The sequence below is a fragment of the Lates calcarifer genome, linkage group LG5, assembly GCF_001640805.2.
Source record: "Lates calcarifer isolate ASB-BC8 linkage group LG5, TLL_Latcal_v3, whole genome shotgun sequence".
Lineage (NCBI taxonomy): Eukaryota > Metazoa > Chordata > Actinopteri > Centropomidae > Lates > Lates calcarifer.
In genome coordinates, this window is record NC_066837.1 from 26621749 (window position 1) to 26743644 (window position 121896).

The window sequence follows — 121896 nt, forward strand, 5'->3', positions numbered from 1 at the left end:
CCTCATGAAATGGCACAGAGAAGTTCACCTATTTGCAGAAATCTCACTATTTTTGTCCGCCCTGTATGTTTTCACTTAATACTTCCTTTCTTCCTTGCTTCCTGTTCTGCTTTTACGTCTAAGGTTTCCTCCAAATGAAACTCCCTCTCTAATGTCCCCTTAAACTTACATGACCCAGGGTTTCTTGGAGAAATCAGCTTTTTATTATTTGTGCATTAACTTAACTCAAAGTGCAGTTAGATGTAGGCCTGCTGTAGGTGCTGTAGTTATCAGCTCCTTCCACTTCAAAGGAAACCTGTGTGTCTGTCAGTTAATGAGTCACTTAGTCTGCTGAAGTATCAGTTTGAGAAATGTGGTTTTACATTCTAAGTTCATTTAAATGATGGAGTTTCAAGGACACTCTAACAGTTACTCTCTCTGTCTTCTCTTATTTATGAAGATACTTAAAAGATAAGAAGTTGTTAGTCAGTCATTCAAATACAGTGACTTGAGATTTATGATCCTATGTTTAGAAGTGTACTTAGTGTATTAATGGTAATTAATGGTAGTTAGAAGTGTAATTAGGGTGACATATGTAATAAAAGACAACATCCCTCTCTGTCTAACAAAAATGAGTAAGGGAAGGGTGTAGACTCAGTTTGACTATGGCTGTTGTTTATACCATGATCAATAAAGCAGAGAGACAGTATCCATCTGTTATCAGCTACCTGTGGGAGTATGGACTGTTGACTGTTAAGACTGGTTTCCTGTCAAAGCGAGGCTGCACTTCCTGCCGAGATCGGTTTGTCAGACTCTGAAAACCACTTCCTGCTCTCATGCTGCTCTCTGCTTGTACACACCTGCAATATATTTCTGTGTCCCATTGTGGAGAGATATCACCATTAATCTCAGTCATTATCTGATGGTAAAATACAAGTGGACGGTGGGTTACTGATGCTACTGCAGCACACTGCAAATTACATCTAATCTCTGGACATTCAAATGTATAAACAGGACTGTCACCTAACTGTCTGATCCTCTCTTTAAGTTACTTCAAAGTATGCTTCAAATGATTGTATAAGAACATCTCTGTAAACTCATATATGTGTAAATGTATTCCTTTTTAAAAGAGTCAGTTGTATAAGATTACCGGAAGTTACATTTTTGTGTTGTCTTATTGGTGCCCTCTGGTGGCTGTATTTTGATATTTAAATAATATTGAAAATGTGCATTAACTTAAGAGCTGCAACAATTAGTCAATAAATCACCTAGTCAATAAAGAGAAATTAATCAGACAATGTTGTAATATTCAAATTTTCAGCTTTCAAGTTTCATATTCTTAAATGTGAATTTTATGCTTTGTTTTTGTCACATAAGAGACAATAAATGGAAAATTATATATGTGTGTGTGTGTGTGTTATTATATATATTTTTTTATTTATTATATTATATATATTCCCACAGGTATATACAAGTAATTTTTCACTATTTTCAAACATTTTTATAGAGAAAACAATTGAAGGATTAAAAGATAATCTACAATAATGAAAGTAGTCCAGCAGCAACATTTTGTTATATAGTCACGTTAAAGAAATCGCCATGATTCTCTAGCAAAAATTCAGATAAAATATTGTCTCAGAGTTTGATCTTTAACTTTATCTGTGCTCTATCCCATAAATTGCTTCATGTCATAAAACACAGTTTCGACAGCTATGCCAGTGGCACAGTGGTACTTTGAGGCAAACACTAATGGAAGGATAAATTCACAAAAACAATTCTAAAATGTGTATGTTTAGCAGGTTTAAAGGGGATATCATTTCTAAATTTCATCGGACTCCATTCAACAGTTATACATACCTCACTACAAATACAGAATTAACCTCATGGTGATGCCAGAGGAAAAATCAGGGGATTACCATGGTCACTGGACCAGGAATGTACAAAATGTAATGGCAAATGGAGCATTTCAGGTGGAAGGGAAAATAGAATCGTTTCTTGTTTTGGAAAACAAAAAATTGCAAATGGGTTAAATGTGATTGCTCTATTTTTGTGGTAGAGAAAATGGAAAGTTCATTATGCAGTGCCAGCTCTTAGTAATAAGGAAATCTGTCCCAAGAATGTGCTGTATCTAGTGATACAGAGTTAAAGCCTTTGAAATTTGAGCTTGCTGAATGTTTTCTAAAACTATAAAAATTGTTTGCTTTGAGTAATTGTGTTTATCTGGCTGCTCTGGCTCTAAATAAGATGTTAACAAGTCAGTCCTTGTACCCTCTGGAGAAGCCATGTTGTTGCTTATTGTTCAGCTTATGGAGCTGTCTGCGTTAAAACCCCATCATTTTAATGTATTTACATTACGTGATCTGATTGTTTACCTCATGGCATGCACTCCTACCTACTAGATTTCAGTTGGTTGTAACTGCAGCCATTACCCAGTAGAGGACACTGCACACCCATTGAAATTGTTCCTAATTATGAAGTAGATTAACCTGAAATATAGAGTATTTCCTGTTATGTGCTCCTCAGTGATTGATCCAGTGTGGCATATCACTATTTGCCTCAGATGCTACTATCATATACTTCAGTAAGAACACATGCTCTTGATCAAACCCTGCAAAGCCAATGAGACTGTCAAAGTATCAGCAGTGGTTGTCTATTCACCGCCCTACTAAATCTGAATCTAGGACATCACAGTAACATAGTATGTGCCTTTACCCTTGCAGAACCCACTGTACACCAGACTTAATGATGTCTTTGATCTGTTGTCCCTCACAGAAGGCAACCTCCTCTCATGGGGACCCACTGAGTAACACACAACATGATGACCTTTGGCAACGACCTTGACTGAATCTGAACCAAAGATGTGGTATTCACTGCCACATCCTGTTTTCATGGTAAAGCAATGAATGGTGCATTACTTTTTTTGCAATGGATTCATAATGGGCCACATTCTCCATAAACATATTATATTTCATCATCAGTATTACATGACCATTCAAGTTTATTTTTTAACATGACTTCTGTTGTTCTTTAACATTTGGTGTTGGGACAGACCTTGGTGTAAGCTTCACAAACTAAACTGGCCTGCCCTTTGAAACACACTCGCCTTAATGCTATCATCGACCGCCATCGCTTCTAAACCCCTTACATAATTAGGATGTGAGTGTATTTAACTCTGAGAACTAAACAGAAGCTTAGAGGCCACAGCAAAAAGAAACACACATGTATGAAACACATGACCTTGAAATGATGATAGTTTGTTAATATTTTCTTTATGTATAACAAAAATTACGTACATGTACAAAATTAAGTACTTGCATACCTTAGTGTTGATGGATGAACCACTTAGATGGGTTTAATGATTTTTAGACTAATCTATCATCCATCTACCTGTCTAACATCTATCAAACTCTGTTTAAGGTGGAGGTCTTGCATTTCAGAGGTGTAAATTAGCCTGTTCATACTATTAATTTGATCAGTAATTGTTTGCAAAGCTCATTTTACATGTCAGCACTAACTATCAGATTCCAACACAGGCAGCATTGATTACCTATGGCTTAAAATGGCTGTCTCCCTTTACACTAGGTGTCTGGGGGTTTGGCACCTCACCAAGTCACACACTTCAGAGGTATAGATGAAACCAAAGACACTCTCCTGGGAAAGATACCACTCTGTCATTTTGAAAGCTAGACAGTGGTGTGGCTTTGGTGCAACCCAGTGCACTGGCTTATCAAATCAGCAATTAAAGCCCAGACCTTTAATGAAAACTTAGACAAGCAAGGCTGTAACATGTAACACAACACACTCTGGGGGAGCTGTTTCACATCTGGGATAATAACCCTCATGATATCATCAGGGCAGCTTTTCCCAACATCCCAGTTCAAATTTTTAAGACAAGCCTATCTGATGCCTCTGATGCCATTCAGATCAGTCCTTTGAAAATGTCACTTGTATGAGTCTCCCATATTATGTACTTACGGAAGTACAGTACTATATTGCTGTAGCACACCTTTAAGAAAGCAGGTAGGTTTCAAGTCACCTCCTACTGTTAATGCACACAATAGAGTTTGTATTTTTTGGTTAAATGTCTGTCTCAATTGCGAGATATTTCCCTCTACTGACAATAACAGTGTAGGCTATACATGCCTGTGTGTAGCAGATACACAACACTGCACTGGAAACATATGATATTAAGCTGCTGAGCTGGTTGCATAATAAAACCGCAAATAAGCCGTACACTATGTGGCTTATGGCTGCAGTGTAATTCGTGGTAAATACTTTGAAATGAAACAATAATACCGTGACCTGGGGACTACATTTTGTTTTGGTGTAATCATCTGCATTGCTCACAGATGACTGTCCTCTGGTGTTTGCCCTTGCTTGAACAGATGTGATCAGGCAGTGGATTTTTATGAACACAACACTGGCTCTCCTCTGAGAGGTGGAAAAAAACCGAGCTCAGTAAACGGGGAGGAGCAACGGCATCACATGCATGATCGAGAGAGGAGGAGATGATTGAAAGGGGGATACAGTCCACTGTTGACACTTGATCTGTTTAGGCGTGAATAATTTCGAGTGATTTTTGATTTTCAGTGTATCGCTCTTTACCATGCCCGTCAATTTCGAGTTGTGAGACCTGTCCGACGGTTAGCTTGTTAGCTAGTCACTCCGGCTACATGGCCAGCTAGCACTATAAGCTGCTGGCACCAGCTCAACACCCGGAGCCGGCGAAGTGAAGAGCCGAAGAGGGGAATGGCAAGAGTTCACTCGGAGAGCCCCCTCAGAAGAAACGACGACTAACCGGAGTGAACAAGTCCAGATTTCTTTTGTTTTTTGAGTCACCGGTAAGCGCCAGTTATGACATTTATGTCAAGTTACCAGCGATTTGTAAAGTTAGCGCTAGCTTGCTGCCTCCGTTAGCCAGCACCAATGTATAAGCTAACGTTAACAAGTCGGCGTGGCAAATGTTAACCACATCTAGTCGATTGTGTTGAAATAGCAGCACCTTCTTTGAGTTTCATTTTAAATTAACTAGAAACACAATATTTAGTGATTAAAACATGCTATGTTTAAGCCGTGGCTCACTTAAAACTGGTAAACGTTAATGTTACAGACGACATCCTGTTACACGGACATCAAAGCAATTCAATAAAGGACCAAAACAAATGACAAAAATGAAACTGTTCAAAACACGAGGTGTTCGTTCGAAACCGTGTTAAGTGTACACAATAACAGAACTTATTCATACACGTTAGGGAAGATAATAGGACGTGGTACTTACATAGCAGTTACCAGTCGCTTAGACTTGATTTCAATAAGACATAAACGTGTGTTTGAAAGTGATCATTTGAAGTCTCTGTGCTTAAGTAATTGCCTTGTTTTTACGTGTCTTTGAAGTTGCTGACAAACCCTGAAGCATGACGGTAATTATGTATGGCAGTAGCAAAACTTAGATATATTTTGTGTAGAGAGAATACTGTGGCGACCTGTTTGTGTTCTGTCTGTCCTAACCCGGTTATTATTAGTCTGCTCGCCCTGAACCCTCATAAAGTAGTGCTGGGACATAAGCTCACACACCCCTACTGTAGCCGTGTTCCCATCAACAGCATAGCAGGAGATAGAAACATGTACCAGCATGCTGAACAAACAGAACACGACGTTCAAGCAACGCTGTTGCACTTATGTGGAATTACCTTGAGTTTTTGCAACACATTTTGTTTGGCTCATGAAAACATACGTGCATTTGTCTTTTGCCACTAGTGATTTTCAAGTGACTCGAAGATTCCTTGTATTGATACGGTTTTCCTCAGACCCCATCAAACGCTGCAGCATGTTCAATGTCCTGTTTAAGTTATACAGAATGAACAGCACCTGGCTTTTTTCTGTTACGTGAAGTGACATTGTACATATCTGTGCCCTGAGCTTCTGCAGAGACAGTAGTTGGACTTCACTTAGTTATGTCCCCTATAGTTTGCAGTGAAAAGCCATTGCAGTGGTACAGTCTCTGTTTGATAAATGAGCAGGAAATGCTGCATCCACTGATCATCCTCGGTCATGGCTCAGGAGAGTTCCTTTCTGCAGCCCATCACTATACATGGTTTTCTAGTTCTAAGGGCTGCTTGCCAGCACACAAACACACACATGCAAACACCTGGCATCATTCAAGCATCAAGTCAGCCAAAGCACACAGCAAGTCTCCTGTTGTAGGGCCAGATGCTGCTATAATGGTGTAATTCTAGCACTCAGCAGCACACAGTTGTTGCAATGATACCAATATGGAATGAAATGCAGCCCTATACCTCAGCATTTCTTTCTTTCACAAATGCCTGTGATCACAACTTACTCATTCTTTTCTGATTGATTTATCCCTCAGGTTGTTGGTGTTACTGCAATTCCCATCATGGTGCAGAAGTACCAGTCACCTGTGCGGGTGTACAAGCATCCCTTTGAGCTGGTGATGGCGGTAAGTGTCTGTACCTGTAGTCGCAGTTAGCCGTCTGTCCACATGAATATTGCATGCCATAGATGCAGAGTTATGTAATGTTAGTGGGTGGGCGCTTCAGAGGTCACCCACAGAGGGTAGTCATTGAATTACACACCTTGCATGCTATTTGGTCACATATTCAAAATGCTGTTGCTACAGGCAGACTGCAGTGCATGAAATTTACTTGATGTTTCTGCATCACCATCACACTATGAGAGAGGTTTCTGACAAGCAGGCATTAAAACAACCATCACAACTAATGTGTTTCATCGTAGAATCAGAGTTTAAGCTTAATTTTTGGAGTTGTTTGCAGTGTGAACTCATTGACCATAGCCTAAAACTGGCCAGTGATTTATCAGCTGGAGTGAGGTTATACACCTATGACACCCCTCTCACTCTCTCATATCATGTGTGTTACTGACATGATAAATTGCTTCTACTTTCTGTCATCTTGAGGTTTAAGATCTCTTCATTGTTCACTGAAGTGTTGCTGTACATTTGCACACTCAGCATCTGACTATACAACTCGGCTGTGCTGTTCTGTTAAACAGGTTCCATTGCAGACCTGGCTGCAGGAGTCCATTTGCACTGTTAAAAATTCAGTGCCTAGTGTGGCTTTTAGCAAGCAACTGCTTTGCTGCATGTTTTTGTTCATGTTCAGGCATGAGTGCTCATGTTGAGTGCAGAGCGAGCGTGGATTTGCATGCTCCTCTCCTTTCTTTTTGCTCAGTTTTTAAATGGCCTTCTTAGTAGCATTCCTGGTGCCATCTATGTTTTCTGTCTGTAAATTTTGGAACTTAATGTTAATTTCCCTTTTTTCTGTATCTAGTTTGCTGTGTGTGTAACTGCCAGTCAGTCTGTGATGCAGGACTGGGGGTGGTTGGATGTCAGGGAAAATACACTGGCTAGATGATTCAGCAGCCATTGCATGGAAAACACTGATTAATTCCCTATAGTGCAGGGTCTCTGTATTGTTAAAGTGAGATCTACTTTCTTTTTAAAAACAGTGGTAGAAAAAGTAGCTATAGCGTACTACACTGGGGCCTATAATCACACACTGGATGGATTGTGGATGGGTGGTTTACTCAGCAGTGCTTTGACTTCAGCCACTGTTTGTCAGTTAGCGCACGCCTGCAGAGTCCCAGCCTGATTATACAACTGACAATTTCAGCTAAACAATTGAACTAGTCAGAGATGCTGTATTGCCATGCTGATCATTTCTACAGTGTTTTCCTGCTTCACTCATTTAAATGATCTCAGATGACCTGGAAGTTATTTTGGAATTACTCTCTTTTAACAGCCTGTCATGTGTTTTTTACCACACCAGGTTCCAAACAGGTGCTGTTTTCTTTAAATGGAAATCAGCTTTCTACACCGACATGTAGGAGGATACACGGAGATTAAATCTCCTTAGTGCAAACTGGATTGAGCACCGGGCAAACAGATGGCTATAAATAGAGGGCTGGTACCTAACACCTGGGTCTGCACATGCAGCCAATGGGGGGAATACTAATAGCAAAGCAGACTTACATGATTTGTAAGCTGGAGATGACCCACCTCATGGCCTCTTTGTAGATGGCACAGGCTTACTTTTGGAAAACGAACAGTGTAGCCCTGGGTGCTTTTAAACTAGGGCAGCATCAGATACAGTGTATGTTAGATGTTGGATACAGAAAAAAATAGTTTGCTTTCTATTGTATGATATACTGATTAAGATACAAACAGTGTGAGTAATGTGGTCAGAATCCATAGTGAACTTTTGATCTATTAAGTGGTTAAAACATACATTTCAGTCTGTTTGAAGCTGAGTTTGGTGCATTCTGATTTCTCTCCTCTTTTGTGACTTTTCTCTGCAGTGAGTATTTTTGCAGACACTGCAGAGCAGACTTAATGGTACGTCACAGCACTTGCTGGATTTTATTGAAAATCCAGTGAAATTTCTCCCCTCTCACTTCCTCTATAGCAACTCTGTCACCATTGCAGCATAGTAGCGTAATAACATCCTGTGTTTGTGGGAAACCATCATGAAGTATTGATACAGTGTACTGTTTATCTACCGTATTAACAAGAATCAGCTTCTTTCCCTCAGGACTATTTTTACTTTTCAATATGTGTAAGGTGTACATATTGTGCATTACACTGAGTAGTTCAAAACAATATGCACATGTATTGAGCCATAGCTTAGTTCAACCTTGTTATTCCTCTCTCCAGTTCCTCTTTCTGAGGTATCTGAAATATTTGCCAGTAATGGCTTCTCCCTCTCGTCTGTTGGGGGATTATATTTGACATTTTGTTTTGAGGAATTTGGTGTTCTCTCTCTACTTGACTCTGTTGTTTGGATATTGTCAGTTCTTCGAAACATCCATTTACTCTTGTGACGGTCGGCGAGGGCTCTACATTCCTCTGTTAAAGCCTTTAAATGAATTCCTTTAGTCTAGATGAAATACAGCCTCTCCTCTCTTGGCCCCAAGGAGCCACTCGGCTCATTGACAGGTGCTATCAAAGTATTTCAACCTCTGGCTTACACTGCTGTGGCTTGAATGTACTGTTGCGTAAGGCTAGGCCTGGATCTCCGATCCCCTTCAGCTGTTTTTGTTCTGCGGCAGTTACTGTACCCAGCTCTGAACATGGTTTTCTCAGTATTCTTAGTGTTGACAGCTTTTTGGCAGATTTGACACTCTTCTCGTGAATTGGCAGTTAAAGACCAGTCTGATGGTTTTACAATCTGTAGCTTTCACTGCAACAATTATAACGTAGAATTTTTTTTTACTAATATAACATGGAATTTAATGGTCATAAAGTTTGTTTTGAGAATGAAGTCACCTGTGCATACCAAAATCTGGTCATTAAATGGAAAACAAACTGTTGATGGAATATTGTGTACTGTTGGGTGTTGTTGTTTTACTTGTTTTAATTTTGGCTTCTGGGTATTGTGAGGCGCTTTGAGATAGCCACTGATTAGGAGCTGTACAAGTAAACCTGACAGGTCTAGACTTGACACTTAATTGATGATTGTGCTGTAATCTTCCACTAAGTGATTTATTGCCCAAAGTGTTTAGGATTGCACGTCACAAAGGCCAGCTGCTGAAAGCACTGACTAGATTAGAATGGCGCCAGAGTGAAACACCACAGCACCTTCAGTATGTGCCCAGTAGGAAAGTCTGAACTTCTTTTTGTTTTCTTTGTAATTGTAAGTAAGATACAAAAACTCAGTCAACATCAACATGCTCATCCCTCTGAAAGCTGTGCCCATTGGTTGCTGTATACCAGGAACAGCCGACTGGGTTTGTTTGAGCTGCCCAAAAGCACATAAAGTTATTAGTTTTGAATTTGCCTTTTTATCAGTCCACAAAGTTAGCTTGTTTGGAGTATCACGGAAGTAAGGAAGCACAGCAGCAGCAGCAGCAGCAGCAGCAGTTGTTGTTGTTGTTGTTGTTTTTTTCAAAATCACCTTCAGCTACAGCAGTCCCTTGAGTCTGCTGCTGCATATCAGTAACAGGAAATGTAGTCAATGCTGTTGCTGCTGTTATCGCAGCAGTCCAGTCTCAGAGCCTCTAGTCTGTCCTCGGGGAGTCACAGAGGAATGTCTAAAGCACAACACAATACCCCTCTTGCTCTTGTTTCAGGCCTGAAGGGACAGTTGCCTCTGGCACACATCCAACGATGAAGAATTCAGTAGCCACAAGAGGAATAAAAACCTGGCTGACCCCAGAACAGTAAATAACTGCTAACGTGATGATGTCTGTTACAGTTGAGCCTGAAAGACAATAACTATCCCTCAAGTCTCTCAACTCTCATATTAATACAAATGCTACAGAGAGAGGGTATTAAGAAAGTCAAAGCCTAACCTGCTCCATGGAAACGTATAGGTCTGTAGCTAATCCTTGAGGATAAAGCGCTTTGGTCCTGCCCCTGTCCCAGTAGACTTTCTACAGAGGAAGGAACAGGATGTGCCACGCTAGCGTAATTCCTGTTGGACTTGTAGGCACCATCAATGTCAGGGGATGTTTCCGTCTTTGTGACTAAATCCTCTTTATCAGTGGCAGTAACACAAACACAAATAAATATGTATACTTAAGATACTGTGTTTATGTGGAAACAGACTGAATTTCAAAAGCAAACTGGGTCATCTTGTTATAGTTTTATTGTATTATATTATGAATAGTCATCAGAAATATGTCATTTTTTACCTTGTAAAAACTGAATTCCTAAAAGCATTACAGACATACAGTGTAGTGACTACAGAACACTGATAAAAGGAATTGGCTAAAAGATGAGGAAAAACAGCCGTATTCAGTAGAACTCACTGGTCTGGACAGAAATGCTACAAGAAGAAAAACAAAAAGGGAAGTGAGTCAAAGGGAGAGGCAGGGTGACCCAAACTGTGTTAGCCATTTATTAGGCTAAGCTGTGTCTGCCTATACAGTAGCCTCTGGGCTACAACTGTACAACATCAAATTCTCTGAACTTCAGTTTCCTTTCTGTAGGGCCCACGCACTGTGTTAATGCAGTTGAAAGCAAAGGCTGAATAAGTCCAATCCACACACACTTGTCAGACATACCCTTTCATGGTCTGCCACTAGTTCAGACTGGACCCTGTTGTTCTTTAACAAGTTATTACCAAAGCCTCATTAATGAAGCCCTCAGTTTAAGACTGAAAAATAATTGGTTGATTTTCTACCTCAGTTCAGGTGTCCTTTCTACTTACTGTGTATGAGGTGCTTTGGCAGGTGAATGAAATGGACTGGCACTGCAATGCATTTCAGTGTGTGAACAGCATTAAGCAGTTGAGTCCCCTTCACATGGATACCTGTGATAGTTGGCAGGGCGCCTCATCTTTTAACTGTTTAACCAGTTCTGCATTTGATTTCTATCAATAGTGTGTCCTACCTGATTCTTTTTCTTTATTGTCTTTCTCTTAAAAACAAGTTTATGTAACAAGTCAAGTCAAGTCAATTTTATTTATATAGTTCCAATTCACAACAGAAGTTATCTGGAGGCACTGCACATATAGAGCAGGTCTAGACCGTACTCTTTATCTTATAAAATTTACAGAGAGAGACTCAACAGATCCACCATGAGAAGCACTAGGTGACAGTGGCAAGGAAAAACTTCCTTTTAAGAGGCAGAACCAGACTCAGGGTGGGTGGCCATCTGCCTCGACCAGTTGGGTTTAGACAGAAGGGGGTGGGGTGGGGTAAGAGAAAGACAACATTGCAAATACACAGACTGAGTCAAAATGTAAACAGTAGTAATAATAATAATAATAATAATTAAAGCTAAAGGGATAATAATGACAAAACAGTGAAACATTAGTAGCACTAACTCTATCACTAACACTAATAGATGTTAGATGTTTAATTATTGTCGAATCCTCGGTTGAGCTGGATCATGGGAGCAGCAGGAGACTCTACAGCTCCGGAGGCAGAACCCTGCAGTGAGAGACAGTAGAAGAAAGAGAGAGAGAGAGAAGCAACCTCTGTCAACACACCGTGCAAGTGTAGCCTTTGCACTGTATCATGGCAGACTACAGGAAATATTTCAGAGTCAATCTGAGCTTCCATCATGCAAAACAGAACAGAACATGGTGTACAAAAGTACTTGTGTGCAGTAGATGCATATCAGTATTATGACTGTTGGTTAGTGAGATAACAGCACCAAAACTCATCTCCTTAAGATAACAGCTCACATTTTTTATGCTACAAAGAGTGAAAAGTTCAAGAAGAGAGACACTGTTGATGATGAAATGTTTCATGTCATCAGGTTTAGTTTTCTGCAAAGAGATACTGTTTGCTGCTGCAGCTGGGGACTCAGATCCTGTACAGTGTGGTAATTTCTTCTTCTTCTGCACTGTGAACTACTTTAAGCTCCTTGCACCTCCTCTAACTGTTTATATGTGGGTCACCCATGGCATGTTTTTCCAAGTATCAGCCTGCCAACACATTGTATTTGTGCCTGTTTACTGCAGAGCCTGTGTTTCTAAACTTGGCTCATCCTGCTGTCCCCCTTCTGTGTCTAGCCTGGCTCAGTGCAAAGCAGCCCTGCCAGGGTGATGTCCTGTCTCACCATGTCCTGACCCACTTATGGCCAGGTCTGGTTAAAGCTTTTGCAGCCCAATTCTCTTGCGCTGAAGCATCCCAGGCTTTACTCTATTGTTATAATCCATCTGTGAGCTGCTGGCTTGTCTGTCACTCATATCACTTAATGGTTTCAGGTCTAGATGTGTGCAAGCAAAGATTCCCCTTAAGAGAAATTGGGTCATTTTATTAATTCACACGGTTTTTTATCATGGGAATGTGGTCTATTAGCAAAGGGAGCACAGACAAAAAGGATGAAACTTGAATCCACTTTATTCTAGTTATTCAGGCAGAGCTCCTCAGAGGTGATTTAATATCTAGAAGGAAATTTAGTAAGCCTGCTCTAGTGAAATGTTTGCTGATTTAGCTGTTTATGTGTGCTTTTCTCATGAGCGTTTCCCGGCATTGCACCTGTCTATTCTGATTCAGAGAATTCCCATCCACTTTTCTGAATGAATCTGTCAGAGCTGAGTCTAATTCACTTACTCAGCTAGATGCTGTTTGCCAAAAACAATGAAGAGTTATGGCCTGCCTTGGGGAGGGGGAGCTTATCGTCCAGCGTGCTGCTTCCAATAGAGGACTGTATCACCATCACCACGTGGGGCTGTGTGAGCCTATGAGAAAATCCTGGGGCTGATTTCATTCACTGATCCACCACGACATTCATTCACCCTCTTCACTGCTGCTGCAAGGTCGAGATGCTGCCCCAATAGCTCCCATCCCCCACTCTGCGTCGTTCTGTGAGACAGATGAGTGTGTATGCACTCTCTTACACAATGACCCTAATGTATTTTACACAATCATGCCACAGTGTGGCAATGGATAGCGACTCAGATCTATGTGGCAGCTATATGACATTAAAAAGAAATGCATACAGTTTACTATGACAGTTTTTGCCTTTATGTATATGTTTGATATTATAATTATCTACTAGTATGTAGTTTTATTTTGAACTGGTTTTCCTCACACCCTCAGATCAAGTAAGTGCAGCATGTCTAGATTGGCCTGTTTTTTAGCGCAGATAAATAAAAAATAGGTCACTCTGCAGTCAGATTTTAGATACAACACAGTGTGAATGGTAGATGATAGACAACCCATGAACAACGTCATTATCCTTCCCCATTACACATATGTATTTCTTTTTTCATCAGATCCAAATGCATTCTCACATACAGAACATACTCACACAAAGAAGAGTCCATTCATCTCTAAAGAGCAGTAATTAGAAATCACCAGTCTCTCTGTCCTCCCTCTCCCTTCATCTGTGAGCTGGAAGAACTTAGATGCTTGGGAAGCTCCAGCAGTATTTACCGTAACTGTTCGATAAGAGGTTGATCACAGTAGATAAAATAACTGAATCTTGTAATAATGGTGGCAGAACAGGCAGTGAATATGCTTTGCCAGCACCTCTCTTTACTGTAAAGCAGGATGTCAATAATGCTGCAATTTCCTGTATCTTGTTGCTCGTGAGGAATTCTCAGGGATTCCTAACCAAATATTATTGACTGTAGAGGATATTGTACATGAGAGGTGAGAGAGCATCACTTATTGCTAGACACATTTTTTTGTGAGACACTTTGTGGACTCCAAAGAAGATGTAATAATGTTTAACTTTAAAGGGGTAGAAGGTTTAAATACACTGATGAAATGGTTGACACATATCAGAAAATACCCAGTCACTAACACTTTGTAATAACATTTGGACTGTTTAATTTCCCTTTGAAATCTGGATTCTTTAAGACCCTACTTTGTGGTATCTTTTGTAAGTAATTCTTTTATTTCTAATGCAACGGACTCCTACCAAAACGTGTCCTCAGAAATTGGTCCATTTCATCATTTTGGAGCATCATTATCTCAGCAGTTTCTGTGTGTTTCTTAATGAGCTGACTGAATTCAAACTGAGCTTATGTCTCAGTAAGCCTTACACCAGTGGAAATGTGTGTAGCCTAGCATTTCTTGTTCGTACTGTGAGGACTTTTTGATGGCCGACAGATGGCCATCCTGCTGCTTTCTGTTCCCTGGTGCACACATATATCCAGTCATGCATGCATAACCTAGCTCAACGGTTTAGCATATTGCTTGGCCTACCAAATATTTAGGACCTGACATTTATATAAGGTCTGTGTACTGGGCAGTTTGCCCCCAGCCCTCCACCCCCCACCCCAAGTTGGCAGTTCCAGGCAGTTCTGCTATTACAATGCACACTGTAGCAGTGAGATCAGTGAAAGGAGAGAAGTGGGTGGTAAGGCATGCAGAAACCAAAGGCTCTATTGTTGCATCCTCTCAATCAGGAGATTGTTCTCCTACCACACATACAGTCCACACTTAAGCTCAGATGCTTTTGCTGATGGTGGAGAAACTTACTCTTTCCTGTCTTTAGGTAGTGTTGTGATTACCCATAATTCACCATGATGAACCTTTTACATCACACTCACCTACATTTTATGCTCTCTTTCTTAGATGTGACAACAGCTGAAAACATTAAAGTCTGTTTATGGGTAAACCAAATACTATGTTAAGTACTGCTAATAAAATAGTGATAGGAGTATACCAACACTACTGTGTGCACAGCATCCCTGTAGTATTACAGTGTAAAACTGTTGAACTGGTTGACCCTGCTGTGGAGGGACAGGACATGGAAGCTCTTGATACATCACAGGATCTCTTCCAAATAGTGGTTTCACCTGCTTAGGCTCACATGAGTAGCTCCCTATTGAAATGCTCAGTGTGATTCAAAAGCTGAGATGAGTCATAGTGAAGCCAGCCCTTTCACACCAAATCAAGGTCTTACCGCCATTGTTTCTGGAGAAACTGTAGTAGTTGAAAAAATGTAAGGAAATCCAAACACAGAGCTTGTGGTATAGATTTTTCTTTTCTTGTTTTCACCATGATACCACTAAGGATAAGACTCTTTCATTCTTCTTGATCATCCCTAGTGCACAGATAAACCAGTATAGCCTGTCTGAAATGAAACTTAATTCTCAAGTACAAAGTTATTATTAACTATTTAACACCTTCTTTCACTTCCTTTTCTTATTTTAATCAGTTAGAAGAAACACAGAATTTTCAACCTGCCTCATCCGTAGTCTTCCTCGCGCTCTCCCCCTGTCCTTGTCAATGACCTAGTTTGGAGTTTATAGCTTTGCTCCCAGAAATGAAAACCAGGAGGAATTTTCCTCTCCATATTCTGATCTCTATAGCTCATTCTCTATAACCTGTTCACCTCAAGTTATGTGAACAGATGCCAGCAAGGTTTTTGCGTCGGAACCATTATTGTCAGAGGTGTGTGTCTGCAACAACCTGTCTCACAAACGAATGTGACATCATTTGTCATTTGATATCCTGCTAGTGCCCAGTGATATCACTAATCTTTAGGCCTAGTAGTCTCAAATGTTTTTGTGACCCCAGTTGTCCACCAGACAACATCCCAACATCCCCTTAGCGATCAACATTGAACGCGATCCAGTCAGGCCAATTAATTATTGGTGAGCACATGGTGGACAATGCCCAACAGAAATACAAATATGTGACTGCTGATGTGTGAGCTCAACCCCTATAATGACGTACTGAACAGGTCAGGGCCCAGCATTGCCCGGGATGGTGAGTTGTAATGATTTTTGCCAGCAAACATTGGCTAAATGACGTCACACCCTGGCCAGTGGCCATCACTCAAAGCTAGGTTTTGTTTGCATCTAAAAAGGTGATGTTTAGTTGTTATACATATTTGTATTGGGTGTTTTAAGAGGAAACATTGGAAAGACTGAAGTGTGCTAGTAGTCCTGATATTGTAGCCTGTTGTTAGTTGCCTGACAGTGGGCCTCATTTATCAGTGTGACTGGATATGTGAGAGTGAAAGATACTGAAATGACAGAAGGGAAGTTTAATGTCTCAGGCAACATTTGATGACACATGCTGGTAATTATTCAGTGTATTATAGTATGTGTGCATTGCTGGTTTATGACTGAGACCGAATGTGTAAGTCATCATGACTTATTTGTTTGTTACATGAGAAACAACAGGCATAGATTGCTATTTATACATTACAGTGAATGAACCCATGAATAGAACATCTCAACTGTTTCCTCTACTTCACTGCAGTTACTCACTCCTCTTTTATTGAGTGCCCTCTGAGTACTCTGAAAATGCAGCCTGATCAACTGTTACGTCTCAGCCTTTGTGTACTGTGGTTTGGCAGTGTGTTTTCACTTCATATCTAGGCTTGTCATCATCAGTGTCTTAATTTTACAAGAGCCCCTGACCAAAATGTTCCCATTTAGCCAGCTACCAGGAAAGTCAGCTGATAAAAATAGCAGATGTTGACTTCTGGGCAGCTGTTGTCTCTGTTACACAACCATTTTCATAAGCTCCAGAGGAAGTAGGAAGTGTTCTGCGGTCAGTTTTACATCCAGGAGAACTATAGGCTGAAGACTTTCATCTTACTCCTGGCAGATTGACTTTCAAGATTGACTAGATAAGCAAATGGCATAACACACTCAAGAAATGGAACGAAGGGGTTTTAAAGCCCTCTGTTGCCTGGCAGGGACAGGAGAATGGTCCTGTCTAACAAAAACTGAGAAGTCTAATATGTTTGTGTTATTTTGTTCTTGTCTCTATAACTGAGGTTCGAGTCAATGCAATACAAAATGTTATGTATGAGAATATAGACCATAAAGTCAGTTCATGTCTTCTGCAAGTCACAGCTTCCTGTAGTTGTTGTAGGACTGACAGCTGTATACAGAAACATTGTGTCAGAGCTGTTGCTATGTTACAACAGCTTTGGGGTTTCTTACTCTCCATGCAATTCAGTATAACTACTTTGTGTTAATGCGTTGTAGTACATTGGTGGGCTCACACCACCTCCTCCCTTCTCTAACCACAGACATGTTTTCTGTTTCAACATATCAATGTGCAGTGACAGAATGCTTCATGTGTATACAACAAATGCAGAGTTACATCTTGCAGGTATCAGTATGACTCAGCACCATTGTCAGAGATGCGTTTCTTTCAATTTCACTGTAGTTGAATTATCCTGCTACTTGATGCCAGAAGTTCTCAGCCGTTTTGATTCTCAACACCGTCAAACAAAACCAAGTCATCTTTTGACATGCCTGGTACATACCTGCTCTTTTTTGTCATTGTTTGGTATGAATGTTTCTAAATATTATTGTGTGTTAATCATATCATAGTCAATGATTGTTTTTTCAATTATTCTTGCATTTTGACTGTTTTGTGTGTTGTGTGTTTTAATGATTCTTGCATCAATCTGCTGAAGTACCCTGATTTTAGCACTGCGACTTTTCATAGTCATTGACTAATCAATTAATTGGCTGGTCTGTTAAACCTCAGGAAATAGTGAGAAATGACAACTGCAGTTTGTCCAGGGCTGTCAATAGTCCAAAACTCAAAGATATTCATTTTACAGTGAAAGAAGAAAAACACAAATTCACACATTTGAGAAGCTGGAACTACATAATGTTTAGCATTTCCATTTTTGAAAAACGGTTAACTGATCATATAAATAGCTACAGGTTAATTTACTTTGAATCTAATAATCAGTTAATCAGATTTTTTTGATTTCTCAGCTATACTTTATTTGTTGGGTATTTCGTTTGCTCAATTTGCCAGTAGTTTAAGTTGTGATTGCTTTAGAGGTATGACACTCAGACATAAAAAAAATGATTAAAACTTGAGAAAACTTGCTATGTCCTAGAGAGCTGTATATCCTGTATTTGTTTGCTTACAGCTATATTTAAGTTTGGTTTTTTATGCCAATAGTTTAAACCAGATAATAGCTGGGCAGCCTGCCAGTACTCTTGTTTTCTTGGCCTGTAGTACTTTACACGTATACATGCAGCATGCAGCCCTTTGTAGTCCTAAAGTATGTTATGTATTCCTTTGGAACTACTGGATTTCCTGAATCTCCCTTCCTGAGCAGAACAGGTCTTGTTTTCCATACCCATGTCCTTATCCACAGTGCCTTTTGTCCAGATGGGAAATGTTTTCTCTGTTTGCAGGAAAGGCTCAAGACTCCATGTATTGTTTTTATATTTTCTCTCATGTGCCCCTGGAAAGCACATAAAATCTCCAGCCAAATTCCAGAAACCATTACTCATGGTTTGGCCAGCTGAGGTGTGTCTGAACATTTCCTATCACCATAGAGACTGGGAGGCGATGTTCTCCCAGTCTTTCTTACCCATGCAGTGGTTTTTGAGCTAGTCTGGAAACTGGGATAGGTTTTGTTTTGCTATATTTTGTCTCAGTGTGCTAACATGTTCCAGGAAAGAGTTGAAGCAAAGGACAGAGGACACATGAGGATACATGATTATTTACTGTGGAGGAGTTTGGTTACCATGGCTGTTTGGGTTGATATATCATCAGTGCCTGTTCCTTATCCCAAAGGCCGACTACGTGAAAGGGTGGTGTCATGTATAATTATGTTTGTTGCCAAACTGCTGCTTTGGCTGCTTACTAAGAAGTTTCGTGGAAATCAGGTTTCAGTGTTGGCTGGAAATGAATAGAGCATCGCAGATGTCAGGTATACAGCTTATTGTTATGAAGCTATAGCTTTCTGTTTATTTTTGGCACACCTGACATGTAATGATGTGTCCATTATCTCATCTGAATTCAAGGTTCCAGGTCACCATTTATCTCCATACTGGTGGGGAAGCAGAAAAGATAATGAAAAAATGTCTTAATGGAATACTCTTTAAGTGTTACACATGTCCACACTATTCCTCAGCATTCCTTTGTAGGTCAGTGTAGACTTCCGTAATTATCTGGATCGATGCCAAATGACCTGAATATTGAGTCAGTGTTATTTTACTTGTATTCAGCTGTGTGTTATGCCTACAAAACACTTCACAACAGAAGAAGGTTCTCTATAGAGTGTCAACATGAATGTAGACATGATCCTGTTAGAGGTGAGTCAACGCATCCTGATAGACTGTAGCCTCATGGTTTGTTGGCTCAAACAAGGTCTTGTGTAAACAGCCACTGAAATGCTGCTAAACCTTGGTACTTGGTTGGTAGAGTTAAAAAAAGACAAGAACTTCAGAGATTAATGTAACAAAATATTTATGATGCAGTAATGTATGTTTGTTAAAAGGCATAATTTTCAATTATTGTAATTCATTTTCAAAATTAGTATCTTTTAGTAGGACTGAATGATTTTGGGAAAAAATCTAATAGGGATTTTTCTGACAGATATTGCAATTACGATTTGATTCGTGATATAATTTTGAAAGTCAGGCTTCAGTCCAGGATTCAGTATATACATGTAAAACATGTGATGGAGCATTACCATTAAAGATATTATTGAAATATTAACTGCTCTGTATACTAACTAATACTGCCTGTGGTGATTTTTCAAATGCTCATACACTGAGGGGGAATGACAGGAGACTGACAGGCACACAGAGAGCCGGTAGAGACAGACACAGCTGATTAAAACTCACAGATTGTCCAGAAAAAACAAATAAGTTAGCTAGTTCATTCTACCATTATTCTCTTTTTCTCTTCTTTCTCTCTCTCTCCTTCTCGACTTGACTGGGTATTTCGCAACTTTATAATATCGGCAGCAATAATATTCTAGTGGCGAGCCGCCACTACAAAATATGCATAGCAGAAACACTGCAGACAAAGTTTGCACCTTGGTCACAGCTCACTTATCTCTCTTGCTGGCCTGTTGACACTGTCAGCTGCTTTTAACTCGTCATATCACCGGTAGTTTCAGCTTTAGCTGTGTTCATTCTTGCAACTAGTATACAGAGCGACTCACACTGCCTGCATCGTGCTGTTGCTCTGCTCTCTGTTTTCTTCAAGTATCTAACTCCACAGTTAGTTTTGTGGTTTGGTCATTGTAAGACAAGATCTGGTTGTGAAGTTTACAGCCTGTTGCTCTGTGAGGCAGCTAAAAAAAAGTGTAAGGATGCATCCACTGACTCTCTGTTGTAAAAATAATCACAGTCTTTGCGGTTTGCAAATCGCATTAGTTCAATTTCGATAAATCGTTCAGCCCTAATATGTATACAAAAGTCGCGTCTGACACTAATTGCAGTGAATAGTTGGTAAGCTTCAAACCCAGGATTCATTCACAGTAAAACTTGAATCAAAGTTTTGTTTTCTTGATGGTCAAAACTTTCAGAGTAATACTAATTTTACTGGTAAAAGTAGGAGCTAGTCAGATGATTAGATGTGAACAGATTGGCTCTGTGTGTGTACTTTGAAAAACCTCACAGCATTCCCTTAAAGTATAAGCTCAAGAATAAGCTGGTATCATGACCTTCCTTTTTTTTTTTCTTTATACTAAAAACAGTCAGGCTATTTTCTGTGTGCAGGGGGCAGATAAAAGGTGTGTTGTTTGTTTAGTTTTGTCTGTTTTGTTCATGATAGAATTGGTTCATTACAACTGTAAAGCAAACCCTGTATTTTTGTACAGTATGTGAGTGCATTGTTTGAGTGATAGCCAGTGGTGTTTTGGACAGGACATGGCATTTGTGGTGGTGTGTGGTTTTTTGTTGACGCATGGTTGTTTTTAATGGGTGAAACTAATGTTTACAGTCAGTGCTGTTTTGCTGACAGCAGTACAAAGCCTGCACCCAGTGTTCCAGAGCATCGGGGCTAAAAAACAGAGCTCAGAATTCACTCTTGTCTGTGGACAGTAGGCAGTTGAGTGGTTCAGTAGCCCGGCAGTGGTATGCCAGGAGCTGCTGAACCCTGCTGTCTGCCCAATCAGACACAAAACAATGGCTGCTGCTGCTCAAAATACTAAACAGTCTAAACCCACTCTTGTGTTTGTTTGTCCATGTGGAAATATAGTCATAAAGATGAAATGTTTCTAAACAGTGACAAACAAATGGACCAGTCATTTCAAGTGGCTCTGGTTAACAACATCTAACTTCAACTTTGTGTTCAGATTTGTTGAATTTTATTATCAAGTTATTATTATTATTATTTATAAATTCATTATTATTATTTCACACTAATCTCCTTTTCTCATGGTTTTCATAGCACCTTGAGGACATGTGGGTTGTCCTATGCGCTACTGAACACAGCACTTTTATCAGCAAGGCTCAGCTGACATTAACTCAGCCGACCCCAAAAGTCTTGTGAGAAGCATCCATTCTCTGAGTTAATCTTGTATAGTCTGTCCCTGCTCTCGCTCATGTGTAAATCTCAGTCGGCTCTCTCATTTTCAGTCATATTGTATATTTCCAGTCTATGTTCCTATTGATGAAGAGGTCGATTTGGCACTCATTTACGCTTAAGTAAACGCATTCTTTCATATCCTGGAGACTCAAGTTTAAGATGGATTTACATAATCTTTTAAAAAATGGGGAAATATCCTGTTGGTGTGTGCAGCACGGATACATGACATAAGAGTCTCAGACTATCTCAGTGTTATGACTAACTTTATCATGAACATCACGTCGTGTTTGGACTTGTCAGTTATGCAGTCAGGCCATTCTGATCCAAGATGGGAGGATGGTGCTGATAAAGGAAAGGAAGAAATAGGTGGTTCAGCTGCACATTGTGCCAGCCGCGGCCCAGTTGCATAACAGCTGGCTGGCCTCTCTACAAGAGCTGAGCTTTTGCCTATGCTTTGCATTTATGAGAACACATTATTTGGAGACACACTGTTGCCCTCAGGCGCAGAGCCTGTTATTGTGTATCGAGTCCTTTGTTGTAAAGGAATTAAAAAGTGCTTCTCCTGTGGCTTAACTCGAGCGAGAAGTTTGGAATGGTGCAAAGTTAAAGGAGCTGTTGTTTGGTCTCTCTCTTGTTTGCTGCACAGAGCTGTTCTCTGTCCACCTCTTCAAATTCTTCTGGCCCTCATAGCTCAGTACTTGAATTCTTAACTTTTTTCTGATTAATTGTATGTAAGCTGACAGAACAAGACTAATTGTAGCTGGGTGTTTTTTTTGTTTTTTTTTTAAAGATGATACTACTCTCACTTTAGCACTTTTAAATGTTAAAAGTGTGTAGTGGGGCATCTCAGCCACATGATGTTAGGCACCAGCCTAGTTAGTTTTTGTTTAGTTTGTGTTTTCAGCCTTTTCAGCATTTTCTCATGAAGTAAATAGTGTCTTTACTGGTGACATTTGATAATCTACTGAAAATATGGAAACATTTGTTGCTTGCTTTATCAAAAACCCATTCAACTGCCACCATTAATACACTGAAGACAATATACCCCTTTTGTTATCACAATCTTGTCTCAACCACCCTTTTATTGTCTGCCTTTTGTGCAGAATTTATAGAGATGACACTGGAGTTATTGAAACCTGTATTCTTTTCCTTCTACTTCATTCACTAGAATGAAACGCGAAACCTAAAAGATCTCTTCCCAGATCGAAAACCACTGTTGTTAACTAACAATGATGTTTCTCTTTCCTCTTTCAGGCCTATGAGCGCCGATTCCCCACCTGTCACCTCATCCCCATTTTTGTGGCGAGTGACGTCATGAAAGAAGAGACGAGTGAAGATGGATCCACCCACAGGATTGAGCGCCGCTGTGCCCTGGATGTGGATGCCCCACGCCTGCTCAAAAGGGTATGTTGTACATCAGTTGCTATTTCATTTGTTTACAACTTAAAAAAAAAAAAAAACTATAATAATTTTTGAGATTTTTAATTTCTAATAAACATATTAGTTTAGCTTTTTGTAACATGGCTTGTTGTGTGTGTGGTTTGCAGATTGCTGGTGTGGACTACATCTACTTCATCCAGAAAAATACACTGAACCGAAAGGAGAGGACGCTGCACATTGAGTCCCATAATGAGACCTTCTCCAACAGGGTTATCATCCATGAGACCTGCTGCTATTCGGTCAGTAGCATCTACACTGCTGATCCAAAAGCAGGTCATAACAAGAGTGTGTATATATTTAGCACACGGGCACCCAGAGGGTAAATCAAACCCTGACCCTGCTTGTTTATGTGATGCTCAACCCATTGTGTTATACAGAATCAGTTATCCACACAGACAAATGAGCAAACACACACACACATTCTGTGATGCTGTTGTTTAGCTGCTGGGTGGCAAGCTGCCGCCAGCACACCCATGTTAATGTTTGTGCTTCCTCTATTCCCTCCTTCCCTGCAGAGAATGCCATATTTAGACTAGCACCAAGCATGTTGACCTGAAACCAGCATGCATGTCCTCCTTTTTCTTACCAGCTCAACTTCTGTGCATTGTATCCATATCTGCCCTGAGTTAATGAGGTCATGCACATTATATTAGCCTCCAACCAACTAGGTACTAATTTTAAGTCCAAAGCTGCACAGAGGTTCTTACTAGTGTGCTTTAGCACTCTGTGCTAACAGTAACTGGGATGGACAGTTCAGTTGGACTGAGCTAATGGACCTGGCCTAAGCTGTAATGTTTTGGTAGCCAAGAGTAATGAAGCTACCAGAACACTGCCTTCAGAAAGCATTTAACTCTTGACTTCTTTCCAAAATTAATGATGCTGTAGCCTGACTCAACATGAATTTAACTTTGACTATAAAATATACATAGATAATACCAAAATGACAGTGAAATGTTTCTGTGGTGATTTTTTTTAATCATCAAGCACCACCCCTGTAGAGCTTGCCACAGCAGTGCTAGAATCAGCTGAAAGATAGGTAGAAAATAATTGTGCTTTATATTGAAGGATACTGACCAGCTAATCCAGTGACACTCTGTTCTATGGTTGAGATTTCCAAACAAAACCTTAACATCACACACCAGAAATATGTGCATTCCTGCATGTTGGCATGCAGTTTAACTGCTGATGTGTAAAGGGCTGGCTAATTTTATATGGACAGACTGACACACACACTCCCACTGACAGTTCCACAGTGCGAAAATTGCTCTCTGTGTGCGTCATCACCAAGTGAAGCTGGGTGTGTAGTTACCATAGTAACATGGTCATCTTGTTTCTGCATGTGTGTACAGTATATAATACTGCATGTGCTTGTATGTGTTGATACAGGTTCACCCGGAGAATGAGGACTGGACATGCTTTGAGCAGAGCGCCAGCCTGGACATCAAGTCCTTCTTCGGCTTTGAGAGCACAGTGGAAAAGATTGCTATGAAGCAATATGCCAGCAGTATCAACAAGGTGTGTGCGTTGTTGCATCAAGTGATGACATGTACATATTTTCTTTGTACAAGTTTGCAACGGTTTTTAGTTGCAAAATGCAGCATAAGTGGTGCTGCATGGATAATACCAAATTCACATTAATGTGTTATGTGAACTTGCGTTGAGAGGTTTCCTGGAGCATAGGTGAAATCATGCTCACTTGTATTCCTCACAGGGAAAAGAAATTATTGAGTACTACCTGAAGGAGCTAGACGATGAGGGGATCACCCACGTGCCCCGCTGGACACCCTCCTCCCTGTTCCTTGCCTCCCCCCAGGCCAACCAGCCTCTCCACCAGCCCACCTGACCTCCCCAAACTTGCAGTCACACCCGCCGTTTTTATTCCACTGCCCGCCAACGCCAAGGACAGCACCTCTCAGGATGCCAAGCAGGACAGCAGCGCACTTCAGGCAGACAGCCTAAATGAGATCCTGGCTGGTACACCTGAAGGTCTGTTCCCAGAGATGATTCAAAAATGGATACCAGTACTTGTTATATTTTTATTATTATTTTACAGGAGTGAAAATCTTGTTTGGCTGAATTATTTAATTGTTGGTTTTTGTGTTGCAGACAAGCTAGATGCAGACTATATCAAACGTTACCTAGGCGACCTGACCCCCCTGCAGGAGAGCTGTTTGATCAGACTTCGCAAATGGCTGCAGGAGACGCACAAGGGAAAGGTAGTGTACTGTTTTTCCTCCTCCATATTTTGTCATTATAAGGGACATCTGCAGATGCATACAACACAAAAAGTGAAGTTTTTGCAGATTTTGAGTCATATTTTAGTCTGCTATTTTAGTCAGCTACCAGCTACTTTTTACATGCTAATATGGGTAACTGTGCTGCCATTTGCTATGATTAGCAAACTGACAGTGACATTAGCAGTGTTGTGAAAGATAAGAGAGCTTTTGTTATTTGTTCACAAATGAACTACAGCCAAACACTTTTCCCCTAACCACCCAGATCCCAAAGGACGAGCACATCTTGCGTTTCTTGCGGGCCAGGGACTTCAATATGGACAAAGCCCGTGAAATCCTGTGTCAGTCGCTGACCTGGAGGAAGCAGCACCAGGTGGACTATCTGCTTGAGACCTGGAGTTCACCGCAGGTCCTCCAGGACTACTACACCGGGGGCTGGCACCACCATGACAGAGGTAGATTTGCATCTGCTGTCAAAGACAGTTCTTAAGTTACACACACACACACACACACACACACACCAAAGTCATTTTTAGCAACCCACAGCCCTCAGCCATGGATGTGAATTAAATATGAGGCCAATTTGTTGGCACTACTTGGTTACCCAAGTAGCTTACACACACTCACACACAGTCACATTCTTCATTTGGGTGCGTGCTGTGGATTTGTTATTTACAAAAGAATGTTGACAATATAAATCAAACGTAAGTGGCTTTTATGCTCCCACATCAGTGAACATTTTATCTTCTCCGTTCATTCTCTCCACAAGTATTTGTACGGCATCAACATGAAAGCATTTCTCTGTGTACATAGTCACTTATTGTCTTGCACAACAGAAGAACAGTCAGGCAAACAATGCAGACCTTTCCACTTAAAATGCTGCCTCGCAGAATGTAAACAGTGTGATAGATCATGTAAATATTTGTTTTATTCTTCTAGATGGTCGTCCTTTGTACATCCTGAGGCTGGGCCAGATGGACACTAAAGGGCTGGTCCGTGCCCTCGGAGAGGAGTCTCTGCTCAGACATGTAAGTAACACAAACTGCATTGCACTTTAACTTTGCATGTGTCAGTGTAGGTTTATAAGTTTATAGGTCAGGCATTTGGTGGTTGGATTACAGGTTAGGGAATTAATGTGCTGTGGCATGTCCTGACAAGTGTATTAATAGCGGTATACAGTATAGGGCATGTATAAATAGTCTGCTTATTTATAATGCTACACTCACTGTAAGTCATGCTACGAGAGTGAGAGACAAATGCTTGAAATGTTCATATTGTGTCATTGTAGGTGCTTTCTATCAATGAGGAGGGTCTGAGACGCTGTGAGGAGAACACCAAGGTGTTTGGTCGACCCATCAGGTAACCCTTCATAACAGTAGTGGATTTTCTGCTTAAACTGAATATTGTTTGATCTGGAGCACTGCAAGCTAGTGATGGGTATTTTCACTATTTTTGACTTTTTATGAACTAAACTAAATACATTATCATAGGTTTTTTAGCAGAGGGACATGCTCTTGAAGCAAAAGCACTAGAGTGCAATAAAGATTATAAATTGGAATAAGAGTAAAGCTAAGCAAATGTACTGGAGGGTGCGAAGGATACACAGAGGACAGGGTGTCAGACAAGACAGAGAACAAAGTGACAATTAAAGGACCAGGGTGCAAAATCACAGGGATCTATTGGCAAAAATGGAATATAATATATGTAAGTATGTTTTTATTAGTGTATGATCATCTAATCATCTGTTTCCATTCTCTTAGAATGAGCCATTTCAATCTTTATAGGGAGTGGGTCCTCTTCTATGGAGTCTGCCATGTTGTGCCACCATGTTTCTATAGTAGCCCAGAACAGACAAAGCAAACTAGTTAGTGGACTTTTGTGTTTTTATGTTGGTGCCCAGCTTGTACACGGAAGATGAAGAGGAGGGAGAGAGTGTGTGTCAGTTATTACCTAGTTTTACATACATCAAAATACGATATCTGATTATAGCTATATAAATGAACCCCTTCACTTGACAGAGACTTTTGCATGTTTCTCTGCCATCAGCAGCAGATACAATGTTGCTAGAGTACAAGAATACAGCAGTTATTAGTTGAAAAAAAATATATATCTAGCGATATATATCTATCTAAAATAATAATTACTTGTACCTAATTTCTCAGTAAAACTATATTAAAAGCTTTAGATGTGGTCGTAGATCAATAGAAGGGCAGGGTTGTGGAACATAGGAAATTATATATTTTATATAACATTAGTCTTCTTTTTCATTAAGCAGAATACAAGCTATTTGGATTCAGTTCAGCAATGGTGGCCTGGACACAGGGCTACACACACACACACACACACACACACACACACACACACACACAAACTCACACGCACACAGTATTTTCTCCCTCAAAATGGAAAGAATGCACAAGGTTTCTGCGTGCACTGCTTCAGATGGCGATGGAGAGAGTTAGAGAGAGGGAACGGAGATGGAATCTGTCATCTGTCAGCACTCTCAAACAGGAGGAGGCGGCTGGGATAAGAGCCACACAGGAAGGCATGTGAACTATGAATGGCTGTCACGTCACAGCTCTCAGCCAGAACAGATAGAGTGATGGGGAAGACATGGAGGAGGAGGTGGAGGGGGTCCAGAATTAGCAAGCACTGCCATCACCGCTTAAGCTTCACTTCAGGGTGACAGGTGCTAAGTGGTCAGAAAGAGGCTGCAGCCCAGTTGTGTGTGTGAGAGTGAGTGTTTGTCTATGGCTCATTTATCCACACTCTAATCCTCTTGCTTCCTCTTCTGAAGCTGTTGGACGTGTCTGGTGGATCTGGAAGGGCTGAACATGCGTCACCTGTGGCGACCAGGAGTCAAGGCGCTGCTGAGGATCATCGAGGTCGTGGAGGCCAACTACCCAGAGACACTGGGACGCTTGCTGATCCTGAGAGCCCCCAGAGTCTTCCCTGTCCTCTGGACACTGGTGAGAACCAGGAGGGATGCACACTAGCTCGAACAATATGTTGCCCTTTTCTTACAGTAATGTGTCGTCCATCCGCATTTTCACACAGAGAACATTATAAATATCACTACATCACAGGAAACTAGAACAACAAGCTTTACAAACAGGTGACTCTTTGTACAACCACACAAAGCACAAAAACTCTGCTCAGTTCCCGTTATTGCTATGAGGTCATACATTTTTGCATTAACTTTTGCAGCGTAACCATTTTGATCTGTCTATGACCTATATCTGCTTCTCCCTCTGACCTTAGGTGAGTCCATTCATTGATGAAAACACCCGCAAGAAGTTCCTCATCTATGCAGGCAATGACTACCAGGGTCCTGGAGGTCTAGTGGACTACATTGACAAAGAGATCATCCCTGACTTTCTGGGAGGAGAGTGCATGGTGAGTGTCTGATGAAGATTTAAACTTGTAGGTTATATTTTTTTTAAGAATATGATTTAATTTTGAATCTGAACTTTCTGGGGCACGACACAATACAGTCCACACTGAGATCTCCCCTTTACTGACCCAATTCACTGTGCTTTTTTTTCCATGTGCATGCATGCTTTTTCTCTGCAGTGTGAGGTACCAGAAGGGGGCCTGGTTCCCAAGTCCATGTACCGCACAGCTGAGGAGCTCGAGAATGAGGATGTCCGTCTGTGGACGGAGACAATCTACCAAAGCGCTAGCATCTTTAAGGGAGCTCCACACGAGGTGAGGCTGTACACAGAGCACCAAAATGAGAAGTGATAAGCCCGTGGTGATGTTTTACATGAATGTAGGGCAGGACAACAGAGAGCTAGTATGAGGTTGCTGATAGAAGTTTTTTTTGAAAGGTCTGCCACCTAGTGGTTGGAACATATAAATGACTTAGTGTTTTTGAATTCAGATGCAGACCAAATATAGCATCACTTAGAAACATAATCTGCTGCCGTTGTCATGTTACATAATCTATACCTCATGGACAGATGCATCGTCATACATAATAACCCTTCTGGAAGCAGTTTTGATTTTGTGATAATCACATCACAAACGGCTGTTCACAGCTTTCTCACTGATTTGTCTTTTTTTATCACAGTTAGGTGTTACACAGATATAAGGAGCGACATGAAAATAATAGAACAGTATGAGTTTAAGTACACAACTTTACAAAGAAAAGCTAAAGAAAATGACACAGTCTTTCTCTTGTGTGGTTCTTGTCTTTCTCTCTTGAAACATCTCTTACTTAAAATTTCTGTGTTCTCTACCTCTTGTGCTTCCTCCAACCAGCTGCTGATAGAAATAATCGATGCCTCCTCAGTCATCACCTGGGACTTTGATGTGTGCAAAGGCGATGTTGTTTTCAACATCTACCACTCCAAGCGGGCACCTCAGCCACCACGGAAAGACCCACTGGGAGCCCACGGCATCACCTCGCCGGGCGGCAACAACGTCCAACTTATCGACAAGTCATGGACGCTGGGGCAAGATTACAGTATGGTGGAATCCCCACTCACCTGCAAGGAGGGAGAGAGCGTGCAAGTGAGAATCCAGGACCATCAACAACATAATGTGCTTTAAAATAATGTTTTCAGATTGATTTTTGCCCTTCTGTCACTGACCTTGCTGGTGTCTTCTCCTCAGGGGTCTCATATAACGCGATGGCCAGGTTTCTATATCCTCCAGTGGAAGTTCCACAACATGCCGGCCTGCTCGGCCACCAACCTGCCCCGAGTGGACGACGTGCTAGCTACCCTGCAGGTCTCCTCGCACAAGTGTAAAGTCATGTACTATACCGAGGTGCTGGGCTCTGAGGACTTCAGGTTAGTAGCTCTCTGTGTGTGTGTGTATGTGTGCAAATGAATGAAAGGCAAAAACATACATTTGTGTCCGTGTAGTGTGTATGTATTCATATTATTGATGTGTTAAGGTGTTTTACCATGATGTTGTGATAGTTTTAATTTCAAACATTATTCCTGTATGATTGTTCATTTTTCACTCCTGTCTTCTTTCAGTTTTCCCCCTCTACAACCTACCACATAGTGACACGTATGATTAAATCTCTAATGTTGCTAAAATTACCTTATGAAATGCCTTAAGAGCATCATGAGTTTTTTTTTTAGGCCAAGTGTTTTGAGATGAGGATGCTTTCCTTCCCTCGGAAACTCCTTTAACTCAACTTTTTCTGTCCAATCCGGTCCTGTTCCTGTTCTATCGCTCACAACCCCCCCCTCCCTCCTGCTCTGTCTTCTTCCTGTGAAGAACGGCTTGCTGTGATGTGCAGAGTTTGTAAGTGGCTCAGTGTTTGCCCCTTTTCTTTTAGCACTAGCTCGCCATCATCACTACTTTTGGCTGCTAATCTGAATGCCCCCTCCATGGCAGTCATGCTTCTGATGCAGCAAAGATTCTTGTTTGCATCTGTTTTTGTTCTCAATTCATATTTTTTTAGCAATGGCTAACAGGACGTTGTTGCTTCCTTCACACTGAAGAAAGTATCTTTGCACTGTGACTACAGTCTAACTTGCTGGCTTCAGTCACCTTGCTTGCATGACTAACAATATTAGGAATCTTCAATTGAGTTAGATGTTCCACACACCTCTGGTCAACTGCTGTATAAAGAAGAACACACTCACACACAGGCACACACCCCAACACATGCACTTTTTTTACCTACATCCAAAGACATTTCCTGGCATTTGTATTTGTTTTTCTATACTCATCCATGTGTACTACCAAACTACTGAATCTCATCTGCTGTTTCACTTAGCCTTCTAAAACAGACTTGAGATCACCATCAAACTCATTCTAGTAACGTTTAACTGGATGTTTTGGTAATAGTTTGCACATTTGGTTTAGATTTAAGTATCTGAAACTCCAGTCTGAACTAAGGAAATGTAGGTAACCCTTCCTTTTGCTGTGTCTGTCATGTATTATAGGTAGCTCCACAGCTACCTATAATCACATACCAAGCATTTGTAATGCAATAGGACAGTGGTTCCCAACCTTTTTTTGCCTGTGACCCCTTTGTATTCATGTGGACATAGTTATAAGTAGTGCAATCTCAGATCTATTGAATTGTAAGGAATGGTTAAAATTGAAAGGATTTTGAGAAGCCTGAAGAGGTAAAAGTATCCAATCTTACTCAATTTTTACCCAGGAATTTTATGTAATAATAAGTCAGGTAACCCCTTGGTGGCTTCCAGCCTCCAGGTTTAAACCACTCCAATAGGATGGCTAATAACAACAAAGCTTTACAAATATGATAATAATACTGCTACTGAAATTATGAGTCCTATGACTACAAAAATTAGTCACAGGAAGGAATCATGTAAGTCATTCATGTAGCAAAAATGCATTGTATGATTCCAGCACCTCAGATGTGATGGTCTGATGATACTCGTTTTGCAGTTTTATATTATTGTTTTGTGTGTGAGTTTTTCCTCAGTATTTTCTAATATTTTATAGGCTCAGCCAGTTGCAAGTGATTATTCCAAAATAAATGTACTTGTAGTGTTGCTGCTCTACATAATACTTTCCAAGGTTAAGTATTAGATGCCATAGTGACATCATAGTCATGCATTATGTAGCATACACTCAGCTGTCAGTTTATGAGAAACACCCAGCTAAAACTAATGCAGTCCAGTACAACAGTCATGCAGTAAATTTTCCTTCATGAAGGTTATAATGTTCAGTTTCGATTGGCAGCTAGCAGTTTCTGGTACTATTTAACTGTATTGCATTAAACAGAGAGGTCCTTGTTATTAGGCCTCACTGATATAATTTGGGTGCACAAAATAAAGGAAACGTCTGCCTGTATAACACATTAAAACTCATCAGCACCACAAACTAAAGCAGGACTGTTATGTTAGACTGTATTAGTTTTAGCTAGGTGTACCTAATAAACTGCCAACTGAGTGTATATGGTACATTGTAGACATGGGTTTCATGAAAAGTATTGGAAAAAATTACACGTTGAGTCTTTGATCCGAAACAAATGTACCAAGCAGCCTCTACTCTACATGTACTTTGACAAAACTTATTTTTACTTATTCATGCAAATGTGCAAAAATGCAAATGAAGAAAGGATCAATAAAAAGGAAAAACATTCATGTTTTGCCATAAGCAGCTAAGTCTTCAAACATTCAAGGAAGCAATATTACCCAAAGCTTTTTAGAATTGCATGTGGATCTGCTTCTGTCCTCAACAAAACAACCTGATCTTCAGCAGGAAATCAACCTGTTTCCAGAAAGTATTCTAGTTTTGTATTTTTTTGTTTTACTGGATTAAGCAATGTATTTAACATTTTGATATTAATTTCCTCTTACACATATCCTAATTCTCTTTCCCTACACATTGTTGGTTTTTGCAGCCTATGGCAGAGCCTGAATGTTACAACTGTGCCCATAAGTTCACATACCCTGGCAGAATTTGTGACTTCTTGGCCATTTTTCAGAGAATATGAATGGTAATACAAAAACTTTTCTTTCACTCATGGTCAGTAGTTGGGTGAAGCCATTTATTATCAAACAATTGTGTTTGCTCTTTGTAAATCATAATGACAACAGAAACTACCCAAATGACCCTGATCAAAAGTTTACATACCCTGGAAGTTTTGGCCTGATAACATACACACAAATTGACACACCAGGGTTTAAATGGCTACTCAAGGTAACCATCCTCACCTGTGATCTGTTTGCTTGTAATCAATGTGTGTGTATAAAAGGTCAGCGAGTTTCTGGGCTCCTGACAGACCCCTGCATGTTTCATCCAGTGCTGCACTGACATTGCTGGATTCCGAGTCATGTGGAAAGCAAAAGAATTATCAACGGATCTGCTGGAGAAGGTAGTTGAACTGTATAAAACAGGAAAAGGATATAAAAAGATATCCAAGGAATTGAGAATGTCAGTCAGCAGTGTTCAAACTCTAAGAAGTGGAAAATTAGGGATTCTGTTGAAACCAAGCCACGGTCAGGTAGACCAACAAAGATTTCAGCCACAGCTGCCAGGAAAATTGTTCAGGATGCAAAGAAAAACCCACAAATAACTTCAGCTGACATACAGGACTCGCTGAAAAAAAGTGGTGACTGTTTCAAGATGCAAAATGGGCTGCATGGTCGAGTCGCCAGAAGAAAGCCATTACTACACCAATGCCACAAAGCAGTCTGCTTACAATACGCCAAACAGCATGGAGACAAGCCTCGAAACTTTTGGAACAAAGTTATCTGGAGTGATGAGACCAAAATTGAACTTTTTGGCCACAACCATAAACATTACATTTGGAGAGGAGTCAACAAGGCCTATGATGAAAGGTACACCATTCCTACTGTGAAACACGGAGGTGGTTCGCTGATGTTTTGGGGATGTGTGAGCTACAAACGCACAGGGAACTTGGTCAAAATTGATGGCAAGATGAATGCAGCATGTTATCAGAAAATACTGGAGGAAACTTTGCACTTATCAGCCCAGAACCTGCACATGGGACGTACTTGGACGTTCCAACATGATAGTGATCCAAAACACAGGCCAAGTCAACCTGTCATTGGCTACGGCAGAAAAAAGTGAAGGTTCTGGAGTGGCCATCTCAGTCTCCTGACCTTAATATCATTGAGCCACTCTGGGGAGATCTCAAATGTGCAGTTCATGCAAGACAGCCCAAGAATTTACAGGAACTGGAGGCTTTTTGCCAAGAAGAATGGGCAGCTTTACCATCTGAGAAAATAAAGTGCCTCATCCACAACTACCACAAGACTTCAAGCTGTCATTGATGTTAAAGGGGGCAATACATGGTATTAAGAACTAGGGTATGTAAACTTTTGATCAGGGTCATTTGGGTAGTTTCTGTTGTCATTATGATTTACAAAGAGCAAACACAATTGTTTGATAATAAATGGCTTCACCCAACTACTGACCATGAGTGAAAGAAAAGTTTTTGTATTACCATTCATATTCTCTGAAAAATGGCCAAGAAGTCACAAATTCTGCCAGGGTATGTGAACTTATGGGCCCAACTGTACATGTGCCACACAGTGTGAATTAATTTTCCTCCAGTAGGTTTGACTGCATGGTTCTGCATCGTGAGCACGAGGTGTGCACACAGAATGCGTTCACTGGCAGACTGGGGTTGCTCAGGTGTTGCATACAAATTAGCTGAAGTGTGCGTGTGCGTGTGCGTGTGCGTGTGTGTGTGTCTGTGTTTGTGTCTGTGTCCGTCCTCACATGTCATCTGGGTCTCTGTCTCTTCTCTCAGGGGTTCGATGACCAGCCTGGAGTCAAGCCACAGCGGCTTCTCCCAGCTCAGCGCCGCCACCACCTCCTCTAGCCAATCACAGTCCAGCTCAATGATCTCCAGGTAGAAAATGGAGGTGGAAGACTTCAATCCCCCACAACTCCCTCTCCCTTTGACTGCCCTTACCATCAACACCAAAGCCAACTCTTCTGACACCCACCCCTACCACCACCCTTTGTCTTTGGACTCTGTTCCTATTGCACAGCCAGTCTTTGTGGAACTGAAGCATGCTTGCACAAACAGAAGACAAAGAATTAAACAAATCTGAGGCAAAAAGGAAAAAAAAAAAGACTGTGTTCAATTTAAAGGGCTGATTTTTGCACAAAGGTCATATATTTCTCTCAGTTTGAATCAGGACATTACTGGAAAGTTTGTTTGCATCATGAACGTGCGGGGTGGGAAGGTTTGAAGGCTGAGGGTTGGGTCGAGGTGCCCTTTTATGGCACAGGAACCTGAAAGAAGCAATATTCATATTTTGGAAGTGGCGGAAACGGATAACAACACTGGAGGCGGTGTTACATATATGCATTTACATACACAAATGGTAATGAGACGATGCATACCTCATTCATGTGCGTCGGCTGAAAAGACTGGATGTGCTGTTACATACAAAAAACCCCACCAACACATAAACTTACCCGTGGACATTTGAGGACTTGCAAAAATTGCCATATTGTTACATGAGGGGTTTGTTTAATCTGTTGAACTCTTTATAGGTCAGGGGGGGATCTCTAAACTAGACCTGGGTTGAATATCACCTGCACATAATTTTGTTTTCAAACTGTATGGAGTTGATGGAGTGGGTGGAGCTCACTGAATCACGACAATACAGATGCTGTGAGTGAAGTTGCCAGTCGACAGGATGGTTGAGATGCTCTCCTGTAGCTGTATAAACTTTGTGGCATCATTTTAATGTCTCACGTGGCAGAGCCCACCCCATCTGTCTCACGAGGGCTTTATTACACCTTGAAAAGCATTTGACTATTTGACCTGGGTCTGACTCTTAGCGAAGTAGTCCGCTAGAAGCAATAACACAAGTTTGACTTTCTACTGTGTGAATTATTTCTATTTATCAGTAAGATGTATGTGGTGGATCATGGGTGCTGATTGCAGATGACCTTTTTGTTGTGTACAGGCAGGAGGACAGGCAAACTGAGCCGGTTAACCGCTAAACTCTGTGGCATCAACATTATCACTTATTTTATCTGTTAACATTATGTCAGGACAGGAACAAAACTAACTCACCAAATTTTCTCCTGGGCACGGTTAATTATCCTTATACATTCAGAGATCCAGTAATCATCACCTGGAATGAGCAGAGGTAGTTTGCTTTATGTCCAGCATCTGCACAATTGAGGAACTCAAGTCAAAATCAAGTCGTCAAGGAGATGCCTTGTCACTGATTTTTGAATGTGCTACTGAATGGTTATCGCTCGCTAACCAATGAAATGCCTGAATTTGGAGGGTTGTGGTGTATTTGGGCAGAACTGCCATCTTTCGCTACTTCTTTTTCAGAGTGATGTAGGTTTCAGTGTGCATTAGGGATGAATGTTACTTTGTGATTATCATTTGTTGATGCGCCAGTAGACAACATAATGAAACTGTACATGTGCTAGTGTTGGTTGGAGTTTTGTTACTGTTTTTCAGAGATGAATACTTGATGGAGTGAAGCAGTGTGGTGTGTTACTGCATGCTCACCTGGTGATTGGGTTTACAGATCTATTATTTAAAATTAAGAAATAGCCATTCTAAGAGCCATGTGTCAATAAATACCATTTTAGCCTTTGTAAAGCATCACTTAGAAACACATCTGATATTTTCAAGGTCATCAGTGTAGTAGATGAGTGATTGTGAATTGAATGAACATTTCTAAATGCAACGCATCCATGCAATGGTTTTTTAATACAGTTAATTTGGTTAATAAGCATTGATGACTTCACATAGATCAGACTCCCTGTAGAGGGCAGGAATGATCACCATTGCCAAAAGTCATTGGGTGCTGTTGCCATGGTAACTGAGTGCAGCTGACAGCAAAAAACAAACAAACAAATAAAAAAAATAAAAAAACAAATAAGATGTAGGTGTTCTCCTGAACATACTGGCCCTGCCTGTTGTTGTTTTTGATACATGAAACTGCTTGTTTTTAACTGTAAATGAAAAGTTGAGGCTTAAAATGTGGTAACGAAATGTCATTAACTGCAATAACATAAAATGCTTAAATGAGGAAAAAGGACCTCTTCAGATTGAGGGCTATTAGGTGTGTATGATGGTGTAAAAGAATGAATGTTAGGAAAAGTGTCGTAAAAGAAATGCCTGTAAAATGTGTGTAAACACTGCCTGTGACCTTTAGGGCAGGTGTGTTTTTCCTTTACTTGGCCTCTTCACACTCTGAAGCATGTTTAGAACCACACAACTAACCTTTCTTCACCTGGTTATTTTGTCACCATGATCTCCAATTCTTCAGTGGTTCACCCAATGAAAGAACAAGCAGCATCAGTTCAGGCCTAACTACTCTTCTATTTCCTTTTCTCTTTTTCTCTGTCTATCTACTCCTTGTCACTTGTACACTCCAGTTTTGCAGTTTTGCTTTGACACACTTTTCATTGTGTATATCTTAGAAAGCAGAGTGGACCTTTGATTGAAGCCATAGGCATCAACACTGAACATGTTTCATCAAGATCTCATTGACAAATGAGGGCTATAACTGTTTGTCTTGACTGTTGAACGCATTCGTCTGTCTCTCTGCTTCTTTCTCTGACATCATTGCATATCTTCTCTTTACCTTGATGTGAGCAATTATGTAAAAAGTACATGTTTGGATTAATGAGAATATGGCGCCTTTACATGTTTTGAAAACATTAAACTTGAATTATGAGAACATGAGTGCACTTGTGTCAAATTCATTTATGTTTGCCCTGTGACTTGGCTCCTCATGGTCATGTCTTACTTCCTTAATTTCAAGATTGACTAAAAATAACAAAATGTACTGATTTCCACACTTGCACTGTCTAATAACATTTTACAGAAAACTGTGTCAATGTGTCTCCCTTTTTGTAATTACTCTGCCACTGGCTGCATTCATTTTTTAATGTCTTGTTAATTAATGAGAATGATAAAAATGGGTTTCATGTTTGCTGCATCACTGACTTCAGTAATGAGCCGTCCCCACGGACCTCACCTTCCTCATTGCACTGAGTTTTCCCCTCAGGTACTGTCAGTGCTGCTGTAGGTAAGTTCAAGTCAGGTCAGTCAGGTCTCTGTATGTAGGCAGAGAAAGGCAGTCCTGTTGATTTCTGAAAGAGAGGATCAAAAGTGGCACTCTTGGCTGGAACCACAGTTGTCAAGAAATACTGTTTCCTGATTAATACTCAGCATCTCAAATTTCTCAGAAATAACAAGCAGGAAGTTTAATAAGATCCAGCTTTTACAGAAGCCAGGTAAGCCTTGAATTGCCTGTTACTGGTGTAATTATGAGTATAATCAGATTAACAGTGGAAATAAATTCCATAGCTATGTATAATTTGGTCAGGAGGTGAAGTAAAGAGAAGAGCAGAGCCCTGAGGTACACAGTATTTTACACACACACACACACACACACACACACACACACACACATATATATATATATATATATATATATATACATTACATATTGATGAAATATGCCATAGAGGTTCAACTGATAAATTAAGTCCTGTTGTTACTGTAGTTCCTATGGCTTCAAGACTTGGGATTTATTGTACCCTGCTGGTTTACTGTTTTCAATGGTCAAAAACATCTTCATTGGAAGATGAGCTCATATGTGCCTTTGCATCCTCTCATGGTCCACTTGTGTGTATCACACTGTTCCATCAGATCTATCTAGGTTTTATCTTTAGCAGTATTATAAGAGGTGCTGTATCATGGACTGCCAGTATTCTGTCTCCTCTGGTGAATGATTCTCATCAATGTACATGTCCATCTTGGTCCATACAGAATTCCTGTCTTGACACCAGGGTTAATTTCTTATTCTCAGTGTAATGCTTGTTTAGTGGACCACCATTCACATTGTCAGCCTTTTTAAAATTATTTATATTGATATTAATTCTTTCAGCTTAATTTTGAGAGAATTCCAGTCATCCAGTTTGGATTTTATTTCCTGTGGGGTTAAGGTTAATATGTTCCATTGGAAAGCAATTTTTTTTTGCTGAAATAGTATTACTTTTTTCTGATCAGTGTCATCTGTCTGTAATGAATAATTGCAGTGATCATATATGTCTCTATAACTCACTATGTTCTTGTTATCACAGACTAGTCCACAGATCAGATTGTTAGTTTGGTTTGTTCGTGCAATTTGCCATTCTAACCACTAGATAGCAGCATTTACCCGCATAACACGACACTAACTCTGCCACAGGCTCCGCCTCCCCAGTGACGTTTGTATACGGAAGCAAAAACAGCGTGTTCGGTCTTCACGTTGCCTCTATCATTTAAATGTCATTTAAAGACTACCTCTCTTGCGGCTGGTTGTGTCCTCTTCATCACGCTGACACATGTCTGCTCCACCTGCAGAAGACCTGGTCAGGCAGTGGGAACGGTCAGACATTACTTTGTTATTTGTATACCGGAATTATACTCAGCATAACACTATCACTATCAATGGCACTTAGCTCCAACAGTGTAGCCACTTATTTTCCACTTACTTATGATTTGCTAACGTGAAATAGGAGCTTGTTGAATAACAAACCAGGGTCCAGAAGGTACTGACAGATGTTACTACATTTGTCTGTGTCCCTGTGTCCCCTGTGTTGTAACTCTGTCTGCCAGCAGCCCTGGGCCTGTGCCACCACTCCTCCTCAGCAGCCATTGATTTGTGAGTTTGTAATGACAAGGCCAGTGATAACACCATGATTCTGTATTATGTCCTTATGCTGCCTGTCATCTCCAGCTCAGATTTGTGTGTGTGCTCACACAAGCCCCGTGGAGCTGTGAAAGTCCAGCTGGGAGATGTATCATCAGTGTGTGAACCTTGAGCCTGGTTTATCTCACAGATTGTTCATTCTCAGTCCAGATATAACTAAACTTGTTTTTTGTTTGTTTTTTAAATCAACAATCACGAAGTCTACTTCATAATCTCTGGTCTCAAAGTAGAGCGGTCAAACTTTTGCACAGAAGAAACCTTAGACCTTAAACCAACTGTAGGAAAGTTTTGACCAATCATCAGCCAAACACAGTTTTCTTAGAATTAAGTGTTTTTTTTTTCTTTTAAGTTTTAAATTGTATCTTCTGCAAATTCTGTCTCTACATTCAGGTGTAGAGCCAGGTATGCAGTTCTGATGAATAAAATACCTCATGCTTTTTACTGATGAGTAGTTATATCATAAAGCCCTTCTCATGTATATCAAAACTATTACAGATGACATGACTTTGGTGTCTTGAATGGTGGCTACAGTCTTGTTTTTCTTATTGATGAAAATCTACATGTAGTGTGTTTTACAGTGTAATATAATTGAATAATAGCTCTGTTGTTGACTTTTACTAATATTACAGACATAAACAAATCTCAAGAGTGTTTTTAGCACGTATGTGTATTTGTATCTGTTTGTGTTATGTGGGTGAAAGCTTAGTAATCTGCTCTTTGTGCAGTGAGCAGGCCCGTCTGAGACAGCAGGTGGTGGAGGAGGACACTGAGGACTGGCAGAGGAGTCCAGACTTCTCTGGCCTGGAGAGAGTTGGTGGAGTGGACCTCTCCTTCATCAAAGGGGACGACGTCAACGCGTGCGCCCAGCTCGTGATACTAAGCTACCCCGACCTCGAGGTGAGCTGTCCACTCACTGCGCCCAATAATTACAGATGACCCTGGGGATCTGCGAGCTTTGTCGACCTTTAGTGGTGAAAAAGGCAACAGCAGCAGCAGTAATGACAGAATGCATGTCTCTGGCAGTTTGTGTTTGGATAGTTGAATGCAAGGTCTCAGTAAGGGGTTTGCTAAGTTTGCTACTTTTTCATCACTCCTAACCTCATGGTGACGACAACAAGCTGACTTCAGCAAAGTAGTCATAGTTTTACTAAGGCTGTCTGGCTGCTGCTGAAATGATTACTAATGCCTCAACATCACTGATAATTTCTCCTGTGATTTTCTGTTTAATTTTGAACTTTAAGCAATGTCCAGATATACTGTCGAGTACCTGGGAGCTGTTTTTATTAAACACATGTTAGAGTCTTTTCTCTCACAGGTTGTTACTTTAGATCCATATCAAACTCATTACTTGATATTTTACAGGAATCACAACAGGGCACACAACTGTAAAGTCTGACATATCACACATTTATTTGTTCTACTCAGAGTCAGTTACTCTTTTTGTCTGTTCATTGGTGAGAAAACGGGTTACAACAAGAAAAGGCTTCTCACACCTACAATTACCTGAACTGCTCTTAGGCAAGTATTTACACTATGTACAATTTCACACACATGTAGATCAATCTAAGCAAGCACGGTCTGGTTGGGTGTCGGGAAAAAGGCAAAAGCGAATCCAGCCTCTCCAGAAAGCGTTTTAAAATCTCCGCCATCCACCCTGGTCCAATCAGCTGCTCCCCTCACAACTCAACTTCCTTAAAGCCAAATGACAGGAACAGGTGAAAACTGTGCCTCCTCTGATAACTGCAGTGGATTTTAATATCCTTTACCTATAAAGTGGTAGATGTCTAATCTAAATGAAAAAGTAGACTTGTCGAGTATAGAAAACAATGGTAATACACACAAGAACTGCAGTTTAATGTACAAAACAACTCAAAGTCGAGTCTTGTTAAGCCAGCTGTTGTTATAGTGACCTTGGCAGTCTCAATTTTCAATATATTTACTTTTCTGTGTAGCCTTTCATAAGCACTCCTCTTTCCTGCTGTTTATCTGTGTATTAATGAGGGCCACTGGCACACTTCCATTGTATAACCCATTATAATTAATGATATTTGTCAGTGTATGTTGTTGATACATGGATCCAACAAGGCTAATGAAATGTTGCTCAGAAATTCTGTCCAATAATGTGATTATGTTCCCTGCTTGCTTTCAATTTACTCTAACACTGCCACCTAAGGCCATTTATGACACAAAGTAATACTGGTAACATAATGCACAGTGTGTCTGTCCACTGCTGCTGATTTAATAGAAAAAAGGCAAATGTTTAGTACTTTTAAATAAACTAGCCTCAAACAGAGGCTTAACACTTTTAAACTGTAAATTAGAGTAAACATCCTTGTCAGCATGAACAGTCCTAGTTATTGAAATTCTTGGCAACAATACCAATACCACATACCAAGATGCCATGTTTCATCACTGCTGTTTTGTGGAGAGGGATGAAGGCCACTGCTGTCAAACATAAGTCACTGACATATCTTGAAAGGTACCTGACATTTCTGTCTATTGAGAAAACATCCTTGTGTCAAGGCTCTGTGGGCCTGTTGCCGTGCACAGTCCTGAGCTCTTGCATGTTTCATTTGTAGCTGCTGCTCAGAGCCTTTACAAAATATGTTTGTGTCAAATGTTACAGCATTTGAGACCTTGGCACGTCTCACTGCAGAAAAACATTTTCCTAACTGGTCAGAAAGTTGCTGAGCATCTCGAGCACCAAAGCATTGCAGCCTCTGGTCTCCAGAATCCTATTAATACTTAGTGCAGTAAGAAGGTCACCATTGGAGATATGGATAGTGGAGGATGGTGTTGCTTAAAATAGATTGGTACAAAGATAGAAAGGTTCAGAGGTGCATGATGCCTGTTGATGAATACTAACTTAAAAATAAAAGCTTCCGGATAGACTGAGAAAATTCCGTCATTTTAAGAAGCCAAGTCATAAACCTAACCAGAGTTTCATTTTAAAATGTCAGTTCAAAGACTCTCAGTTGGAGAGCCTTAACCTTAACTATATAACATGTTTTTCATATTTAAGTGAGAAATATTTGTTTGCTCTTGCCGGCATCTTACAAAACACATGTACATACTGACATACAACAGGGCTGTGGACTCAGTCAAGAGAAGGTCCATTTGGCAGTGCAGACAGATGAGCAAACAGATGATATCTGAGATTATCCTGATTGGATATTAAGGCTGTATTACAGGAATAACATACAATGGCATACAGAGTCAGTGTTGTGAAGTTTATTTGAGTGATAAATAAATAAATAATAAATTAAGATTTTAAATGGAAATAAATTTGGTGTGGTACATACAGTAATGACTTGTTTAGTATTTGAAATACAGGACTTACATTTGACTTGGGTCTTAACTCAAGATTTCATAGCCAAGACTTAAGCCTTAAGCCAAAGGGAATGCTTTGTCCACCTCTGTTGACTTGTACTATATTACCAAACAGGACATTTTCATTGAACTTCCAGCCTTATATGAGCATTTGCTAGCCAGAAGACTTTAGCCTGCTAAATCACGAGTGCACTTTACCAGTGGACACAGTCGTATCAATCTGGTGATCGGGTTATAAATTTACTTTCTGTAAATATCACTTTCTCATGGAGCAGTCCTCATCAAGTCCAACTAAACAAACAACTTTTTTATAGCGAAAATTCATGTCAAAAGAATCTTAATCTGAAAGAAAAAAACAATATAATTAAACTTGTGCTGGCTAACTGTAGCTAAGGATAAACTGTGTTTTGATGGACCACACCTATTAGCATCACTGAACCTCAAAACTGATGTTGACATTAGCAGGTTACTTTTCATGTGGTTCAGTATGTTTCAGCTGACTAGCATAGTAGCTAACTAGCCCGCCCTGCTCCAGTGGATGTTTGTATGGTCGCTAGTTCAGTAAACTAAGATGCTTGTTATGCTGTAGCAAACAAAAAACATGCTATTTGATTCAGTTTAATTTTAAAGCTGCATAACCTTAATTTAAGTGTCCACTTATGAACACAGCAGGTAACTGAAATAGAATAACTTTGTCTGATGTTCAGAATATGTTCGCAGCCTTTAATCAACAAGAAGTAACAGATGTTTCATTTTGTGCCAGATGGGGGATGTTAGTGATCATCTTGCACAGCTTGTGTATGTGTCTATGGACTCGCCCTTATATATACACTGGGGGGCACACATTTGTCTGAAGCATGCAGCACCTGAACCCTGATGATGTCACTGTCTTAGCTCCTTTTAGGACCACAGATTTCTGTATCCAAACCCAGTGTTATTATAGTGAGCTGACTGTTTGATCACAGCCTCTCAGCCACCATGCTGCCCTGAAAAAAAGTCATAAACAAAATCTCGTGTCTGTCCCCCTCATGCCAGGTGCTGTATGAGGACAGTCAGATGGTGACCCTGACAGCCCCCTACATAGCTGGCTTCCTGGCCTTCAGAGAAACCCCCTTCCTCCTGGAAGCTCTGGAGCGGCTGCAGGAGAACCAGCCCACACTTCTCCCTCAGGTCAGCTTTTGCACACATACATTAGTGGAGTCATAACTAGTTGTTAGGTACTTGATATAGGTATTAGACCTGCTTTGGATCCTCTGTGTCACACCTGTTATTTGTTCCTCATGTGTGCTTTATATCAAGATACTTTGATATGGTCTTGAGTCGAGTTCTGGTGTGAGGCAAACCATTTCCTCATAGCTGATTCTTTATTTTTTGCATTTGCTTGTGTTAAACCAGTGCCTAAGAGGCTACAGCTACATTAGCAGTGACTTGAACTCTTATTACATGTAAAATGTAGATTAAAGTATGACTTAATTTGGAGTAGTTCAAAATTTTGGGAAATGTGCTTATTTGTTATTTTTCCAAGGGTGAGATGAGAAGATATTGTCCTGTCTGTGATTAAGCCTACTCAATAGACTCTATCCAAAAAATATGCAGAATTAAATCTTTAAAACTAACGAATTAGCACATTATCTAGCTGTTCAACACAAACAGGAATGTAAAAATGTCAGTTTGTGTTGACAAATGTATCTGGCAACCTGTATTATAGCCAGAGGAACTGCACAGAAGTAGTGAGTGAAGGGGTAAATGGTTTGCTACATGATGTAGCACCCTTAAAATATGGACAAAGTCAGGCTATCAGTTTCCCCCTGCCTCCAGTCTTATGCTAAGGTAAGTTATTATTAACTGTGACACCAGAGGAAATACCATGCTGTGTGCCATTGTATATCAGAGTGGTTCAGAGGCAATAAAAAGACCAGTCCATGTCAGACTTGAATCAGTCTATTTGTATTTAATTGTTGCCTCTGGTGGACCCAGGCTCAGTCATGCTTTGATGTCAATGCTAAAGGCAGCATGCAAAAATGCTTACACCTTAGAATTAGTTTTAGTAGTTATAACATACTACCTGCAAGCATGTTAACATTACATGCCAATATTATATTAGCATTTCAGTTTACAATGCTATTATTAATCTTAAATTACAGATGAGGCTGGGGATTTTGCTCATTTATTTTAGTGGTGTTTGGGATGAACTGTGGAGATGAGTGAGTGGAAATTTTGAATTAGTTTTTTTAAATGAGCTACAAGTTAGCTACACACCCAACAACTTACTGATATTACTGGGCTTTTCAAAAACTGTAAACCGTACCTTACTTCATGCACATTAAAATACACTGAATACATTGCAGTTACTGTGACATAGCTCCTCTGTTCTCTCTGTCTCTCACATATACAGTTTTGCCCACCACATGTGTGTGCACACACGCACACATGCGCGCACACACACACACACACACACACACACACACACACACACACACAGTCTTACCTCTACCGCAGTCCCTTTATCTGCAACCTTTGAAGTTAGCTTTTCCTGTCACTTACAATTCACTGCAGGAAGAGAGTCTGTAGAGTGAGCTTCAGCTTCCAGAATTCACTGCTGTGTCAGAGCTGGAAGAGTTAGAATATCAGTTTGAGGATTTTGTCTCTCACTAACTTTAACTTTTGAAGCTCAGGATGAAGACACTGTTTTCTCACTCTTCATTTGACATTGTATGTAGTTGCAGTTATGACCAAAGAATGTCCATAAACTGAACCAAAGTTAGCAGGCATTTTAACTTTGTTGTTTCAGAGGGAGCAAGTGTGTGATTGGCCGTAATTAACATTATTCATTACAACTGTACTTTCCCCTCTATGACATGCCTGCTAGACAAAACCCTGGAAAAAAATGAATGTTTTAAAAATGAACAGGTAACAGCTATAGCTTTGTTTGTGCTATAGATCAGTTAATTTCAGTTGTGTGTTTGCTGTGTTTCCTTGTCAACAGGTGGTGTTTGTGGATGGGAATGGTCTCTTCCACTACAGAGGTAAGTCACACTGGTCTATACTGACCCAGGGAATGTTTCTGCAATATCTGTTCCTAATTTTTGATTTATGGAATTAGACATTAAAGGACAGGCCTATAATTGGAGTAGAAAAGCACTGGGTAATATGTGCATTACCCAGTCCCATAATAACTGTATGTGTGTTGGCTCACTGTAATGACTTAGAAAGATACTTAATGGAACTGGGCTGTCATTAATAAACTTTGTTACACCTGTGCTTTTCCTGCTGTGACAAGTCAAAAAGTGAGAAAGCTGTGCTGTGAGAAAGGTCTATTGCTATCAGTTACCCAGAGTGATTTATGGCTAAAGTTCACATTGCATTAACAACCTCAGTGGCCTAAATGTTGGTCCTCTTATTTTGAGAAATAGGGCTCATTTGCTTTCTTTCCAGGGATAAGATGAAAAGATCAATATTAATCTCATGCCTCTGTGTTAACTACAGAGCTGGACTTACTTAGCCTGAAGCCAGAGGAAAGACTCACATACTGCCAACTCCCCGTACAATCACAAACATAAAACAAACACATTCCTGTTTATGGAATGATTAGCAAACAAGATACAATAGGTCTAGAGTCAGCTTTAGAGCTTTTGGTAGCTATATTGATTCACTTCAGACAAAGCCAGACAAGCTCCCTGTTTTCTCCCTGTTTCCAGTCTTTTTCAAGATAAACTAAGCTAACTATGCCCCGACTTTACCTCTGTACATAAAGGATAAGGCTGGCGATATTCTCTGTGCTTCCCATGGAGCAACAAAGTTAGTATCAACAAATTGGTACTAACAAGTACTGCCTGTGTATTCAAAGCCTGATACAGCTTTGTGCCACAGAGCTCCACTGGTGTCTTAAATATTGAAAATATACCAATGAGCCACACTGTTACACTGGCTGATATTTTCCTGAATTACCATGAACACACATACTGTACTTTATTTTGAGTCAGTCCCACATGCACTACACTTGTGCCAGAGATACTCACTAAAGCACCAAATGTAAATTAATCCACAGCTGAAAATAAAAACATTTATTTTTGAATAAATGAAATTATACTCTTCTGATTTACTGACAGCTCTCAGTAAGAAAGCAAATGAACATGTTTTTTTTGTTCAAAATGTTGAACTGTTCCTTTAAGTAATTTTTAAGAATGAGACTCGCAGAAGTACGACTAGGCCAGGTCACAACTTATAATAAATAGATCTTGTAGTAAACACCTGACAAATATTTTGAATGTGACTGTATAGTGATGTCATTTCATTAAATCACATATTTAAATTCAGGTTCATTCCAGCTCTGTTTTATAGTTCTGTTTTATATTGGAGCTGATTCGGTTTTTGTTACTGTCCTGGTTTGGACCCTGCAGAGTTCGGCCTGGCATGTCATCTGGGAGTGCTGTCAGGGCTACCATGTGTTGGTGTGGCCAAGAACCTGCTGCAGGTGCAGGGTGTGTACAAGAGTGAGGAGCACCAGTCACAGGTGAGATGGTCACTTCTTTAGTGTTGTTTTTTCCCTTTCTGTGCTGTGGAGCTTTGTCACTCTGTGGTTTGTCTTGCAGAACAATAAATGTAATAAAGATGCTGATGTGCTGCATCATATTCAGACATGTATAAAGGCCTTTCCTGTAAAAGAGAAGAGCACACTTTCAGTAATCACTTTTTTCTGTTGTATTTACTCACTGCATTCCATGAAAAAAGTGAAGAAATGTCAGAGAGGGACAAACAAAGGACAGAATCCTCAATTGCTATTCAATGTGCATCTCTGTATGTGCATATGAACTCACACTTAAACATCTATTTGTATGCGCTTGCAAGTGTGTGTGTGTGTTGGTGTGTACACTGTTTTGACAGTGTGACTTTTATTGTAAGCCAAGGCCTCCTTGTGTAGCTAATGCTAATGTGACTTTTTGAATACAAATCAAAGTGGAACAAATACCTGTTGGTCAAAGTATACCTGTGGGACAGTAAAATCTGGATGTCATTAATATGCAAATGCTCACTTTGTTTCGGTGGAGCCTCTGTGACCTGTTGGGGAAAGAACAAAATCAAGTAGAATTTAAGTCTGACTCATGCTCAGGCATCTGGCTGCTATCTAAGATAGTGAGATAAACATAGTATTTTTTAACTTATAAAACAAAATGTGCATCTAAAATGTTGTGGTGTGTCATGGAATGTAACTGGATTATATCTTCACCTGTGCCTTTGCTATACACATCAAAATCTGGTCTGTCACGTTCCATTTTTGACCTGGATTTCTGAAGAAGAAGAACATTTAGATATTTTCAAATGTTTACATTTGCATAACCTCTACATGTGGATTGTAGATGCATTTACACTTTACACACTGTGTTGTTAATGTATGTGTCATCCCTCAACCTAACTTTTTTTGTGTGTTCTGACATTGGCAATAACTAATCTCAGCACTGTACTTGAGGAAAACATCAATATGTAAATATTTCGTAGATGATGTCAAACCATAGAGGAGAAGTGATGGGCATTTCCTGTAATGCTGATGACAAGTGCTTTTCAAAAGGGAGCCAGAGTGGATGGCTCTACCATTCATCTGATTCACTGCTAACTCAATTAGCAGGCAATACACTCTGTTTGTAACCCCAACAGTCTTCATGTAGTAGTATAACATGCTAATTCAATTCTCTGCAGGAGTGTATCCATCTCCCGCAATTAGTGTTAGTGGCTGTGGAATCAGAAAATGTTGGTTTGTCTCTGCTTTGGGAAGGAATCTGATCTCTGTGTTCACACAAGACACATCACCTCTTGAGTATGCAGTCACATGCACGTACTGATACAACCTGGGCCAAAATCCTACTGGCTCAGACATGATCATTTTAGGTATCAGGTAGCATCGGCATCACACGTCTGTGCTGCCTCTTTGGGTTCAAGCGATCAGCTTTGAATCAGCTGCTGTGCATGAAATTTTAGAAGTCCCTTCCCGTCCATACTGATGTAATTGTCAGTCTCTGGGGCTCCGTCTAATTTGTCCAAAGGCACGCACAGAATCGCAACGCCTTGACACCAGCTTCAGTGTTTGATCGCTTGGTGGGGAAATTAGCTTTGAGGTAATCTGTGAAACACAAGCCGTCAGGCTCCCTACCAAATTTCAGAAAATTAGCCGTTTAGAAATAAGATTAGCCATTACCGGCTCTACAAGCCACACCACCACGTACCACTGACAAGCGATAGGCTGCCATACTCAATTAGATGTCATAGAGGGTTTCCAAAAACATTTACAGCACACAGTGTTTTCAAAAACCAATATTCAGTCTGAGAAGTGTCTCTGAAGGCTCCAGACAGAACTCTCTCTCTGTTGCAGTAATTAAATGCACCTGCCTCAAGAGTAAAAGAGGTGTGTGTTTGCATGTGTTTGTGCGTGTGTGTGTGTCTTTATAAGACGCAGGTGCACAGATTCCTGAAGGAATTAATGTGGAATGTGGAAATAAAATAATTTCTAGCAAAAGTATTGTGTGGTTGAAAAGCACAAGTACACATAATTTGTTGCAGGATGGTCCTGTATCCACAGTCATCGATACACTGTGTAACACATTGATCTTAACTAGTTTATCGTCATATTAAGCCTTTAAGAGCTTCTTAAAGGAATGGCTCAGCATTCTGAGAAACACACTTAGTCTTTATCTCTCTGAGAGTGAGATGAGCAGATCGATATTACTCTCATATTTGTTCATTATTAGTACAGAGCTGGAGCCTGAACGTGATTAGCAGTTAGCGAACAGCAGCAGTGTACAGTGACTTTCTGAAATCACACAGAGGTTGGCAAGTATGTTACAAATTATGTCTATGTATAGAAATGATAAGACTGAGACTGTCCAGTCAGTACAAAATGTGTGGAAGCCTGAAGCCTGAAGGAAGACTTCAACTCAGAAATCCAACTTGCAAATAGTCATTTTACATTTATGTTTGTGATTGAAGTTAACAGATAAAATCAATCATGCCACTCAGTGTGCCTCAGAGGTGGGTAGGTTGGTGTATTTTTGAACTTTGGACAGAGACAGGCTAGCTGTTTCCCCCTGCTTCCAGTCTGTTAGCTAGCTATGCTCACCACATTCTGATTCTAGTTCTGTACTTGTGCTGCATTCCTGCAGTATTGGCAGAATGGGAAGAATAGGAAATCATCCTGTTTTCCGACTTTGGAATATTCAAGCTTCTTCACCTCCACTGCCTTGTAGTCATCATTTAAATAAATAAGCTAATTCAGCCTAAATTAACACATTTTGTGGTATGAAAAATTTGGAGCAGTTCATTAACAAGTGAAACCAGAGACAGTGTACAGCTTCTTTTAAATGTGATGAATCACTTGTATTAGTCAATGGAGGCTTTGCAGCCATTTTGTTGACACTCTTTCCACCAAGCAGAAAGTATTGCAGCTGTCAGAAATTCCTAATGTTTTTGACTCTAAATTACAACTTGCAGACTGACATGAACAGTTTGGAAGACTGAATTTTCAAGAGGTTGAAGTAATCCCTTTAAATCAAGAAAAAAATTAAGCTGTAGTGTGAGAAAACTCAGATATTCTAGTCTGCTGGATTTTTTTTCTCTTTACCACTAAATAATGGACTGGACAACTTATTAAGAAAAAGAGTCTTTGCAGTGTAGTCCCCAAAGCAGTCAGTGTGTCCATTAAAAAACATACATGCATCCCGTTGAAGTGTCCTTGAACAAAACCCTTCATCCTACCTTCTCTCTAGTCGCTCTGTTACTTGCAGTGAATTCCCACAAGATGTAAATGTAATGTGTCTGTGCTTGAGCAGAGACAGGGGAGTGCAGTGTGTTTTTGTCTGTGCCGAGGCTGAGACAAAACGAAAAGGATGAAAGAGGAGAGAAACTGTTTTGTTTCTTCCTTTTTGTCCTTGATTCAGTTTTTGGAAAATGATATCTGTGTTGAAGTTTCTTGTTGCCCAGCATCTGTCTGATCTTACCTCTCTTTTTACCACCAGTGTAGCTTTCCTACTCTTCTTCTCCATCCCTCTCATCTCTCACTTTGTCTTCCTTCCATCTCATCTCTTTCTCTTTTTTTCCCTTTTTTCTCTATGTCTCTTTCTCACTAATAGCCTGGCTGTAACTCAAACTAGTGTGTTATTGATGACTTGCTCTGTCTTTCTGCTGTTCTGGCTTCAGTCCCATACTTGCTTCATAGAAGCCAAATCTCTTGCTCCCATACAAACACACAAACAACGCACACATGCCCTCGCACACAGTTGGCCTCATCCCAGCCGGGATCGGAGGCCCTGCGCAGCCCCTCCTGTCTCCCTGCTGGCTGCTTGCTGTAATCAGTCATAGTAGAGTGGACACTCCATCCATCACCCCTTGGAGGCTAAGCTCCCTTCATGGCTCTGGCCTATAACCCACAGCACACCTGTCAACAGCAGCCCACATCACTGTGTCTGACTTTGTACTGTCTCTTCAACTGTGAGAGCAAAACTTTAGTTTCTACTGAAGAAAATTAAATAGAGGTCATTTTAAAAAGCAGTTACCCTGAGTTCATCATCCACCAATCATGAATACAAGGCATCTGTCTTGCCTAGTTTGGGCTTTCATAAAAAAATTAAAATGCCAGATAATAACATCAAGTATTATTCAGTTGATTTTTTAATCTTAGAATTTTGAAACATACTAGCTTCAGTTAGACATGAAAGTCAATACACACAGAGGTTAAAGAGAAAGAGACCAGAGTGTGAAGTCTCCCCAGCAGGTTAACAGTTTGTCTCAGTTTGCTGCTGTTTGCTCTGGCATGCTGTAAATCTTTTTTGACTTTGATTTTTGTTTCTTTACCTCGGCAGATAGCTGCTCTGCAGAGAGGAGGAGACAGCTTCCCACTCACAGCCGCCTCAGGCAAAGTGCTTGGAAAGGTGTGGCAAAGGACAGACACACAAAAATAGAAACAACTAGTTTTAACAGAGGTTTTGTTGTTTTGTTGCCACTGACTTCAAAGAATAGACACCCTGCTAAAAGTCAAACTCAACAAAATGTGTGTGATGATCACCATCAGACAGAGAGCAGAATGTTGAAAAGTTACTGATGTTTCTGTCTGTGTGCAGGCGCTGCGTAGCTCTGACAGGAGCTCTAAGCCTGTGTACGTGTCTGTGGGCCACAAGATCAGTCTGGACACTGCTGTACGCCTCACACACTCCTGCTGCCGCTACCGGGTCCCCGAACCCATCAGACAGGTACATACACACACACACGGTGCATTCAATCAGGTCTCTTTGACAGCGCGGCCGAGAGGAAGCTCAACCTGGAGAAAAATCAAAAGACTCTGTGATCAGATGAAATAAAAGTTGAAGTCAGTTGAGGCAGAGTGCTGTGCTGAGAGTGAGCAGTGCCTTGTGTAACAGTGAAACAGGGAGGTGTGATGTGGGAGGTGTGGGACCCGAGCACAAGGGCCTGGGAGAAAATGGAGGGTATGCAGCCAATTAGGGATGGTTCAATTTTATTAAAAAAATTTTCGGGGTGGGGGATTCTCCCGGACAGATGCAGACAACAGTTTTAATATGATAGCTGTCAAGGTCTGGTCCACATGAAATACAAAATAAAAATTTAGCAGGAGCATTTCTCCTCATGCACACACCACTAATATAACAGATTTGTGGTAATAAGTAGTATTATTGTGGCGCATACAAAGAACATAAGAAAAACCTTGTGGCATTCACTCATTTTCTCCTATTTGCAATTTTCTCTTAGTCATACAAAATTCATGAATCTTCCAGATGTATTGCATGAGTCAGGTGTTTTCTGTTGCACCCAACAGTGTAACATCATCTAGAATGGAATATATTCTTCTATTCTGTCCATCACCTTGGCTCTTGCTTCCTGTTGAGTGGCTCCTCTTTTTGTCATGGACCATTTTGCTTTAGAGAGATGGTTTTAGCACCTAACTTCAAGTCAAACTCTTTCTTCTTTATTTTTGTGATTGTGCAGCTCTATGATGACATGATGTTGACAGCTGTGATAATGTTTTCTCATTTTTTCAATTCCCCAATACCACTTCTGACACACTGTGAAAAAACCCCTTCCAACATGCTTTAAGACATAGTTTATCTATATATTAAAACACTCTGATGATGGTTTGAAAATTCTTTAAATTACATCTACTTCCTCTCCCTCAAACTTGCAGAGTATAACATATGTAAGAAAGAACTGCATAAAGCTTTTTGTGTCTCCAAGGGGAGCTTTGTAAAGTCTGATAAATGTCCTCAAGTGATGTTACTGAAGTCAGCAGTGGTTTGGGCTGAAGACTGATTGAGGGGTGTGGAGATAGAAAGAAGTGAGCTCACCACACCTGTGGAATAATAAAAACAATATCTCTAGCTCTGTTGCATCGATTTGGAAAAAACTGTCCATCATAAGTCTGATAGTGTAATAAGGCTGTAATACTACATTGGTGGAATACTCTGGCAATGACCCGGTGCCAGACACTACAGGAGATCTTCAGATATCCCATGTCCAAGCCCCAACAAGTCAGAGCTGTTTTAAATAGGTCCCCCCAGTATGAGGGTGACTTATGCAATATTAGGCAGGTCCCACAGGTACTGAATCAGATTGGGATCTGGGGAGTTTAGAGCCCAGGTCAGGTGGGAACCTTACCTTGCTGGGGGGGGGGGGGGGGGTTGACATTGGGGAGTGTGTCAGGACCAAAGCTTCCTCAGCAGAACATTGTGTTATAACAAGATGATTGACGTTATTCACTTCATCCACCAGTGGTCATAATGTTATGACTGATCCGTGTATGCGGAGAGAGAAGATTAATGTGAGGGTCATTTTACAGCTTTCACAAATCCTATTAAGTAAGTAATAGTTTTGACAGCATTTTACATTTTCTTTTTACAAAAAGTCTTAAAAAGTTTAGTCTTAAAACATAAAAACACCCATTAAATGTCATTTTGGAGAGGAAAAAGAAAAAAAACCTTGAACTGAACCCTTCCTCCCTCAGGCTCTTTTTCTTTCTGCCACTGGGTTGTGCTGTGCTTCTGCTGTTCAACATGCTTTCATTTTCACCGCACAGAAAACACACACACACGCACATCTCAAAATCAGTTTTTCACCAAGGGAGCTGCAGTAGCAGCGGCTTACTCATCCCCTCCTGTGTGTGTGCTTATTTCATCAAAGTGTGAGTGTGATGCGTTTAGCTGGTGGGAGCAGGAAGAGGAGGAAGCAGCAGGAACCGAATGTGGACATCATAGGGACCAATCACTGACGCCTCTGTCTTTATCTCTCTCTCTGTCCAGTTGTTTTCCTTTCTCTAACGTCCACATTCCCTTTTTTCTCTCTGTCTCCTGCTTTCGCCCTGTGTTCCCTCTCCATCTCTGCCTGTCCCACAGATATTTTCTATTCTCTTTATTGCTGACATCACAGAAAAAAAACTCGTCCCAGATCCATATCTGGAGAGTGTCATGGTCAGAGTTGAACTCCACGTTTCCTTTGCTCTTTCATTGGCAGAGCAAGATTTGTGTCCCTCAGGCCTTTGAAAGCTCAGTCACAACTTGAGGAAAAAAAAAAAAAATCAAAAAGCTGCCAATCTGACAGGAAGACTCTGTGAATTACATAACAGTGGCCTTTTTGAAGTTTGATGATACTAGAGGACAAGCTACAGTATCTTCCCCTCTGCCCAGACACTTGTCATGGACAACAATAACAGGGACAGGCCAGTTAGAGGTCAAATTATAGATATGTAAATATGTAACTATCCACGACTGTAACTTTCTCTGTCAGTCGTACACACATACACTTGTACACACTTGGCTGGACTCAGCAGCTAAAGGTTGCCAGGGTCTTTGTGGCAGACACTGTGTTGTGGTTTGTGTATGCTTGTGCTTCACTACTTGAAAGCTGGGGTTGGGGTTTGTCAGCTAAGGGCAGAGTGAATGTTTATCTATTCAAGAGGAGGAGTAGCTCATGTAGCAGTTATGGCAATAACATGGACAGACAGAGCTAGAAATATAAAGAGAATAGTTCTATAATAGCAATGAGGTTTTCATAGTACTCACATTTGCATGAGGATACATGCTGATACTGGTTTCATTTACAGATTTTTTAACAAATAAAAAAACAAATCAAAGTGTGGAGTTGCTCCATCGTGAGCCACTAGGACAGCTTCAGTGCTCCTTTTTATGGATTTTCCAAGTGTCTTAAAATGCAACTGGAGAGGTTAACAGCATTTTTCCAAAAGATGTTTGGTGTTTCAATGATGGACGTGGAGAGCACATCAGTCCAAAATCTCATATAGGTGGTCAACCAGGTAGAGATGTGTTGACTGTGAAGGCCACAGCAGATGTATAATTAGTGTGAATGCTTAAAGCTTCTGTATCTGCCTTCATCCACCTGTATATAGTGGAAGCAGAGAATACAGATTTTGTGTGTATTACATCTAAGACAAGAACCGTGTGTAACTTACTTATTATTAAAGGAAAGTGATGTATTTGTTCCTGGTGCTGCATTAACAGTTCTATAATTTTGTAATTGATCAATTATTGTTGAGATTAAAGGGGCACACAACTGACTTTACACATAAAGGTTAGGTCATGGGGAGTATTACCCAGCAGCTGTATATTGTTTTCTGTTACTGAACAATAACCCAGATTATGTCCTTATCTTATATTGGGCTCTTAGACTACACATTTATAACAGAAAGCCTCCAGACAGGGGGCATGTATTTTCAGAGGAGTGGTAAGGTCTGTCACTGCAAAGTGACATTTGCTCCTCCACATTAAATAAGTAGATCCAGAATTTTTGTGATGTAGTGACTACTCACAAGCCTAGCTAGTGATCTGCTGTATATGACGAACTCACCTTTAACTTGTTAGCAGTCCCAGCCTGGGCTAGCACTAGAAAGTCACAATGAAAAGATACTGTATTGGTTGGTCATTACGGAAAGTGTTGGATTTTTGGAGCTTGACTCTTAACAAGGGACTAAAAGTCAGAATATCTTGGCCTCTGCTGTGCTGCTTTTGATCATCTTTTAGTTTGATCTCTCTACTGAGTCCTCCAACTTCACAAAAGTATAGCAATAATGCAGGAGTGCCGCTTTAATTGATTAATCACTGATGTGTATAAAATGCTCATAATAATGTAAAATTTTCATCACAGGCTACTCTATCAAAATCTAAAGTTATTTTTAGAATTTGCAAAAGAATGGTAACAATTCTACTACAGAATTCATGGAGAGCAGAATATTTTACTGATAGGTGCAATGAATCATCAACTCTGTGAAAAAACAAAAAGATTTATAAACATCTTATTATTGACATTTTGTCTGCAGACATTCATCAGGTAGGTAATTTGTACTTGATGATGATGAAAATGAAATATCACCAATATATAATCAATTCCTAAAAGTTAAATAATTATCAATAAAATGGAAGAAAGCAAGAGATGAAATCTTTATATTTGACAAACTGGGAAAAAAAAATGAAAAATGAGAAATGCATTGATCCATAATCAATGTTTTTTTAATTGATCAGTTTTCTTTCGATCAGCCTCAGTTAACTGAGACACTGTTTCAGTACCGCTTCCTTCAGAGAAAGGCATCTTGATATCCTACCATGGTGTTATTAAATTTCACTTGAAAAAGAGTAAAATCCAATTAGGTTTTGTAGAGGGTACATATTATGTTTTGGATTAGTGCATGGTGTCAGGTGTTACTTACAGCTTTAATACTCAGTAATCATGACTGACAGAGGTAAAGTGATCAGCTGCTTCCTCAGTGTCACAGCAGCTGGGTGTTCACATCCTAAATCTTAATCCTAAATTAACCCTTTACTCTGCTATTTCGTCTCCCTTATTCTCCACCCTTCTCTCCACCAGAGAAGATCCTCTCACCTTACATCATGAGTGAAACAAACCCCTCCTTCCACAGCCTGAGAGATTCAGAGGGAGAAAGATGAAAGGGAAAGATGACATCATGGTTGGATTCTGCATTGAAGGCTGATGTGTGAATGCACTGCAGCAGAATCTTATGTACCACAATGAAAAAACAAAACACACATATACGCACACACACGTGCACACACACACACAGGACTCCAACAAATTCACGCCCTATCTCAGTCTTGCTCCCTCACACCATTAAATTCTCACACTCCTTCTGTAACCCACGCTTCACTTGATAAAGCCTCAGAGAACATGTGATGGGAAGTGGTAGGTGAGCAGACACTTGCCTCGACTCATCCTGTCTTTTGTTACTCTGCAGTCACTGTAACGAGTGGAGGTCAGAGAGAGGAAACTGACACATCAGAGGGATGTTATATTAGTGACCAGGCCAAAAATCACAAATCCAATCTCTGTAGAAGCATGTACTTGTTTTTGTTTAATTGTCTCATAGAATTAATGTCTCAAAACTCTGCTGTTAATTGGCATGCTGCCATGTTACCATATATAACCTCACATTGGCAGATTTAACTGGATTGTCAAATCTGTTCAAGGGATTAATGTCTGTAGACTCTGTGGAAAAAAAATTACTTTTAATTTGTGAAGGTACTGTAGTTGGCTAAGTTATCCTATTTTCCTGCATGGCTCTGTTTGACATGCACAGATTTCTGTGTACTGTCAACTATATATTTTACACATCTATAATGTTCCGATGAAGTTTTGTGGAAAGAACTGTGTAACTCAGCACTATTATAGGTAAAATAGTGACAATGTTCAATAGGTTCGCTTCCAGTTTATTCCAGTGAACTACTGAGCTAGTGTAACCAACATCTTTCAACATCAAGGACTCAGGCCTGGATCTGAGCACACCTGACCCAAAGTCAAAGTCTGTGTGATTAGTGTGGACGTTGCGTAGTGTCCACTACATCAGGTGTGTAGTGTAGTGTACTCTTCTTCCTCTTTGTGTTTATCTGCATATTGCAAACCAGCCAGGTGCATACCACCACCTGTTTTATTGGAGTGTGTAGATATGCAAGTTTACTCAAGTGTGGAACAGCAGTATTAATGTGAAAGCTGTGGAGAGGTTGGCAGTCATACTGCCATGGTACAAAACATTCATACTTAATACTGCACCCTCCAACAATACACAAAAATGTACAGTTTGTCCACAGGCAAGGTACAGTTCAACATGTATGAAGGATGAAGTTTCCAATTACAGACTGATTACAAATAACTTTTTAATTGGGCATAAATGGAGCAGTTCTTTCAAGGAAATTCCTCTGAGTCAAATTGAAAAGGGAAAAGTGTACTGATTACATAGATGCTGGGTAAATAGTCAAATGAGAGCATGAAACGGTCCAGTTTTCTCAGCCTTTGTACAGTGTGGGGTTTAGAAGTGAAATGATAAGTCAGTCAACAGGAAATTGGCTGTTTTCATGAAACCGTAGATCAAATGTTTAAATCATTTTTCAAGCAAACATGCCAAATAATCATTGGTGCCTGCTTCTCTGATGCTTGTTTCTGTTTTATATGGCTGAAAATGAATATGTTTGGGTTTGGCTGAGGAAAACAATACACTGAGCGATGAGAAACTGTGAATTTTTTCTGACATTGATCGATTAATAGCAGAATAATTGACAGATTATAACAAAAACTGTAACAAAAACTATCCCGTTTCTGTAGTGGGATTATTTCATGGATGTCTGGGATTGTCATATGGGCATTGTTGTATGAACCTTTTCAATATGATGTTTACCAGATTTATTTTTTTTTTTTTTTAAGAAAACATGATGTTTTCACCTAGTTACCTGTAAGACAATTTGTGTGTTGACTGAAGGTGTTCCATTCACCAATTGAATGTTTGTGGTTATTAGTTATTTTATGCAGTGTAAGGGAAAGGCTTGTTCATATCCTTTATGGAGGTCCTGTGGACAGAAACTTAAGTAGTAAATGGAGCATCAGTAAAAGCAGCAAAAGCAAAGCAACTTTCTCCTTTCTCCTTTTAATTTGTGCTAAATTGCGTACTCTTTCCAAGTAACTTTCAACAAAAAAAAAAAAAAACACATTACAAACAGTAACTTTTTAAACTTTTTACCTCCCACATGCTCAGCTTTGAAACATGTAGCCCTCTGGTCAGAAGCTCACTCTTCTGACCTCTCAACAAACGTGTGCACACATAATCCACACATACACAGGCACGTCTCCAGCTCCCTCCTTCCTTTCCTTCAGCAGTCAGTTAAAAGCTCTAATGGACAGCAGTAGAACAGAAATCTAATTTTCTACAAGCTAATGTTCCTTGACAAACATACTGGTATCCTGTCAGACCTGCTCACTTGGAATTAGCAGGCCTGTCTCATTGGCGCTTGAGGAAATAGATACAAAGAAGACCTAGAATCATCACTATTTGAGGGCACATTTCATTTAGTACAAATGTTTTCACTTGGAATTTTAAAAAATCTGTCTCAGTGCGAGGAAAAAACATCTGAAAAATTCTAACATTCATCATTCATTTAAGAAGCTTTGACATTTTGATGAACTGAAGAGGCTTCTTGGATGAGTGGCAAAACATCAAGACTACAACAGAAAATCTTGTTGCCACTGACTCATCACTTCTGTTCATTCTGTCATCTGGTTTACTGTGAAGCATCACAGAAAGCCTGGTGCTGGTTTTCACCCAACAGGTTTGTGTGCATTGTCATGTGTAGCCTCGGCCCACACTCGGTCAATCGGTCATTATCTCCAGGCTAAAATCCATTACTCCTTAGTCCCCCCACTACCACCACCACATCCTCCTCCTCCCCCCACATACACTGATGGGAAGACATCCACTGGTAATGGGACTCTGAGGAGCTGGCTGAGACGTACAGTAACAGCTTATTTCCAGACCTCTCCTCTCTGTCTGAGTGCCTTGCACCGAGCGGAAGTCACTAATTATGTTCCCAATCCTTCTACAGCAGTCACCTGTACACCACTGAGTCTCTCACTGCTGTCCTGTATGCCCTTCAGCTCTTAAATCAGTTCCTGTTTTCTGGAAGCATCAGAGGGATTTGATTTGTATTTCTGTGTAGCTGACGTTTTTTTCTGTTGCTACATAAAACAATCTGTCTGCAGAGCCACCCATTCTAAAAACGTCCTCCTTTACAGTACTGTAAGGCTCTCTGGATATCGGATGTATACAGTTTCCCTGCTAAAGAGCGATAAATGTGGCTCCACGCTTCAGTCTCCATTTTGGGTTTCCTTGACCCCCCCCCCCCCCGTCCAGGTAGACAGGAAATGTAAAGGCTCCACAGCTGCGCTCCCAGATTGCAAAAACAGATGGAATTTCAATGTGAGTGAAAGGCGATGGGGAGCCTGCATGCATTGAATAAAAGAGATTGAGAAATGCATTGTGTGTGTGTGTGTGTGTGTGTGTGTGTGTGTGGATACGGTAGAGAAGGCATGCAGTGTGTATGTTTGAGAGAGACACTGCTGATGTGTGTTTTGTGTGCAGATATTGAAGACTAGGATATTATTATGTAAGATTTGTGGGTTTTTTAGCACTAAAATTTGCAGATGCAATGATTCATCTTGTAACACAGCAGGCCATAACAAAATGTATGTTTTTGTGTGTGAGTGTGTGTTCTCTTTCATGTCACCAGCCTATGTGTGTGTGTGGTTTGCTTTTGATGAGTCCCCAGTTTTTCAACTTTCTTACACCTCGTCGTTCTCCCCGACTTTGTTCGTCCTCACCATACTGTTTTTCCTCTTCTCTCGCTGCCGTCTCTCATCCATCCATCTCCATCCCCACCCCCACCCCCTGCTGCACCATCTCAACTCCCTGAATAATTCAGGCCTGCAGAGCTAGTGTATTTTTGGTTGTTGTCACCTCTGCAGTAACACAAACACAGCCCATACCAGTGTGCACGCTCACACACACACACACACACACACACACAGGCGTGCAGTACTGCCAGCGTACACACAAGCAACACACAAACGAAGCTGCCGACAGCAACAAAAAAAAAAAGTACCAGAGTCAGTGAGACCGCTGAGACTCGCTAACTACGAAGAATTATCCTTCCAGGGATTTCACACCATCACTGTGCTCCACCCTATCTCTGCTGTGCTATCCCAACAGTGACTAATAATATGTCTCACTTTTCTGTGTCTTCCAGAGTTACACAAAGTTTGACTGTACAATAATGTGTGAGGGAAGACACGACTTTATATGGATCCCCTTTACTTTTGTATGCGCTGAGTTTTGTGTTTATGCAGTTACTGGAATAAATTTGGGAGTCAATATGAACCACTCTTTGGTTCTTATTGATTGAATCATTATTTATCTTCATTATTCCCATTGAGATCAACAATCTATCATTAAGCAACCTGTAAAATCTGCTGAAGACAGCAGCACATTTACATCCTAGTTAAAGGCCAGTTTCAAATCTGTAGACAACACAAAAATATTTCAGTATATAAAACCCTCAGGCTCCGCTACATCCACTGGGCATCATGCATCAACAAATGCTTCTTTTAAAACGATATTAATTGTTTTTTTTTCTGGCCACTTGGGAACAACAGAACAATCTGAAAACACAACACTGACATCACTTTATAAAGCTGTAATAATGAACACAGGGCAACATTAGCATGTCTGTGCTTGCCATGATGAATGTACAGCCAATATTCATTCTCCTTTAGTTTCATTTTGGTCTCCACCAACAGCCAACCAAGTTTGAGCATAACTTCCTCCCACAATTCCAGCATGAGTGTTTACCGCTTGGGGTGAAAGGTGAAAGGCGAGGCAAGTGCAGCTACCGCGATAAGCAAGGAAACATCTTACCAGAAATTTTCATTTTAAAACACTTCCAGATGGAAGATTTGATAAAACCAGAGTTGTGTGTACACAGTACAGTGATGAACTGTCTTTCCAGCTAACTAATGCTAACTAGCATTTATTTAGCTGAGATATCACTTCACAAACAATCTACTGACAAGCAGTGTATGTTCACTTCATGTGGTTGTCTGCCACTTAAGTCAGCAATTCATTGTGGACATTGTTGTTCAGCAAATTCAAATTCATCATCAAATTCATCATCAAAACTTAGACACTGAAATAATGTCTTATTCCAACATGTACTTGGTTTATACCCTCACAAAAATACAAGTAAATACTAGTATTTTAAACTTTAATTAACACATTAATCATTACTGTGTTATTGTGTAAGTAAAAAAATTCAGTTCATCAGTTGACAACTCTAGAAAATATTAATTAGCATAACTTTTAAAAACTGATTTTGAAATTGTTGAAGGCTCAATTTAGAGCGGTTCATTGATTTATTAAGTACATTGATACTGGTTGTTGAGTAATAACATAATGAAATGATAAGTTATCTGTATATAATGCATAATGCTAATGAAGTGATTCTTCAAAAGAATTCATTGTTGAAAAAATGTAGCACTTTAATGTTTTCACTACATGCTTACCCTTGCATAGCAACTTGCTCATAATGACAATGTTAGCATGCTGATGTTTAGCAGGTATAACCTTTACCACGTTCACCATCTTAATCTTACCAACAGGTAGAAGGCTAATAATGGTAATTAACACTAAATAAAAGTACAGCTGAGGCTGATGGGACTGGCTTTATTTTTACAGGTATTTGACTATAAAGAAAAGTATTGGACAAACTGAAATTTTGATCAGCTTGAAGCAATAGCAGAAAGCTCAAGATCAGCAAAGTCATTATGATTCATCCAGATTCATCCAATATTCATGGAGATATTTCACACTGGACCATGGCGGGGGACCGACTGACTGACATGGCCCTAGGCTCTCAAATGTGAGGATGCCCTGCCTTTGTCTTTTTTATATCTTTGCAAATTGAAGATCTTTGGGATCTTTGTACAGTTGCTCAGACAAAACAAGCAATCAGAAGATGTCACCTTAAGTTCTGGGAAACTGCGAGGGAGCTTTTTTTTTTTTTTTTTTAAATGTCAACAGATTATTGAATAATGTAAATAACTGCTAGCCATGCTTATAGCTATGGTACACATCACTTCCCCATTTGTTCCTTTTTTAAAAAACTAATTCTCTGTGGAGCAGTTAGAATGTCACATTGATTTGACACAGATGCCAACACAACACAGTGTGTTTAGTGGAATTTGAGGGGAATACATAAGTCTTGTGAGAGAAAGAGAAGCCATAAAACAGTCATTTTGGACAACTGACAGTGTTAAACATGTGAAGATTGACACCAGTGCTCTGCTGGTGCCAGCTGTACCAGTCAGCTTGTGGAATCGAGAGGATGTGACTGATTTAAAGTGGAGATCCCCTTTGGGCCCAGAGGCTGTCTAAATGTTAATATATGGCTGTCTGACATTCTGGTGCTGCAACCACTGGACTTTGGACCTCCACAGAGAGAAGGTTGGAGGGAGACAAAAGTGCAACCCTGGGGTGGATATGAGAGAGAGAGGTGTAGATGTGAGTTGGAACAGAGGTTTGAGAAGGGAGGAGAGAGATCTGAAGGAAAAAGTTTAATGATTGAAATGATAAAAAAAAAAAAGATTTGGCTTGAAAAAAGTAAGTGAGGGAAGGTGGATTCCAGGGAGAAGGAGAAATATAAAAATGGTTTGTAAGGGCAAGGAGAGCTATAGAGAAGAAGAAGGGGTAGAGCAGACTGGCATAGCTGCAGGGCTTAAGGGGCTTTGGGGGACTGGAAGATAAAGACCTGCCCAAGGCCACTGGACCGAAGCCAGGACTCAGACACCTCGTGTGTGTGTGTGTGTGTGTGTGTTGTGTGTGTGTGTGTGTGTGTGCCAGCAGAGCCAGCAGTCCACATCTGTTCACCTGTGCATTCCCACCCTGCCAGGGACTGTGGCCAGAGGAAACCAGATCTGAACTGATGAAAATTCAGTCAAGGGTTTTCTTTGCTCTTGCAGCAAGCAGCAAGCTGTGACAGCAGCTGTCACATTCTCTTCACTTTACCACAGCTATTTTATTTATTTTATTTCTTTATTGCATTGTTTGAGGTTTGTTTAGTTTGTTGTAATTACAAACCAATCACATTTGTAAGTAAATGTTGCACGAGCTAAGAAGTAACTGGTGGACAGATCTTTGTCAGCATGGCAAGGTGTCAGAGTATTTGGTGAAAAGACAAGTCTAAACATTTGGATTTTAAGTTTTAGGTTCTTCTTTTGCAGCTAGTGAATATCCATGTAACTACAGCCTCATCTCCTCTCACACTCGAGAGTAGTAAAATATTGGCATGAAATATAAACACGTACACAATAAAGCATACCTGGTAATGACAGACATTAGAGCAGAGCCTGCATTTAGATAAACCTGCCTACTCCAGTGTCTGCACAAACCTAACTCACACCCACCCATTAAAATGAGACGATGTAACTTTTGCTGAAAAGTAGCCACTGCAGTTACATGTGACAAGTATGAGAAAATGAAAAATGCAACAACATAATTTAAAAGAACACACAGGACAAGAGGAGACAGTTGTCAAGTCAGTGCAGTGAACTGACTCACTAATATCTGTTACATAATGGTATCAATCTAAAGTTTGCCAACATTAGCTTATATTAGCCTCTATAAGCCACTAGTTGTATCAGATCAAGTATGGCTATAGCAGCAAAATTTGAGAGTACTGAATTGAGGAAGGGTCCATCATGAATTCAACTTCATCTATAACAGAAAGAATAAGTTATTTTTTCCTTCAAAAGTTGCATAGTCTCACTTTAAAGAATTTGAGTGCATGTTGACAAGTTTGTGATTGACAAACCATACCAGAAGACTGTACAACTGCAGAACGGAGCTTTAGAAAGACAAGAGTCATGATTTTAGCAGGTTATGATTTGCTAATTCTCAATAAACAGTTGACATTTTTGGTAATGTGGCATCAGCTTTTAGTATTTTTAGTATCTGATAATAAACCAAAGACAATAAATTTTTACCTGATGATGGTGTTAAAAGAGAAGTTAAAGGGTCCCTAAGGTTATTACAATCCTGAGGGGAACATGAATATTTGTGCAAAATGTCATGGTAATCCATCCAGTAGATCTAATTAATAGGTTGATAGCCCTGTGTTGTTGTATCTGCTCTGTTTGTGTGCGTGTGCCTGCATGTAAGCATAGCACAGGCAGCTATGTGGGACTGTTTCTTTATGACACTATGTAAATGAGGAGTCTCAGACCTGCTGTTCTGTTCTCTTCTGTTTTGGGGTTTTTGACATTTCTCCAGCTGTAGCTCCTGCCAGGATCTGCTTCTCAACTTAGAGTATTTTTACCCACCAGGCTGGGAGCAGCGGTCTGAGTAGGGACACAGAACATTACAGCATGTTAGCTTGTTAGCCACTGCAGATTCAACATGGTTTGCCACACTAATCAATCCAGGTACTTCATATTTATATTTTAGTTTAAAGTAGGTGCAAATGCAGCAACAGAAGAAACATGACTTTGTCTTATATGTGTGTGTGTGTGTGTGTGAGTGATTATTTTATCTGACATAACAGCTTCACTTTTATTGGCTCAAAGTGTTCCTCTCCCATAATACCCACACACACACACGCTGGTCTTTCCCCCAGCAATTCACGTCTTAATGACATAAATGTTATCAGATGACTGTGCAGAGCAGTTTGATCAGAGGAGACCAGGATTATGAACTCAAACAGCTTCACTGAATCAAAGCATTGATCAAAGGCTGGTTCAACACAAATTGGCCCAAAATAATCAAACTGGGTCTTATTTCTTCTGGTTTTTGTCATAATGACAGTTACTAGCAGCAGAGTGTCTACTTCCGCCAGTTTGCAGAGATTTGATTGTTTTATTTATTTATGGATCTACAAAACATACAAATCCAAGGAATATATGTTAAAGTGAGAACACTCATTTCTAACATGGTCAACAGTCAAACATAAAACATGTAACTTGCATTTATAGCTTGCATGTGTCCCTTCTATTTTTTTCATCTCCTATTTATAGACCGACTGTTCCATAGTATGGCACCAGTCCACAATAAGAGCGTTTGACCACAGTATTAGGTCAAGGCACTATACATGAACACGCACTGGCACCATGGCAAAATCCTGTGTTATTCCTAAATAATAATAATAACATACATTTTTTTATATTAGTTATTTGCAACTTCCTCTTAGTTGCAAAAAACACAAAGAGCGATCTCGGTCTTTGATATCCTTCCCAGAAACTGGAAACAGAAATCATACAGCAGAGGCCTGCATGTAACTGCAATGCAGGGACATTTTTAGGCATTAGTGAACCATTAAGATATAATAAGAGATAACGGTATTAACTGACCACAGGTTGAGTAAAGGTGAATAAAGCTGAAATAAACTAAAATGTGGTTAAATTATTTGGCAATAAAAAGATGAGTTTCCTCAGGGGCAGCTGTGGATATCAGGTGGCCTTAGGCATCAAAATGTCCAGAAACAGACCTGCTGCAGCTGCCATGTCATTAATCTATAAAGAATAAGAGAGGCCCTGATATTGAGCCTTGAGGCACCCCACTAATATCCTTAGGCTCTGACATAGTGCCACAGTCTATGAATGATGATACAAACCAAAGGCTGTCGCAACTTCTTGAGATGCCATCTGATTGGATCATAAGCACAAAATGAACAGGAGAGGGCTGTTTTGTGAGTAGTCTCCATGATTGAACATAGGTAACATTTTGACACACGGTTCACCATCACAACTTTCATGTCTGTCTCCTTTATCTTCACAGCATGAGTTTTGGTTTGTTATGAGAGCCATTATTTGGAGAGAGTAAACCACAGCAGCACTTGGAGGTGGTTCGAGGTGGCAAATACGAGGTGGATTTTTGTGGATCATTTGTGGAGCGTGAGAGGAGATGATAAAGAAGAGTATTGAAATGATGAGTCCTGAGTAAGGGGTTCTGAAATGTCTCAATGATGTAGATGGAGATGCTGCCTCAGAGACGTTTGCAGAAACACCTGACTGTGTCAGATAGTGATTTATGTTGTCAGATTTTGCAGCCTACACAAGGGCTCAGTTTGTTCTGTGTAAAGCCTGCATCAAGGCACTTCATTTTAATTTCTTCAGAAGAATGTTCAGTGTGTAAGAGCGTTCCTGCTCACCTCAGATCACAGCTTAACAGCTGAAAACAGTTTGTGACAACTCGTTAAATATGGAATCTCTTTTTCTCTCTTTTTTCTCTCCCTGTCTCTCACTTCCTCTTTCTGTCTCTCTTTCCCTCCACCCATTTTTCCTCTCCTCTTCTGCAGGCTGACTGTCTCTCCAGAGAATACCTTCGCATACACTTCCCAGCTGCAGATACAGGAATCAAAGAATGATGTAAGTGACAAAACATACACCAGACACGTTTGCAATTTAACACACCGGTACACACGTTCGCACATAAAATTATTCAAATAACTTGTTTGTGTGCTGCCTTGGCACATGGTGAGAGGAGTGATTTACACAGTCTTAAAATAGGATTAAAAACCACAGCAAGTGACTCATGAGGAATTTCCCCAAATCCTAAAGTAAAGTCAAGTTTGTTGGTGGAAAGCCTAATGATTTTCGTGCTATTTAAATTGAGCAAATTTATTGTAGAGGAGGATAAATACTCTGGTAACTTCATAAAACTGATTGATATGAAAGATTCTTGCAAAATTTGCCTTCTTTCTATCTTCTATTTGCAGGGGTACAGGAACAAAGAGAGAATAAAAGGGAGAGAAGTTTAAATCAAACCCATGAAATTAAACCCATTCATCGGGTCAGATGTGTAGTCTATATGGCATGGTGGCATTGTCATTTTTCAGCTTTTTCCCTTGTCAGCAGGGAGGTCAGAGGTCAGGTAAGAGCACCCTTGCAGCTGGTTAGGATTGATAGTTTTTCTTTAAGATGGGAGCTTGAACTCAGGCTTCCTGTTTCAGTGACAGTACACAGCTCCACTCTACTGCAGAAGAGGTAGAAAGTTTAAGAGTTTAAGAGCCTTTGACAGGTTCTCTGCATTTTCAGAGGGGTGTGTGGAGGGGGCAGAGGTGAGCCAAGGACGCCCGAGGTTAAGTAGAGACACAGAGGCAGAGAGAGAGAAGCAACGATGAGGAGAGAAAAAGCCTTTGATCCTGTGATTCTCATCTGAAATAACAGGCAGCGCTGCTCAGTCCAGCCCTACCTTCCTCATTACCGATCAAAGCACCATTAGCAGAGTCAGATGCTTAGAAAAGTCATCATTCATTCCCCTCCTCCAAAGCAAAGTATTTCTAAATGTGCACAGAAGTGAATATTTGGAACCAGTGCAGCTTGCTCATGTGAGCTCACACTCACGTGCATTTACAGTTGTTCACACGCAGGCACAAGAGAGTGTGCGCACACTCACATCCCTCAGTGTACCCCACTGGGAAACATAATGGGGTGTCCGTGTTGATCCGCTCAGAACCTCCCTGACGTGGTGAATCCTCTGAACGCACTCCTCTCTTTGATGAGCCTCTCTACAAAGAGACTGAGACAGGGAGAGAGGCTTTGTGCTGAGTAGGCAGGGCTGTAGCAGGTTCTTCGAAGCCTTAACCCAGCTTTACCCCCTCAGTCGCTCAACAGGCTGCAGGCACATTTGATCAGACATACTGTACATTAGCAGCTCGAGGTAGTGTGCTGCATGCTTCAGGCATGTGTTCCCATCATTTCTCATATTTCTATTTTATCAGGACAGTTTTAGCAGGACTGTATTCATGTTTTAGCAGTACCTGTTTTAGCAGATAGGCTTGTCAGTCCCAAAACCTACCTAAGATGTATCACTTATGTTCAGTGGAAAGTAAGGCCATGGGTCAAAGAAGATCTCATTAGATTTGGTAGTGCCAACAACAGCACTTAATGTTTGGACTTGTAACTCCTGAGCCCTGCAGCAGATCAGAGTGCTTTTGGTCCTAGTTTAGGTGGTTATATTAACAAGGCACAGTTTGCCAAGTAAGAAGCCAATAATTATGCTCAGATTTTGCAGTATTACTAGAAAGTTTGCAACAAATTTAGTTTCACATTCTGTATCTTCAGTGCATTTCACTCATACGTAGTATAAGAGCTTCATGTTAAATTTGAATCTTCACTACTCAGAGGTCATGACTATGATTGATTTTGAATATTTTATTATTTGGAAGAATGGGAAGGACCAGAAAATATCCAAGTTGGTAGTGTTACTGCATTATTGTAAGATATACACACATATTGCAAGTCTTGCTAGGAGTGACATCAGATAAATGGAAATTAGAGAAGGTTTCTAAGAAAATGGCTGGCATACATCTAGTTGTATTTAATCCTTGGTTTCTTTACTGTAAATCATGAAACTTCCATTAATGTTGTCTTTTGCTTTGGATTTTCCTCATGAGCTCTCAATTTGCAACCAGATAAGGATTGTTTGCATGTCCGTGCACTGTAAACTGTCTCTTTTCAGCATAATTTGAAAGAAGACCTTATGTTTTGACACATTCTGAAGACAGGTTAGTTGCTCTATCAGATACAAGACACATACTCTAGTCAAGGCAGAGTAGGAAGTTTGAAAATCAGCCTTTAGCTTCAAGCTCCACACTATGTTCACCTGCAGAAAGGCTGAGGGAGCGAGCAGCTCGACAGCAGACCATGGTCTGTGTCCCTGGGTGGCAGAGGAAGAGAAATAGAGTTTCTGTCTCTGTCAAAGAAAGAGGAGAGAGACATGAAAGACAGAGCAGCAGGAGAGGAGATGAACAGATCTGAACAGAGGGGGGAAACAACAGGGGTGCAGAGGGAGGCAGGAAAAGAGCAAGAGTGTGGAAAAATCAATAGCTGTGTCAGAGAGAGAAAGAAAGGAGACACGGCAAGAGGATAAAAACTTATCACTGGTTAAAGTGACATGCTGGTTGCCTCTGGATTTAACTCCTTGTACATGTACTGCTGTTGATTGCTTTTATTGCTGTATGAAAATATGATGTACCTGATACCTGAAATATAGAAAGCCATTTCTTTAAGTGGTCTGATTTCTACTATATTAAATGCTTTTGCTTTGAGTACTCATTTACACATATTGTCCAGTTAAAAACAACACAAAGTGAGCAACAATTTAACTAGTGCAAGGACTTCATTCATCACTTCACTGCCCCTTCTCCTCTGTCCTGTCATTTCAGATGGTGTGAAACACCATTTTTCTCTGATCACCTTGAACTGTTTTTTTTCCTGACAAAGTTTATACTGTCAGAAGAGTCATGATATATTAGGTTTTATGGTTAATTACTTCTATGTGAATTAGCATGGCTAGGTCTAAAACTAACCGTTACTTTCATCCTTGGTCTGTGACTTATTTTTTCAGTTAATCATTTTGCCTATAGCATGTGAGCCTAAGGTGCCATCTTTACATAGTGTTTGTCTGACCAACAAACCAAAATGAGAAGGCATTCAGTTGACAGTGATATAGCACTGAGAACAGTATCAAATCCTCTCATTTGGCAAGTTTGAACCAACAAATGTTGTGCTAGAACATATTTTTTCAGACTGAACTGACTGAAACAGTAGAGAAAAACAGACATTCTTAAGGTCATGTTGGCTAAAATAAAGAAGCTTCTCTTCTTTTTAGTTTGATTTGCAGATTGTTCAACACACATCTCAGCATCACAGCAAGAGAAAACAAAACAACAAAAAACCCAGTAAGAATACCTTATTGAGAAAGTTTTCTGTCAATCTCTTGTTGAAAGCAATGATTACTTTTGTCATATAATCATCTTCCGTTGTCAGCACAGCATAGACTTTATATCAGTAAGCTTCTTTTAGACAGATGTCAAGGTCAATATATATACGAATGAAAAATTCCCCTAGAAAGAAAAGAAATATTTAGAAACAAGAGATTTAATTTTATAACACAATGCAAATGCAGATTATATTTTCACTTTATACTTTATACTACTGCTGTAAGGGCGATGCCAGCTATGTATTAGCAAAATATTTCCATAAAAATGATTTGTATTCTGTCTTTTATAAAGAACTATCTGTGGCATTTGACCAATAAAATATCAAGAAGAGTTATTTTTTTAAAACGTAATTTTTATGACATTTTTGCTTTTATTTGATTGTGTGACACTCTATTGTGACAGGAAGGACAGGGAGAGCAGGGTGCTGATGATGATATGCAAGATCCCAGCTGGAAACAAAAAAAAGCTTTTTTTTAAAAAATGATCAATAACTGAGTTATAGTTAGTGTTTACTGTTGCAGATCTTTGAATCCCATTTTAACACTGTAGTCCCAAACTGTCAATAAGCCATCAGGAAACTATTAAGTTTCAGTTATGGAGATTGTTGCAATCAACTTCATGCTGTTATACAAACTTTACTGCCCTTTTTAAAAACATTTCTAAAATGTCATGGAAAATGTTGTGGAGGCAGTCGGCCCAGGCTCAGACCAATGAGCTCTGTTGGGAGCAGCCGCTCTCATTAAAAAGTTATAGCAGTACAAGGACACAGCTTTTTTCTGGAGGTACTATTCAGCGTCAGTGTTACCTGGAGGACTGAGCTGCAGAGGCAGTCAGTGTTTCATCACCCTTCTCCGCCCCATTCCTCCTCTCAGAAATACCAATTCCACTGTATATCACTGACTGTTGGCCTGACATATATTTTTTAAACACCATCACCTCACCTTGCTTTTGGATTTAATTTATAACTTTATTGACAAATTTGGGCTCTAATGTGTGACAGTGTGTGTGTGTGTGTGTGGGTGTGTGTGTGTGTGTACATGTTTTTGTCATAGGTCATGTCAGTTTGGACTTCAGATGACTTGTTCAGTTAAGAATATAATACATTTCCCCAGGGTTTTTAATTGATTTTTTTTTTTTGAACAAAACCCGGTGGGTGTCAGGAGATTTTTTTGTATTGGTCAATATCATTTTCATGGGGTTTTCATTTGGTTTTGTTGTTTTATATGTATGTTTTTTATTGTTGCTTTGTGCACACAAATTTATTTTTCCCCCCACCAATGCATCGTACGAGGCACATAGATGCCACTGCAGTTTTATTCAGCATTATGCAAATTTGATTTGTTATCTGAGTGTGTTCCCATAAACTTTTGGTGAACAGTGGCAAAATGAGGCAAATTGGATGATGCTACAAGCTAAAACGTAGTTTAACTTTAGCTCAAGTAGAGAAAAGTCAAAGCCAGAGAATTAATCAGCAGTGTTAGTTACAAAGCAAAATTCATCATAAGTTTGCTGTCATTAGCCTCCATAAGCTGCTGGTCATATGAGCACAAGACTCTATTGAACTGAGTAAAGATGCATTTTGCTGCTTATGTATTCAACTCTTTTTTTGCAAGGGGACAACTGTATTATTTCTCATTTCAAAATTTACATAGTCTTGCTTTGAGGTTAGAGTTCTTCTGTCATAGTTAAATAGTAAAGTCAAAATAATATCTTGAAGTTTGTTAGATCATTGTGTGTGTGTGTGTGTGTGTGTGTGTGTGTGTGTGTGTGTATTTGAGTGACTGAGGTGTGTCCCAAAGGACTGTAGCCTCTGGCTGTGTGTATCAGGTGCTCAGCTCAGACTGACCCAGACCACGGAGCAAACAGTTCTGATGCCAACTCTGCTTCTGAGGGACAATAAATAAAACATGTTAAGGAAGCTCAGGGGCGCAAAGCTTTAATGATATTTTTTCCCTCCATCTGTCTGTCTCAGCTCTTTTTTTTTCACTCATACACATACACAGAGAATTCAGAAATCAGTTATGTTGATGCAGAGAGTTAAGATTAACTGACGCTGGAGGGTGTGTGTGTGTATGAGTATGATGCCCTCTATCTGGCAGTTGATTTACAGCGGTACATACTGACTTCTGTAACTTTGCCTCTTATTTATTGCTATTAAAGCATAATACCAGATTAATTGCTGAGGTCTGGGAACATGGCAAAATTGCTAAAAAGATGAAGCAAGCAGTCAGATGACAGGCTTTAAAGAAACCTCAGTCCGGCACACAGTCCATACACAGTTTTCATGTACAGCTAGGGATTATTATATTTATTTGGGCATATGGTAGTCTGGCTAAACATTTGACAAGTTTACTACCCACCTGGTCATCTGACTGCTTGTGTCACTTTCCCTGTTAGACCTCAATGTAGTGTCGCAGTCCCAGAACACTTACTTTGATGTGCACAGTGCTGTCATAACTGGTACAAATGATTACCAAAACTCTAAAAATAAGTGCTAAGTTGTAACAGAATCAGATTTATCCTTTAAAGCTGCACTAATCAGTATTTTTATATCAGTAATGTATAAAATTACAATGTATTATGTGAAATATGTGAAAATTCTAACTAACTCTGCAGTTCCCTTCAGCTCAGGTGAAGCAGTGTGGCGTCTTTTAAACACCATCACCTCACCTTGCTCCATTTAGTGCATTGTTTTGGTTTTATAGCCTCCAAATTGTTTAAATGAGACACAGAAAAACTAGGGAGTGGGAGTAGTGGACATAAATTCATCAGCTGGTCAGAAATGAATGTGTAAATAGGTCAACAGTTTGCTAACATGTTAGCCAAAACAACTTAATATGGCTTGTTGTGGAGTTCTGCAGGCAGGAAGAAAATGCTTAACAATGCTGCTTTAAAATCTGTTCTGAAGAGGCACTCCTGCCATTGAAGCTTGTTCTGTGGAAGTTCATGGAGTTGCACTGTTTCTTCCATAGTTTGTCGTCTCCCTCTCTCTGCTTTTGTGTGCATGAAGTATAAACATAAAAAAGAAAATGCTCCCTGTTCAGTTTGATGTTGAAATTGAATCTGGAGTTACGATAAAGCCATTTTTCTCCGCTTAAGAATCCCTGAAGGCATTTCTCCTATTGTTCTCGTTTCATCTTATTTGTCCTCGTTTCACCATCCGCACGTATAGTTTCTTCATTTTTTCTAGTTTCGCTGGTTCGGCTCCATGAATTTGTTTGCCTTTCGTATATATTCAGCCTCCCTTATCTGGCAGTAAGATCAAATCACTGGCACATTCTGCTTTTTGTTGAGATTTTACCAGATGGAGTCATAATTAATTTTGAACTAAAGAAGGACAACTTTCATCCAAGATTTTTTTTAATTGACTCCCCAGCATTTTTTATCATCTGTTTTGCTGCTATTTATCACTTGACCCTCCATCGACTTGATGCTTCTCTCCCTCCCTGCATTCCTCCCAGTAGAGCGAATTGCACAGTGTGCCTGAGGCAGCTGCAGGCATTAAGCGAGGCCGACATACTACAGTAACTCACTCTGTATGTGTGTGTGTGTCCTTGTGTGTGTATACAGTGGCTGTGTGTATTTGTGTGTTTATGCATTGAAGCGGGGCATTGGGGGAAGAGATGAGAGGAAGGAGATAAATTGCGAAAAGGTCAAAAAGTGTGTGTGTGTCTGTGTGTGTGTCTGTGTCTGTGTCTGTGTGTGTTTTCCTGATGTTTACATGCTGATTTGGCGGGTTGAGAGCAGAGATGACAGGGAGGGAGATGAATCAAGAGATAGTTTGAAACTTGAAAGGTGGGTGGGAGCGAGAAGGCCATTTGACATGGCATCATTGGACTGTGAAAGAGTTTCTCTCCCTGTTCATTCCCCGTTTCTATCGGTATTCTGTCATCTGTTTCCACGCCAACAAAGATACAAATTGCATTGGAAAGAGAAAAAGGGGAAAAAGAAAAAAAAGTGTGCGTTGCACATTTGTAGAGCAAACCCTTAAAGACTGACTCCCTGGGCTGAAAGCAGGAGGGTGGTGATGGGGATGATGTGCGGGGAGTTGCTGAGGGAGAGAAGCCGATGCTTGATGTGGAGGTGGAAGTCAGCAGATAGAGGAAAGACCCTTCCCTCTCCCCTCCCCTCCCTTTCTCTCCTCCTCTCTTTATCCATCCTCGCTCCTGTCTGTCTGATGCAGTGGAGGAGAAACCGCATCCATTTCATCATGCCCGGCCTCACACAGAAAAACCCTCAGTGTCGTGTTTTGCGCCGCCTCGCCTCCCTCTGCCAGAATGCCACCATGCGCCGTTCAAGTGTTGATAAATTGCCACCACCTGCCTCATTTTTCACCACCGCCACCTCTTCGTCAGACACACTGACACAAAACCCCTGTGCACTCCTCAGCGATAACAAGAACAATCGCTGAGCCCCAGGAATGAGAGATGGGAAGACAGAGGGAAAGGGCACATGGGCGAATGGATAAGTGGGTGGGGTCTTGGGAGGGGGCAGATGAAGAAAAGAAGCAGTGGCAAACATTGCTTCATTTAGTTTTTGACAGACAGGTAAAGGGACACAGTTTGCCAGTGACAAAGCAATCAATGTGTGCTGAAGAGTAATTATTTTAGTTGAATGAAGGTAAAACAAATGCTAAAATGTACACATTTTCAGATTCAGCTCCACAGCAAATACTTTGATAATGTCTATGATGGTATGAAACGGTTAGAAAAAGGTGGAAACTATGAGTGTTAAAAAAAAAAATCGCCTTAGCTTCTCAGCAGCTGTGAATTTTAACAGTGTCACTGTATCAGGATGCTCACAAACAGCGATTTAGTTACCCGCCAACACCCTGTCGTAACGATACTGTCATTTCCAGCAGCTGCGTGACTGTAAATCACACCCCAAGCCAGTGGAGTCGGAGGGGTTGAGTCACGCTGTAGATTGATGCAGCATACTGCTGTGTTCAGAGGAAGCTACAGCAGGAAAAAGGTCTGAAGATGACTCAAAGCTGTGGAAAGACACATAGACGACTTAATCAATAGAATGTTCACTTGTCTGTTTCTCTTTGCTCCCATCATATGTTGACCTTTTCCTGTGACTACTTCTTCCCCCAGTGGATGATGTCAGTGAGAAGCAGTCATAGTTAGTCTTGGGGTTTATATGTTGATGAACCATTCTTCCCTGGTGGAAAGATCTTGTTTCTTAGAAAAGGGTGGATGTATACTGCAAGAAGGCAAGAGCATTTTTGCCTCTTATATGATTCTACCGACCTGTTTTTATGCACAATTTCAATTTGTGTATGAAAGATAGCCTCGATATAAACCATAGAAACTGAAGGGAAAAAGCCTGAATATTGAAAAAGAAAAAAAAAAAAGTTTTTACATCCTGGTTGAAGGTTGAAAGACGCTGCATAGAAAGAGAGATGATGTGATAAAGGAGGGCCATTACAGATTTTTCAAATACGCCTTGACATACCTGCTTTAGTTTAACTGTGCTGTAGACAAATAATGCAGTAACAAAATCACTAAAAAAAATACAAAACCATTGCAATGGAATGTCTTGATGTATCAGAGTCACTGGTTATGTTACTTGTAACATGTTCTTGATTATTTTTGTTTAAAGGTACAGTTGATGGAAATGCACTGATTCATATTTTGCATAAATTACTGATATGTGCTCATGGTAAGGCTTGTTAAAGCATGCACATGTAAAAATAGCCACAGGCCGCATGACCATGGAAATGTCAGTTTAATTTGATTGTATGCTGTGGCAACACGACTGTTATGTTTCCAGTTTAAGGCTGTAACTAATGATTACTTTTCTTATTCATTAATATGTTAATTGTTTGGTCTGTCTAATATCAGAAAATAGTTAAAAATGTTTCACAGAGTCTAGAGTCTGAGGTGATGTCAAGAAATAAAATGTCTTTGACTGACTGACGGTTCAAAAACCTAAAAATGAAAATGACATATTGGGTCATTATGTGGAAAACCCAGACTGTGCTCATTCATTCAGCAGCAGTGCAGACTTTACAGAGGTAACTTTCCAGCGCCTAATATTTTCTTTCGACACTGAGGTTCTACAACTCCTGGAAGTATGTCTGAAATATAATGACTTTGAGTTCGATCAGAAGCAGTATCTGCAAGTGGAAGGGACGGTAATGGGACACTGCTACGCACCCTCCTATGCCAACCTGTACATGAGCAAGTGGGAGCGAGAAGTACTGGAGAAGTAAAATGAAAAATAAAGTTAAAATGAGGAGAAACAGAAATTAGCTGTTAATTAGATTAATAAGAAAATGTAACTTTTACCTTTAAAAAGGACTTGAATAATTAGAATTAATTTTCTGTCAGTCAACTAACCGATTAACGACTGATCATTTGCAGTTCGCTAGTCCTGTTGCAGTATATCTACAGTGTATTTAGCTTTGTTCTTTTAACATGAAGAAATATGTATTTTGATATAATGATTTGTACATTTGAAGCAAGGCTTACTCATTAGTTAAATGAATACAGTATGCTTATGTAAAATGACCTACATGTGTACAATCCATGGAATACCCCAGTTCCATCAATTCTACCAATGAGGTCTTCTTAATTGCCATGGAAAGTAATATTCAGCCTGTGAGAGTAGTTGTGTCATGTCTCCTGTGGCCCTGGGAGCTCTCTATAGTCTGACAAAATTACCCTTATGATATCATCAGGGTTATATGAGTCAAATGTTTACAGAAGACCCTCATTATAAGCTGGGGGCATGGACTTTGAAGTATAAGGGCAATTTAGAGCCAGAAAATGTGTAATAAAAGTTTAGTTTGAGTTGCATTGTGGGAAATGTAGGATCCTGCCTTTTGAAACTTGACTTATACCTTCAAATTTGATTATTCATTTTTTAAATTGTCTTGCACAAGTCTGCCTACTGTGGATGTACAACATTAAACCGCTGGGCTAACCTTTACAAGTTGAATGGCAGTAAAACATTTTAGTTCCTACAGATTGATGAGTCAGTGTGAGGAGTGGTTTTAGTATTGAACAAGACTAGTCGTGATTTTCTATTTAGCTGCTTCTGTGCAGTCCTTCACTCTGTCTTTGCCTGCTGACAACACTGTTGTTGTGTTCAATGTCAAGTCTCTCTGGCCAAGAATCAGCTCAGTGAAAATGTACATTGCATCAGAAGAAAAGAAAGCAGAGTGCCCAGGAAGTGTAATTGAATAAGACAGAGCATTCATTCACCAAGGTACATCTAAACAGAAGAATTTTGTGTGTTTTTCAAGCTAAAACTGACAGTGTCCCAAAGTGTCCCTGGTGTGTGTGTGTGTGTGTGTGTGTGTGTGTGTGTGTGTGTGTGTGTGTTTGTTTGTGATTGATAGATGATCAGGCCACCATGGCCTGGCACTTCAGTTAAAATGACAGGTGAGCTGCTGCAGTATCAGACAAATGGCCTTATCTCCAGTAGAAGCCCTGGCACAAAGCACACCTACTCACACCAACATCCCACATATGCAGCTGTGTGTCCTCACTCCTGCACACTCTCTTGCGTACACAGGTCGTCCAGGTGTCTTGCCACCGTCCGCCTCACCACAAGCTCAAACTTCTCACATTCCCCTGCTCTAAACCAGAAAATCAATTGGGCCTTTTTTTCCCCCTGAGGCTTCTGAAGACAAATCAATTGAGGCTGATCTATTGTAATAAGGACATGTCAGCCTTAGATGAGGCAGACGAGATGCTGCGAACATCGGTTATAAGACTTCCCAGCGAGGGGGAAGAGAGGATCAGCAGACATGGCCGGGGCTTTTGTTTTCATTGAGTGGCTGTAATGTGAAGTCCACCCCTGCTTAGTAACTCCATCGTCGCTGCCAGCGGGCCGCTGTGCTCTGGTTTCTAAGGTGCTTCAGTCAGCAGTGATGCTCGACTTCGTCAGGAGTGGGATTAACATTCTCTGAAGCCTTTCCCACTGACTGGAGGCTTCAGGCATTAATGAAATTCCCACCTTAGCTTTTTTTGTGTAACATTGAACTGTGTGTTAAACTATTCAGGAGGTCCTTGCCAAGATGTCTGCTGTATCTCTGATCAGAATGTTAACTTTATTTATCTGTTGTTCATTGAGTATGCTGTTTAACAAAAAATATATATAATGAGAGTCTTTCGAGTTCAAATGCTCAATACTGTGGTTCAGAGCAAAGTGTCCCCATGGCTGGATTAGCCTGCAAGTTGTTGCCCAGGAGAAAATGATCTGCCAGACCTGTATTGACCCCCATGTGTGTCCCCCCTGTTTGTGCAACCCCATCATCAAATAAGAACACTGGTATGCAAAGCCTTGGATTGCCACACTCAGGAAAACTTTATAATTTCTTACTACTTGTAAGGTTCAAAGACAAAATTGTCAGCGTGATGTTAATTTTTCTTGCCACTGTCACCTAGTGCTGCTCATGGTGGATCTGTTGAGTCTCTCTCTGTAAATGTTATAAGATAAAGAGTACGGTCTAGACCTGTACAGTGCCTCCAGATAACTTCTGTTGTGAACTGGCGCTATATAAATAAAATTGACTTGACCTCATCAAAATTCATTTTGCATTGTGGTATTTAACAGACATCGCAGTCCACAGGGACTGTTAACAAGTGTGGAGGTTTGTTGCCACAGTGTACTCCGGTATTGTGTTGCCTGTGTTAGTTCACCCTCCCTCTCTTAAACTGCTTCCCTATTCCAGTGTACACCTCTCAAAATATTCAGACAACATGTTCTATTATGATGGCTCAGGCTTCTTCAAAGCCCTGTTTACTCTGTTTTTCCTCCAGAAAAATCAGCTTTTCTTTTAAACTCACAGGCATAGTGTAGGCTCTTTCACATCAATGCTGTCCTGAGATCTTGGGGAATAATACCTGGAAATAATTTATTTATTTTTTGTTTGTTTAACTGTGCATACATTTCAGTGTCTTTGTGTATTTGTGCAATTGATCAGTGTTGGCTGATGTTGATGAATATTAATACTCCTTACTGAGACACTGCCCAGAGCATTTCAGTGCACCTCATCACAGTGAGCTCAGCCAAGCATCACTCATTGAATGGAGATCTGTCTATTCTTAAGCTATTGAGACTTCTGTCTGTCTTTCAGTGTAGTAAGGATTTCACCTACAACTGATGTGATGTGATGTGATTTTAGCCAACATCACCAGATGCAGTTAATGTTGATAAAAAAACAAATGCTGTATAATTGCACGTGGTTTCTTTTACCTTTATTAGTTAGCTAACTTAGACAACTTTAGAAGAGGGCATTGGTGAGTTTTATGCATTCAAACGAAACTGCATTAAATCACAAAGGTTTCAGTTGCTAACACTGAGTGTTGTAGTGGATGGGGCTTTTGCTTTTTATTCAAACTTTGAGAAGAAAAAAATAATATTATTATTATATGATTATTATTAATATTTAATTTTTGTGCAGATTTGTTCCAGAATATAAGTAAACCCAAGGAACACATTTTTTTGGAAAGAAAGGTGAAAGAAATTCTTAATCAGAAATGCATTGCAGAAGCTTGTGGGATGTTGGAAATAATGTCATGACTTCAGCTCTCTATATTATCCACCTATGTGTGTATTCTTTGGCTCCCAGCTATTTCTTCTTTAGAAGAAGAGCCAAATCCAATGAGCAGAGTGGAAGGGTGTGTGGTGAACAAAAAAACTTGCATGTAAAAACTTACTGTAAGTGGGCATGTTGTCATGGTGGAGCACCCGATTGCCATCTTCCACCACAAAGACCGCTGTTTGGTCTCTGGCTCATAGCTGGACACCCAGTTTTCATCACTGGTGACAGTCCTCAACATGAAGGTTGGATCATCACAGGCCTGTTGACAGAAATCCTCAGAGGCTTTGATCTGGTGCTGCTCCTGCTCCATGGTAAAACTGCAAATTTGCACCTGCAGTTGGTGACAAAAGTATGTGTAACACATGCATGTTGATTGCGTGACATGACATGGAATACTGACTCACAACTGTTATTGCTCACATCTGCTGCATGTGCATTACCATTTCATGCTCCATTCGTTCACAACAAGAACAGTCTTGGAACTTGTTGATCACACCTCAGACTTGTCCCAGTATTAGTTATATTTAGTGGTATTTAGCAGTATAGATTGTACGTTTATAAAGTATATATAAATTGGACTATTTTCAGACCAAGAAGAAAAAAAGCATTCAGGATATCTTGGGATTTCCTTCTCAGAATTTTATTCTAAGCCTTGACCACCTGTGGCCATATTGGGAAATAAAAATCACAGAAAATATACTATAACAGTTGTTATAATTTATCTATATAACCATATATATAAGATGTTAAAAGTCCAAATAATTATTATTAACATTTTGATATAGAATTTTGGTATCTGGTCAGGACTTTCCAGAGGTATGTCTGTTGTAGTAATTCACAGATAAACCCACACTCTTTACTGTGTACATTCTGTCTTTCTCTTATACACACTAGCTTACTAACACATCATAACCCTGAGGAATAATGTATGCAGTTTGCAGGTTCAAGCCCCTGAAATTATCGCATGCTGATCTGCAGCATCAGCCTCTCATCTCAGCCCAGACATCTCATCAGTAGTTCTGGTGTCTTTATCCCACTCACACACGTGTGCTTATTTGCTCGTATTTGACTCTGTTCTCCTGAGATACTCTCTGCATGTATGTGTTTGTGCTCACGAGTATGTGGTTTGTTTTTTTTTCCATAATAACGCTCACTTGTTACTGTGGGAAAACTAGCACCTCCTTCGCACACACCTCCCCTGACTCATTCACATCATTACTCAGTATAAAGAACCCCCGGCCCCGGGCTCTCTCACCACAGCCCACTGTAAAGCCTCGTCTCCCTGGCCATTCATAAGCCATAATGTACGTGTTGGTGAGGAGTAGAGCCTTGTATCGCCTGCGAGTTTCCTGAAGTTACTACATCCAGTTCCATGCATCACACCCACTACAGCTCATTTGCATCAGAATAATATGGTGTTTTACTACAGGCGAGACAAACATCTATGTTCATAAATTTATGAATGCCACACTGGCATCATTCTACATAGTTATAGAGCATATAGCACATACTGTACGCTGTGGTAAATCATGCCTGTTGAAAGGCAATGGTGCAGATTGTTAGATGAGCAGATTATACTATTTGTTATGTCAATTGTCTTCAATGACGGGGTGTAACAGAGACACCCTTCCTCTCTCCTTGCCCCCCCCCCCCCCTTTTCGTTCTCTCCGAACATTCCTGTTCTCTCTTTCTCTTTTCCTTTCTTTTGTCCACTGTTTTCTGCTCTCACACATTGCTCTTTTTCGTTCATTTGCCTCTATACCTCCCTCTTTCTCATCTCTCCCTCCCATGCCGTCTCTCTAACTCTTCCTCCCCTCCATCACCTTCTCACTCTGGTACACAGCTGTCAGACATTGCAGTGAATTGAATCGCACAGACCCAATCAGAATTCAGTATGAGGGGGCATCTCTTCAAAGCGATTGTGGGCTATTGGTAAGCAGCTGCTTTGGAGCAGAAACCAGGGCCAGACACACAGACAAGATGCAAGAGGGACAGAACTTCACACTGTTCACTGATTTTTCTCTGCTTGGAATTTCTTATTAGTTAGGATGTTTTTTGTATTTGCTTTTTTAGGTGTTTTTAAACAGGCAGTTCGCTCAAATGAGACAGGCTGGGTGTCTAGTATGTAGATGCCATCATAGAAATATCTCTGACAGAAGTGAGCAGAGATTGAGTTCCAGGTTCAAACCCCCAGGGTCTGTCAACCATCACAACAACAGACTGTTCCTCTTCATTTCCACTGGTTGAAGGGAGGGCAATATTCCTGTTTTTTTTTCAAAACAATTTCTCTTGGGGAAGGATCTAGTGGGCAAGCTGTTGATGTTAACACTGCCAGAAACAGTCTCTGATGCTGACTGTTTGTTTGGTGTCATTAATAACAGACTCTACATCTTACTACTACTATTTTACTACCACTACCACCCATCAATTACCAATACTACTAGTGTACCAGTGGCACACTATTACTCCACCTGCTGTTCAGCAACTTGTCTTGTGATGAGTCCAGTTTGATGGATCATCTTGTATTCAAGAATGAATCCTATTGACAGTGATCCTCTAACTTTCCCCTTGTGCCAGTATGAGGTTGATAATTAAACTTTTTACTGAAATGTCTCAACACGTAGGATGTGTTGCCAGGAAATTTAGTACATACATTTCTGTTGAATTTGGGATGAACTGTAAGACCCTTTGTAACTCTTTACTTCAATGGCAAAACAATCAAAGTAACAAAGATTCTGTTACAGGCACAAGTCCTGCATTCAAAACTTATTATCAGCGAAATGTAAGTGTGTACCGGAATGTGTTCTTTCAGGGTGATACATAACTAAACTTAAAGTACCAAAAATAGTCTCAGTATAGTTTTAGAAAGACACCATTGCAAATACACAGTCTAAGTCAAAATTTAAATAGTAGTAGTAATAATAACAACAACAACAACAATAATAATAATAATAATAATAATAATAATAGCTAAAGCTATAGCTAATAGCTATAGCTAAAGGAATAATAATGACAGAACAGTGAAACATTAATAGCAATAACACTTACACTAACAGTAATAAATGTTTAATTGTTGTAACATCATGGGTTGAGCTGGATCATGGGAGCAGCAGAGACTCTACAGCTCCGGAGACAGAACCCTGCAGAGAGAGAGCAGTAGCAGAGAGAGAGAGAGAGAGAGAGAGAGAGAGAGAGAGAGAGAGAGAGAGAGAGAGGCACAGCCTGGGCAGTAATGTGCTTGAGGGAAGAAACACACAGTTAAAGTGGTGCAGTGATATTAAGACGGTTCACAGTAATCCCCGTTGGCAGGACATCATAGACAACATTTACTAACTACTAAGCTTAACTGATGCATTGAGACTGACCCAACTTGCCAAAGGAAAAATGGTAACCTGAAATAAAAATCAGAGTAAAATGCTAACTGAAAGTTAAGGCATAAAGATGAGTTTTTAGTTTGGATTTAACTGAGTCAGCCTGTCTAATATCAATAGGGAGGTTGTTCCAGAGGAAGGGGGTCTGATAGGTGAAGGCCCTGCAGCCTGCTGACTTCTTTTTGAACTCTGGGGACAGACAGCAGCCCTGCACTCTGAGAACACAGGGCATGGGAGGGAATATAAGGGTTAAGAAGATCAGACAGGTATGGGGGGGCTAGTTCATTTAGAATTTTATAGGTCATTTAGAGAATTTTAAAGTCTGATCTAACATGAATAGGGAGCCAGTGAAGGAAGGCTAAAATTGGAGTAATGTGGTCAAATCTTCTCGATTTGGTTAGCATTCTAGCTGCAGCATTCTGGACCATTTGTAGACTTTTAGTGCTAGCACGCGGTAGTCCCAAAAACAAAACATTACAATAATCAAGTCTAGAGGAAACAAAGGCGTGAACTAGAATTTGAGCATCTGACAGAACCACAAACTTCAGCCTTTAAATTGACTTTGAAATTGAACATGTCTGTATGTAAATTTCAACTAAAACTTTATAACCTTCATGAAGTTTAGGAAAATAATGTTAATCATAAATCACTGTACATACAGGTAGGTAGTTTAATCTTTAACAGGGCGTCATATTTATAAGATCTTTAAAGATTTTTAAATTTAAAATATCAATCTATCAAATAACTGTCAAATCTGTCAAATAAATGCTTTGGAATGAAGTATAAAGTAGCACATAAAGTAGTGCAACATGTAAATACTCAGGTAAAGTACAAGAATCTCATTCAGAACTAAAATTGTACTTCAGTGCAGTTTTTGTGCCTATTGCTACCATTGCTACTATTGCTACCATTTGTATTACTGTGACTATAAGGTTCTATCATAAATATCTGGCAAAAATGTCACCTCCTATAAAATATGCTGTAGATGTCGTTTTGAATCATGAACGCACAAGTTCTTAAAAATTCAGCCTCCGATCTTGACTTGCAGCTTGTAACCACACTGCAGATGTTGCCCCCATAAATTAAGGTGTTTCTGTCTTTTTAAGTCCATAAGTCGGTCAGCAGTTTATGTAGGTGGTAAGCATCTCCTGGGGACCAAGCTTGGTAGCAGGTGTCTCTGTCTCTGTCACACTGCCATGTCCTCATCAGTCAGGTCACTGCCTACGTCACACAGTGACTCTGAGACCTGATACTGCAACATCTTATGTACTCCAAATTCTGTTTTATCATAGTTGTCCCCTTGCTAGTTCCTTCACTTTAATCAGCATCCATAGTTATTTCAAAGGTGTGATCAGTTGAGAGATTTTTTTTTGCACTCTTCCTCTACATTCATGAATAAACCAACATTATGTTTGATGTTGTTCAGACTGATAATGTTACAAAAAATATTTTAAAAATGTGAAAATGTTGATTTTTGAGACCTAGTACACCATCTGTATTTTCTGTTTCATCAAAGGCCATGAGAGAATACTGAGCACAGGAGGAACTCAGTGTGAGTTAGGTTAGGTTAGCTTTTGGACTCGTGTGAAATGAGACCTTGAGGTTAAATCTTGGCGTGTATGCACATTTTTCAAACATTTGTATGAATCCATCATTTCAGACACACATATACACAAAGGTGCATCTGCGTACCAAAACATTTTTATTTAAACTCTAGATAAAAATGATCCTGGTTCCCCTTAATATTCTGCTGTTCATGTAAAATGCAACAAGAGGAATAAGAAAGCATTAATGATGATGTTGATTGATATTTAGGATTGAGCTCTCAGGTGAGTTCCAATCCCCAGAAATCCAGTCAGATTTGTTATTGAATTTTCTTATGATGGAACACAAGCACCTATGTTGTCAGCATGACTACCTTTTTAATACTTATGGTTTGTTCCAACAGCAGATAATTTCAGCTGTTCGGACTAGTCCAATTCCTAAGAGACAGTTAATATATGTTGCATATGTATTGAAGCTTCTGTTCTGTTTGTGTATTGGTTACAGAGACCATGCAAATGCATGCAGCAACAAAACATTCAAAAATGTATGGGAATACTGTGCAGATATGAGAGTGGTATCCATCTTATTTAACTCTTTGCAAAAAGCAAATACATATTCTCCATCTGTCCACTCCTAAACACCCTTCATATGAGAAGTGCCGTATTTATGTCATGTGGATGAGAGAACCTCTTAAACAAATAAGAGAATATGTTTTGTGACATTCCCCCACTCCCTGGTTATATACAAAAGTGTGTGAATTCAGTGTAACCTGCATAACCTGCAACAGCTCTGCACCTATACTCTGCTGACAATATCTGAACAGGCTCCTTCGTCTCGCTTTGCCCCTCTGAATACACATACACACACACACACACACACACACACACACACACCAAAAGACCTTAACGGCTAGCCTTTGCATGGTGCATCAGGGCCCCCTTCCCTCTCTCACACACGATGACCCCATCTACCATGATTCATCTCCCTTGCAGTGTGAAGTGTAAAGGAGATTATTACCAGTGAAGGGCTCAGCCCCCCTGAAGATCTACTGCTCTCCCGTCTGCCCTGCAGAGGAAATGGGAAAATATTGCTAATGTTTACAGCCCTGAGAGTGTGTGTATGTGTGTGTGCACATGTGCACTCGCATACAAGTGTATGTGTGTGGGGTGAAAGGAGGGGGGCCTCATGTTATGTGCACTAGTAATGCCTGAGGCCTGACCAGCATGGCTAAGCAGCTCACAGCCTTGTTTACCATCTAGAAATGTGCTGACTTCAGGGGTGTGCAAATGTTTCTGTATGCATGCGTTTGCAGAAGTACCTGTGTATCTGTGTGTGTGTGTCTGTGTGTCTGTGTGTGTGTGGCCATGGGTATGTCATCAAGTGCAAATTTATTTTTGCACATCAACAAACACAGGAGCCAGCTGTTGTTGAAGGCCATACAGTATGTTGTACAATGTTTCTTTGTGTTTCTTTCTCCTCATTTCTCTGTTTGTTGGCCTCACTTCATCTATTCTATTCAAGACAAGACTGAGGCCTATTAAAAGTCCTACCAAACAGTCACAATCATAATGCTACTCTGATCAGTACCTCTGCTCAGTGAGAGGGAGCTGACTAATATTCTAGTCTAAATGAAAACCTATTAGCACATATCATGTAAATTATAGGTCAGTCTCATAATTTCTTAATGAGTTGGAGGGTAGGGGTATCTATATCGAGACTGCACTCAATTCACCAATCTCCTAAAATTAGCATAAAGATATTGAACAAGTACTCAGAGCTATGATTGCAGTGTGTGAATGTAAATGGTGCAGGGAGTGATGAGCAGTGTCCTCTCTCTTAGGGCATCAATGTCACAACCAGATTTGCATAAATTCTTAAAGATGAAATCTAATGCAACTAAAGCACCAAAATATGTGGAAGTCACCGTTCCAATGAAATTTTATTGAGTATGGAATGAATGTAACATCCCTTATTATTAGCACCATGGTGAGATTTGAATTTCGCTGTGAAATTTGTGAGGTACCATTGTTTAATAGATCTGAATCAAAGTGACCAAATATCAAAAGACAGAAAACAGATGAAAACTATTGAACAATAAAAGGTGAAAAAATTAAACAAGGCCAGTATACAGTTACACTTATGAAGCTAGACTTAGAGCTAATTGTTAAAATAACTGTTAACCTGAATTTATAGTTGCTGCAAGGGGGTTAATGGGAGCCTTGTTGTAGGCACATGTGGAATAGATTGTGATTTATAATGGAGCATTGGAATTCATGAGTTGTATATGACTGGATGTTGTATCGTGCTTGCTGTTCCCCACAGAAGCTGTTTTTACGGTCCTTCATCTGTGTGATACAGAGCGATGGAGAGCTATACACATAGATTTCTAGGAGTAGAGTTACATTTAGGTAACTTTCAATGTTATTTTGCTGTGTCTTATTACTGAATAGGAAGCTGCCACTGTTTAATTCAGTGTGTTCACATTTTTTCATTCGCTCATCTTCCACCTTTAACTTCCACCTGCAGCAGAAACACAAGCAGCTTTAACTCAGAAGTATTAATCCAGCTTTATGCTCACCAAAATAGCAAAAATGTCAACTTTATGGAGGTGCTAGAGAGGAAAGGTTAGACTATGTTGGACCAAAGTAATGGACAGACTGACTGACATTGCCACCCCTAGATCCACACAGATTAGAAAGGATTAAAATAAAAAAAGGATTGAAGATAGATGTTGTAAAACCATCAAAAAGAAAAGGAAAGAAATGATAAGAGTCTTAAAGAAAAAGTTTGACATGAAAATATGACTTGCTACAGTCAGGTGTAAGCTTTAGATGCATGTAAAAACTGTTCTATTAGCTCTCAATGACAAAAACAGATCCTCCCTCGCTTCCTCACTTTCTGCCTCTCTTGCTCTTCGTTATATGTCCATGTTGTGTGTTTGACAGACAGTTTGACTATGGCAGGCCAATGAAAATAGAACTGACCTTGGCTGTCCAGCACCGACACACAGGTCAGACAGGTTAGCAGAGACGATGGCACACCTGGCTGCTGAAGGTCGAAGGTCAGCCCTTTCATCTCCCTCTGTCAGATTCCAGTATTGCTTAATAAAAGTTCATCTAATCCTCCAGGTATCTGAAACTATCTTTGCCAGGTTTAACACAACCCTTTAATATAACATCAAGTCAAGTCAGGTTGATGTTTATTTATAAAGCAACATAACAGAGATGCAGGAGTAGAAGGCAGGCATCAGAAACATGATGTACACAGACAACAATGCTCACAGCATTTTATGAGAACAATAAATTCAATAAGGGTCCTTTCAAAAGAACACAACTTCAACATAAGACAAAATGAAATATATACTCTACATACAAACTAGTATTTTAGAGTCTAAAACTCCATCCACAGGGGAGAGGCTCAAACTTTTCATACAGAGAATTGAAAATAACTAATTTCAGCCTTTGAAATTGCTCTCATGGAGAAAATGTGAGGCACAGAGGCATTTTAATAGCGCCTGTTGAAGTTTCAGATCAGCATGGTGCCTGTTTTAGAACCATAAATGCTAAATGCTCTCACCAGATTTTGAGAAAGTTCTAGGAAGATGAAGGACATATGTGCCTTGAGACCTGAGAGGTCTGGCAGGTTTACAAAAGCTTGTCTGATATGTGGTGTAGAAACAGGCCATTAAGAGCTTTGGATATGGGGAAGGGGGTTTTAAATTTAACTGAATTCAGAGCACTGAAAGTAACAAGTAACCAACACAGGTTTCCAAGAATAATTCATAATGAGCTGCAGTTCTGGAGTGGTCTCAGCAGGAGAACTAGTTAATCCAGCCTATTCATAACAGATATTATGAGTTGTCATAGTCAGACTAGGACAGAGAACCTGAAAACCTCTAATCTTCTAATCAATATCTCTTAACAATGATGCGGTTGTGAAAGTTCAGATCAACAACCCTGATATTTCTAACCTAGTCAGACATTTTACTTTTCTGTGTTCTCTGCAACCAAAGGTGTGTTAGCAGTTGATCAGAGTCTAGTGGGATTCTGATCATTAAGAGTCAGTGAAAAAAAAAGTTGAATGACATCAGCATAAGTATGGTAGCCAGGGGATAACATGTATAATTATTGCTGGAAAGTTTGAAGGGTTTTTCAGGTATTTAAGTATATCAGCCTGCAGCAGCCAAATGTTTGATTTCGTTTAGCATACTGACAGCAGTTCAACATGTACAGGAAGAGTTGAGGGCAGTAAGTGTGTATGGGAGCACCTGAGTCCAGTCGAGTGTACTGGTTTGTAGTGATGAAGCCTTAAAGGAATAAATTGTCAGTCACCCTGCTTTATGCCAGCTAAACTTTTTCACACAGTGCCTGGGTGAGTTTTTAACAAAGTTTTAGGTTGTCTTATTTCCACTTTGGCCACTGATGGTTAGTTTGGTAATATATAAAGCCAAGTAGGTGGGAAAAGTTGAGTCTTCAGAGAAAGACTATTTTTTGGAAGCAGTATGTACCAGTGCACACATAGCATACACCAAAGTGTTATATCAAACAAGTGAATCCAAATGCTGATCTACTGCAAAACTAAGTGTAATTGCCAGCGAACAGGGAAGTGAGGGTTCCACCAGGTGAAGGCAGATGGCAAAGGAAAAAATGGCAAATGGCAGCACTGAGTGGAGAAGGGAATAAGCTGTAGAGCTGGCAGATGAGGCAGGGGATTGAGGGAAGCCAGAGGCCAGTGGAGATGAGCTAGTTTTGAGGCACTGAGCTAAGCAAGTGAGCGTAGTGGGTGAAGAGTTGAGCAGGCAAACAGGCAAGCATTAGATCATCCTTAGGCACAGAACAACAAAGGTTACCTCAGAGCTAAATACACAAGGGAATAAACTCAGGATACACAATTCTAAGTGGGCTTGAGTGCTGGATACCAAACCAGCTGAAGCAAAGGTCTGGAGAAGGGTGGGTGAAAAACTGGGTATAGATTGCAGGTGTGCTGGCAGGTTTGCAAACAAGCAATCGGGTGCAAGTGGCAGCAGTTCAACACACCCACAGGATAGACACACATACACAGAGAGAGACAGACAGAGGATGACAGGGAAAGGGAAAAAAAACACCAGAAAACACAAGGAATAACCCGGGGTCACAGGTATGACCCTGACAAAAAGAAAACATTACTCGTTGCACTTAAAAAGTGAACAGAAGTGGTCCAAGAATTAATCCCTGTGTGACCCACATATTGTTATATGTCATATTTCATCACACTTACCAGAATAAAAGTCACCAAGTTTGATGATGGTTCCAGTTGAAACTCAGGCAAAGAAAATTGGCAAAAAGAAAAGAAAAAAAGAAAATATATTCCTCCAGTGTAAGTCTGTTTCATTTCACTTCAGTTTTGTACTTGTACTGGTGATTGTGCTCTTTTTGATTTATCAGGCGGAGAACATTTTATAACCATATTTTATTGCTCTTATACTTAGCTCTTTGATTTATTGGAAATGGATAAACCATAGCAACAGGTTGAAGATGATCAAATTTAGAGTGATTTTTGCATTAAGGGGAGCTTTGCCAGGACAATGTGGCCGAGCTGTTTGGTATCACTTGGTAACACTGTCTGAGTTTCTAGGTTATCTGTAGCATCAATAATTTTGGGCTCAGTAGATTTCCCCCTCCTTCATCCTTCAAACAATAGAGGCTTACTTTTTTGAAGAATAGTACAGTGTTGTTTGACAGAGTTCACCGGGTGTCTGACAGCAGAGCAAAGAGGACTGGAGCGAAGAAACCTGAGGCTGCTGACTAAATCTGAACATAGCCCACCAGATGCCACAAAGCATTCATTTTCCACTGACTGCAGTCTATTATTAGGACTGAAAAAGCCCTTAATGTAACTAACATCTATGTTTGCGTGTTTGTAAATACATAATCCTTGGATATATTTATACAAATTAAATGTTTCCTGTTTATAATTTGTGCTGCATCTCTGTAATATCCCCCTCATGTATCATCATGTCTTATTTCTCATTAGAAAAGATGCATAATAGCCTATTAGAGTAACACTCCCCAACTCTTATTGCCTGAGTTACACACCATCAAAGTCCTACTGTGCACTTGGTGTTAGTCTCACAAAACAACACTCATCATTTGTCTTTTATCCACAATAACCCTTTATGAGAAACACTTACAGTGTCAGTGTGTCACAGTAAGCATGTGTGTGAAGAGGAATGAGGCCACACTGGACAGTCAAGATTTTTTTTTACCATAAGTAGTGTGTATTTTAAGAAAGACCAGATGGTATGATGGAAAAATAGAAAAAGAAATGGGAATAGGTCACTTATATTTAGCTCTACTTTTCAGTGTCAGTTTGACATTGTCTACTTGACATGTTTAAAAGTAATGATTTACAACATAGCATGCATGCATGCACAAGCCACTTTACATCTGTTATACTGAGTTAAAAAGCAAATCAAAAAATGCTGTTCCCTGTGAACCCTGTCCTTTTTGTATGATCTGCATTCATTTTCGGCTCAATACTTTGTAGAAGAGCAGGAAATGATGCCTTCTCCTTTGTTTCCCTCTTTGCTCTCTCACCTCCTGCAGGCAGTTTTTGGGGGCCTGCAAACAGTAATTCACCTCATTATTACATCTCTGTTAATGAGCTCTGAAGGCACTTTCATTTTATTATAAAAACCTGAAAAACTTAAACATGAATGACTAAACAAGCAACAGTTCGTCTTAAAATTCAGATGAAACATCCACAGATATTTTCATTAAGAGTTTAACTCTCAAAAACTCTAAGCAAACATAATCTGCAGGACTGTGTGGGTGTGGTCTAATATACATACATTTGATTGACAGTAGCGTGGCAACACATGCAAACCACCACACAATTGTAATCAGATTTTGACTCAAATGGCACTAAACACTGATTGGTGCACAGAGATATGTAGCATAACTTGTTTTTCCATCTGAGCAGTGCAGAGTGACCAAATCAGTCACTCAGCCATGTTGTGTTCATGTGTTACTCAAAACAGGTTGATTGAAAAAAAAAAGTTTTTTAAGTGCCTTCAATTTGTGAAATCCAGTCTATTCCATTTCCTCAGATGCTTCTCTCTGCTCATGTTTCTTGCCCCAACTGATTTCCACATCCCACAGATCTCAGCAATTACCTTGATGAGTATGGCATTATTATTACTGATTACTCTTATGTTACTGCAAAGCTACAAAAATAAAACCCAAGAAGCAGTAAAGTGGAATTATCCTTTAATTCTGGCACTGATAGTACCCAGAGCTACTCCCTGAGCTGCATGGCAATAAAAAACAAAAACATACTTATTATAATGCTTGTTGTGAACATAATACTTTTCTCTGCAAAGCTACCACTAAAAAAATCTACTAATGTTGTGTACTCAGGGGTGCTGTGTGTGTTTAATTGCTGTCCACCTGCAAAGATGATTTTGCAGAAAACAATATGGTTGCTTAAGTCATCACACACACATGCACACTCTCACATGCACCACCAACAGAACTAATAATACCTCTCCATAATCACTGGCCATGACATAATGTGTCCACATCTAATGACTACTATGACCTGCAGTATATTAACATCAGGTCCACTGAGAGCCCCCTTCTGGCTGCTGTGGACACAGTGGGGTCCTCATCTATTTCTTTTCTCTAGCACTGACCCTGGGTCAGTCTTATTTAATGTCTGCTCACTGGCCATTACAACTCCACTATGCTGCCCTTTTATTGCCCATTCAGTTCCTTGACCAGCACTGTGGCCGCCTGTAACATGATAACAGCTCTCCGTCTCATTCTCCATCTGGCTCATTTTTTTTTCTTTATCTGTCATTTTTGCACAGTCTCTGATTCTACTTTCTCTCCACTGCTCTGTCACCCTGTGTTGGTCTCCTCCAGTTTACTTGCTGATGCTGATTGCCTCTGTAATGCACTAAAAACGTCCTGGGTGGATATTCAGAGCGAATTGGTTCATGTCGTGTTGCTGTAGGGCCTAAACTAACTGGACCATGGAGGCAGGCTGAGGCACTCTGCAATTTGTGAGAAAAATAATGACGGAGGCTGCTAATGGGACTCTCTGTTAGGCTCCAGTTTTTGCTGTTACAGCACAGAAATAGCTGTGGCATGATAGTGTAAAGTGTTCAGTACAGTGTGATGAAGTCCCTGGGTGTAAACTCACCTGTAAGTTAAACTACTTCCTCAGTATCATCTGGATTCTCTCCCACTAATAGATCAGGTTCCACATTTATCAAGTTTCTTACAGTAGGAAGTCACTGCAAACTGTCCAAAAGTTCTTAGTCCTACTTGTAGAACTAGGAATAAAAGGATTTTATCAACTTCCCCAACTTAGGAAAATCTTCTGTATCTGATATTTGAGTGCTCCAGAGGTGCCTTAACCTGTGTGAGATGTAGAGGATACCTCCTGCTGTCCCTGCAGAAACCCATGTCCTAATGACGTAGCACTTTATTCTAACAGGGAAAATGCTGGTGTGCAACAGTGATGGCTCCGCCAGGGCCAACATTTTTCATAAATCAAAGTTTGATCTTACTGATGCACGTCATTAAGATAAGGTGCATGGCAAGGGTCCTCACTGACAGGACACTAAAACTGAACTAAAACTGAACACAGTCATGTCCCCCTGGCTGGGTGCCAGCTGCATAATGAATGATATCTCAACCTAATTACAGCAGGTAAAATATTTTATAGGTTATTATATCAAATTTTTTATTTGAGCTATTTCATATAAGGCTAAGACTCAGGCTAGGGATGCACTGTACAAAATATATGTTTACATTGTTATGGTATATTGCCTATTATAGAAAATAAAAAAACAGATTTTCTCTTCATGTACATGTTGGGGACAGAGTTAATAAGGAGTGTAGCTGAGAGGGGAACTGGACAGTGGGAGTAAAGATGCTCTTTATGGAATTGTGTGCCACAGCAAACAGAGGAGTTGCAACATACGCCTGTGGAATATGTGTAAGATGCAATGCTATCATAGGTAATGGAAAACATTGCGGTTGGATGTAGCCAGTTATATACAGCTGAATCAGATTACCTGTTCTGTACTGTACTGATAGACAACACTTATTTTTTTAAGCATGAGTTGCTTTGTTTACAGTCTACTCTTTAAATAGTTTTCGGACACCCCATGCATTTGTGAAATATTGCATTAAGAATCACTCTTAGGTCTTTAAGTGCAATTTCTTTTAGTACAGTCACAGTCGAAATACTGAAGCAAATCCTAAAAAAGCCATTAAAACTTAAAATTGATTGGTTCCATAAAAATACATAAGAAATTTTGAGTATTGGGTCATTTTGGTACCAGTGATCCACTAATGAAGGTCGTGCTTTTTATTAAAAGACACAATTTTTGTCACCGTGCTTCATGTCTATATAAAGCCAGCACATTTGAAAATTCTTCAGAGACAAAAATGGCTAAAATAAGGAACCTAACGCAGGAAACAGGCCTGAAGATACAGATTCTCAGCCAGGAAGGGTACAGCTGCTGCCAGATAGCCAGGAAGTGCAGATGCAGTCCTTCAGCAGTTGAATACACTCTGCAGAAATACAGACAAACAAACAGCTCGGAAGACAAACCAAGATCTGGGCGTCCAAGGGTTTCTTCAGCAAGAAATGACCACATCCTGATCTGCATGTGCAGGGAAAACCGCCGAATGACATCACAGGAGCTTCAGCAGCAGTGGTCAAACCAAACTAGTGTCCAGTGTTCCACCCGCACTGTACGTGGCCGACTTTTAGATCATGGCTTAAGGTCCTACAAGGCTGTCAAGAAGCCCCTGATCAATGAGAGACAGAGGTTAGCCCGGTGTCGTTGAGCCCAAGCACACACCAACAGGACAGCCAGGAACTGGAAGAAGACTCTGTGGTCAGATGAGTCCAGTTTCCAGCTTTATCCTCCTCATGATAATGTGAGGGTACGCAGAAGGCCAGGCAAAGCATTATCTCCAGCATGTACAGTACCTACTGTCAAGCATGGTGGAGGCAGCATCATGGTTTGGGGATGCATGAGTGCTTCTGGTGTTGGTCATCTCACTGTTTGTGATGGCTACTAAATATTCATTTGATGATGTAATGGTTTATTTATTTTTTGTTCAGTTTTGAACACATTCTCTGTTATTCATTGACTCTGATACTGACACTGTTGAGAACTGACATATTGAAACTGTCAAGAATTTAGTTTTGTTAGTTTTTCTTCATAAACAATAAACAACAAAATATCATTTGTATTTGTTTGTGTCTGTCTAATGCAGCCACACCTTTTGAAACACAAAAAAGATTTTTCCACAATTATTTTATGATAATTTTTGAGATTGTGTAAAATTTTAAGGGTGTCCGAAAACCACTGTAAGTGTAGGAAACTTCATAAATTAGTATTGTCAGTCTTATGTTAACTTTCGATTCCTAGCAGTAACTCTGAGATACCTGATAAATACAGAATCGGACTGGACTTGGTCTATCTATGGTGGTTTTAGCAATCTGAGCTGAGAGCAGCTAAATGCTTTGCAATTTGGTTGTTTGTAGTCTTTGAACACAGTAATAGGTGTTGTATCATTTTTAATGCGATAAAGGTTTGTTCTTTGTCTCCTGTTCTCTTTGTTTCAGGTTGCAATGATGCCGGAAAGGATTTCAAGAAATGTAAACACCAGCAACTACAGGAGACCCCTAAGTCTCTGTTGTCCTTTCATTTGTGTGTGTGTGTGTGTGGGAGAGAGAGAGAGAGAGAGTTTCTGAGTGAGTAAAAAAGTGCTGCAACTTTCATGTGCTTTTAAAAGCGCAGCTGTCTTAGTCTGGGCCAAGAAGAACCATCAGATTAACTGTGTCTTTTTATGCAGTTGTCCCATATTTAAACTGGATATGGGTCAGACTGGCTCTTTTTATATACTGTTCTCATTACATTTTGGGTCACTCAGCTTTTTACACTGGGAGCCTTGTAAATAAATCATAAATGTCCCTGATCTGCTTCAGAGTGCTGGTCATCTATTAATATCTGTGAGGTGATTGTGCATTATGTTGAATTATACAGTGAGCTGTTCCCATGTGACTGTTCCCAACAGTCATAGGCCATGTATAATGTGTTGTCACTGAGTATCTCTCTTTAAATGAATCAGGCTTGGCAGTGGGTACTGCTGTGCCAGGCTGGTCCCAGCAAGGCGAGCGGAAAAGAAGGGCAGGGGGGAAGGGGGCTGACTCTGCAGGGATGGTGGCCAAAAATAGAAGTGGTCAGATGGGGCAGCATTGATCAGCAGGAGGGGTCAGGGGATCAGCTGGTGGAGACCGCAGACTGATCCTACGTCAGAGCAATGTACAGAGTGTAGGACACTTGGCAAATACTGTAGATACAGTATGGGCAGCTTGTGACATTTGAGGTAAGAGTGCAGGTTATTACAAGCTCATTCTATAAAACCGTGTGCTGAAATCACATGAGATGCTTGGTGTCTGATGCTAAGTGGAAACTAGAATACTCTAATCAGGTTTTCTTGCTCTGATTGACAGTTGGATCAAGTTATATCTGATGTGATCAGGGATTCAAGTAACATAGGTAGCCTATTAGCACCTAAAATGTTTTACATTACAGCACCAGTTGACAATATTGTTTTTATATCTAATATGTTGAAGGCCCCTATGCTAAGGTCAAATCCAAAAATTATAATCCCATATTACACCTAATTGATTGATAGTGATAAATTTTAGTCTGAAATGTTTTCTGATGCTGTTAAAGATTAGTTTACATCAGCACCAATGTTCTCCCTAATTTTTCATGTGTCTGAGCATACACACAAACTCCCTGAGAATTCCTTGGACCACTGTGAGCAACATCAGACGTGCACACTGTCGCACACTGTAATTTTATGCGCTACATAGTTCTGCTGTGTGCAGAGAAAGCGGGAGCAGTGCGCAGTTTAGAGGGAACATTGATCAGCACCATGTATAAACTTTGGCAAATGATTGGTCTGATGCATGATTTTCTCATGCATTGTTTTGCCCTACAGGCAGAGGAAAAAAACAAACCAGTAACCACTGATTGTCTGTTGAAATGACTGTAGCTAGCATATTTTGCCAGTTGTAGCTAGCTGAGTAATTAACGTTATATTCGTGAGTTGGTTGAAAACCAGTTATCTGATGTTAACAGTTATGGGTCATGTTTCCAACCAGCAAGGTCTTCATCATTTTTCCATCATGTGTACGACATTCTCAGCCATATTCTCTTTTTGATTTAAAACTTTCTACACATTGAAGTTCCATGTCACTTCCTATCTCCCATCTGCTCACATTTTCAACTTCAACTACCATGAACACTTTGGCACTATTCAAAAGTTATCAAAGCTAATATTTAAGCAATATTAATGCTAGTCATTTTGCATCATGAAATATTACCTCTGCTTTAGACCCCTCAGTTGGATCTCTGTTTAAATCATGTACCTCTGTCAGGAACTGACACCATCAGAAAAATAATCTGACAGCTTCCTCCTCTGCAGTTCTCTGTTTGGTCCACAGTTCCCATCTGCAATCCCTCCATCTTTTTTTCTATTTCCCCTCTCACACTCTGACTTTCAGAGGCCCCAAGCAGTTGAAACTTATGTGGACATCTTTGCTTTTTCATTATTTAGAGCCTGAAGACTCTGACAGAGGGCAGCGATCCTGCTGTCCTCCTCTGACAGCTCTGCCACTGTCCTCTCCTGCTTTGTCTTCTGCTTTCTCTCCCTCGTTCTTTTTGGAGAAAAGCTGGCATGTTTTGGCTCACCATCAGTTATGACCTCTTTATCTTCTTGTTCACATTTTTAAAGGTTTTTCCCAGCTTCATAATTGTCACATCTTTTTCCCTGTGTTTGATTTGGTTTTGAATAATGTGATTTTCTGACTTAGTGACTGATAATTTCCAGTGTTGTGTTTTACAAGGCTGTGCCCCTGATCTCTGTAACTTGCTGTAAAAAAGACATTAATACTTTATACAGCTAGAATCACAGGTTTGAATTCTAGGCGAATCTCTCTGTATGAGTTTTACATCAAGCTCTGTAAGTTGGGGAGCAGTGACACCTCCTCCCTGAATCATACCCTACTTCACAAGGAAGATCCATCTCTGAAAGCGTCAAACAAGAATCAAGGAAAAGCTTAAGAAATCAATCTGTCGAACTGTTGATTTTCTGACCAGGACAAATGAGAGGATGCCCGAAAGCATGGCTGTCCTTGAGACTTTTCAGACAAAGGATGGTGAGCGAGATAGTGGTGAAGGCTGTGGTGGTCTGTAAAGAAAAGAGCAAAGTGTTCAGTTCTCCTTTGATTGGAGATTCCAGTTTGCAGACTGAGGATTTTTTTTTCAGCTTTTTGAAGAGAAACAATAATGTAGAGACAAATCCTCCAGAGAGGTGAATCACTGAAGGTATTTTCTAATCAATGTTGCAATTCACTTCTTACTGGCTTTCTAGTTCATCGAAAGATTATTATTATAATTATTATCTATTTTTATTTTTTTTACCATTGGGATTCTTTTAGTCTAAAACTATCAGAGCCACTGAAACTTGACTTTCTGTCTGCAATTTGTTTCTCTATTTTGTTCTTCATAAATGTCTAATGTGATTTTCTTTTCCCTATTTTTGATTCAGTTCAATGAATTCATGAGGATACTAAACCTTCATTAGAAATATATCAAGAAGTATGAATATAACTTGGCACCAAAGTTAAAACAGGTTAAGACAGCTGCATCAGTTCACGTCAACTCTCAAGTCATTTGATACTAGTCCAAGTCTTGTCTCAAGTCAACTGACACGATTTCAAGTCTTAAGTCATTCAAGACCAAGTCCAAATCAAGTCAAGTCATTAAATACAACTTATCTAACAAGTAGTTCTGACCAAGCAATCTGATTGGTCAACAAGACATTTAGAATGTATTCAAATCAGCATGACCGCAGGCCTTACTCATCACTAAAAATATTATTTCGCCATATACATTTTACTGTTTTTGGTAATAGTTGTATAATCTCAAGTTTACACGTGGGTGTGCTTTAACGTCATTTGAGCACAACAGTGATGCAGTCAGGTCAATATTGCTTAATTAAAGTCAAGTCTGAAGTCACTTAAAACTGGTTCATGCCATTCCTCAAGTCAGTCGAGATATGTTCAAGTCTCAAGTCAAACAACACAAGTCCAAATTGAATCACAAGTTTTCATAAGCAAATTTCTTGTCAGCTCTAAATGATGGCTATTAAATGGTGTGGAATTTGAACATTTTGCTTTCAGAGCTGTGTTTATAGTGCAGATTGCAAGGCTATGACCAAGGCCTGTCAGTACACAAGGCCTAGTAATTTAATATTCAAACCCTGTAGGTCTGACTGGGCTTGCTCTGAAATGTTACTAGATCAAAACATGAAGCTTGATGTTTTTGCTGTCAAGTAAAGTCCTTAGTTCAGTCTAAGCTCAAGCAAGTCAGGTCTCTAAACAGTCAAGTCCCAATCAAGTCTCAACTCCTCATTGTTGTGATTGAAATTCAACTCAGGTCTCTATTTATGTTTAGCAAAATGCTAAATGCCTCCATGCCTTTTTATTGTGCTGCAGGGCGGATTTACCTGTTTGTTGCTTGGTTTGCTAAGTATTACATAAAACACAGAAACACAAACAGGGCACCCTTGACATGTTGGTGAGTATGTACGCAGACTCACTGTCACAGATGCTTGACTGCACAGAATCACAGGGACTGAGACAGATTTACACTTTGCTTTTTCTGTGGTCCAAAATGATCTTTAATTCTCTCAGATGAATGACTTCCAAGAGAAAGAAGAGATAAAGTGCTTTCAGTCCCTTTTATCCCGGGGGTTTCATCCAGCTGCTTTCTCACTACTTGCTTTAACCATCAAACAGTGTTTCATGTGGTCTCCAGCTCTTCATGAGCTGAAAATCTCTGCAGACATGAAATATTAACTGTCTGTCTGTCTGTGTCTCCCTCCTGGAGCTGCTACAGTGTACCTGAGCCTCATGGTGGTTTTCAGCTGGCTAGAGATTAAAGTGGCCAAGGAAGAAATCACGTCATACAAAGCTTCACAGAAGATGAACAGAAAGAACACACTTCCTCTCTTTTGCGCCTTCCTGACTGAAGGTAACACTCTTTTATGCATTAGGGACACTGTATACTCATGTACAGGTGAGTGTGTGTTTGTGTGTATTAGTGTGTGTGCTAGCAGCCTTTGAGAATACCCCAAGGTATTGTGCAGGATTCCTTGTAAGAAATTCTGTTTTGGTGAAGGGTTTCATCTACATCGGGGCAACTGTGTCCTCTACTTGTCCGTCTCCTGGTGGTCTCCTCCTTCACCTCTGGAGCTGCAATGCAGCTGTTTACCTTATAATAGATCAAGTATAATTTGTGTTTCACGGTGTGATATTTCAAGGATGATTAAGCAGAATTAGAACTTGGAAATACCTCTGAGGGTTTTTTAATCTTTTAATATTGATTTTTCAGATTCATGATGTATTCATCATTAAAAGTGACTTCTGACCCACAGAAGTAATCAACAAGTCCTTGTCATTTGGTCTGAAGCCTGATGTCTCTACTGGAGGAACAATATTGTTTACCCTGTATTCTGTCACTGGCAACATTACATGCTAAGAAGGGAAGTAGTGTGTCCTTCATGCAGTGAAGGTAAGGCGGTGGAGGTCAGGATGGTAGGAGGACCTGTATCACATCCAAGTTTAATGTTTGCATCCTGTCACAAACCTGCAATTCACATTCACCTTGTTGTTTCCACAACTACAGTCTTTTACCAGCCTTAGCAAAGAGCTACAGTTGCCTAATCTTAATGATATTTTAGTAGTTTAATAGTTTCTTTAACATGATCTTTCCCTAACCTCAACTATCCTGTACAGTGGCTTCAAAAATATTCAGACCTCTTTTTTTTTGCACATTATATTGTGTTGTAAGGAGCTCTTGGTAACTGCAGAGTTGGGTGATGGTTTCCTGTGGGTTTGTCACTACAATCAGCACCATTTACATTCATGTAGTGATTTTATCCATCGTTATCACTGCTTTAAGGTTTGGCCTAAACTCCTCCATAAGAGCTTTAGCAACAGTAGTAAGTTTCATGCTACTATCATGCTACTTCACCTTTGTTCCTGACAGACAGTGGTCATAATTCACAGGTATGCAAGAAGTCCCTTTTCACACTTATACTGTACAGAGATGAATTCAAGCTACAATGGCTGCTGTTTTTCTGTAACATTCTTAAGGTAAAGAATGGCATAAGAAATGGCTCCGTTCCATTAAGTGTACGGTGTAACCCATTACAATGTGGTGGTATACTCATATTGTTTTGTTTTGTTTTGTTTTGTTTTGTTTTGTTTGTTTTGTTTTGTTTTGTTTTGTTTGCCATGGCATTTCATAGCATGGAATGTCTACTGTGAAAAAGATGTATCACAGAAGCTCATTTTTGGTACATTGGCAAAGAACAGGGCAGGATTTTACTGGCAAATTAAATCTAAAATTCTGAATATTTTTGGCCAAGTTCAGTATTTAAACCCACCCTTCACTTGTTTTTCCTTGGTTTCTTATTACACACATTACCTTTTAATGCTGTTTCTCCTTGTTGGTGATCATGCATGCTCTACTAATTTCTCCAACAGAATGCATTCACCTAATCTGATGTGCCAGCTGCCTGCAAGGTTGGCATTCAGCTGCAAAGTACATTTTCACTGCCAAGAGAGTACATGACAAAATGTGTCTCAAATGGTGGTGAATAATTTCATAAGGACACTCCTTTGCTTGTTCATCTATGTGAAGGTCAGTCTGAGGCCCAGTTGAGACAAGAAGAGATTCTCAGAAGTCTCTTAGGGGAGACGTACACATGAGAGAAGACCAAAAGAAGGGTTTTTAATGAGTCTCTGAGCTACCTGTGTGTGCTTAGAGAGAGGCGAGAGATTTTTGGAGTGTGCACAGGGCTTAAGTTGTCTTTCCATGGGACATCAGAGCAGTAATTGGTAAGGGGGACTAGGATAAACCGACAGGGAATTAGTTGGCCTTTACCCCACATCGAGCAGTCTCCAGGTCGTGGAGTCATTTTCAGCTACAGAGCATCAAAACACTTCTATTTTCCTGAAAGGACAGCTATAACATGACTGGATGTTTTTGCTTCTTTTTATGATTCCAGTCCTTTTAATCTGAACTGAATTCTTGCGCCACAAATAAAAATATTTTAAAATCACTTTTATAACACTGCTGGGGATCATTCATTTTTGTTATGGCACTTTGCTGTGCATAAGGAGCTGATAGTTGTTTTTGGCAAAGTTGCAATGGAACATTAATATTAGATTCCAGACCTTTTACATTTTTAAAAACCTCCATTTGCCATGATATATAGTTTTAATTTGCTGATTAAGAACAATCTGAGTCACTGTGAGTTTGAGGGTTCCAGCAAAACACAGGACCCCTTTGATACAGTTTATGTTACCTATTGATTATTTGAAACGTTGCTTAAGTAGAAGCAAACACTTACTTTGTTGGGGAACTTTTTTCACATGCAGATTACACGCAGGTGGTGTTCAACTGAGTATTTTTGGCAATGGGATGGTGTATGTGGGATTTACTCAAACTACAGTGCCCATGTTTAAGAACAGATCTCCCAGTGAAACAGTGTGACTCACTGTTGAGTTTTTAATAGTTTTTGGACAGTGGAGCTCTATGGCACTTTTAACAATACTACTCAGATCGCTTCATTATTGCTTTGGTCTCTTCATGGGATTTGTTGATAATATGTAATAATATGTGAAGTAATGTACACATTTAGCTTCAAATTGCTATGAAATGCTTTGAAAGATGCAGAATAAACGACTATAAAGCATGAAGCAAAAGCAGGAAACCTCACTGTAAAAGTGCTGTAATTATTTTCCCTTCCATCACAAGACTGATTGGTTGTCTCCTGGTGCATTTCTCTGCCTAAATCAACCTGTCATCCAGTAATGTTGTTTACAGGACAGTATGCATAGATGAACATGATATTAGATACACATCAGTATGGGCCATCTTGCCCTATAATTTCCTGCTTTGACTCTGCTCTTTTCTTCCACTCGCTCATCTTTGCATTTCTCCTCATTTTCTGTCCTCTCGTGTTCTATAAGCCACTCAGCATAAAACATATCTATCTGAGGTAAACCCGGGTTGTTTCCTCCTGGTTGCCTTTGAAATCTCTTCTCTCTCTGCCTTGTCATCGTGAGCTTCACAGCCACATGGCTTCTGGTTGGCTTTCACTCAGTTGCTGAATCACCGCTTTCATTCCCTTCTTTCTGTCTGTTTCCCTCCATCATCTGCCAGCTCTCAGTCCCCAGCCACTGATCCAAGAAAAAGTTGCTCTGTGCTTGTGCTTATGTAATTCCAACTTATTTATATGTTATATTATGTAATGTTTTTGCTGCAGTAGCAGCACTCAAAACAATATTCTTGCCAGTAAGGCTTTATGCAAACATGAATCATATTGAACCAAACAGTTGTCATGACTAATGAGCGGCAGTGTGTTGGTTATTACTATGAAGGCATTAGTTAAGCATTACCACCGCACTGGCAGGCTAGCTAACTCTCTTGGACCTCACTGTCTTGATTTAACTTTCCATGCAGTCAGAATTTTAGCTCATTCAGCGGCTGAAATTTTGCTTTTATTTCCTTAATTGTTGGCTCTGCTTTACCATTTAAATACAACAGATGTCTGATTTAGAGTTACATCTGCAGTCATGATGCTGCTGCACAGTTTATTGCTGCACCTTCTGTTCAGTTTAGATGACCAAACTGGATTTATATTGGATGTACACTTGTGAGAAAATAACCCTGATGATGTCATCAGGGTGTCTCAGTTTGGTCTTAACTACTACAAATTTGGGGGCATGGTGTGTGAAAGAAATGGCTGTTTAATAAGGGAGGGCCTAACTAAGTAACTAATGTAGCAGCCAGATTTTTTGGAACTCAGGATAAGTAGCATCAGTTTTGACCATTCTTTCTCTCCTGTCTTGTGTGTGTGTTTGTGTATTCACAAATGATTTGCACTACATGAATGTAGTTTGTTTTCAGTGTACTGGTGCACAGGCGGCAAAAAAGGATGACTCTGATCAGTAAAATTCATACAGTCAAACAACAGGTTTTAAATCCACTCAGGTAAACTGTTTTGTCATGACATTGTGTGTGTGTGTGTGTGTGTGTGTGTGTATACTGCATACCTGCGAATATGCATTCAACAATTCACAGCTGACCCAATTACTTTGCACGTCCATTGGCAGTGTTCCCAGATGGAGGTAAGGGGAGTGGGCAGGTGTGTGTGAGAGAGAGAGAGAGTGAGAGAGAGAGCACTAGCTTAATATGTCACTTATGTTCCTTCTCTCCCAGGAGGCCACATGTAGGGGCAAGGAACCGGCCTCACTGAATGGCAGATCTGGGCCAATTAAGCTGGAACTGGAACATTTATACACAAATTCACACACACACACACACACACTCAGAGAAACACACACACACATGCTGTAGCTCAAGCTCTGGCCTGGCCTGACAACACCCTGTGGATACACCTTCCTGCTCTTTCATACACACACACGTTTCCCTTCTGTTCCACATCTTACAGGCACTTAAGCAGGTACTCAGCCCATTTTCTGTCCACACAAACACAGACACACACACACACACACACACATACTGTATGTACACACCCCATCCAATGCAGCGTTTCTGTCCTTCCTTCACATGCACACACACACACACACACGCACACTGCAGCACTGTGTCTCTCCTCTCACATACAACACACATCTACTGCAGTATATTTCTAACTTTTGTCCTCTACATGTGCTTTTCTTTCCGCTGGGAAAACCAATTGATCCAATCCTGCACAGATTCCCCTCCAGTAGATATCTACCTGGGAATATTCATATCAAACATTCCCTGTTCTTTCTCCCCTTCAGGCTCTGACTGTGAACATCAGCTCAATGTCATACAAGGCTGTGAAAGGCTCCAGTACATCTGTAGCTGAATATTCTCCTTTACTCAAATCCCCACAGTGAGACAGCAAACACAGGCTACTTACTCTGAGCGCATAGCTCCAGCCTTGTGCATAAAAACAGTGTGTGTGTGTGTGTGTGTGTGTGTGTGTGTTTTCATGTGTCTTCAAGGGTAGTCTCACATTTATACTGATGCAAACAGGACAGTCAGGGATTGTGTTTATGTGTTTGTTGTTTTGTTTTTGTCATGAATGCCTGCCTGCCTGCCTGCTGCACTAGCGGACACAACCGCAACAGAAATTCTCAATCCCGATTCAGGCTTGTTCAATTATTCATACTGCTATTGCGGTGCTCTGGCACAGAGAGAGGTGGGGGGGTTGGGGGGTGGAGGAGGAGAGAAGCAGCAAAGGAAGGGAGGGAGGGAGTAAGAGAGGGAGAAAGACAGAGAGTGAAGTGAGGGGTGGGGAGTTGGTGTTTCCTAAGAAAGGCAGCCTTAGAGATGGAATATGTATGTGTGCCCAGTGGCAGCATCTCCTCTGTCTCACTGTCATCAGCCTCGTCCTGCTGCGGCTGCCTCTCATAACCTCTCCCATCTCTTGTTACTTCTTCTCCTTGTCTTTTGCTTACCTCTTTTTGCTCCACTTGATCTGTCTTTCTCTTTCACGTCTTCTCTTTTTTTTCTCTCCTTCTCCCTTTCCAGTCTCTTTCCTGTTCACCTCATCTGTCGCTCTCTATCTACTTTATTTACAGCTCTTTCCTTCTCTTTCTCTCCTACCTTGTGACACTGTGTCACCGATCCTAAGCCTTACCATTTGAGTCCCCAAAACTCAAGGGAGAGCTGTGGTGAGTCTCCATCATGCTGCAAACTGCCATGCTCATACAGCTGACCTTGAATATGTGATCAGTCCCTATACTAACCCCCTGTGGGAGGTTACATCATCCTATTTACAGTTCACCCTACACTTCACTAGCCCCTGTGGAGGGGAGCTGCAAAAGACAAGACAAGTCCAGGACCTATATTTGGCCCAAATGGTTTTTCACACCTTTTGACCTGTTTGTCTCTAGATACCTCATTTCCTTCCTCTTGTCTTCCATGCTATTACTTTTTTATCCCCTCCAAGATCTTCTTGTCCACACCCCTTTTTTCCTTGTAGGTTTTCTCAATGCAGCAGACTACTGTGAGCCCCCCCCACCACCCTGTTATGGAAATCACTGGCCTCCTCTGGTGGATGGCCCGCTTCTGTGAGATATGGGCTGTAGCTGGTTCCCCAGAGAGACAAAGAGAAGGCAGTGAGGGAGAGAACATGAGAGAGAGAGAGAGAGAGAGAGAGAGAGAGAGAGGGGAGGGAGGGAGAGAGAGAGAGAGAATTTGTAGATAATCTGGGAGGGTGAACATGCAAGAGGGGCAAATAAGGAAAGAGCATATGCCTGCATAGTTGACTGCACAGTGAGAGAAATAAAGATGATGAAGGAGGAAGAAGAGGAGACTGGAGGGAGAAAAAGACGGGCATATGAAAGCACAGAAAGAAAGATAGTACAAAGACCATTTGGTGGAACCAGCAGCAGTGTGTCATTAGACTCCTTAAACTGTACATTTACAAGTTCCTCTAGCACTTTCTAATAAGCCACCAAAACAGATGAGTCTATCCCAGCTGACATTTGGCGAGAGGCGAGGTACACTCTGGACAGATCTCCAGTCCATCGCAGGGCCAACACATACAAACAACCATTCACACTCACATTCACACCTCCGGGTAATTTAGAATCATCAGTTAATATGCATGTCTTTGGACTGTGGGAGGTACCCAGAGAGAACCCACACAGGCACAGGGAGAACATGCAAACTCAACAGGTCTAACCACTGCACTATTGTGTCACCTTTTCCATAACATTAAATATGCAAAACAAATAAATAACATCAAAGTTAAAAATAAAATAAAATAAAAAATCAACTTTGGGTTTTAATTGAGAGTTTAACACACAAATCACTTAATTGGCATCATCAGACCTGGTTTGATGAAATTAGATTGTTTTTCCTAAATTCTGATTGGTTCATGAAAATATGTGACATCACCTGTTCCCAACTGAGCCCCGCCCACTTTAAACCACTGAGAAATAAACAGATTTAAAAAAAACAGAAATAAACTAAACTTAAACTAACTTAAACTTTTCTAACTTTGGCAGACAATATGTATGTGTGCATGGAATCCCAAGCTGAAAAGAAGTTTTCAGTAATTACTTTTTGCTGGGCTGTGGAAATTTTCTTTGGTCTCTTTTTAGTCAGCTCTTAAATTCATCAGTAAAAACCCATCCAGCTCCCCAACCACTCTCTGGAAAATGTATTTCTTAGTTATTTATTGACATTATTATTTATTAACAATGGAAAAATTAAGAGATTAACCATAACATGTCCTTTATTAAATAACTGGCAGACTATATTGCTTGTTAGAAAGTGATTAACTCATGACCTGTGATTGACACCAATCAATACATAACAAAATTACTTATAAACTGTTATAAGCCATTATTGTCTACTTATCAATGTTTACAACTTATTAATATAACATGGTTGAAAACTCTACAAAAAGCGAGTTAGTGGGTTAGCGAGTGAGTTATTACTGTGTGTGCCTCATCTAGACATTATACATGTCAGAAAAAAAATGCTAATCACCTTAATTCAGAATGAAATGTGTGTTTTTAACAACAACAACAACAACAACAACAACAACAATAATAATAATAACAATATCTTGAATTTATATAGCACCTTTACAGAGAAAATATCAAGACAAAAACAAAACAAAACAAAATAAAAGTGAGAGACATATGAAAGTTGCCTGTTTCCTAATGTGAGGCTAAATGAGTGAAAATATAAATGTAAAGTGACAGTGATGGTGAGTGGGTGTGAGTAATGTTTTAGACTACTGGTGTGGCCGTCTCACCTCTGAAGAGTCTTAATTTCTGTCTTTTTTACATTCTGTTTATTTATCAATATTATTGCCTTTATTCGTAATATTATTATTTGTATATTTATTTTCTGTTACTCTACTATTTCCAATTACAATGTAATAATGTAATAATAATAAATGTAATAATACTATTTGCATGCATTTGCATTCACCATATAGTTAATGAATGATTGAATTGATACAGATACATAAAAACTCTCTTTAGTTTTTAATAATTGTATTCAGTTGTATTTGATATCGTTGCTAAAACAGTGTCTTTCATTGGTGTCATATGCAACTTCACACCTGAGAAGGATAAGCAGACATGACAGCTGTTCTATTGAAAAACAGTACTGATGATCAATATTGTGTTTGAATGGCACTGCTTTTGTTTTTTTGTTTTTGTTTTTTAATCATTTTCTCTTCCTTTTGTTGCTGCAGGCTGGCACCCAAAAAAGTTTAAGGCCCAAGCATGTCTTATAATATCTATGAAGAGCCTTTTTTTCATTCATCTTCACTTGGGGAAAAAAAGTTTGCCCAATGAAAACCACCTCTGTTTTTGTCTTCTCCTGTGATAAATGCTCACTCTGTCATATTCATCTGCCTCTGATTTCCACAGGGGAGTACACCCAAGACAGTCTCCTTTTAAATGAGATCAGGACTTCTGGCCATTGTGACTCCTCCCTTTCACCTTCCCCAGTGTTCTTCCAGCTTCCTCTTTGACATCCTGTTGTTGTGCGTCAGGCATACATATTTCATTGAGGATTCAGTGAGGGGTAAGTGGCAGTAGGTTAGGGCTAGGCGCATTAATAAATCAAAGCAGAACGGAAGTGGCATGGTTTCATACAGAGATGGTGCTGGTACGGCAGCGGGTATGTGTGCTACATTAATGGTTGTTTGTTGTCTTCTTTTTGCTTGAGATGAAATATTACTCGTGCATGTTTGTTTCAAAACTACCTAAAAGGCAAAGAAGCATTAATTTGTGAAAATACACTTACTACAAACAGGTCCAGTGAGTGGGAGGAAACCTGGAATCACCTGGGAGAAACTCATAACAAACTGAGGGAGGAAACACCTGAGAGGCCTCCAGAACCACAGGCAAGAGCATCCATCTGTGGAGAGCTGAGTTATAACTCTGCAGGGTTTCAGATCAAACGCACACTTCAAAAGGCTTCCGCATCTCAAAGAATGGCCTGAATTGTCAGGATTGTTCAGAGTTGTTTAGGATGCAGACAAGCTCACATACACACTGATGTCTCAAAGAAGAAGTTCTTATTTCTCATTCAGAAAGTTTACTTGTGGATTATTAAATACTGGGAGGCCGAGACAAGCCCTAACAGCAGAATGAATGGTGTCAATGAGCAGAAACATAATCAGCTTGATACAGTGATGCAGTATGAGGTGAAAAGTTCAGACAAAACGATCAATAAATGCTCTAAGTTCAAACAAGGATAAAATTATAACAGTGGTGGGCAGATCAATCACAGTGAAGCAGCATGTTGCTACAATACTGCAGAGACTGAAACAACCTTGCAATGATATTAAATGTTCCATAAATTGAACCACTTTTAAATTTGAATTAAGCACGTTGTTTCCCTGTGCCGCTGACTGATTCATTTTCTCTATTGCACTTTTAATTCATTTATACATTTGGGTTATTTATTACTGCGCTCTGCACTGAAGCCTAATTTTTGTCATTGATTTTTCTCTTAGTTATGTTTTTAAATTGTGTTTTATCACATATCCATACTCTATGTTAGTCACATTACTGAAGTAGCATGACTGGATTACCATGTGAGGTGGTGCTGGGGCAACAGTTTCCTTTTAGGCACCTGCAGCATACAATATTAAGTAAACTAATAAAGTAGCTAAACCTAGGTTTTGATATAAATTTCCACAAAACAATGTTACAAGACAAGGTCATAATGTTCTTGGTTGATATTGCACCACTGTGGTGTAAATTCACAATAAATATAAATGTACATTTAATAAAATAACCAAAGAACAAGTTAGAAGATGTAAGCAGTTTCACACTTTGTGCAGTTGATAACCCAGCTTTAAGGAGGAGTGTTTTGTTGTTGTTGTTGTTTGTTTGAACTTGATCTTAAATGAAAGAGTATTATATAATATATATATATAATAAGCTGTCAGCAAGCTAGTAAGCCTAAGACAATAATTCTGTACTACCTGAAGGGTTTGCTAACACACCTTGCTCTCACTGTCTATTTCTTCATACCAGTACATGAGACTGAATTAATCAAATCTAATGGGACAATTGAGGCTGATTATCTGACACCATATGAAGTGTGGAGATCAAATCCAGGGAACAGAACTGAGGGTGCACTATATTTTAGCTAAGTGATCAGTATAGGTCTAGTCTAAGGCAAATTACAATACAGTTGTAGGCCTATAAATAACTATTGTAACTGCTGTCATGCAAGACTAATTCATTTGAGTGATTACTTACTGGTATTAGCTCACAGGTATACCACCTTCAAAAAATGCAGCCTTTCAACACTAAATTTGGTTTGGTGGTTCTGTTAACATAACTGTGGCTGTTTTTGAAGTAGCTATAATCAATACTTCATATTAGCAAAAGATCACATCAATAATTGTATATGAGGGGGTCTCTGGTAATAACAAGCCTACAGTTCCTCTCAGCTACATGGAGTATTTTGGCGTCTTACAGCTCATTGTTTTGGTTTTAAGGCCCTGAACTGTACCGTTTTGGATTCCACTTCACTGCTCTCATCAGCATTGTTTCCAGACACAGCAGACAGCTGTTTTCAGTGGAAAGCCACTGCACTCTACCTGCTCAGCACCAGACAATAGAAACAAAGTTAGTGACTAGCCAGTGAACATAGTGGAACATTTGGCAGCTAAAGAGCCTGTTTTTAGTGGAGACAAAAACAGAACAAAAAGAATCTGAATACTGGACTTACAGTCTTCAGGTTATTATATCAGATATGTATACAGTATGTAATCCTACTGTTGCACTTTATATATTTATTAATTGCCACAAGTCTGTATTTTGCAACTGCCACCTTCAGCTCCACAAGTGGTGGAGACGTCTCTCTTTGACTGTCTTTCCCAGGGCTTCTCCCATTGTCACACATGTGCTAAGATTATTACAGAGCCAATTTTTTTTGGTCTTCTTGTGGTTGAGAGCTGTTTCTGTTCTAGGCCTGTGAATCCCAGTGAGACGTGTGTGATGTTCAGGCTATATATAGAGAGGAATAACACCATAGTTGTTTAAAGTAGCTGACTAAAAAAGGAGTGGGCCCTCTCTGCATGGGTCTAGACAAGTCTTCATTTAGTGGAAAGTGTTTGTCCCACAGTGAGTCCTGACCAGTAGGGCGGACTCCTGGCGTGGCCTGCATCCACCTTGATCCCAGCCTGCACAGGAAGCCTCATTATCCTCCCTGCAGCCTTCCTGGAAGCTTCTGCTGATCAGTAAATGCCACAAGTTCCACTCCCTGCTGTCTCTTGGAACTCTCACTGTGGGAGGAAAATGGAGAGGAGGAGAGGGGAGGAAGAAGACATGGTGCTTGTTCTCTCCTTCTCCCTTGTTTGATGTTAGCGCTCCACTTACAGGCATCTACTGTGAGTCGAATCCCTTTGACCATTTCAAGTCTTGGAGATAAACATGAAACAGATCCAGTGCAGAATTAAGCAGAATGTCAATTATCCAAATACTTCTTGCTCATATCTGAAGGAACGCTCACTCTCACCAGACATTCTTCTTAGGGTTTTTTTTGTTGAGCATGGCACCCTCAAAACTCTCATTACATGGTACTACTTTGTCATCCCAGTGTTAACAAGAGGAATTGCTGCAGTTCTGAACTGAAGCATTATTCCTGTCTTGCCTCTGCCACGGGGGACAGCTTATGAATTAATGAGATGTCAGCAGAGATGTCACGTCTTTATCCACTCAATCTCTCCAAAAGAAAAAACAACCTCCACGGAGGAATTGATATAACGTAGCACCATGAATCTTGTCTGTCTCTGGTGACTTGACTCAGGGGGCCTCAGCTTTAAAAATGCTGGCTCCTTCTATTTTGTTATGACAGATACACATTTGGAGTAAAAATCAAATGGAATAAATCAGTGTAACACAATTATTTTGTTATCAAAATCGAATTAATTACTGATTCAGAATGGATTTGGTTTAATATGTAGATGTGTAACAGCTCATTGTGTAGTTGTTCAGGACTTGTGTTGTAATTTTGGCTGTGTACTGCATGTGGCAAGAGAATCTGGCTTACTTGGCTGTTTCATAAGTACTGCAAGTCTGGCAAATCTTCATGAGTCCATAATGGCTTGTATAGATGCTCACTGTGTGTTTATATGCTTTGTTGGTCCCAGGATTAGCAGGAAATAGTACAGCTAAAACATTATATATATGTGATATAATGCTGATATTGAACAGGAATATAGTGTCATATCCTTATTCCCTTTCTTGCTCAGAGTAAGACAAGAAGATTGATACCACTCAGTCTGTCCTCTAAATATTAAGTTATAGCCAGGAGACCATTAGTTTAGCTTAGCTTAGCATCAAGATTGAAGACAGGGTAAGACAACTGAACTGGCTCTGTCTATAGGTAAATAAAATATCTTCCTACCTACATCTCTAAAACCCATTCATTAACATGATATATTTTATTTGTTTAATTTCTGAAAAACTTAAAACCACAACTTTACGTTTTTAAACTCTATGTTTTCATGGATTTAGATACAAACCATTGTGTAGTGTTTTGGTGTCTGGTAAGCCTTTAAAGGCATTAATGTATTTCTCCAACCAGACTTCCTGAATCGTATCTCCTTGTCTCACCATTACCTTAAGCAACATGAACCCTACCAAGCAGCAAGCCCCTGCTCTGTTCTAACACAAGGCTGTTTTTGGTCTGAATCCACACTAACACCCAGTCAGTATAAGTGCAGACCAGGCCAGACTGCAAGCAGTCCTATGACCCCGCCCCACCCCACCCCACCTCACCCCTCTCCTCTCTGCCCTCTCCTCAGTACACCTGTACTTAGGTAGTTTGTTCCAGCATCTTGGAGAAGTTCCCTCAGTTCCTCTGCGGATTCAGGCTGTGTCAGTGTCTGCTGTCTCTTCATGTAATCCCAGACTGACTGGGGTCAGACCATCTACTGCAGGACTCCTTGTTCTTCTTGTCTCTGAGGACAGCTCTTTATGATGTACTGTCTGGTACTAAAGCACTAGTCGGTTACTTGAATATGTATCCATGACATATTCCCTGAATATGGGGTTTTTGAAAAGTACTTTATAGATATAAAGTGCTAAAAAGTAAAGTAGGGCACCTTCTTCTAATCTCCTACATGAACCATAGCATCTGTTTACATCACCAGATGAGGAGGTGCCCTAGAATATGTGCTTTGCCAGCAAAACATTATATAATGTACCATACTTTAATAACAACACTTCAAACATTGCTCTTTACTCAGTGTCCTTAAGTTGTGTGGCCTCCTTAGTGCCACAGTCAAGGCCTTGTGGAGCAAGGTCCATGTAACCCCAACCGTTTCATCATGTAATATTGTCAGTTGAGACTGAGTTCATGTAAGAGCTGAGCTGATATTTCTGTATACAAAGTGTAAGATCCTCCATCCTTCATGCTGCCAGGATCTATTTTAGTCCATCCACTTTAAATTCTGCACAGTTCTGTCTGGAGCACAAATGCAATTGCACTGCAGAAATGTACTCTGTCAGGGCTTAGCAGCATTATGGCGACAGGGTATTAGCTGAGTGTAGTAAGCAGACCTAGTGATTATAACAGCATGCCCACTGATTGGTGTTGTGTGTGTTGTAAAAATAAGAGGCAGGCTTATCTGGCTGTGGATGAGCCTCATTCACTCAGCATTTGTAGAATAACCTGCTGGTCTAATTATCTTATACTCTAATAGGTGGATTCCTTGACTATGTGATAACACAAAATAGTTAAGCATAAAAATAATTACTTTTTAGAGTTTTCTGTGCTCTTAAAGACTTTAAGTGAGTACTTTCATTTCCAATGGATGGGACAAACTTCCTGCTAAATCTTGAATATGGTTGGAAAGTTCTTTTACAGTGACAGCCAGCTTTGGCCAGTACCCAGTCATCTTTCAGCTGTCCTGGTATTTTCTATAAATGTAATTGGCTGATAAACCTGAGTGTTTTGGAATCCATCTGCTAATGTGGCTAAGGGATGGAATAAATTGTTTTCTGCCCTGTGTGTTTGTTTCATGCTGCAAGAGGAATATGCTCCCTGTATTAATGCCTTGTCAGTTAACAGGCTCTTGACCTTGGCTGCTGTGCATCATGGGAGATTAAGGTGATGTGGATTCTCTCAGCCGCTTTAAGGCCAAGTTTAAGATAAACATTTGTTGAATAGAAACCCCTGAGGACCTACAATTTTGTCTCTCCCCAATAATGTTTCAATCTTGTGTCAGTGATCTTCATTCTGTAAAATACGTGAAAGTGAAAAATAAAACATTTTCTGCTGAAAATGGCACTAAAAGTAAAACAATACATTTGCATGTAGGATGTTGTTGGAGTTTAATTCGAAGGAATTTAAGTGTCAGTTACATTTGAAGCACTGAAAAATCTGTTGGTTTTTGAGAGCTAAAATGTCAATTAAGTTTTCCTTAAGAGAGTTTTATTATCAGCGTGTATGTAAACACTGAAAGTAGTTGAAGTGTAAATTCAAGTGCCCGAGGTAGTACGAATGTGAGGACTGTAAATAGTTAAAGTATCAGTTGGTATATAGGCAGTGACAGAGACTGAACTGTCAGTTAAAATGTAACAATCAGATACATAATACGTAAGTGTCAGTTGACATGTAAACATTGAAAGTAGTTGAAATGTCAGTTTAATGTGACGCACTGAAATGATTTGAAGTGTTAGCTGAAGTGCAGTTTGCTTCAGGTTTAAGAACTGTAGGCAGCTGAAAGGTTATTTGTGAAAGCAGTTATACAGTCAGTAAAGTGAGAGTCATGAAAGCGTAGGAGTAGGAGATAAAACATGAACTGTCAGTTAAACTGTATTCAATGAATAATTAAAAGTATTTGCTATGTACAGTAAGCAGTCACAGCAGCTAAACTGGAATGTTTAAGAGTCAGCTGACATGTAGCAGCTGAAAGTAGTTGAATTGTACGTTGAATTCAAAGCAATGAAAAGTGTTGAAATGTAAGAGCTGAAAGCTGCTGAGAGTTTTGTTTCAGATCTCAGCCCTGTAGGGAGGTGAGAGGTTATTTGAACTGTAAACGACAAAAGCAGGGTAACTGTTTAAAAAGTAAGAAATGAGAGCAGCTGAACGGTAAACAGTAAAAGGGACTGAAATTTCAGTTGAAGTTCAACACAACAGAGATGAAGAATTGAAGAGTGTGTACTGTAAACTGTAAGCAGTGACAGCAGTTGAATTGTCAGTCAATTTGTAGATGCTGAACTTAGTATTGGACAAGTATTGAATTATGGGTTGAAAGCTTTTAAAATCTCAGTTAAGGTGATGTATTTCTTATTTGAGAAAGTCCACGTTGAGGTCAAGCTTAAGGATACTGAAGTAGCAGTGTCAGTAGAATCTGAAGCACTGAAAAGGTTTGAAATGTCTTTTGAAGTGTTAGAGTTGAAAGCCAAATCTAATTAAATTTGAGTTTCAAGTGTAAGCCATGTAGGCGGGTGAGATTTCAGTTTTGTATGTGAGGAAAGCTAACAAAAGTCCACTGCAAGGTCAGCCTTTAGCTGAATACTGACGAGTGAAACTTATTTAGATAAAACTCACATCAGGTAATGTGTAAGATCTGAAGTGATTCAGCAGTAGATAACATGATAAACATTTGAGGACCTAGAGGTTCTTGATGATGAAAATACTTATTTAAAAAAGGACAATAATAGCTGTCCACTGTGAAATATCTCAAGGTTGTCTGATAGAACAAATTGTGTTATTCTGATGTATTGCTTTCACCACTTGACATATGAGTAACAGATTAAATGTCTAATTTAAATGCAGGAACTGTCACCAGCGGCATCTCTTCGATTTAAATGTTTTGTGCTACAGCAACAGGTCGTCTGAGTGAACTGATAATAAAAGTCAAGCTTAAAGTGCTGTAGTTTTAGTTTAGGTTGCACTCACTTGAACTGGGCCACTGAAAGACTGATATGACTAGGCACTTTTCTCCCTCCAAGTGCATCGCTGTCTTTAGTGCAGGTACCGCACCTTACAGCAGAAACAACAAAGCAGTGAGTGGGTTATCTTATGCAGTCAGCTTAAAAAGAAACACATGGGCACTCACACAGTTTCATTCCAAGCCCTGTCGTTGTGACCTTCACTGCCTTTGGATATTTCACTTATCTTGCAAACATCTTGCTCCCCCTCTTTTAACATGGTAGAAATGTGATCAGCGATTCTCTCTCCTGCACCCACTCACCGTGTGCCACCTTCCCTCACACTCCTTCCCCTCTGTTGTAATCACACCTCTCGATGCACATAACCAAAGCCAGGAATGCGCTGTGACATTAAGTATCACAATTTTATTACAAAAATTAAATTCTTCATCTCTCAGTTTTGCCATGCTTGGAGCATATAACAATACAGTAAAAAACCCAGACCCAGAGAAGATAGTAAAGCAGATTTCAACAATGCTTTCACAGCACTCTGTCATTCATGCTGTTACTATACAGATACTGTAACATTCCTAATACAGAGTAGTACAAACACCTGCCAAAACACGTCATGTCAGATAACAAACTGTAATTAAATTACATTTACGAGAGGAACAAGAAACTCAAACCAGCTCAGGAAAAAAAAAATGAAACCAATAAACACTGAATTTGCAACTGAAAACATACTGAATGTGCTGAATATTTGTACCAGCCCAAGGCACCCAGGCTTTGTAGCAATGTTGGCAAGTTAACAACATTCTTACAGAAACACTTGAAGCGAACGACGATTACAAATTGACTTGTACCACAGTCTGACTTTGCAGTGTCCTTCAACGTACCCTCCTCTCCTGGCGTTCTCTTCATCAGTCACAGTGCAAGTTCCGGAGGGGCAGGGCAGAGTGAAGGAGGAGGGGTGGGGGGCTTGGGGTGGGGATGAGAATTTGTGGGGGTTCACAGGGAGCTGTACCGCATCAGACATCACTTCACAGCGCCAAACACCGACGAGAATTGGACGGACAGCATAATCTCCTACTCTCCGGAGGGAAGGGGTGGGAGCGGTTATGTAATTCCTCACTTGGATTGTGAATTGTCCAAACATAAGGAGCAGATTGCCAGCTGCCAGTCCAAGACGAAATAAGCCAAAGGAAAAGCTTAGATGTGCTTTTAACTGAACCTCTGAGGGGGCGGGGGGAAAGAGCAACAGATACCAATACTTTCTCACTGAGGTTCCCAAGACGAATTAGATTTTTTTTTTCCCTCAAGATGAAAAGTGTTGTTTTGCACATAAATACCTAAGAATGATAGAAATCCCAGATTTAAGCTTACCAATAACTCAAGTAGTCTCTAACAAACGTCAAATGAAGACAAGAACGACAAAAGCTCAGAAATACAGAGAGGCCTTTCTTGAACAGTGAAATGCAGTTCAGTTGAGCGAACGGCAAGGCTCAAAGGTCCATTTGGTTCGCTCCGCCAAATATTTCAATGTTGCTCTCTGTCCAGGAGAAGACGTTGCCAGCCGGTGCTTTGCTGTTGCAGGTTGCCAAGTTGTGGATCTCTGCGACAGAAAGTTTCCTGTTCCAGATATTCAAGTTTGCTAGCTCTCCAACAAAGGCTTGTGTTGCATCGAAGCCTCCTCCCAATGTGTCCTGTGGAATGAGACAAACAAGTGTTTAACACCAGTGTTTAAAGTGCACAATAAAACTTGAATTGAAGTATTCACAGGCCTTTTTATCTGGTTGGAGAAAGATTTACAGGTTGAAAAAAACAGCGAGCTCCCCACTTTTTTCTGCTTCATTTGAGCACAAGATCACATGTGATAAAAAGTTTGGTCTAAGTGACATCGTCTAAGAGGACTGTCAGTATTAGGTATGGCCTAATTCTGAACTTACTTAGTCTTTTTTATTGACCTCAAGTCTGGAAATAATTTACTTTCTCAAAGCATGACATAGTTTATTTAACAGTGTCAGATAGTGTTTCCCTGTTCAGATTCAGCCAAATTGATCCAGAACAATTTTTCTAATTGTGTGATGATACATTGCACATTATTTAGACTGGAAAGCCTTAATTGGCTCAGTTTTCAGTACCTCCACAATCCCACTTCATAAAATATGTCCAACCTTAATCTTTGTCCAAAGTGAAAGTCATATTTGGATAGGATTCTTTCCAAATATGTGAGGGATTAAAGTGGAGCAGTTGCAGTCAGTTATTTGAAAATATATATCCACCTGCTCTTGTCCCAGGACCAGCACTCCCTCTGGTTTGATGGGGTGGTATGGTGCCAGATTTTCCCCGCTTCCCCGCATCACTCCATCCTGGAAGGCCTCCCACATCCCGTCACGGGTGGTCCATGTGATGCAGAGGTGATGCCATTTTCCGTCATTGATGAGGAACGGCAGCTTTGCAACCTGCAGCAGAGACACTTCATAAGTTACACCTTTCTCTCCTTTAACAATCTCTTCTTTCACACGTTAGTAGCAGAGTCACACCCTGCCTGAAAATCCATCACTTCCATACCATCTCTTCTTCCTGCTGAATCACTTCCCCTATCACATATCTTTTCCTCTATAAAAAGGCCCCATGCTCTCCTTAGCACCTATTTTTATTTTATTTCCAGTTCTGGAACAGTGAAGTCGTCAGGTTACTCTGACTCATCCAATCACAAAGTATTTTAACTTTTTCCTACTGTTGTACTCACTGTAAGTATTGTTCCACACATGATGCATATGAATACAAAATAATGCACTGCAAAAATAAAAAAAATGTGTGAAATAAAGCTTACTTCATGATAATAACTTTGTCATTACCTTGTCATTAATGAGAATCTCCATAGGGTTGTTCCCCCACTCAATCAAGACCATCTCGTTGGCCTGGCCCGGCACAGCATAGGAGAAGGGCGTCCCCACCCCAGGTGATGCGTTGGACTTGATCCACAGACACACACTGAAGGAGTACATCTCAGGGAGGCTCCTCTTGGCTTTGGCGTACATGTAGTTGGTTCTCAGGGGGAAGGTGAGCTGGAACTTATCTGTTGGTCTGATGTCTTTGCCTGTAAATACACTGATGTCAGTTTACCTGTTTTTTATCTGTTAGATTCAGTTATTTGAATACATACTGAGCATTTGTCAGCCCTTTGCTAATATATTTAGACATTACCTGGAGGAAGAACCTTCATAAAACCACATATATTTTTACATATATGAAGTCATGATAGAATATGACATTTATATGATCAGAGTCTCTTTTAATTGTAGAAAAACAACATCTGTTCCCCGCCGTTTAAATTACTACTATCTAATCTGACTATACATGAAACACTGTTTTACAATCATTTTCTGTCTGTTCCCTGTGTGTAGGAGGGCTGTCTTCTCCCTCTCCCTCTCACACATAGATCATACGCACGCGCATTTGCACGTGTTGAAAAGCTGAACAAGCCTTTGATATATGCTCCAAAACGCGCCAGTGCGCACCCTGCAAACTTTCCCTGCTTCTGACCTCTGCATAAAATTGCCCTTTGCATAAAGGCTCATATGCAACTTTGACAGTCCGCTTTTTGGCAGTGAAAAACATAAACTCAGCGAAGCAAAAGTGCTAACAGGTCTTGAGATATGCAAAGCAATGCAGCTCTCCTCTCCTCGCTCACACTATCCGTGCGCAACGTGATGGCTGCGGCATTGTGAGCGGTTCCACATGAGCGCTGTAATACCGAAAATGACTGTTTTTTTTCCTTCAGACTGAGGCGCCCTTGAGTTTAAAAACCAATTAAATTACACTTAATCTTGTTCCCGCACAGCCACATTCACAGCAGCGCTGAGCTGCCCCGCTTTAAGTCCTGAGCGCTCTGAAATCCAAACCCACCTTTCTCCAGGTCTGTGATCCGGTGGTGCAGAGAGGTGAGCGTGGACTCCACTCTGTTTCGCTGCTCGGTGTCATTCCTGGATCCCGGTTTGGTCTCCTCTAAAGTGTTGACCCGGGACAGAACCTGCTTCTCCATGTCATCTATCTTGTTCTGCAGCAGATCTTTCAGGCTGTTCGCTTGCACGGTGTTGTTTCCTCGGCTGTATTGCTGCATCGGACAGAGGGAGACAGACACTGAGTTAAAGGAGGACACTTTGGTGCTAAACTCTTTGACACATGTTCCCTTTAGAGTCTTTAAATCGTATGGCCCTGTCCAAACTGCCTTACTAATACTTGTGTTTATGCATCACGCTATTCAGAAGACATCTACCTTTACTTTACATGGTTTTCTAAGACTGTGATGAAAACAGATGGAGTAAAACTCATGTGGCTCCCAGCATAAACTGCACAAAGCCACAACAATACTACATCACTTCTAATACTGAGATCTCACCCTCATTCTAACTAAGAACCAGATCAGCCAGTCTAATGAACTTTTCACCTGGTAAGCCCTGCACTCTTCTGCTTACCTACCTCAAGATTCTCCAGTCTCTGTTTGAGCGTCTGTAAAGTCTGTCCCAGCTGGGCCAGGGTGTCCGTGGTGCCCCGGGATACATCCCCCATCGTGTTCTTCGACCCCGGCCGCCTCCCGCCGGGTCCCGCCGCCGCGGGGAGGCTCTGGCTTTCGCAGCGGCTCAACTTGGACGTTAGCTCCCTGATTGTCTCCTTTTGGTTCATAATGGTCTCCTTTTGCTGCAGCACGGTCTCCCGCAGCTGCATTACCGTGGTCTTCAGGTCCTCCGCCGGCCCGCTGTTCTGCATCGTGGCCGTGCACAAGTCCATATCCTTGGGCACCGACGTGCAAATAAACTGCGTCTGTCCGAAGTCTTGCGCGGAGCTCTCCATAACAATGAGGCAAGAAAGTAGAAAAAGTTTCCACGAGGATCCGTCCATGGCTCCAGTCATAGCGTGGCTGGAGAGTATGTGTGTGTATGTGAATGAGTGTGAGTTGTCTCTGGGATTTCAGCACCACGGAGCTGTCCACTGAAGCTGTGAGCTCTGGCCGCTGTGAGCAGTTTATATAGCGGACATAACGCAGCGCAGATCCACTGCACCAGTTAGGGGAGGCAGCGGGTTCTGCTGTATCTACAGAGTCCAGCCCCTTATTTAAGGTCGTGCTAACGGGAAATTTCTACTGTAGCAGAGAGCGCGTGTACACTTGAGTCAAAGTGCAGACTATTAGATTGAGATAAGATAAGATAAGATAAGATAATCCTTTATTAGTCCCACAATGGGGAAATTTACAATTACACGCCATCATATGCCTTCTTTACATCTTTTATATAACTCAGTTAGTGGCGGGAGAGGGTCTCCGATCTTTTTATCAAAGTAAGACAACAATGAAAAAACACTGCTTTACAAGGTTTCAAAATCAGGCAGAGATTATAAGCAAAAAAAGTAGCCCAAATGTTGAATCGCGTCTTTCATAGATATGTTGTAGAACTGTTCCCTTTCAGCGCAGTAAGAATAGTTTTTCATTTGAGTCAACGTGTTTAAAAAGACTAAAACTGAGAAGAGTGCCTGTATTTTGAAACGGTATATAATAAGTTATGTTGCGGCACTAGAGTTATATGATAGAAATAATGAAAGTTCAAATAATAAGAAGTTACATTCATAGACAATAAAACATATTATTGTTCAGTACCCTCAGGGTTTTTGCACCACGGCTTAATGTGGTCTGGTATGACCAGTAGCTTATGTTGGCTAATGTAAGCTAACAAACTGTGGCTAAATGAGCCTGTTGTTCTTTAACTAAAGCTGCTGAGTCAGTTCCTTGACTTAACGACTCTCCTCTACCACACTTCGTATTGCAATTACTTTATGTAGGCTACGGAACTGGAGTAAGTGTCATTAGTTAGCTTCCACTGCTGGGCTTTATGTAACAAAGTGGGTTTATTTAAAACCCTCCTGTGCGCGTGTCAGGGA

General features: G+C 40.2%; 3 protein-coding genes across 6 annotated transcripts; 2 read left to right on the forward strand and 1 right to left on the reverse strand.

Annotated features, from left to right (window-relative positions):
- The first annotated feature begins 4443 nt into the window (after positions 1-4443).
- Positions 4444-37500, forward strand: si:dkey-237i9.1 (SEC14-like protein 1). The gene is given in 17 exon segments (XM_018678514.2): positions 4444-4820; positions 6350-6439; positions 22939-23088; positions 23232-23363; positions 24511-24639; positions 24836-24919; positions 24921-25110; positions 25231-25340; positions 25624-25813; positions 26298-26386; positions 26647-26717; positions 28156-28327; positions 28620-28754; positions 28932-29066; positions 29622-29873; positions 29976-30154; positions 34579-37500. Coding segments are annotated over 16 exon segments (2187 nt in total). The 5' UTR covers positions 4444-4820; positions 6350-6376; the 3' UTR covers positions 34685-37500.
- Positions 37501-39038: 1538 nt separating this feature from the next.
- On the forward strand, positions 39039-95915 carry LOC108884557 (endonuclease V). Of its 4 annotated transcripts, none has more exons than XM_018678508.2 (9): positions 39039-39193; positions 40243-40414; positions 43883-44017; positions 45834-45873; positions 47248-47360; positions 51694-51762; positions 51952-52080; positions 67027-67096; positions 95563-95915. In XM_018678508.2, exons 1-8 carry the CDS (start codon positions 39150-39152, stop codon positions 67093-67095), a joined length of 771 nt encoding a protein of 256 aa, XP_018534024.1. In that variant the 5' UTR covers positions 39039-39149; the 3' UTR covers position 67096; positions 95563-95915. The 4 variants fall into 4 exon arrangements, with proteins under 4 accessions (XP_018534024.1, XP_018534028.1, XP_018534026.1 ...); XM_018678512.2 differs by lacking the exon at positions 95563-95915 and adding an exon at positions 77980-78953; XM_018678510.2 differs by lacking the exon at positions 95563-95915 and adding an exon at positions 69342-69780.
- Positions 95916-116365: 20450 nt separating this feature from the next.
- Positions 116366-121028, reverse strand: LOC108884556 (neuronal pentraxin-1). Its single transcript, XM_018678507.1, has 5 exons — positions 120445-121028; positions 119872-120079; positions 118821-119062; positions 118242-118421; positions 116366-117662 (listed from the first exon to the last, which is right to left on the reverse strand). Exons 1-5 carry the CDS (start codon positions 120874-120876, stop codon positions 117462-117464), a joined length of 1263 nt encoding a protein of 420 aa, XP_018534023.1. The 5' UTR covers positions 120877-121028; the 3' UTR covers positions 116366-117461.
- Between the last annotated feature and the right edge of the window lie 868 nt (positions 121029-121896).

What these genes read in the sequence shown, in the direction of transcription:
- LOC108884557 (XM_018678508.2), top strand. Translation starts at nt 39,150, where the DNA reads ATGTCTGCTCCACCTGCAGAAGACCTGGTCAGGCAGTGGGAACG. An exon ending in GTGAGGAGCACCAGTCACAG is followed by an intron (nt 47,361 to 51,693) that starts GTGAGATGGTCA and finishes TTACCTCGGCAG; the next exon opens with ATAGCTGCTCTGCAGAGAGG. An exon ending in CAGGCAAAGTGCTTGGAAAG is followed by an intron (nt 51,763 to 51,951) that starts GTGTGGCAAAGG and finishes GTCTGTGTGCAG; the next exon opens with GCGCTGCGTAGCTCTGACAG.
- LOC108884556 (XM_018678507.1), bottom strand. Translation starts at nt 120,876, where the DNA reads ATGACTGGAGCCATGGACGGATCCTCGTGGAAACTTTTTCTACTTTCT. An exon ending in AGAGACTGGAGAATCTTGAG is followed by an intron (nt 120,080 to 120,444) that starts GTAGGTAAGCAG and finishes TGTCCGATGCAG; the next exon opens with CAATACAGCCGAGGAAACAA. An exon ending in GATCACAGACCTGGAGAAAG is followed by an intron (nt 119,063 to 119,871) that starts GTGGGTTTGGAT and finishes GTGTATTTACAG; the next exon opens with GCAAAGACATCAGACCAACA.